General features: G+C 51.6%; 2 protein-coding genes across 7 annotated transcripts; one reads left to right on the top strand and one right to left on the bottom strand.

Moving 5' to 3' along the window:
- Positions 1-472: 472 nt before the first annotated feature.
- ARHGEF18 (Rho/Rac guanine nucleotide exchange factor 18) lies at positions 473-95,175 on the top strand (the record flags this gene model as incomplete). 5 transcript variants are annotated; one of them, XM_079917097.1, is made up of 29 exons in its annotated part: positions 473-730; positions 17,022-17,143; positions 23,369-23,634; positions 24,557-24,707; positions 25,382-25,496; positions 26,185-26,242; positions 26,571-26,615; positions 27,109-27,186; positions 28,111-28,213; positions 28,361-28,502; positions 68,789-68,927; positions 70,419-70,531; positions 70,690-70,830; positions 72,164-72,414; positions 73,160-73,285; positions 74,911-75,028; positions 75,921-76,169; positions 77,415-77,491; positions 79,002-79,180; positions 79,973-80,064; positions 87,795-87,977; positions 89,066-89,203; positions 89,611-89,735; positions 90,496-90,552; positions 90,643-90,693; positions 90,815-91,294; positions 91,681-92,014; positions 92,793-92,909; positions 92,996-95,175. In XM_079917097.1, 29 exons carry the CDS (start codon positions 673-675, stop codon positions 93,148-93,150), a joined length of 4,263 nt encoding a protein of 1,420 aa, XP_079773223.1. In that variant the 3' UTR covers positions 93,151-95,175. The 5 variants fall into 5 exon arrangements, with proteins under 5 accessions (XP_079773223.1, XP_079773221.1, XP_079773220.1 ...); XM_079917095.1 differs by lacking the exon at positions 473-730 and adding an exon at positions 6,570-6,608 and having other exon boundaries at positions 90,646-90,693; XM_079917094.1 differs by lacking the exon at positions 473-730 and adding an exon at positions 6,570-6,608.
- A 1,860-nt stretch (positions 95,176-97,035) lies between these two features.
- PEX11G (peroxisomal biogenesis factor 11 gamma) lies at positions 97,036-104,836 on the bottom strand. Of its 2 annotated transcripts, none has more exons than XM_079917232.1 (5): positions 104,767-104,836; positions 103,213-103,409; positions 100,653-100,862; positions 98,244-98,306; positions 97,036-97,627 (listed from the first exon to the last, which is right to left on the bottom strand). In XM_079917232.1, exons 1-5 carry the CDS (start codon positions 104,824-104,826, stop codon positions 97,321-97,323), a joined length of 837 nt encoding a protein of 278 aa, XP_079773358.1. In that variant the 5' UTR covers positions 104,827-104,836; the 3' UTR covers positions 97,036-97,320. The 2 variants fall into 2 exon arrangements, with proteins under 2 accessions (XP_079773358.1, XP_079773357.1); XM_079917231.1 differs by having other exon boundaries at positions 100,653-100,831; positions 103,221-103,409.
- Between the last annotated feature and the right edge of the window lie 6,857 nt (positions 104,837-111,693).

Below are 111,693 nucleotides of genomic sequence, written 5' to 3'. Positions count from 1 at the left end.
GCAAGTCTGAGCATCTCTTCGTAACCCCACACCAAACAACATCAGGTTGGCAGTTGAAATCAGCCACGATGGGAGTATTTACACCACAGGGATCTGCAAATGCTCACATCGTGGCTCTTTTTGTGTGTGTGGTCAAGAGAGGTGGTTGGTAACCCTTTACCAACACACCATGGGGACCCATGTGCCCCATGTAACCTCGTGTGTGCCCACACGCCAGTGCCTGTTCGTGGGTGTGCACGAGTGCCTGTGTCTCCGTGAATCCACGTGACTGGTGTGTCCCCATGCATCTCTGTGTGTGTACCCACGTGCTCGGGTGAGGCCCCAGCACCCCGTACCTCTTCGGCAGTTGGTTCCGCAGGAAGTTGTCTGGGTGGGGGGAGGGTTCTGAGGCTCCCCCCCCCCCCGCCCCGTCCCCTACCCCAGCTCCTCGAGACACCTGCATGCACAGGTCTGGGCGAAAGAGGAGGGCTCCTTCTTCTAAAACCAGTCCTGTGCTGTACGCAGACCCTGGCCTCAGCCCCCGGCTGCGAGTGGAGGCGTCAGCCAGCCAGGCAGGCGGCGATTGTGGAAGAGGAAGTTAGGGCAGAGTTGGGTCACCCTGTGGTTTACCCTGGGCTCTGGCCCACAGATGCTCCCCCCCAGGCTCAAAGCCCAAGCCATGGGTCCTGGAGGATGCAAGAGCTCGTAGCCAAGCTGGATACCCACAGCGGTGAGGGCAAGGCTCCATCTGGTGAGTGACCATCACTGGGGAGTGGGGGACAGGTGGACCAACGGGGACAGAGCGGCAGGGGGGTCTGCGGGGGAGGCCTGAGGGGCCGCAGACAGACCATCCAGGATTTCTGTCCACCTTCCGGTCAGCCCGCTTCCCGAGTGGGCGGGGGGAGGCTGCTTGCCCTTCTGCGAAAGTCTGTGGACGCAAGAACTTATACCTGGGGTGGGGGAGGGGTCCATGATGGGCAACAAAGCCAGACAGAAAGATGGAGCCCCTTGTAACCAAAGTCTGCACAGGGAACAGGGGACAGGGGATGAATGGTGGTGGGGGGGGGGTTGGTGGGTTAGGCTCCCCGTGGCAGAGTCGCCAGGGGCGCTTTGCTTCTTAAACGAGAGATTTGGCGCGAAGAGAGAGGTCCCAGACCTCCCTGAAACAGAATCCGAAGCGTGGCGCTGGGGAGTTTGACATTCAAAACAAATTCCCGCTTAAGACTGAGGTCTGAGAGCCAGTCCTGAGGAGAGCCTCACCCTGATCTTCCAAGGTCATCCAAGAAGGAGGACCCTCCCCCCGGGCAGCCCTCCTGGTTGGAGCCCTCCCGGTGGCCCACCGAGGGGAGTCTCACTCCCCCAGCTGCCAGGGGTGGGGCGAGGTGGAGTGGGGAAGGCTGTGGTTTCTGCAGGGCACACCCAGGCCTGCAGCTTCCTCCCTGCCCTGGGTGCCAACAAGGCCATCAGGGGGGTTTCAGGCACTCTGCGGTCAGGGAGGGTGGCCCGGGAACAGCCAGGAGAGGGTGAATTGGACTGGACGGCTGGGGCCAGGGACGATGGAGCTGGTAGGGTTAGCCTAGGGGGCACATCGGGGAAGGCCCTGAAGCCCGCACTCAGAGAGTGGACTGTCCATGGAGAATCCCACTGGCTTGGTCACCCGTGGTTCTAAGGAAAGGGTTTGACAACCAGTGACAGCCAAGGGAATGCCGTCCCTACTCCCAGCCACTTTTGAGCTCCCTGGCCACCACCGCAAGGGAGTCCCTGTGGGAAGGCTTCCCGACAGAGGCAGGCTTTTCACTGGACCTTGAAGCACCAGTGGAATGTCAACCGCAAACCCATCAGTGTATCTAGTATGGGACATTCCCCGCATGCGCCCTGGCCCCCCAGCCCCTGACACAGCACTCAATGCTGACTTAAACGGCAGAGGAACTCCATCACAAAATCGAATCTTTCTTTGCCTTTAACAGTGAATTCAAATCCTCCCTGGAGCTCCACTTTTCCCATCAGTTATAGTCTGGGGCATGTCTCTGACATGTAAGTTTCACATTCCAGGGAGGGGTGTTGGTCAGGACACCATTGTCACCACTCTGGGCTTCCGTTTGTTCCTCTGTAAAAGGGTCGTTGTAGACCTTGCATGTGAAATCACGGCACAGTGCCTGGCATGCAGTAGGTGCTCTGAAACATTGTCAGCCTCGCCTGTTCTCTCTTATTCTGTCTCTGTCCCCAAACCTGGCTTCCCTGAGCAATCCCTGCCCATGCCACAAGTGTGTAACCTCAGGAACTTTCTGTGCCATACCTAGAAAGAGGGACTAATGGTGGGTCTCAATCTCTATGAAGTATGTGGGGTAGACTTGTAAAAAACATGGCAACCACCTCCTTGGACTCTGCTTGAGGTGGGCTCTTCCTCAAGAGGGGTGGGGTTTTAGCATCCACAGAAGCATCGGAACACAGCAGTGAGGTTCATTTTAGAAGATCCCTTGGGACCACACCCCCCTGGAGAAGCAACTGGGTGGAAGGGAGACCCTCTCAGGAGATGAAGGTGGCTGGACCAGGTCAGGGCAAGAAGGATACAGAGGTAGGAGGAGGACCAGGGACAGGACTTGGGGACCATTCGGTGGCTCTAGATGGGGTTCAGGCTAAGAGGGAATCCAGGACAAGGTGCTGATTTCCACTCGAATGAGGGGATGGAGGTGATTTGAGAAGAGGCTGTGTTTAAGATGTTTGTTACTTACCCTCCTTGTGTCTCGGTTTCCTCATTTGGACAATGGGAGTGATGGAAGTGTCACTACTACCATCCCACCGTAGAGTGGCTGAGAAGACTAAACGAGCTATTGATGTAAAACTGTTGGACTGGAGCCTGGCACAACACAAGCTCTTGTTAAATGTTGGCTTGGATTGCTGTTACTTCATCCCTGGCCTTTAGACTGGCATGACCCCCACAGCTGCCCCCCTAGTTGGCACCCCCTCCCCATACCCATCCTCTTAGCCTGTCCCTACACCTGCCCACACGGACTCCAGGCCCACACGCTCTTCCAGAATCTCTCCTCTCCACATCAAGAGGTGGAATCAAGGTGGAGTCCCTTGTGCCTGGACTTGGGCAGACCTTCATGGGTCCCTCAACTAATAAAGTCTAGCAGAAGCAATGTGAGATCATAAAGGACAAGGCCACTTATACCTGGCTATCTCTCTCTCTCTCTCTCTCTCTCTCTCTCTCTCTCTCTGTCTCTCTCTCCCCCCGCTTGGGAGCCCTGAGCCTCCAAGTGAGAAATCTGGCTTCCCTGAGGATGACATGCAGAAGAGACTATGAGAAAAGACCACATAGAGACGAAAAGAGATGCCCATGGAACCCCAACTCTTTGAGTTTTCCCAACTGTGTGAACAAAGATGCCTTAGCCCCATACAAATACAAAGTTAAAGAAATAGAAAAATAAGGGGCTTCCCTGGTGGCGCAGTGGTTGGGAGTCTGCCTGCTGATGCAGGGGACACGGGTTCGTGCCCCGGTCCGGGAGGATCCCGCATGCCGCCGAGCGGCTGGGCCCGTGAGCCATGGCCGTTGAGCCTGCGCGTCCGGAGCCTGTGCTCCGCAACGGGAGAGGCCACAACAGTGAGAGGCCCGCGTACCGCAAAAAAAAAAAAAAAAAAAAAAGAAATAGAAAAATAATTTTTTTGTGATGAGAATGCTTAGGATTTACTCTCTTGACAGCTTCCATGTATAACATACAACAGTGTTCATTATATTTATCATGTTGTACGTTACATCCCTAGTAGTACTGATTTATCTTACAGCTGAAGTTTGTATCTTTTGACTGCCTTCATCCAATTGTTTAGCTCATGACTTGTTGGGTCAGCTGGGTGGTTCTTCTTGCCTCAGCCAATCTCTGCTGGGTTCATTAATGGATTCATGGGACGCTGTCCTGGAGGCTTCCCTGGAATCTGCCCTTTCTAGGGGTCAGGACACCGTTGTGTCAAGAGAGTACCCTTACCAAGGGTACCCTTACCAAGATGGCAGTCCCTATCAACAAGATGGTAAAAGACCTCACTAAAATGGCAGAGACTCTCACCAAGATGACAGATGCCCTCACCAATATGGAGGCTATCCTTGCCAAGATGGCAAACACTTCTATAAAGATAGAACACATTCTGGGACTTCCCTGGTGGTCTAGTGGTTAAGACTTCGCCTTCCGATGCAGGGTGGGTATGGGTTCTAGTCCCTGGTCAGGAGCTGAGATCCCACATACCTCGTGGCCAAAAAGCCAAAAACATAGAACAGAAGCAATATTGTAGCAAATTCAATAAAGACTTAAAAAAAAAAAATGGTCCAGGGACTTCCCTGGTGGTGCAGTGGTTAACGGTCCACCTGCCAACGCAGAGGACACGGGTTTGATCCTTGGTCCAGGAAGATCCCACATGCCGCAGAGCAGCTAAGCCCGTGCGCCACAACTACTGAAGCCCACACACCTAGAGCCCGTGCTCCTCAACAAGAGAAGCCACTGCAATAAGAAGTCCGCGCACCACAACAAAGAGTAGCCCTCGCTCGCCGCAACTAGAGAAAGCCCGCACGCAGTAACGAAGACCCAAGGCGGCCAAAAATAAATAAAATAAATTTTAAAATAATAATAATAGGGCTTCCCTGGTGGCACAGTGGTTGAGAGTCCGCCTGCCGATGCAGGGGATACGGGTTCGTGCCCCAGTCCGGGAAGATCCCACATGCTGCGGAGCGGCTGGGCCCGTGAGCCATGGCCGCTGAGCCTGTGCGTCTGGAGCCTGTGATCCGCAACAGGAGAGGCCACAACAGTGAGAGGCCCGCGTACCGCAAAAAAAAGAGAAAGAAATAATAATAATAATAAAATTTTAAAAAATTAGAAAATTGTCCACATCAAAAAGAGAATCTTTAAGAAAAAAGATGGAACACATTCCATACCCTGCACCTCCATTCAAACTCTCCACCGGCTCTTTCTACTATTACCATCCAGGACCAGAAGACCACCCTTTGGCAGGCCAAGGGGCTATTTACAACTCACAGGAACTAGCGTCAGGTTAGAGGAGGCAATCCAAGCGGTAAATGCCATCAGAGCCTCCTTCTGGCACAGACACACAATAAAATCAGAACACTTTAACCTGAGACATTCAAGGTCACTTGGCCCTCTGCCTCTAATGACTCCCACACATGCAAATCCACCCAGCCTTCCTCCCCTCCCCACAACATCACAATCAGCTCGACAGCTCAAGGTGGGAACCACGGGTTCCTAACCTAGTACTCGAGCAACACCATGGTCCACTCTGGCCCTGGTGAAATAAGAGAAATTGGGGGGTTAACCACAGTAGAAGTCACCTCCCACGTCTACTCACTACATAGTCAACCCTCCGTATCTACAGGTTCTGCACCTGTGGATTCAATTAACTGCGGATCACGTGCTGTGTTTATGATCTGCGGTTGGTTGAATCCGTAGATGCGGAGGGCCAGCGATGGGACTTGAAGATCTGAGGATTTAGGTATTCACCGCAGGTCCTGGAACCAATCCCATGCAGGTACTGAGGGATGGCTATATATCAGAACTTTCCACTAAGTGGGTACCCTTGATACTGCCCGTGGAGAGGATACCTGGAAATATCTCTTCCCCGTGATGTTTTACACCAGACCAACCCATCCCTGTGTCACATTCTGCTGTACTTTTCACTGCAGTATCTGTATCTTCTGTGGGTCTGTCGCTATTGTCGGTTTTTCTTCTGATTTTAGGTCACGAGATTCTATCTTCTGTTGTGCTTCAATCTTGATTGAATGCCTGATAATGTTTATGAAAGACTGTAGATATCATTGGCGGTTCTTCGTGGTGTTATTTCCCTCCAGAGAGGTTTTCCTCTTTGCTTCTGGAAGGTAGTGAAAGTAAAGGCAGGTGACTTTAATCAGGGATGAAGCTGACTTGAACCTGGATTTTGGTCTGGGTGAAGGTTGGTCCATTTCTGGTCTCCCCTTGCTCCTAGGGTATAGTCTTTGGTGACCCCAGCTCTCTCCTCTTTGTGAGCCCTGACTTCCAATGTCTATTTCTCCAGCCCCAGAAGATTGCCAGAAGCTACACCCAGTTTCTCAGCCCCTTTCTGGTCTGCTTCACACTTAAGAACTGCATTTATATCAACAATTCGCTTGGAAGGAAAAAAAAAAAACACCCAGCATTGCATTATGTCTACCTCACCCCTCTAGGATTCTGACATCTCAAACCTTGGCTGCCAACGCCTTCAAATTGAGGGTGTTTTTTTTTTCTTCTGCTTTTATCCAGATTTTTTAGCTGGATTTACCCTGGTGGAAAGGCAAATCTGCAGCAAGGTAGCCTGCCATCGTTAGAAACAGGTATCCCTGTTGTATTTTTAACACAAGATTTTTATCAAACCTCCATTGCTAACTGTGCTTGACTCACTGTGTTTCTCTGTTCCTGAGCTCCTCGGTCCCTGTCTTTGTTGCCATCAGTTTGATGGAGGTCCCTCCTGGCTTCTCACTGCTTTTAATTTCCCTGAAGTTCTCATATCTGCTCTCCACCCAAAGGTCTGGAAGATCCAAGAGGCATCTGTAGTCTGTCCAGGGAAAAGTATGTGGTGGGAGATGAGGAATTAAACCCTGGAGCACAGCAGAGGAGGTGAGTTTTTAAATCTCCCTGAGCTGGTATCTGGATTTCTATGTATGTATGTGGCTGTTTCTGTATAATTGTGTGTGTGTGTGTGAACATATGTCTGACTATTTGCATGTGTACGTTTGCCATTGTCTACATGCACTGGGAAGTGTATTGGATGGTGTTGGTGTATAGAGTGTGTGTTTTTATATCTTTTTGTGAGTGAAAGATCTGGAGGCCAACTACTCATAATAGGATGGTGGAAGTGATGAGAGAGGTGCAGATGGGGTCACCAAGGCCAGTGGGGAGACCATGAAGTGGCTAAGGACAGAGTCCTGGGAACACAGAGTTTAAAGGTCAGGCAGAGAAAGGAAGAGGAGCCGAGTCAGGAAGGGATACTGAGAAGGAGCAGACAGAAGAAGAAAAGGCATGAGAGGAATGGATTTCAAGAAGAAAGTGGTCATACTTGTCCAGTAAAGGGGAAACTGAAAAGTGCCCATTAGATTTAGCTCCAGAGAGAGCTAGAAGACTGGAGGGGATGGAAATAAGACTTCAGTGGGGCTTCCCTGGTGGCGCAGTGGTTGGGAGTCCGCCTACCGATGCAGGGGATACGGGTTCGTGCCCTGGTCCGGGAAGATCCCACATGCCGCGGAGCGGCTGGGCCCGTGAGCCATGGCCGCTGAGCCTGCGCGCCCGGAGCCTGTGCTCCGCAACGGGAGAGACCACAACAGTGAGAGGCCCGCGTACCGCAAAAAAAAAAAAAAAGACTTCAGTGGATGATGGAGTCGAGTAGGTATGTATAGGTAAAGACAGACTTGTGGCTAACCCTTTGAGAAGGGAGGGTGGAGGCTGAGAGGTCACTGAAGAGAGAAGGGACAGCCAGGAATTTTTCAGGCATTAGTGAAAATGCAAGTAAGGAGGCTTCCACCACCAGGCGGCAGCACTTGTACAGACAGGCGCTGGCTGGCACCCACACAGATGCACACAGAGATAAAGACACAAAAGTAGACACAAAGAAACCCAGGCAGATACAAAAACCCCCACAAATACCAGATTCAGATCTCCCCAAGTCCCAGATGAGTCATGTAGACCCAACCCCACAGATACTGATGGGCATTCAGATACACACACACACACACACACACACACACACACACACACACACACACACACGATCACAGAGATTTTTAAACTACGAGGATAATATTATTCAGCCATAAAAAAAGGAGGGGAATCTTGCCATCTGTAACAACATGGATAGACTTTGAGGGCATTATGCTAAGTGAAGTAAGTCAGACAGAGAAAGACAGATACTGTGTGATCTCATTTAGATGTGGAATCTAAAAGAAAACACCACCACCAGGGACTTCCCTGGTGGCACAGTGGTTAAGAATCCACCTGCCAATGCAGGGGACATGGGTTCGAGCCCTGATCTGGGAAGATCCCACATGCCACGGAGCAAGCAAGCCCGTGGGCCACAACTACTGAGCCTGCACTCTAGAGCCCGCGAGCCACAACTACTGAGCCCATGCGCCACAACTACTGAAGCCCACGCACCTACAGCCCATGCTCCGCAACAAGAGAAGCCACCGCAATGAGAAGCCCATGCACCACAATGAAGAGTAGCCCCCGCTCACTGCTAGAGAAAGCCCGCACACAGCAACGAAGACCCAACACAGCCAAAAATAAATAAATAAACTAATTAATTAATTAAATTAAAAAAAAACACCACCACCAAACTCATAGAAAAAGAGACCAGATTTGTGGTTATCAGAGGCAGGGGGTGGGGGTGGGGGAATTGGATAAAGAGGGTCAAAATGTATCAACTTCTAGTTATAAGATAAATAAGTCCTGGGGATGTAACGTACAGCATAGTGACTATAGTTAACGCTGCTGCAGGGTGTGTTTGAAAGTTGCTAAGACAGTAAATCCTGAGAGTTCTCCTCAGAACAACAACAAGAAAACATTATTTTCTTTTTTTTTTTTTTTTTTTGGTATCTGTATGAGATGATGGAAGTTAACTCCACTTACTGTAGTAATCATTTCACCATATATGTAAGTCAAGTCATTACGCTGTACACCTTCATCTTATACGGTGCTGTATGTCAATTACATCGCAATGAAACCGGGGAAAAAAACCCTAAAATGCTCATATACACACCCCCCCCCCATAGACAAGTTGACACTCAAGACTTGAAAACACACACTCTGTGCTAACACACAGATACACTGTCAAAAGCACAGAGACAATGAAACACACACACACACACTCAGACATTCACGCATACCCAGGTCCACCTCAGGACCCAGTCTATACTTGTTTTCTGAGGAACCCTCACTGCACCCTTCAGCTCCTCCTGGGAATGTCTTGTCCAGCCAGGGTGAAAAGCCTATAAGGCAGGGGAGGTGGGGGTTAGTACTAAGGACTTGGCCTCCTCCAAGGCTGGAGTCCCTGGGGCCCCCCCTGCCCCAGCCCCAAGCTCCCATCAGCTGATGTATCTGGCAGCCCCTGCAGACAGGCTCCGCCCCTCTTGCTGGCAGCCCCGTCCTGGCAGATATTCCCAGCCGATCGCCTTCTTCATCCTGCTGTTCACTCACATGCTCGCACACACGGCCCCCATGGCTGGCTCAGCGCTCAACCACACCTGGCCGGCCCTCTCCAAGCTCTGGCTGAAGCGGTGGGCCTTCAAGAGAGGTAAGGGGGCAGACAGTGAGCAGTGGGTACCGGCCACCCAGGCAGGGCTCCCTGGACAACCTGCCCAACCATCCCACCCCAAGCCTTTCCTCAGCCCAGGGGCACAGAGTCTGCCTGAACCAGCCCCAAATTTCATGATCTCTGGTTCCCTGGGACCCCAACAGAACATCACAGACTTGTGGGGTCCCTCTTGTCTCAGAGGAAACGTGTCCCCAGGCTCAGCCAGGATCTTGTCTTGGGAGGTAAATCTGTAGAAGGAGAATCCACCCTAGAACCGGGGTAGCCTGGTGGCTTCCTGGGCGCTCCTGACGCGAGTTGTTCCAGGATGGCTGCAGGACAGAGGTTCAGAGAGGCAGCAAAAGGAAGGAGGTTTGAGACTTCCAGAAATTCTGGTAGACACCTCCCTAGAACACACACACACACATACACACACACACACACACACACATTGGCTGGTAGCCCCCGGGTCCCAGGACTTCAGTTTACTACGTGGCAGCTGGAGAGACCCTTGTATCATATCCCCCAAGGTCTGGGTGAATTGCTTTTGCAAAAAGGCATTTCTTAAATCTCGGCAGGAGTTTAGTCCTGGAAGATAGCCAGATGGTGTCCAAGGCCATGGGGCACGGGGGATAGTGTGATAGGAGCCCCCTGTACCCCCTGCATAAGCCGGGTACTTGTTCACGAATGAGTTTCCATGCAGGAGAGCAGTCAATAAGAAGATTCATTAGCTTGTTCATTACGTACGCTCTGGTTGAGGACCTGTCGTGCGCCAGGCACTGTGCTGGAGGAGACTGGAATATCGAGAATCGAGAGTCGAGAATCGGGGGACCTGGAGGCTGGGGCTGGGGAGGGAGACGGTGGCGTGCGGACTGAGATGCAACGGAAGAGCAGTCGTAATGGTGGGAATTGCTGCCAGTTACTGAGCCCTTGTGAGGTTCAGCTCAGAACGGAGGAGTGATGATCTCAGGGTCACACGGCAAGTACATGCTGAGGGAGCCAGGATTTGAAACCAGGTGTGTCTCAAGGCTACCTCTGTGGTGTGTTCTGACCAGTGAACAAAGCTACCAGTGTGGGCAGCTGGAGGGCTTGGGGAGGGTTTTTTAATCCACCAGTGGATAGTAATGTGAGAGAATTAGGGTATCAGCCTCGGATCCCACCTGGGACCCAGATCCTTACGAAGGTCTACCCACTCTTGGCCGCCCAGCACCCCCTGTCTCCCTGCCCGGGAAGGTTGAAGCTGTGACTTATAGGCCGACAGGTTGGGGATGAGCTGTGGGAACCAGTGGGAACTCTTAAACCCTTTTATGGCTGACGCTGCAGGGGCTGCTGTGGGAAGAGGCTGCCTAGAACTTGAATACAGGCTGGGAGGTGGCTCCTTAGCGAGCAGCATGGGGGTGGGGCGCAGAGAGGGACTCCCTCACCGAGTCCTTCCATTCTCTCGCCTTTCTGTGCCCTTCGTAACCTCTGTAACTGGCTGTCTGGGCACCAGATGGGACCTCCTGGGAAAATAATGGAGTGGATTTGGAGAGGCAGACAAGACTATGGAAGGGGGGTTGGGACCTGCAGGAAGTTCCCTGGGGCAGAGCCCCACTGGCCCTTCCCCTCAGGTGCTCAATTACCCATTTCGGCCATACTTTTTCACTCATTCCCTGGCACATAATAAGTGTATATATAATGTGTGCGTTCTGTGTCTCAACTTGGTGTCCTTCTTGCCTGGCCTCTCTGCCACAATTCTGCCTCTTTCTATCTACGTTTCTCCCCTCTTCATCCCCTCAGAATACCAAGTAATGCATCACTGCCACTGGACACTGACACACCACTTATCCCAGCTATCCACCCATTCATCCGTCCCTGCATGCACACATCCATCCATCCATTCGTCCGTCTAACCATCTACTCGTCCATCCATCCAACCACCTACCCATTCATCCATCCCTGCATGCACACATCCATCCATCCATTCGTCCACCTAACCATCTACTCATCCATCCATCCAACCACCTACCCATTCATCCGTTCAACCAGACAGTCAACTATCCATCCATGCAACCACGTATCCACGCATCCATCCATCCACCCACCCATCCATCCATCTAACCACCCAACTATTCATCCATCTAAGTATCTACTCATCCATCCATCTAACCACCCATCCACCCATTTATTTAACCATCCATTCATCCAACCACCCAGCCAGACAACGTTCCCTTCAGCCAGGCAGCCAGCTAGCCAACTATCCAACCACTCGTCCATCTATTCAACAATTCATTCATTCATCCATACAACCGTCCACGCTTCCATCCAACCATATATTCACCCATCTATCTGTTCATCTGCTCACCACAGGATAGCTTTGTGGTTGTGAGCCCTTGCTCTGGAGCAAGAAATACTTGGGTTCACATCCCAACTCTGACTCTTGCCAGTCCAGTACGACCTTGGATGAGTCAGTACATCTCTCTGAGCCAGTTTCCCCTTCCATAATGTGGGGACTCAGAGGGTTGTTGTGAGGCTAGAAGAATGCAAAGAACACGACAGGCTTAGCACAAGGCAAGGCATATTGGAACTGATCCACACATGTAAGATTTTACCACTTGGGACTTGGGCGTGTAAAAGTGTGTTGGATACAGAACTTGCCTCACGATCTGGAGCGGGGGACAGCAAACCTTTTCTGTAAAAGGCCAGAGAGTAAGTGTCTTCAGATTTGCAGGTCATATGGTCTCTGATACAACTACTGAACTCCGCAGTTGTAGCATGAAAGCAGTCAGACAATACGGACACGAATGGGTGTGGCCGTGCGCTACTAAAACTTTATTTACAAAATCAGGTGTTGAGTCAGATTTGGCCTGGGAAACTCCTGGTCTAGAAGCGAACAAGTAAGCCAGTTAAAGTACAACAGGGAGTAGAAAAGGGGTGCAGACGAATCCAAAGTCCTCTGGCTAAGACGGTCTGCAGAGGATCAGAGAAAAAGTCCTCGGTTGTCAAGGCAGGAAGAGTGGAAAAGGGTGGTGGGAACGGCACAGGGGCACACAGGAGAATACTGAGTTAGGGGCTCAGGTGTGCATGGGGAGTTGAGAGGGTAGACTGAAAAGGGCTCGAATGTCATTCTAAGGGGAGTCCAGGGGTAAGGACCAGAGGAAGGGGGGTGACTCTCTGAAATGTCATGCCAAGAAGACATACCAGCTACTGCAACAGAAGAAGCCAATTGTGGTTGGCTATTGTTTGTGCAGGAAAATCCCGACAAGAGTTGTGGTTGTGTAGGAAGAGCTATAATGGAGGCTGACATTAAGATAGTAGCAGAGGCAAAAAGAAAAGAGGATGGAGTAGAGAAATGTCGGGGAGGTGAAATTGACAGGGCTTGGTGTCCTGAGGGGTAGTAAGGAGGCAAGGCTCATCTCCGGGTCTCTGGCAGGGTCACTGGGAAGACGGTGCAGTCACACTGATATGGGGACACAGAAGGAGGAAGGAAAACAAGGAGTTTGGCCTTGACAGCTTGAGATTGGAGCGCGGGTGGGAATATCGGACAGTCACCACTGGAGACAAAGGCAGAGGCCATTGGAGACAAAGTCTGGAGCTTGGAGGAGATAATCTGTCACCAGAACTAAGGCTCAGTGTGTACCTGGGGTCAGGGTTCAGCACAAGATGAGGGTTGGGGTTCAGATTGTGGCTCTAGGATGGGAACTCAGTCCATGACACCAGGATCAGGGCTCAGTCCATGACACCAGGACCAGGGCTCAGTCCATGACACCAGGATCAGGGCTCAGTCCATGACACCAGGATCAGGGCTCAGTCCATGACACTAGGATCAGGGCTCAGTCCATGACACCAGGATCAGGGCTCAGTCCATGACACCAGGATCAGGAGTCAGTCCATGATACCAGGATCAGGGCTCAACCCATGACACCAGGATCAGGAGTCAGTCCATGACACCAGGATCAGGAGTCAGTCCATGATACCAGGATCAGGGCTCAACCCATGACACCAGGATCAGGAGTCAGTACATGACATCAGGATCAGGAGTCAGTCCATGACACCAGGATCAGGGCTCAGTCCATGACACCAGGATCAGGGCTCAGTCCATGACACCAGGATCAGGGCTCAGTCCATGACACCAGGATCAGGGCTCAGTCCATGACACCAGGATCAGGGCTCAGTCCATGACACCAGGATCAGGGCTCAACCCATGACACCAGGATCAGGGCTCAGTCCATGACACCAGGATCAGGACTCAACCCATGACACCAGGATCAGGAGTCAGTCCATGACACCAGGATCAGGGCTCAGTCCATGACACCAGGATCAGGGCTCAGTCCATGACACCAGGATCAGGGCTCAGTCCATGACACCAGGATCAGGACTCAACCCATGACACCAGGATCAGGAGTCAGTCCATGACACCAGGATCAGGGCTCAACCCATGACACCCAGATCAGGAGTCAGTACACGACACCAAAGTCAGGGCTCCGTCCGTGACATCAGGTTGAGGTTCAGTCTATGACACTGGGTTAGGGGCTCAGTCTGTGACACAAAGTTTGAGGCTCAACATGTGGCACTGAGATCAGAATGGAGTCTGTCATCAGGGTCAAGCCCGGCCTGTTCCTGGGTCAGAGGCTTCCATGCAAAGAATAAACTCAGCCCTGGCCTTTCACCTTTAGCCTTTGCATCCCAGACTCTGAGGGTCACAGATGCAAGGCATAAGGTTCTGCCTGTGGCCTCTACAGGCTGCAGGAGGCCTCAGGCCTCTGTGAGGTCCCTGCCCAGGGAAGCAGACAGACCCTGCATCCTCTCCTGAGGCCCCCTGGGGCCCTGGCTGAGGGACGGGATGGCTCCTCCAGGCGGCTTCCCCTCCCCTTCCAAGCTCCCATCAGCCTCCAGGACCCAACCCCGCATCTGGCTTTTCTCGTCCTTCACAGCCCGCTTGTCGTGTCCTATATTTCCCTGAGTCATAGAAGCTGCCTCACGGGAGATGCAAGGTTGAATGAGGGCAGCGGAACAGAGGCCCTCAACCAGGTTGGGAGAGTAGCTGGGAAAGTAGTGATGGTTTCTAGAATATTCGCAGCGATGGGAATTCCCTGGCGGTTCGGTGGTTAGGACCTGGTGCTTTCACTTTCACTGCCAGGTCCGGGTTCCATCCCTGATCAGGGAACTGAGATCCCACAAGCCATGTGTCGTGCAACCACCACCACAATCCATTTTAGAACATTTCCATCACCCCCAAAAGAAATCTGTATCCTTTAGTCATAGCCCAGAGTTTCCCATTTCTCCCCAGCCTTAGACAATCACTCATCTATTTTCTGCCTCTATGGACTTACCTATTCTGAACATTTCATATAAATGGAATCACATAGCATGTGGTCTTTGGTGGCTGACTTCTGTGATGTTACATCACGTCTTTAAGGTTCATTCATGGTATAGCAGGTGTCAGAACTCCATTCCTTCTTTTTTTTTTTTTTTTTTTGCTGGGCCGTGCAGCTTGTGGGATCTTAGTTCCCCAACCAGGGATTGAACCCCAGGCCTTTGGCAGTGAAAGCGCAAGTCCTAACCACTGGACAGCCAGGGAACTCCCAGAACTCCATTCCTTATTATGACTGAATAATATTCCACCGTATGGATGGACCACATTTTGTGTATCCATTCATCTGTTTATGGACCTTTGGGTTGTTTCCACCTTTTGGTTATTGAGAATAATACTGCCATGAACTGTCATGTACAAGGTTTTTGGGTGGATCTATGTTTTCCATTCTCTTGGGTATAGACCTAGGAGTGGAATGGCTGGGTCGTATGGCAACTCTATGCTTAATTTTTTGAAGAATTGCCAAGATGTTTTCCAGACTCCTTGAGGTTTTTATGCCCATGTGATACCTTTTCATTCATCTGTTTATGAAATGTGTTTATTTCTGCCTTGGTTATTTTCTGCTGTTCTTGCTACCTTCCAAAAGCCCCAGCAATTTTGCGTTCACAATTTTGTATTCGTTTTCTTAAAGAAGGCTCCCCAAATTATACACCTGTCAGCACCCCCCAAAACTTGGGGCAGTGTTTGTATTTACACAGCTGGGAGGAGAAGGAACAGAAGTGGGTACAGACAGCTTACCCCATGTTGGGATAGAAAAGGACAGCCTCACCCCTTCCCCTCTGCCAGCTGCAATGGTCATAGGCAGAGTGGCCACAAAATAGATCACCCCACCCGTACCCTTTGGAGGGTGAAAGTGGGCTACTGTTAATCATTACTTGACTCGGTAGCATAAACCAGGACTGTCCCCAGCAAGATGAGACATGGGGTCCCCCAGCCACAGGGGACCCAAGCTAAGGCATGGATGAGGACCTAACTGCCACTGTCCAAAGGCATCGCCATCCCTCTCCCCACCCCCACCTTGGCCTTTCCTGAAACTGCTATCGCTCTTACCGCAAACGTGCTGTTCAGTCTCTCTGGGTATCACCTCCATTGGATTCCTCGCCTCCACCTTCACCCACATCCTCCAGCTTCACCTCCAGGCACTCTCCCCTCAGCTCCCTGGTTGCAGCAGGACCCAGGATGTTTTTGCAGGGGGTGTGGAGGAGCGAAGGGAGTCCAGATGCCAAGGCAATGCAGTGCAACACAATGCAGTGCACAGGAGAGAGGCACCGTAGATGCGGGGGTGGACGAAGGTTTCTGGAGCGAATAGGATGAGGTCTTTAGGCAGGCGGCCCTACAACAGGAATGGGGGGCTCTTAGGCAGTGGGTCCTGCAGCGGCAGGGACAAGGCACAGGAGGAAGATCCTGGTGGACACCAGTGGCTGGACCAAGACATTTGACCTTCTTCCTGCAGGCGGTGGGTAACCTCCGTGGGGATTCGGATACGCAGGGGTGACGCGCTCTAGCTTTAGTGTAAGGGGCAGGGGGAGAGAGTCGGGGGTGCCTGTTTCTCCCATGGCAAAAGACTCCATCCAACACCCAAGATCAAGCCAGGGCACCCTCCTGACCTGGAGGGAAGGAAGGTGACCAAGCACCCCAGCATCGGGCCCTGAAAGGTGGGCACCATCACACCCACCTTCCAGGTGAGGAAACTGAGGCGCAGAGAGGTGACTTCCCCAAAGGTGTGCAGCCATTAGGGGCAGGTCCAGGCAAGGACACAGTCTGGTTGACCCCAAACCCCTTGTTTTCTCCTCTATACCATGCCACACAGGGGTCCCTGGAACTCAAAGTACAATATAGGGACAGAGACAGCCTGAAGTTCTACCATTAGAGACCCTCTAAAGGTGGGCACTGGGTACTTGCATTTGGTCTTAGGGACCCATTCTAGCAAATGAGGGCTTCTTGCTAGAGCAGGCATGACAAATCGATTTCATGTCATGAGCTAACTCAGATCAGCTGAAGACGGCTTCCAAACATGATGCAGTGGGAAGCGTTCCGAGGGGACCATGGCTCAGGAAGAAAGAGCTCTGGGATTGAATAGAAATGTCTGTCCCAGGCTCAGCATGAGTGGTGTCGAGTGGTGTCGCGTATGTTGGCTTAAAGAGGGAATTCCCTGGCGGTCCAGTGGTTAGGACTCACTCTTTCACTGCCGAGGGCCTGGATTCGATCCCCGGTCAGGGAACTAAGAGCCCACAAGCCACAGGGTGTGGCCAAAAAAAAAAAAGATCATGGGGACCATCCTCCCCTGCCATCCCATTTTACAGATGAGAAAACTGAGGCCCAGATGCAGCACTCAGACCCTGACTCTTCAGGCCTCCCACTCAGCCGTGACACCTTGTCCCTCCTTTCCCCACAGGCTCTGAGCCCAAGCCATATGTCCAGCCCTTTGACTCTGGAGCTGCAGACTCAGCCACGAAGAGCAGCGGTGGACCCTGGAGGCCTGAGGACCCAGACTTCCCCGCCATGGAGGATGAGCAGGCATGTGTCTGACTGCTGAGACGGGCAGGAGCTGATGACGCCTGCAGCAGCAAGTACACACTTTTAGCACCTGCAGGAACACTGTGTGCATAATTTCAGGGAACTCTCCTCAAAACATGGCAGAGTAGTTCTTATCCCATTCTACAGAGGAGGAAATGAATGCTTTCTGGAACAAGAAGAGGGAGGGTGGGATGAGTAGAGGGGAGGGTTGATGGATGGATGGAAGGAAGGAAGGATTGACAAAAGAGATGGATGGATGGATGGATGAAAGAATGGAGGGAAGGGAGGGAGGGAGGAGGGAAGGGTGGCTAGATGGGTGCATGGGTGGGTAGAACAATCAATGAAAGAGGAAGAAAAAGCTCCCATGGGCACCTCTGAGCTAGAACAGCCCTGCAGAGTGGTCCTAAATCAGGCTGAGATGGCCAAGCCGTTACGTCCCCACATCAATCAGTCGTGGCCTGTGGACTGCCCAGGAAGGGATGTGACTTCCCAGAAGGAGACTGACAGCTGACAGCCATCTGCTGGCAGCCCTCCTCCAGCATCTGGGGCAGCCCATTCTCACTGAAGGGGGGGTCTGGGTGTTTTATAACACCCACCACACTAAGGAAGGAGGGTCCATTACAGTCAAACCATATGTAGGAAATTCTGTGTATCTGCCCCTATCATTTTACAGAGGAGCATACTGGGGTCCAAGCAGGAAAAGAATTGGCCTAGGTGTCAGGGAGAATTCAGGGTAAATGAAGACAAGACCAGGACTTAAGTTCAGCTCTGGACCTTCCAGGGCTCTGGACCTCTTGGAATGGGAACCCTGGGCTGCAGGCAATGGGGCAGATAGGATGGCAATGGAGGAAGCGTGTACCTGGAGAAGCAGGGAGCCCTGGGTATATACGGGGGGGCTCTACCCCACCACCACCAAATAAGCCCCACCACCCACATCCGTGTCCTTATCTAGTTGGTCACCAGAGCTGGAAGCAGCAGAAGGCAACATCCTTGCCCTTCCTTCCCCAAGCCCTGTGAACACTACATCTGTACAACCCTCAATTCTGTCCATGTCTCTCCTTCCTTCTCCACTGCCCTGGTGGAGGCCACTGTAATTGCTCACCCAGGTGATTTGCACAAGTGTCTTCGCTGCTCCGACAGCCCTGCCCCTGTCCAAGCCTATCTGGGCTCTGCATCTTGCATAATCTTTCTGAAGGCAAATCACAGCCTCCTGGCCTCCATACCACCATTGTTTGGAACTTAGAGATTAAATCCTTCCTTGGCCTACCAGGCCTGCTGATCCAACCCCATTCCCTCCCCCACACACACCCCTTCAGCCATAAGGAAATCTTGCCAGTTTGAGGGGGAAGCACCATGAGCTCCCAAGCCAGCAGGCTTCTGAACATCCTGTTCTCTTAATGCCTGGAATGCCCTCACCCAGAGCCTCTACCTAGCTAACTCCTACTCATTCCTCAGGGCTTCCCTCACTGCCACTTCCTCCAGGAAACCCTCCCTGATTTCTTCCTTCCTTCCTTTCTTTCTTCCCTTCTTCTTCCTTTCTTTCTTTCTTTCCTTCTTTCTGTCTTTTTGTTTTTAAAACATTCAGTAGGACTTTTCATTGAAAAAGATATATATACTGATAAGATGTAAATTATTTTAAAATATATGCAACTTGACCTATATAGCCAGCTCAAGAAATCATTTACATGTCACATAGACACTATTTTATGTGGTTGGAAGTAGGGTTTGGGGGTTTTATTTTGTTACGGAAACTGTCTAAAGATGGTCTAACCTGTCCTAGTTGAGTTGTCCTTCGTAGATTTCGCACACCAGTGATTACCCCGGGGTTTGTCCTTTTTAAAAAAGGAATTTTCTATATGATCTGGCTTAGACTAAATCTTATTTTTCAAACTTAAAAAAATTAAGTTTAAAATAATAATAACAAAAAAGGGATTTTCTAAGGATAACTCCAAACCAGAATTCCTGTCCCTTCAAACAGGGTCAGCTGGCTCCCCTTCAGTTCTTCTCCAGCCCATTTTCTAGAACATTCACTCATCCTTGATTATAATCGCTGGATTTAGTTGTCAGTCTACTCCAATTAGCTCCATCTGGCAGGGTCATCAATTTGCCCAGAGGAAGGGCCCTGACTCCTGAAGTATAAAAACAATAACCATGGTTGCAACAACCAATATCTACTTCCATTGATCGAGGGCTTGCAATGTGTAAGCATCATCTCATTCTACCTGCCCAGCAATCCTACAAGAAGGCAGCATCACGCCCATTTTAGAGATGAGAAGACTGAGGCCCAGAGAGGGTTAGAAACTTGCCTGAGTTCACAGTGAGCTAATAAAAGACACGCGAGGGATGCAAACCTTGACTAAGGCCTTTCTATCATTCCAGCCATCCGAAAACTGTCTGTCCCTGTCATTTATTTGCTCTTTTGTTTGAAATCAATTCCCTTTTTACACGATGAAATGGAACCAGAGAAATGATATGCTTGAAGTTGCTTTGGTGTGCTATTTTTTCTTAATATACAAGGAGATAAATAACTATTTACATTTTTAAAAAACGTGGACCCATGTACTATCTCAATCTGCACGCAGCAAGCCCTTTGGTAGAGTGGGATTCCTGGGACATCTCGTCTCTGGGTCTGCCATTGAGGGGGGACCCATCCCTCAAGGTTCCCCAGGGTTCCGGGAGCAGGAACCTGGATTTACTGTATCCTCTCTGGGGCATCAGGGCCAGCATACAAATGTTTAGGGAGATGCCTGGGAAGGTCCTCAGTGGGCCGGCTCCCATTTCTGACCCAGGAAATGTTGGAAGAAAGATACAAGTTCCCCAGCAAAGGACAAAGCCCCCTCCCTCCCCCCTCCATCTCTGTACCTGCCACAGCTGCCCACCATCCCCTTCTACCCAAAGCTCTGGCGGGGTTCCCACTTCTGCCTCCTGTGAGGGAGGCCAGATAGGAGAGGGAGTGGGGAGGGCCCGGCCCAGGCCAAGAGGCTGTCCTGATGTATTTATATTTATAGGAGGATGAAAACCAGAGAGGCAAGGAAACTTTTGGGGCCGTGGCAGAGGAGACAGGAGTTGGCAGAGGTTACCAAGGCACCAGGGATGGGACTGGAGTGATCTCGGGAAGGCTGCCGCTGAAGTCATAGGAGAACCAGGGGAACCTGGACCAGCCAGGGCCAGAGGTGTGGGTTTTTTGGACAGAGACTGAAGAAGAGGGACCCTGGTATATGAAAGATACAGGGAGGAAGCAGCAGGCAGAGAAGAAGCAGCCAGGGAGGTTGGGGGGAGAAAGATCAGTGGGTGCAGGTACTTCCCCGGCAGTCCAGTAGTTAAGACTCTGCACTTCCATTGCAGGGAACATGGGTTCGATCCCTGGTCGGGGAACTAAGATCCCACATGCCACGCAGTGCAGCCCCCCCCATGGCCGGGGTTCAAAAAGCCAATCAGAGAATTGCCGTACGATCCAGCAACCCCACTTCTGCAGATCTACCCAAAAGAGGTGAAAGCAGGGACTCAGACAGACATTGTACATCCCATATTCATAGCAGCATAATCTACAAGAACCAAAAGGTGGAAGCAACCCAAATGTCCATCAAAGACTGAATGGAGAAACAAAATGTAGTTTTGTTTATATCCATACAATATGGTCCATCCATACAATGGAACGTTAGCCTTTAAAAGGAAGGAAATTCTGACCCATGCTAAAATATGGACGAACTTGAAAACATTATGCTAAGTGAAATAAACTAGACACAAGAGGACAAAGATTGTATGATTCCACTTATACGAAGTCCCTAGAATAGGTAAATTCAATAAGACACAGTAGAGTCGAGGTGACCAGGGGCTCAAGGAGGTGAGAATGGGGAGTTACTGTTTAATGGGTACAAACCTTCTCTGGAGGAAGATGAAAAAAGTTCTGGAGATGGACAGTGGTGACGACTGCACAATAGTTTAAATGTACTTAATGCCACTCAGTTGTATACTCAAAAATGCTTAAAATGGTGAATTCTATGTTATGTATACTTTACTACGATTTTAAAAAAGAAGGAAGGTGTCAAAACTGTAGACAGCTCCAAGTGGGGGAGGTGAGAGAAGAAGCCAGACCCTGCATAGCTCTTCCACCCTCATTCCACGGCAGGTGTGGACACTGCCACCTGCGTCCTGCCAGCCAAGATCTGCAGCCGACCAAGAGCGTGGCTCTTGGCTGGCAGGTGTTTTCCACTTTCAATTGGCTGCTTCTCTGAAAATTCCCCACACCAAGTGTTAACAGGGACCTTCCTGTTACCCCTCCCCTAGTAAAGACTGGTCCAGGGATAAATAGGGTTGCAATATTGAACAGATAAAATTAAAGGATGCGCAGTTAGACTTGAATATTGTCATGTTTGGAATCTACTTACACTAGAAAAAAATTCGTTGTTTATATAAATTGGAAGTTCACTGGGCGTCCTGCATTTTATCTGGCAGTCCTATCCTGGGGCCTCTTATAGAGCTCATGAAGGGGGCCAGGTCTGCTCAGTGGGCCCTTCAGGCCACCAATTGGGACAGTCCATCAAGGGCTGCCTGAGCTCACATAGATGTCTGGGGTCACATCTGAGGGCTGGTTTTGCATGGAGCACTTGTAGAGGACTTCCCACCTACCCACAAAACCCTGTCTGAGGACAGTGCTAACAAAGGCCTGGAAAAGGACAGTCCCTGTCCTGCAGATCCTGACAGCCCAAAGGAGGGACACCTTATTTAGACTGGAGGAGTCAGGAAGGCAGCCTGGAGGGCATGCCCAAGTTGGGTTTTGACGGGTGAATAGGAGTTCACCAGGCTGCCTCTTGGTGGCTTGGGAGAAGATGTTCTCCAAGGAAAGGAAAAAAGCAGGTGCTCTGGGGGGGACATAAATGACAAATAGAATGACTGGGAGGGAGAGAGAGGAAAAAGAAATAGAAGAGTAACAAGGGTAAGAAAGAGGATAGAGCTTTGGATCCAGACAGATCTGAGTTTGGGTCTGGCTCTGCGGTTTACTGACTGTGTGGCCCAGGACTGTGTGGTCCTTTCTCCTCCCTGAGCCTGTCTCCTGATCTGGAAAGTGGGACAACAGCGCCCCCTGGTGGAGCTTCTGTGGGATTAGGGTTAACACCCGTGTAGTTCTGGGTGCAGATTGGTTGCTGCTTTGGTGGATGTGGCAATCATCGTCCACCCCTGTGTATCTTCCGTGTCCAACAGCGCCTGGCACATCGATGCCTCATGGGTGGGTTGCGACGTGAGGGTGCAGACGGGCCAGAAGCTGGAGGCAGCCTACCCTGGAGCCCTTTGCACTGTGCTCACGAGCTCAGGCTTCTGCTGTCCGGGAGCGGAAGTTATTGCAGGGGATTTAGGAGCGCAGAGGTTCCAGGCTACCCTCTGGTAGGACGGAGCAGGGCCGGAAATAGGGGGAGGCAAGCGAGGTGCGGGGTCCGAAACTGTCATGTCTTAACATTTTGATAATTTGCTCATCACGGAACTCTTTGCACTGTATTGAGTTCTTTTTTTTAATATTATATTAAAGTATGATTTTCTTTATTCTTGAGTTTTGGGGCACCCCCTACAATTTTGTGTCCGAGACGAGTGCCTCACTTGCCTCACCCCGGGCCTGGGAGGGAGACTTAGGGTACAGGAGACCCATGAGTACACACCCTAAGCAGCCCCGGGAAAAGACTAGGAGCCCCTTGGGACTTCCCTGGTAGTTCAGTGGTTAAGACTCCGCGCTTCCACTGCAGGGGGTGCGGGTCCGATCCCGGGTGGGGGAATGAAGATAGCGCATGCCACGCAGTGCGGCCAAAAACAAAAAAGACTACGAGCCCTGACACTGCCTGAAATTCCACCAGTAGCAGTGGCACCAAGGATAATTTACCTCCGTGCAGCGCTTCTGCAAATTGCGTTCACAGGCATGATCTTGCGTGAGGTTTAAAACAAGCTGGGTGAGCCGACAGGACAGAGGTTATTTTGTCTGTTTCATAAAACCATCAGACAGAAATTCAGTAAGGGAGGTGGAATCAGGTCTGCCAGCCCAGATTTCTGGCCCCTTTTGGGGGCATAAAGCCTTGAAGGCCTGGGTTAGACATTACACTGAGGGGACCACCCCCATTCTACCCCACCTGCCACTAGATGGGCGCTGAACCCAGGTTGGACGGGAGGGGGGTGGGCAGGGTCTGCGAGTTGGGGGCCTCTGCTGCCCTCGGTCAATGCCTTTTCCCCATCCGTCTCCAGGAGGATGGAATTCCAGGGCTGCTCGGCAATGGCGAGAGCTCGGAGGACTTCAGCCTGGACTTGGGGGACCTTCAGGGCAGTGAGTATATCCAGGACCTGGGCCTTGAGGTCCCTTCACAAAGCCAGCCTAGTGGGGCCAGGGGCAGTGGGCCCCCTAGCGAAGAAGCCAGAGAAGACTCGCCCTTCTCCAGCCTGGCAGGGTCCCAGGGCCTGCCTCGAAGACGCAGCTGGGAGAGGTCGCGGAGCTGCTCTGAAACCTGGCAGAGGTCAGTCCTGCCCCACCCCCCCCCAACGCCTTCCGGGACACACCCCCAGGGCGGCCAGGCTACGCTGCCCCCCTGCCTCTCAGTCATCTAGCTCAAGGGCCACCAGAGGTGTCTGCACTGTCAGAAGGCAGCCCCAAAGGCCCTCTCCGGAGATGCAGGCCTGCACACAGAGCTCACGTGGGCACATGAATCCGTGTGCATGGGTAAGCGCGCACACGCTGAAGGAGCGTGCACCAGCCCAGACTGGAACTGTGTGAACCCGGCCGGCAGGCTCACACCTAGATGTGCACACCCGCCCGTGCACCCTGGGCGTACATGCCCACGCTCAACACGCAGGCGTGCATCCTCTCCCTGCTCAAACCCGGGGACGCATAAACATGTCACTTGCACATGCGTGCACAAAGCCACAGATGCACTTGTGATCAAAACACAGATGCGTGCTCAGTGCCACCTACAAACCACAGTGGCAGCCCCAAACAGTAGAGAGGGGTGCTGTAGCTGCGCCCTCCACCCCTCACGGGTCCCCCAGATAGAAATCCAGTCTGTGTAAAAAAAAAACAGCGGGAGGGAGGACTTCCCTGGTGGTCCAGTGGTTAAGACTCCGAGCTTCCAATCCAGGGGCATGGTTTTGATCCCTGGTCGGGGAACTATGTGAATACCACATGCCGCTGGGCCAAAAAAAGGTAAAAAAATCCAAAACACAAAAAACAGTGGGCCCGCGATGCAAATGGAAATTCAGCATCAAATCCCCCAGCCAGACTCCCCACCCGCCTCTCTGGTACTGGGAGAGCTGGACCCCTCTCTGTGCCCTGTCCCCCCGGAGGGCTACCCACGGGTTCCCTCCAGGCCCCCATGCTTCACATGCTGGAGCTGGGGCAGCAACCAGGTGGAAGAGACCCGACTCCCTCCCTTCCTCCACCAGGCTCAGCCTCGAAGCCTCAGCTGCAAATGAGGGGTCCTGTCTCCCTCGGACACTGGCCAGCCTTGCTCTGAACTTGCCAGGAGAGGGCCTGCAGGCCTGGACCAAAGGGTGTCTGTCTGGGGGCGGAACCCCCCCAGAGGCACCAAACAAGGTGGGTGCAACCTGCAGCCACCCCGGACGATACCACACCTGTGGGCCCAGGCGCTGTCTCTGCAGGTTCCAAGGAGTGCCTTGCCCATGGCTGGGGGGACTGCTTTATCATGGCAGGTGTAGCCCGTGACTGGGGAGTCGCTGGGTCCCGAGATCGCAGCCCAGACCTGAAGATCCTTTTCTGGGCTGGGATCCTTGGCCCTAAGTTCACCCCTGGGCTGGGGAGCAGAGGCATGTCTCCGCATCTTTGCAGCTGGAAGGAGGTGCTGCCTGTGACTGGACTTTGGAAGTAGGGAGGGCTCGTCTGAGGTCTGGGATTTTAGCCCAAAACTGGGAAATGCATGCTCGGAGCTGTTGCCTCTGCCTGGGGCATCTTTGCCCATGACCGTGACCTGGGGGGAAATGACTGGCCACGGCTGGAATTTGTGGCTCAGAATTCCAGAGCTGCAGCCCACAGCTGGGGTGGGGAGCTGGTGGTCCTTAGCAGGGCTGCAGCCCATGGCTGGGGAGGGTACGGCTCCAGCCCTCAGCTGCTATGGAGTCCCAACGCTGTGCTCATACCCCATGGCTGGGGGCAGCCCCTGTCTGCAGCTGAAGGCTGAGGACCCTCGACCCGGCGAGCCTGCCTGCAGCCTGGGCTGTCTCCAGGCTTAGCGAGATGCTTATTCCCTGCAGGAATGTGACAGCCCCGAAAAAAGAGTGAGGTCACGGTCGGTTCCCGTGTCCTTCGATGAGATCAGCTCCCTGGAAATCTTTCCGGATTTGGAAGTACCCACTCCAGCGGTTCAAGGTAGCCGAGGCTGGGGCTTTCCTTCATTCAAACCAAGTGGAGTAGGGGGTTTCTGCTGGAGGGTCCCCTGGATGGGGCTGGTGGAGGGGGCTTAGGGCCCCCTGGACAGGAACTGGGCAGAATGTTGAGGGGGTGGGGGGGATTCCTGCATCATATGCCCTTTCCCCACCCCTACCCCCCCGCCCCCCCCCCCCACCCCGGGATCCTCCAGCCAAGGTGGACACAACACTGCAATGACCCGCAGGGCTCACTCTTCTCCCTCTGACTCTGTCTCCTTCTTTATCTCCTTCTTTGTCTCTGAATCTCTATCTGAAGAGCTTGTGTCCCTCTGGTGTCAGACAGACCTACAGGCCAAACCGGAATCTACCACTTTCTAACAAGTCTCTAAGCCTCCTTAACCTTCTCACGGAGAAGGGGACAATTACTGTATCTCCTTAGGGTCGCTTGGAGGGTTCACTGACCGCATATGTGTAAAGCGTTTAGCCAGTCGTAAGCACTCATGACACGCCGGGGACACTTCCATCCCTGGCTCTCTGCCCTCTTTTCACCTCTCCTCCCTGAGAGTGGCAAGCCACATCTGGACAGCCTCCATTTCTGCAGGGGTGGGTTCAGGGGGCACCATGCCGGGCTGGTCCTGCCCCAGGGCCCCCTTCACGCCTGTGCCTCTTGGGGTGGGGGCTGATTCCAGGCCTGGATCCACCGGTGCTGGAGTGCATGGAAAAGGACCACGTGGAGCCAGATCACGTGTGAGTGTCCACCCCTGGGTCAGGGAGGGACCCCCTGGACAGCCAAGGAGTCAAGGCTTGGGGAGGAGGGAGGCAGGCTGTAGCATCACTGTCTGTACGTGACCAGCCACTGTCCCCCTATAATAATCTCGATCTTCTCTACCACACCATCCTTCTCCCCGGAGAGGGACCCAGACCCCTCAGAAAGGTTCTCAACAGCATGGGGGGGGCTGGGGACCCAGTTTAGCTGCTGCATCAGGACCCGGGACCGGGTCGGGCAATCACAGCTCGCCTTGGGGAATGTCTGTCATGTGGGGCAGCTGTGGGCTGTTTTTATCTGCCATTGCAGGCTAATTGTCCAGCAGGTGCTTCAAGAACTCCGACAGTACCATGGGTAAGTGGAAAGGGGGCTAGGTGTGAGGAAACGGGTATGTGAGGACAGATGCGGAGGACAGGTGTAGGGGGACAGGTATAGGAGTGAACAGGCATGGTGTGAAGACAAGGAGAAATGGGAGGAACACGGTGACAGGAGAGGTGGGAGGACGCCCAGGTGTGGGAAAGGGCAGGATGCAGAAGCGAGCCGCCACCTGTCCATGCACTTCCTTTGTCCAAATGGGAAAAGGTACCTCTTTCCCAAAATACTGCCATCTGTTAGAAAAACGTCCTGACATGCAGATTTTGTTTGACCAAGACCTGTTATCACCCTCTGCTGGAAAACCCATCGCAATGACCATGTAAACAAGCCCACATGTGGAGGGATGGTGGGACCTCAGACATGGCACGGGGGGGCACACCTATCCACAGGAGCCCAGAGGGAGAGGGGCACGAGAGGGGGCATCTGCGGGAGGAAGGAAGGGCTGTTGTGTCTGTCCCCTCTGATCCTGCAGGGCCCGGGAGAGGGCTCGCTTGTCCATCAGCTCCGGAGGAGCCCACTCAAACCTCACCTGGTTTGAGTTCCTGTCCGAGTGAGTACGCAGAGCTGATGGCGGGCTGCCACTGGATTCCCACAAGAGGTTACTGTGGGCCCTGAGCTGGGGGCCCCGTCCTCTCACTGGAACCGTCAGGGCAATCAATGGTAGGGGTGGTAGGGGGGCTCCTCATATGCCCTGGGAGGGCAGAGGAGGGCTTCTTGGAGGAGGTGACAGCTTGAGCTGGATTCCGATGGAACAGTAGGAGTTCACCCATACGAAGAAATGAGGATGGGGAAAAGAAATCGGTGCCTTCCTCAGGAACGGTGTCGGGGTGGGGCTGGGAGGAGGGGAGGGAGGGGGGAGTCAGCAGAGGCCAGAACACACCTGGGAAACACAGGAGCACAGCTCTGTGGTGAGCAATGATGGTGAGCACTGAGGGGTACAGACTGGAGGTACGGACTCTCCCTCCAGGGACTAGATTCTGCGGGGGCTGGGTTTCTTTGTCAATGACTTAATACATATTTATTAAATGAGGGTGTGCCAGCCATCCAGGAGAGGCACGATCTGGGGCTGGAGCATTGGATGGGAAGAGGGAAGCCGGGTTTGACAGATATCCCACAGGAAGAATGGGCAGGATTTTAGGCTGATGGAGATAGGAAGGGGGCATGAATCAGAGGGAGGAGACTGCGATGGACAGGGCCCATCAAGGGACCTCAAGTTGGAGACCACGTCACCTTCCCCTCTGCAAACCTGGTCCCCAAGGTTCCTGAAATTTGCAAACCTCTGTAAATGTTTGTTCAGTGAATGAGTGAGTGAGAGAAGGAGGGAGAGAGTTAGGGACCACAGCAGGGGTGAAACAGGATGAAGGGGCCTCAGGGAGACAGATTCCGGGTGGATCCCAGAAGCGACCTGCAGGACTGGCTCAGAAGGGCCTTCTGGGTCTGCTGCGCTCTCCTCACTAAATTTTCTGCCCCTCAGGAGCGAGGACAGAGCGGGGAAGATGGAGAGAAGTGACAGGAGTGCCAGGGTGAAGCGCAGACTGAGTTCCCTCCGATGTCGAGTCACCAGGCAGAAGGAGAAGGTCGGGGGGCCGTGCCGGGGGTGGGGGTTGGGGGAATCCCCCTCTGCCTTCTGCTGCTTGTCAGGGTGCCCCTGGCTCCAGATCTCTATGCTTCGAGGCGAGACTGGATGCACAGGGCATTCTAAGGCCCACCTCTGTCCCCAACAGGGGAAGAGCCCAGTGCTTCTGAAAGACAAAGGACAGGATGCTCGAGAGCGGAAAGAATGTGTCAATGGGCACCAGCTGGCTCAAGGAACCTTCTCTGGCCACTCCAGCTGCCCGCTGTGTGGCAAACCTTTTCTGAACTCTGGTAAGTCTGCTGGCCCAGCCCATCCCCCTGGATGGCAGCCACTTCCTCTCCTTCACTTCCCCTAAATCATTCTCATGGTATCCTTCTCTCTTTGCATCCTCGTCCTATTTCACCCTTTCTAAGCTCGGACCAACCCTGGCTTCCTGGATGTTCACCAGGAATCCATCCCTAAGAGCAGGGACCATTTGGTTAGCCTGGGCGCCCCCCTCCCCACCGCCGCCAAATTCCCTTTGAGTCTCAGCTTTCGTCGTTGCAAAAATCCTTTGGCAAAATCCAGACTCGGGCAGTATATTAGTTAGCTAGGGCTGCGTAACAAAGTAACACCATCTGGTTGGCTTAAACCACAGAAATGCATTGTCTCACAGTTCTGAAGAAGTTCGACATCAAGGTGTCAGCAGGGCCAGGCTTCCTCTGAAGGTGCTAGGGAAGGGTCCACCCCAGGTGTCTCTCCTGGCTTCTGGGATTCTGGTGGCTTGTGCCAGCAGAACTATAATCTTCACACGGCATTGTCCCTGTATGCCTGTCTACGTCTGAAATTCTCCCTTTCCTAAGGACGTCAGTCACATTGTATTAGGGGCTGACCCTGCCGTAGTATGATCTCATTGAACTAAATAAAATGGCAATGACCCTATTTCCAAATAAGACCACCTTCTGATGTACTGAGGGGGGTTAGGACTATAACGTATGAATTGGGGTCGGTGGGAGGAGGCACGATCAGCCCGTAACAGGCAATTTCCTGCCTCCCGGGGCTGTCTGGGGGGTGATGGTGTCTGCTCAGGAAAAAGTACTGGGTTCCAGAGGCCTTGGAGGGAGATGACGCTGGCCTTTTCTGAGATTTAGCGTATCACCTTTTTGAAAACAAATCGGGCTTTGTAAGGGAGAGAGAAGAGGCACCGGCAACTGCTTGTTAGTTGCAAATTCAGGCTGGTGCAGGGTTCCTCAGCCTTGGCCCAATTGCTATTGGAGGCCTAGTAATTCTTTGCTGGGGGAAGGGGGAGCTATTTTGTGCATTGGAGGACGTTGACCGGCATCCCTGGTCTCCACCTACTAGATACTTATTACCCCCCCATCCCATGAGTCATGACAACCAAAAATGTCTCTAGATGTGGCCAAGTGTCCCCTGGGGGCTAGGATTGTCCCCAGTGAGAATCACTGCAGAGGGCCGTAGAGAACTGGCCCCAGGATGGGCTGTGCCGTGAGAGCTGTCCCTCCACCTGCAGGGCAGCTGCCTCCCTGTGACCTGAGCCACAGGTTTTGCATTTCCTCCTTGCCCGGCCCCACACATGGGCATCTTCCTTCTTCCTGATTCCTCCCTCTTTCCGGAGCACTGTTTTTGCTGGTGGTGGGACTGTTGCCTGCTCTTCTCAGGGGTGTCCCCGTCGGAGCTTTCTCTGCATTGGAAGATTTCCAACCCGCTTCCTGACACATGGCCTCAGTTTTCAGCTGAGGCCACCTGGGCTTTGCCAAGTCTTCAGCATCTTAAAGTCCTTTTAAGCAGCAGGTGACTTCCTGTTTCTGTTGACTTCCTAATCTCTTCTTCTGGGGGTCAGGGGTGAGGTCTGCTGGATACAGGGACTTCCCTGGAGGGCCAGGATCAAGCCCCCACGGAGCTGTATCTGAGGCATCAAATTCAAGGGGCAAGTGGGAGGTTGGCAGGAGGAAGAATGAGGTCAAAGATCCGGGACTGGGCCATGGACAGTACAGAAATGCATCCACGCTATAATGGCAGGGTTGAGTATTTTGCAGCATGTTCTCAAAGCTGAAAATATTTACCTTACGGTTCTTTATAGCCAAAGTTTGCCGATCCCCGAGCTAGCTTTCCCAGCAGCAAGGAAGACCCAGGGAAGTGACTTACAGTAGCCAACAGATCAATGAACCCCTTACACATCTGACCTTGAAGATGAGGGTTCCAACAGGGACTCATTTCCTGAAGGTCACTTTACAATCACAGAAGACTTTGTACAAATAGAGAGTAACATTACTATGCTGAGCAGATACAATATCCCAAACACCAAGTCCTTTAAACAGATTTCCTCATTAATCTTCACAACTCTGTAAGATAGGCACTAGTATTCCCCCTTTCTACAGATGAGGAATCTGAGGCCCAGAGGAGTTAAGTTCTTGCCAAAGGTCACACAGCAGGGTCTGAACTCAGAGCCTGAGCCCCTGATCACCAATCCACTGCCACGTGACGCCATTTAATATTTTTTAAACTTTTTTTTTGATGTGGACCGTTTTTAAAGTTTTTATTGAATTTGTTACAATGTTGCTTCTGTTTTATGTTTTGGTTTTTTGGCCGCGAGGCATGTGGGATCTTAGCTCCCCGACCAGGGATCAACCCCGCACCCCCTGCAATGGAAGAGGAAGTCTTAACCACTGGAGCGCCAGAGAAGTCCCTATTTTTTGTTTAATAAAATTAATTTTTAATTCTTTTAGTTGTACCAAAGGCAAAATTTTATAGTTTAAAGGAAAATTAAATTACAGATACATGAAAACCAAAAGTTTAATATACCAAAGACACTCTGTTGTTTGACGCACTTAATGTCAATATTTGGGGCAATTTTTAAGGTTTTCCCACCAAAAAACGGCATTAATAATAGCTCTGTACAATAATATTTAGAGTAATAGGAAGATGAAAACACTTTCATACCATATTTTTGCCAGCTGTTCTAAAGACAGCAAACACGTGCTCAGTTGGTTTTCCTTCGCTTTGAAATAAGCTACCGGTAATTCTAAACCAGGCAAAAATGTATTGTTGCTGGATGGAATACAAGCGGTCATCCTTGCAAAAATGTTTTGCAATGAGTCCTTGGCTTCTATGAAAGCCCTAAAATAGTAAACGAGAGACTAGAGTTTATTTTCAGATTCTGTGACTGGCTTCCAATAATCTTTTATCAGTAGACTTACAGGCAAAATACCAGGTACAAAGGATCAGATTCCATTCTTTGGTATAAGCATGAAACTGTTGTGGATTGCTGTCCGTGGCTAGCATAAAGCAACGAATTACCACGCGTAGAATGCAATGCAAGGCAGGCAGGAGGGATAACTTAAATGTTTTGTTACTTCAAAAAGACCAGACCTGGGACTTGTACGTGGAATCTTTTGCTGCATTTTGGCATTATATCCTAACTTAGGATATACAACTATCTATCTGAGGACTCCCCTAACCCTCCAGTGGGCGGCAGATCCCTTTTCTCCCCGAAACTTTTCATTTTATTTTTTTAACTTTTTTTATTTTTCTTAATTTTTTTTTTTTTTTGGCTGCGCTGGGTGTTCATTTGCTGCACGCGGGGTTTCTCTAGTTGCAGTGAGCAGGGTCTACTCTTCGTTGCGGAGCGCAGGCTTCATTGCGGTGGCTTCTTTTGTTGCGGAGCATGGGCTCTAGAGCACGTGGGCTTCTGTAGTTGTGGCTCGTGGGCTCTAGAGCGCAGGCTCAGTAGTTGTGGTGCTCGGGCTTAGTTGCTCTGCGGCATGTGGGATCTTCCCGGACCACGGCTCGAACCCGTGTCCCCAGCATTGGCAGGCGGATTCTTAACCACTGCGCCACCAGGGAAGTACTTTCATTTTAGATTTACAGAAAAGTGCAGAGAGAGCCCCCTTACGTGGTTCACCTGGCTTCCCCTCCTGTTAATATCTTACATGACCACAATATGTTTGTCACAATTTAGGAACCAACATTGGTACAGTACTATTAACCAAACTCCAGACTTAATTCAGATTTCACCAGTTTGGGTTTTTTTTTTTTTTCCATTAGTGTTCTCCTTCTGTTTCAGGATCCAATTCAGATACTACATCATCTTCAATCACCCTGTCTTCCCAGTCTCTCTGGTCTTTGAGGGGTTTTCTCCCTCTCTTCTTATTGTTCATGACCTTGACGGTCTTGAGAAATGTTACCCAGGTGTCTTGTACAATGTCCTTTCATCTGGGTTTGTCTGATGTTTTCTTATAATTAGAAAGGCGTTATGGATTTGGGGAACCTTCCTGGCTGATCAGATCGGGGGGACGTGCTATTGACATGACATCTGTGGAGATGTTCACCTTGAACACCTGGTTAAGGTAACATCTGCCGGGTTACTATTTTTCCCGATTCCCTACTCTCTTCTTTGGAAGTGAGTCCCTCAATCCAGCCTACTCTCAGGATGGCCGGAGTCAAGTTCCACCTCCTGGAAACATCATTTGACTTTCGGGACAACCCTTTGAGGTCAGGGAAGATTGGAGCTCGTGTCACAGAAATGATGTGGCTAGCACTCAGCGTGGCCCCTGGTACTTACAGGCAATGGTAGCACCTACTGACATCATCATTATTTCTTGTTGTTGAGGAGGCAAAGCTAGCATCTAAATCACAGACCCTAACCCTGGGCTCTGACCACAGCCCCACACCTGTCTAAGGAAGCATGTGAGGCCAGAAAGGCTGTGTCTCGCTCCCAGCAGGCGGAGAGCAGGCACTGCCCAGGTATAATTCGTCACAAGCCTACCTCCCATCGCAGGTATTCAAAGCCAGATGTTACTGACTTAAGGAAACAGCCTCACAGTAAGTTCAACAGAACAGTGAATGAGTCACGCTCCAGGTAATTATGGAAGGTGCGTCTCCAGGGTAAAGCTGAGATGCTTTCCTAGAGACCAACCCCGCTGATGGAACACAATTCCAGACAGTTCTGTTCCTGGCCTTGACCTCTGAGGTCCCTCCGTGGTCTGACCCCGCCTACCCCTCCACCCTTCTCTCCCACTACTCAGCCACCGGGATTGCCCGCCACCGCCGCCCTGAAGTCTTGTGGCTGCCTGTGCCCATCACCTGCACCTTGCTCACTCAGCACTGTTCCTGGAACTCCCTCTGCCACTTAACTCTTACTCACTCTCTAAAACAAAGCGAAGGGCCACCTCCCCAGGAAGCTGGCATTAGGTGACTGTAGGTTCTGAGCGTCTCTGAGGCCAATTGCTGTCAGCCAAGGGCCATTTTGTCCCCCTAAAGAACATTTGGCAATATCTGGAGACATTTTTGGCTGTCAGGATTAGCAGTGCTATTTGCATCTAATGGGAAGAGACCAGGGTTGCTCAATACCCTCTGATGCACAGAAGCCCCTGACGACAGAGAATTATCCAGCCCCCATTGTCATTAGTACCAAGACTGGGAAATGCAGCTATAGACATATAGCTCCTTAGCTCTTAGCAGAGTCCCTGGCCCATGATAAGGACTCAAAAAAATGCAGAAAATGGTTGGATGGATAAAAGGAAGACAAGAGACACCTCTCCTTCCTGACAGGCCCCTTGGAAAGGTTTTAGGGGAGAACTTTGTCAACCTGAAGATTTCTATAACCCAGGGGGCTATAGAAATAAGGCTCATGCCATTCTTCCTGCTTAGAATCGTCAATGGCTCCCCATTGCCTTTGGGATAAAGTCCAAAAGTCATAGCAATTCAGAGAGTGAACATTTACAGATCCATCGAGATCTCGAAATACCTGTGTCTGGGCTTCTGACCTCAGTTGGGGTGGGGTATCTGATGGCCTCAACTGGGGTGGGGTTCTTGCACTTCTGGGCTCCCCAACTCCCTGGATATGCTCCCTCTCTTGATCATGAAGCCTAAACTTAAAGTGAAGGCGGGTCACTTGGGAACTTTGCCACCCAGTTTCTGAACTGAGAGCTCTCAACCACAGATTGTGTGTGTTTTGAGATGAGTTTGGTTTGACCTGGTTGAACAACTTGGGCCTTAGGTGAAAGGTGCTTGGCTTCTCTCCTGGTTCCTGCCCACCCCCTCCACTTATGGGGGACCTGGGTTAGACAAGAAGCCTCAGGACCCGGATGGCTGATGGCACCTGAGGGGTGCTGACACTTGGAGAGACATCTGGCGTGGCTACAGGTGTCTAAAAACATCTGTGTGGGGGTGTCTGGCATGTGTTTCAGACTCTGAACACCTGTTTGGGGGTATCTGATAGCATCTGTGTTGGAGGGTGTCTGAAAGTGTCCATGTGCGGTATGTTTCTGGGTGTTTCTGGGTGTCTGAAAGCCTGTTTGGGGGTGTCTGATGGCTCCTGGATGAAGGTGTCCGGTACTTTTGAGATATTTGGCGTGTTTTTCAGATTTTGAATAGTTTGGGGGCATTTAACAGACCTACGTGGGTGTCTGACCTATTTGAGGGTGCCTGAAAGCGAGTATCTGATGGCATCTGCCTGGGTGTCTGGTATGTGTTTGGGGTATCTGGTGGTACCTATACTGGGGTGTCTGGGACCACTTGAGAGATATATGACTCATTTTTCCAAGATCTGTAATCTTCATTTCCTGTAATCTATGCTGCCACGTCTTCACAGGAGACAGCCCTGTTCTCTCCATTTCTCGTACTCTCCCCTCTCAAACTTCTCGTCCCCGGACTCATCCCCCTTAGATGTCCCCAAGCTTCCACTGTACCCCAACTCCCGCATCCAGACACCCCCAACTCCCCAAGCCGCCCCCCCCCCAGTACCGCTATCTTCTCCCAGGAAACCCGTCCCGGTTCCGCTAATCACCCAGGCCCCCGTTGACCCCACAAAACGCCCCTCAACCCCGCTGATCTCTCCTTAAGATCCCCTCTAAGCGCCCCCCAGTCCCACAGATACCCCAGCGCCCCACTGACCCCCTCCCCAAAAAAGCCCCCCACCCCGCAGATTTCCCCTCAGGATCGCCCGTAGCCCCCTTGCTCCACTAACCCGCCCTTCAAGGATCACTCTCACCCTCCTCGCAAATACTCTTCAGTCCCCTCGCCCCGCGTAAACCCGAGCGAACGACTCCTGCCTGAGGCCCCAGGTACAGCTTCAACCCAAGTCCTTAGTTACCCGGACCCACCGATCCTCGCGGCCACGCCCCCTTCCGGGCCCACACCCTCTAGTCCGCCCTCCGGGGCGGAGAAGCGCGTGCGCACCTCGCCCGCGCGGCTTCCCGCTTCCGGCTCCGGGCTGAGGGCGGCAGTGGATCCCGGGAGGCCGGGCGGCAGAGGCGGCCGGGACACTAACGAAGCTGCGGGCGGCGAGTGACCAGCGGGGGACCGAGGTGAGGCCGGCGGGGCGGGGCTGAGGAGAATGGGGTTCGGGCCCCGAGGAGGCGCCGTCGGGGCCCGGGGGCGGCGTCGGGCGCTGGACCCCCGGGGCTGCCTGGGCTTCGGGCCCGGCCCCCATGGGCTCGTCCAAACTGGCGGGCGGGTCCTGAAGTGCAGGCTGCCTCTTTCGTGCATGTGGGCTGTGTTTGGCGAATGCAGAGTGCAGACGATGCCCGCCGGTTCTGTCCGAGCCCCAGCGCTTGGGCGGTGCAACCTCCGTGGTTCAGCCGGGAAAGGACACGGGTTCTAGGTTCTGGAGCTCCCCGGGGCAGGACCTGGGATGTGGCGATAACCATAAAAATACCCAGCACCGGGGGGACTTGAAGCCTCCGAGCAGCACTTATTCCGCGGAGCAGACGTCCTCCTGACAATTGATCGTTGGGGTAACAAAAACATACGAAGTGTGTGTGCTTTGGGTCTTTCTTAGTTCTCTCTCCAGTTTCTCTCTTGTGGGAGAATTTAGATGGTGCGGTGCAGGAATGAGAGGCCGTTGGTCCTTGCACGGTTTGTTGTAGCTGTCCTCTTGTCTTTTCTACCTGGCGCTCTGTTGAGATCGAAGCGGTAGAAGAGATGGCTGGCCCAAGGGGTCAAAAGTGTTCGCGAAGTTTTACCACAGAAGCGAAGAACACAGCTTTTCCCCCTTTTGCCTCCGTTCGGGGAGAGTGGAACTCCAGCCAGGAGCGAGGAAGGGCGGGTCCCTTCTTGTTGACCAGAGAGAGTTCAGGACAGGTGAACAGCCCTATGGCCAAGGGCGATCTGGGGATGATTTTGCAGGTATCCGGGTGAATGAGTAATTCTGGAGCTGTACGGAGAAGTGTCCAGAGCCCAGGCTTGAGTGTCAAATCAGATCTGGGTTCTGGTGCCAGTTTCCACCACTAAGTCTCAGTCTCCCCACCTTTAAACCGGGAATAAGGATTGGTTGGGGATTTGATGGGGTCATATGTGTAAGGTGCATGGCACAGCGCCTAGCATATGGTGAATGCTCAATAAATGTTATATACTCCGTGCATATGGTATGCCCCCAGGCCTGTATTTTAATTTTAATTTTTTTTTGAAGTACAGTTGATTTACAAAGTTGTGTTAGTTTCAGGTGTACAGCAGAGTGACTCAGTTATGTATATTCTTTTTCAGATTCTTTTCCATTATAGGTTATTACAAGATATTGAGTATAGTTCCCTGTGCTATACAGTAAGTCCTTGTTGTTTACCTGCTTCATATATAAACAGGTAAACAACAGGTGTGTATATGTTAATCCCAAATTCCTGGTTTATCCCCCACCCCCGCCATCCCCTTTGGTAACCATAAGTTTGTTTCCTATGTCTGTGAGTCTACTTCTGCCTCCTAGATAAGTTCATTTGTATCATTTTTTTTAGATTCCACATATAAATGATATGCGATATTTGTCTTTTTTTTAATGTTTATTTTATTTATTATTTATTTTTGGCTGTGTTGGGTCTTCGTTGCTGCGCACGGGCTTTCTCTAGTTGCGGCGAGCGGGCGCTACTCGTCATTGCAGTGCACGGGCTTCATTGTGGTGGCTTCTCTTGTTGCAGAGCATGGACTCTAGGCGCACGGGCTCAATAGTTGTGGCGCACGGGCTCAGTAGTTGTGGCACACGGGCTCAGTTGCTCAGCGGCATGTGGGATCTTCCCGGACCAGGGTTCGAACCCGTGTCCCCTGCGTTGGCAGGCGGATTCTTAACCACTGTGCCACCAGGGAAGCCCTGTCTTTCTCTTTCTGACTTACTTCACTTAAATATGATATTCTCTAGGTCCATCCCTGTTGCTGCAAATGGCATTATTTCTTCCTTCCTTCCTTCCTTCCTTCCATCCCAGGCCTGTATTTTTAAGTTGACATTCCAAGTAATAAAGAGTCTGGAAAGTTTGAGCATCTCGGTTGTTTGGACTGGGTCAGAGTTTTATGCTTTATCAGTAGCTTGCTAGCTCTATGGCTCAAGCCCTTTTGAGTGGGAAAGAAAAAAAAAAAACGTTGCTCTAAATCCAGTAAGAGCATACAGCCGGCGGGCATACTAAATTTAATTCTTGTAAATTTAACTTGTTTGGGGTTTGTATCGCTTATGTCCCTTTTCAATGGCATACCTGAGAGAAAGGAGAAAGGGATTCTTTGGTTCCTTTCTTTCTCTTTTTTCCTTCAGTCGACTTGAGAATGCCCCCACGCTGAAAGTTGTGGTGGCACGTACGTTGTTCCTGGCAGAAACTGTGGTATAATTTTCATTCTTGTCACACAGTAACGATTACAGCTGGCTGCAGGGCCCGTTGCCCATGTCACCAGCGCCCGGGACTAGGGCTGTAGTCACCAGCTGTGCCTCCCTGGGTGTTTACCTTCCACGTGTTTAGCATATTTCTGATCCTTGTGTCAAGGTCTCCTTCATTTTTCTTCACTCATCCTGGGTCCTGTTTCCATTTCCTCAAATTCCATCGATGAGTTTTTAAACACTTTCATCTAAACATTTTCATCGGGACTCTCTTAAATCATTTTAAGCCCAGAGGTCTTTGTTACGTCCAGCCCAATCACTGTTTCTTTGTTAGTTAAACTTTACTTTTCCCCTGAAAGTGGCGAAGAGCCGCTCTGTTTTGAAAACCCTCTCTCCAGGTGCAAAACAATTCCAGTCACAGTTCTGGAGCAGCCCGGTAGGAATTTTTTTGGAGGAGGAATGTGGCTGACGGGGGAGGGGCAGAGTGATTAAAATAATGTCCTTGTGGAAGTCTCAGGGAAAGGACCCCTGCAGCTATGCTCATTTTTTGTGTGGTTAAAATTGCCTTGGGTGTAAACTAAATTCTACTGGCGTTTCTCTGCTTTTGTTCTTAGGTAGATTCATAGTTTCCACCGAGATTAAAGTAGTGTTTGGTTACGTTCAAAGTAGCAAATACACAGCCGACTTGCCACCGTGTCTTGAAAAAATAATGTTCTAAAGGTTTAATTTAGAGTATTTACGGTTAACGCATTGTGGGTGGTTACATTTTATTTTATTTTGTTTTCATTTTTTTTTAATGGCTGCGTTTGTTGTTGCACGGGAGCTTTCTCTAGTTGCAGCAAGCAGGGGCTACTCATTGCGATGGCTTCTCGTGTTACGGATCACGGGCTCTAGGTGCACCGGCTTCAGTAGTTGAAGCATGCAGACTCAGTAGTTGCGCTGCATGGGCTCAGTAGTTGTGGCGCATGGGCTCAGTAGTTGTGGCGCACGGGCCTAGTTGCTTCGCGGCATGTGAGATTTTCCCAGAGCAGGGATCAAACCCGTGTCCCCTGCATTGGCAGGCGGATTCTTAACCACTGTGCCACCAGGGAAACCCTTGACCTGTTTTAGACTTCAGACCTCCAGAACCAAAAGAGAATAGATTTCTGTTGTTCTCAGCCAGCGTTTGTGGTAGTTTGTTACAGAAGCAATAGGAAAATCGTGCACCTGGTTTTCCTTCTCATTTGACTTGGGAGCCTCCTATGCACACCCCTGCGCCATCTCATTTCCCTTTCCGTCTGTCCTTCTACCACGGAAGCTTCTAACATTCCAGGCTTTTTAACATTCCCCAGCAAGCCGCTGTCACCCCACCTTCGCTGACCTGCCCTGCAGCCCCTTCTCTGCACACATAGCCGTGAGCACCGTGAACACAGAGGTGGCAGCAGGGAGCTCAGATCTGCTTCGGTGATATTGGAGGTGCAACTAAAACTCTCTAATCCTCAGTTTCCTGTCTATCAAATTAGAAACATAATACCACTCCTTATTTCCTAGGGTTGTCATTGCGTGTGGAGTGCTTCTGCAGTGTTTGCGTGTGTTCGTTCATTCCTTTATTAATTCATTCAGCAGATTATTACCTGGCACCCTCTGTGAACCAGGTCCTAGGGTTACAACAGCAAACACAACTTTGCTTTTTTTTTTTTTAAATAACTTCTTTCATAACAAATATATATCTACATATATATACATATATATATATATATATATAGTATTTTTCTTCAACGAAGTACAACCACAGTGGTCTCCTCCAGAAATCCGAGGCCCAATTATAAGTCACACCTGGTAAATCAGTGCTTCTAAATTTGTCACCAGGTTCCCCCTGCACCCCCTCCCCGCTTATGATCAGGAAGCTAAAACCTTCCTTGTGGTGTTTCTCCCTCTTCTAGAATATTCCCAGAGCTCTGATCAAAGGGGAAGGCCCCCAGCTTCCCCACCTGCTGGGGAGAGCTCTGCCATCCGCAGGGTCAGCCATTCTGCTGCTGCTGTTTTTAATTGGGATATTATAATTCATATACCATAGCATTCACCCTTTTAAAGTGTATGAGTCAGTGGTTTTTAATATAGTCACAGAGTTGTGCAACCATCACCACTAATTCCAGAACATTCTCATCACTGGAAAAGGAAATCTCCTACTCATTAGCAGTCACCCCCCATTTCCCTGTCCCCAGGCACAAATCTGTTTCCTGTCTCTATGGATTTTGCCTGGACAACTGATCTCTAGTCAGTAAGCAGAGGGAATTCTCTGGTGGTCCAGTGGTTAAGACTCCGCGCTTCCACTGCAGGGGCGCGGGTTCCATCCCTGGTCGGGGAACTAAGATCCCACATGCCGCAAGGCAAGGCCAAAAGATAAACAAACAAACAAACGAAAAGCAGAAACGGAGTTAAGGTGAAATCTGAAGGCCTTCTAGATGGTAAAACTAAACACTGTCCCCGGAGATTTTTAAAAACTGGGGTTGCTTTCCGTTGGTCTGGAAGTTTCGCCTTGTAGATGGGCGTGGATAGGGGGGCTTCTGGGACACTGTGTGTTTGGTTTTGACCACGATCATAATGAAAACTACCATTTTACACAGTGATGCCATAAGCATGCGCACACGTGCACACACACACACACACACACACACACACCCCCATGGGATCCAAAGTTTTACTCTGGTAGTTTCTATTCTATTTTATTATAAGCTGTCTTCCCAACTCATGAATGGGCCTGGTCCTCAACTGGTCCTCAATGTCAGAATGCCACCCCGGGGTCCCAGTGCACCAGACGGTAAAAAAATGTTTAGAAAAGGATGAAGCACTTGGTGACACAATAACTCTGACTTTTGAGGAACTGTATTAGTTTCCTAGGGTTACTGTAACAAATGACTACAAAATGGGTGGTTTAAAATGACAGAAATATATTCTTTCGTGGTTCTGAAGGCCAGAAGTCTGAAATCAAGGTGTGTGCAGGGCCATTCTTCTTCAGAAGGCTTTAGGGAAGGATCCTTTCTTTTGATGGACTCTTTCAGCTTCTAGAGGTGGCCAGAGGTGATCTTTGGCTTTGGCCAGCTTTTTTTTTTTTTTTAATTGAAATATAGTTGATTTACAATGTTGTATTAATTTCTACTGTACAGGAAAGTGATTCAGTTATACATATATATACATTCTTTTTCATATTCTTTTCCATATGGTTTATCACAGGATATTGGATATAGTTCCCTGTGCTATACAGTAGGACCTTGTTGTTTATCCATCCTTCTGCCTCCATCTTTTTTTAAAAAATAAATTTATTTTATTTATTTTTATTTTTGGCTGTGTTGGGTCTTCATTGCTGCGTGTGATTTTTCTCTAGTTGCGGTGAGCAGGGGCTACTTTTCGTTGCAGCGCTTTGAAATTGCGGTGGCTTCTCTTTTTTTTTTTTTTTTTTTTTTTGAGGTACGCGGGCCTCTCACTGTTGTGGCCTCTCCCATTGTGGAGCACAGGCTCCAGACGCGCAGCCTCAGCAGCCATGGCGCGCAGGCTCAGCGGCCATGGCTCACAGGCCTAGCTGCTCCGCAGCATGTGGGATCTTCCTGGACCGGGGCACGAACCCGTGTCCCCTGCATTGGCAGGCGGACTCTCAACCACTGCGCCACCAGGGAAGCCCCACGGTAGCTTCTCTTGTTGCAGAGCACAGGCTCTAGGCACATGGGCTCAGTAGTTGTGAAACGCAGGCTCAGTAGTTGTGACTCGTAGGCTCAGTAGTTGTGACTCGCAGGCTCAGTAGTTGTGGCGCCCGGGCTTATTTGCTCCGCAGCATATGGAATCTTCCCGGACCAGGGCTCGAACCCGTGTCCCCTGCATTGGCAGGCAGATTCTTAACCACTGCGCCACCAGAGAAGCCCCTGCCTCCATCTTCACATGGCCTTCTCCTCTCTGTGTGTCTGTCTGTCTCTGTATCGGTGTGTCTCTCTGCGTCCAAATCTCCCTCTTCTTTCCCTTATAAAGACACCGTCCTTTGGATCTAGGAGGGCCCACCCTAAATCCAGGATGATCTCATCTTGAGATCCTTGACTTGATTACATCTGCAAAGACCCCGTTTCCAAATAAGGCCACATTCTGAGGTTCCGGGTGGACATGAATCTGGGGGGGACCCTATTCCACGCCCCTCAGGAACTTTCTATTTCCAGTGACGTGTAAATGAGAACAAGTTTACAGGGGTTATTAGTACTTCATTCTTACACTCTTTAGAACACATTGTAATTTTCAGGTATTTTAAAGCTAAGTGTTGAACTTCGGCTCACTCTCAGGAACCCAGTAAGTAAGAAGAGGAAAGAGGAGATCTTCAGGAAAACTAGTTCCTTGTTGGCAGCTTCTAAATCCGAATCTGCTGTGAATATAATTTGCTACAAAGTATAAAGAGGTGCCTGATATGTTACAGTGGGTCAAAATGTTTGGCTAGTTGCCTGTACTCTGAATAACTCCTCCTTCTCCGTGCGTTCAAATACCACCCTCATCAAATACACAACTCTTGTACCTTAGAGAGGGAGAAGAATGTTCCGTCTGCCTAGCCCTGCACCTAGCTTACATAAGTACATGAAAGTGTTCTCTTCCTGACCTTGAGACATGAGATATATTCAAATATATTTGAGCTCACACCGTGGCAGCACTAAAAGGAATACTAATGAAGGTTTTGCAAGGTTCTGGAATTTTCCTAATATAGGAGCTGGTTAGAGCTGGCATTCTTAGGACGGTGAGGATCTTGAGATGGTCAGAAACCCACCTCGTACCTGTTTGCTGCCAGCATGGGCTATTTCAGGGCTCTGGAATTCAGTAATGACTCCACACAGTTAAGCCACTTTGCTGCTTCCCTTATTCCATTCCCTTGTGTGTGTCGGGGATTAAAAATGGGAGCTTCCCATGCCCCGTGAGCCCTGCTGGGTGCATCTTGATTGTTGGGAATAGGCCCTTGTTTCCAAAACAAACCAACTAGATACAGTAGACCAGGGCTCAGCAGACTTTTTCTGTAAAGAGCCCGATAGTATATACTATAGTCTGCAGGTCACACAGCCTCGGTCACAGCTACCCAACTTGCTAAGGCAGCCCCAGACTACGTGGAAATAAGTGGGCATGGCTGGGAGTCAGTAAAACTTTATTTACAAAAACAGGTGGCTGGCCCGCAGGCCAGAGTCTGCCACCCACTACAGTAGACTCATGACTTTTCCTGTTCTCTTTCTAGGCCTGTGACTCTGATCTTGTAAATTTGGCGAGGGACACAGGTGCAGGGGGGACAGGAGTTCCTCGCAGGTGTGAGTTTACACTGAGAACTCCCCATGGAGGGTCTCGCTAAGCCTCACCTCCCCCTCAGACCATTTTGGTTGTCCTGTGACAGAAATGCAGCGCCCTTGAATAATTTCCCAGGCCATTGCAAGCAAACAGGTTTTGTTTTTTTTTTTCCTGGCATTGTAGGTGCAAGTTTTTCTTTCCTCCCTTCCGCCTTTAACAGAATGCTTTTTATCTGCTGAAAGAGAAACCCACTGGCCTCTGTCAAGTGTTTGATTTCCTCTGCCCTCCTTCCAGCCACCTCTGCTAACATTTGCTCTGTGTTTCCTGCATTGAAGGTTTTGAAAATAGTAATAATATATAATAAGGCCAGTTGGGGTTTTCTGGAAGATTTCAGATGTGTAGTAGCTACACCTGAATTAATCTTTTCAAAATCATCTGTTTTCATTGACAAGTTTTTCAGTCATGTCATTTTGATTTCTGGACAGTCAGCTGAATTAACATAATTGTTTAAAACACGCCAGTGATGAAAAGCCGGCTGCCCTTCTTGGCGGGGCCTGAGGGGGTGGAATGGTTTTGCTGGGCCCAGTACAAGCATCTGGCCTCGTACTCAGAGGGACGAGAAATACTTACCCACGAGGCATATGCTCCCTGTGGATGAGACTGAAGGTGCCTCCTTCCTGACACCAGAAAGTAGTGTGAAATGGAGCAAAGGGGAGTGGATAAGCTCTGGGACAAGCCTGGACAGCGCAGGGGTGTCTTCCTCATGTTCTTTCCCAGCTGTGTTCTTACCAAAGTGTCAAGGTCATACCTCTGTCCTCCCGACCAGATTTGCCCTTTTCTACCTCATGTTGGAAGGCCATTTCCGTTGGTGGTCCATGTCATCCTTTAGGTGTGATTCTTACTAGTTTACTCTTTTTTTTTTAATCACTATAGAATTTCTTTTTAATTGAAGTATAGTTAATTTACAATATTGTGTTAGCTCCAGGTGTACAGCAAAGTGATTCAGAAATATATGTGTGTGTGTGTGTGTGTGTGTGTGTGTGTGTGTGTGTGTATCTCACATCTTCTTTATCCATTCATCTGTTGATGGGCACTTGGGTTGCCATGTCCTGGCTATTGTAAATAGTGCTGCTGTGAACATTGGGGTGCATGCGTCTTTTTGAATTAGACTTTTCTCTGGATATATGCCCAGGAGTGGGATTGCTGGATCATATGGTAACTACTAGTTTACTCTTGGTAAAAAGTTCCAGGGACACCCCCGCCTCCCCGCTTCCCGCCATGCAGTGGTTAAACTTGTTCATCAGAATGCCTCACAACACTAAACGGAGCGATTTTTTCCGCTTATTTCCATGAACCATCCTTGCCAAATGCTAAGGGAGCTCTGAGGAGTGAGCACCACAGGGTGCCTTCCAGGCCACTTACAGAACACTATGGGGGTCCCTGGGTGTCGGAACCAGTTCCTCGACGGAAGCTCTCAGGGTCCCAACCATCACGCAGGATAGCTGTCGGTAGAGAAGGAGGAATGAAGCTCTTAAGTGCTGTTTGAGTGTCTCCTGCAGCTCTAGTTTTGCTTTTTTTTTTTTAAGGAAACATTTTAACCATTTTTAAGTATAGATTCACATTGCTGTACACCCATCCCCTCCACCCATCTCCTGGACTTTCTCATCTTCCCAAATTCTGTCCCCATTAAACACTGACTCCCCAGGCCCCTGTCCCCCACCATTCTACTTTCTGCCTCTAAGAATTTGACTACCCTGAGTCCCTCGTATACATAAAATCATGCAGTATTTGTCCTTTTGTGACCGGCTTATTTCACGGAGCATGATGTCCTCACCTAGGTGTAGCAGGTGTGAGCATTTCCTTCCTTTTTAAGGCTGGATAACATTACATTTTACGGATATATCACATTTTGTTTATCCATTCATCTGTCAACGGACACTTGGGTTGCTTCCACCTTTTGAGTATTGTGAATCATGCTGCTATGAACATGGGTATGCAAGTATCTATTTGAGTCCCTGCTTTCAGTTCTTTCGGGTCCATACCCAGAAGTGGAATTGTTGGATCATATGGTAATTCTATGTTTGACTTTTCTGAGGAACTGCCACACTTTTCCATGGCAGCTGCACCATCTTGCATTCCCACCGGCAACACATGAGGATTCTAGTTCCTCTACATCCTCACCAACCCTTGTTATTTTCCATTGTACCATCCTAGTGGGTGTGAAGTGGCATCTCATTGTGGTTTTGATTTGCATTTTCCGAGCAGTAAGGATGTTGAGCATCTTTGCACGTGCTTATTGGCCATGTCTGTATCTCCTTTAGAGAAATGTCTATTCACGCCCATTTTTGAATCAGATTGTTTGTTTTTTAATCGTTAGGTGGTGGTAAGACTTCTCTACACTCATTGCATCTGACACCAGAGGGTTGTAAGAACTTAAAAGCAAGTCTTAGATACCCATGACCTCTGACATCTCCAGGCATTCCACCAGAAGACTGGTGTCTGGTAAGCATGGTCCCAGGCCTGGGAAGGAAGCAGAAGAATTGGCCCAGGGCAGTCGCCCAACTAGAGACCAGCCAATCCGCTGTCATCCCCCTGTCCCCCAGAAGAGTAGGTTATCAGAGCTGAAGTCATGAGCCTGAAAGCCAGCATGAATCATTAGGAAGAAATGGTGTCACATCAGCCTCATTTCCTCTTCTGGCAGGTGACCGTCTAGTCAGTAGACCAGGAAAACGGGGTGGAATGTGGGGAGATGGGAAGCGTCAGATCGGGTCCTGGACATCATTCTTGGGGGCAGAAGTGAGAAGCACACAGAGATGTTAAGATAATTCTGAGCTCATCACCATTTAGCCAGGCTTATAACTAGTTGGATGAAAGTTCCCAAACGGCGTTAATTAGTGAGTTAATTAGAGGGAGATGGCCCCCCGGGTTCCATCCTCTGCTCTGTCCACCAGCCATTTACCATGTAATTTTTTTTTTTTAATTTATTTTGGCTGTGTCTGGTCTTCGTTGCAGCATGCGGGCTTTTAGTTCCCTGACCAGGGATCGACCCCACGTCCCCTGCATTGGAAGGCAGATTCTTTACCACTGGACCACCAGGGAAGTCCTTACCATGTCATTTAGAAAAGCAAAGATGTGGAAAGTTTGCTTATCAAAGCTGGAGGGGTGGCCTCCATCTCTGTGTCATAGAATCGGGGCCCCCAAATCTCAGCGACTGAAATAGTTAGCTGAAGCCAGCAAGGTGGGCTTCGGGGCAAGGAATGTTTCGATTCCCATGCCTGGATCTAACTCTGCATTTCCTGGCCTGGACGCCATGGACATTGGGGGCCAGCTGATTCTCCGTGGTTGGGATGCTGAACAGCATCCTTGGTGGTGACCCACTTGATGTCAGGAGCACCCCCCATAACCCCTGGTAGTAATGATCAAAAATGTGTCCAGATGCTGCTAAATGTCTCCCAGGGATCTGAATCAACCACTGGTCTCAGTAAGCAACTGTGGAAATATAGGATGGGAAAGGAGGAATGACAGCCTGTGAGAAAACAACCTAGAGATTTCGGTTGATAATAATAATAATAGTTTGAACCAGTGGTTCTGAGATGAACTGCTCCTCACCCCCCTTTCCTGTTCCGGTACTACTTGCAACAAAGCAGGGCCCCTCAGGCCTGTAATTTCCGTGTCTTGTCCCGTTCAGTCTCCAGGCAGCTCTGCAAAGCAGTCTCCCTAGCCCTGGAATCTCGTAAACTCCTTGGCTTCGGGTACCGTCCTCTGCCCAAATCTCCATCCCTCTTCTAGACCTGTCTCCTGAGCGCCCCACACCTGTGTCTAGCTGCCACCTGCCATCACCCCGAGTCCTCCCAAGCAGCTGGGGTCAAACCCGCCACTGCTCCCCCCCACCCCGGCCCTAAGTCTGCCCTGCCTGTCCCCCACCCCCAGGTCAGTGGTCCTGGCACCCTCCACCCTCGGCCCCTTCCAGTCTGCTGCCCGCTTGCATCCGCTACTTCCAGAGGCAAATCTGAACTAATAACCTCATGCATAAACCTTTCTGTAGCTTCAGTTTCAAGGATAAAGTATAACCCCCAGGGGCCCCCTAAGGCCCACCACAGAACCGTTGCGCACAAGGCATCCCCTCCCCGACTGCCCCTCCACCCCACTTTGTTTCTCCTCGTTTCTCCTCTTCTAAACCACAGACCAGGCATCTCCCTTACTTGCCTGCCTCTCTCTCTCCTTCCCTCGAACAAATATTTATTGGGCATCCACCCTGCACCAGGCCCTGTGCCTATCACCGACAACAGAGAGATCCCCAGCTGCGTGGAGTTTCCTAAGTAAAACATGAGAATGCAGCACCCTCCTCGTTATTTGTGGATTCTGTATTCACGCACTCGCCTACTGGCTAAAGTTTCTCTGTAATCCCCCCACGTCAGTGCTCACAGAGCTTCCTCCGCCATTCAGCAGCGCTCCGGGCTGAGGTTGAACTGCACACTCGGCCTTCCCGCCTTCCCCTTCCCGCCTTCTGCCGTCTCAGCTTGTTCTGTAAACAAGCATCCTTTTTGTGGTGTATTTAGTGCCACATTTTCTGCATTCTTGTGCTCTCTGTTGGCAATTGCGCTGTTTTGAAAATGGCCCCCAAGCCTAGGGCTGAAGCGCTGTCTAGTGTCCTAAGCCCAGGGAGGCCGCTAGGCTCCCTCTTGGGGAAAACACGTGTGTTCCACGAGCTCTGTGAGTTACAGAGCTGTTGGCCACGAGTTCAGTGTTAATGAGTCAGAGATATATATTCAGTAAGTCGCCTTTCAACAGAAACACACATCACACGAGGTTCTGTATTAATGGCTTGATGAAAATATGACCAGAGGCTCTTGGAATCTAACCCCAGATTTGCCCTAGAAGCAACGGCTCGGTAACCACTAACTCAGTGTTCGCAACAACTTTATAGACGTAACCAGTGCACGAGTGGGTGCAGAAACCTCCCAGATTGGGCCTCCTTGACCTTCCCCTTCACTTCTGCCCTGCAGGTATGTCTTCTCTCCAACCACGTTTGTCCCCTGCACCCCAGGGGCAACTGCAGCCTGGGATCCCCAGCCACTGTACAGGGAACTCCTCATCCCCAGCCTGTCTCGGGAGCACACCCTTGCCCTGAATTGGAGGCCCTGCCATGCCTGCTGCAGGACAGGCATCTGTCTCCGAGTCTTACTCTCCCGACCCTTGCTCCTCCAAGCCCCTTTTCACTCAGGACTCCTCATTTCAAGGAGCCACCCCAGCTTTTCCCCATGCTCTGGACCAGCCAGCTGGGGTGTACAGGTGTGGGACATGAATGAGTCACACGGGGGATCTGGGGCAGAGCCTGCCCTGGTGGTCCTTACCTTGTCAGTACGGGTTTTCTGAACTCCACACGCTGCACGCTAGGTGGCTGCCCACGGGAGGACCGAGCCCAGCCCAAGGCCTCACCTCCAGCCTGTGAGCACTCAGAAATGATCAACTCATCACAGAAGGCCAGCATTTATTTCTAAAAGCCATATGCCTTCAGTAGTTAGCTTAAAGTGGATAAATGTACTTTTATTTGCCTGTCTTTTGGTGTAGATCCAACAGCCTTTCCAGCGATGGAAATTTGTCATGTTTCTTGAAACCAGACCTATGGTAGAGACTCTGCTCTCTAATTTCCATTTAATCAGAAATTTAAAGAAACCTCCGGCCATCCAACTGCTGAATCCTTTGAAATAATTTTAGATTTACGAAGGGTTAAAAAAAAAAGATCATGCAGGTATTCCCTGGCAGTCCAGTGGTTGGGACTTGATGCTTTCACTACTGGGACCCAGGTTCGATCCCTGGTCAGGGAACTAGGATCCTGTAAGCCACGTGGCACAGCCGAAAAGAAAAAAAGATGGTGCAGAGAGTTCCCATATACCCTGCACCCAGCTTCCTAGCGTTAACTTTTTTTGTTTTAATTATAAATGTCATATGACCATTGCAGAAAATTTGGAAAATAGAAAAATGGGGGAAAACACCCAAAATCCCTTGCAGCTACAGTTAATTTTCATTTTGTTGTATCACCTCCCAGGATTTTCTTTCTTTACCCCTGTTTTCCTGCAGGGTTGTCCTTGTCGGTACAATCATTTGAAAAAACAGTTTGGTGATGCGTATCTAAAATCATAAAGCATTTCTAACCTTTGCCTCCGCAATTCTGTCCCTTTGAGACGTGTGTGTGTGTGTGTGTGTGTGTGTGTGTGTGTGTGTGTGTGTGTGTGATTGGAATGCATACATCTGACAACAGGGAAATGATTAAAGCAATACTTAAAAAGACCATAGCAGCATGCAAAACGTGGAACGTTGGTATATTCACCGTGATGACAGCTGTCATCGTATACACCCAGGCAAATAAAGATCGGGGCACAGTGACATTTGTAAATGATGGCAAGAATATTGGCCAATTTTCCTTTTCTTTTAATTTTTCCTTTAAAAAATTTTTTAAGTTCACTCCTGTACTAATAATTGAGGGATCAAATTCAGGTAACAGTGACATAGGTGACATTTTTTCATGAGCCCTTACCAGTGTTTCATAAGGGCCGTTTCTTATCAGCCAGGAATCTTTGCAGGTGAAGAGTTTGTACCACATTTGTTCTTCAGGACCATAACATGCAGCTGGCTGGATTTATGCCCAAGAATGTTCCGCTTTTTTTTTTTTTTTTGCCCCTCAGATGACTCACCACTAGCAGTTTGCCTCAGTTAGTTCTTACCTTTATTAAAGAAGAATAATTTAAAAAAACACCATCTTGGCATTAGATATTAATCAGAAATGTGCCTTATTTATCGATGGACTAATTAAGCCAGTGCCCACCCGCCCCCCCCCCCCCCCCCCCGCAAAAAAAACCTTTGAGGTTAAGGTTTATTAAGAACGCTCGCTAAGGGCTTCCCTGGTGGCGCAGTGGTTGGGAGTCCGCCTGCCAGTGTGGGGGACATGGGTTCGAGCCCTGGTCCGGGAAGATCCCACATGCCACGGAGCAACTGAGCCCGTGCGCCACTACTGAGCCTGCGCTCTACAGCCCTCAGGCCATAGCTACTGAGGCCCGTGCGGCTGGAGCCCAAGCTCTGCAGCGGGAGAGGCCACCGCAGTGAGAGGCCCAGGCACTGCGGTGAGGAGTGGCCCCTGCTCACCGCAGCTAGAGAAAGCCGCACGCAGCAGCGAAGACCCAATGCAGCCAAAAATAAATAATAAATAAATAAATAAATGTATTTTTAAAACAAGAACACTCGCTAAGAATTCACTCCTAGGCAGTACACCAGCTACTTAATTGACATCTAGTGATTTGGGCACTAAAATCTAGCTCTCTGCCTGACTGTCCCATGCCAACCTCATTTTTTCCCTTATGCAGAATCAGAGTAATATTTTTCTACACATCTTGTCACCGAAATTATGCTAGACTGCTTGAGGTATCATGGGGACGGATTGGCCCATTTCTGCCGGGATAAAGGTCTCACATGAATAGTTCCAGTTAGCGTATATTTTGTGTCGCGAAGTGTCCCTGACTCTTAGATGGCCCGGAAGAAAAAGCAGCTTCGAACTGTTTTCATGGAGGGGTGTGGTTTCTCCCCACGCATCTGAGTTTTTCCTTAGTGAGCCGTCAGAACTGTTTAATCAGAGGTCACCTCGCAGTGTGGAAAGGTTCGGAAGAGCCTTCTGCGTCTCTCAGGATTCTGGGGCTGGAGGAGCCCAAGGGAGACCGGGTGCTGATCTGGGCGGTTAGAGATGAGACCACTCACGGCCCCGCCCTCATCTTTCCCCTGACAAGCTAGAGGCCACCTGGCCCATCACCCCGCTTCCAGTCGGGTAGTGGGGTTCCGTCTGGCCTGCTTGCAGACACAGAACTTTAAAACCTGCCAGGAGGGAATTCCCTGGCGGTCCAGTGGTTAGGACTCTGAGCTTTCACTGCCGAAGGCCCGGGGTCGATCCCTGGTCGGGGAACTAAGATCCCACAAGCCACACAGTGTGGCCTAAATAAATAAATAGATAAAAATAAAAATAAATAAACTCTGCTAGGAAAGCCCACCCTCTGGGGCCAAGGGCAGTTGTGTCTGCCCAGTTCCCAAGGGTGGGAGTGTCTCTGGGCACCGTGCAGAGGAGGAGAGCTGTCCTCATGAAGTCAGCCAGGGTAGCAAGAGGGCCACGGAGACCCCAGGAGAAGAGTGGGCTTGGGCAGGGGGAGGTCAACTTTCAGGGCACACAGGACGGGACAGGTCCTGTTGGGGTGATGCTGGCTCAGTAAACGACAGGTCTGGGGGTGAGAAAGTGCACCTGGGGTGGGGGGCACGGTGGGCAGGGAGTTCATCAAGAGAGGAGCCGTGAGGGTTGGCAGACCCTCATTTCGTTCCCCCACCTTCCAGCAGAGCCCAGTCTGTTTCGTGGAGATTTTTTTGTTTCTTAAGTGGAAAGGTGACAAGTTGTCTTTAAAGTGAAATAGCCAAGGACGGGCTCGCACCCGACCCCTGCAGGCCTCACCCTTGGGTGTCTGCCCTTGACCTTCCTGGCAGGGACCAGGTCTTCCTGTGTACCTGTGCCATGTGCACAGAGATGGCCGGTGATGTCACTCAGAGATGAGTGACACCCGACCCTCACCCTGACGAGGTCAAGGTTTGATGGGGCCTGAGGCAATGAGATGAAAGCAGTGTGTGTAGGGGGGTGGGGGGCAGGTAACGGAAGCGCACTGGAAGGCCTAGACCACGGGGGTGGGGAGCAGGGCAGGGCAACCCAGAGGGACTCTGACCTGGCCCCAAAGCTGGCCGAGCAAAGGGGCACCTGGGCCAGGGCCTCCAGGGCTCCCCAGTGCTGCATGACAGCACAGTTGGGGTACAGGGTGCAATTGGTGGCAAGAGGTGAGGCCTGGGAGGGCCCTGAACCCTGGAGAGTCCGGCACAAGCAGGCCAGGGAGTTAGGACTTTATACCAAAGCCATGGGGACGCTGATCAGGTGTGTGGGAAGCTGCACAGGCAGCAGGTGGGGAGGGACCGGGGTGGCAAGTCTGGATGGGCAGCCAGCCAAGGAGGTCACAGCCTTGGCTCAACGGCCAGGACTTGTCCCGCTGGCACAGAGGGAGGGCCCTGCACAGAGGGGAGGAGGCTCCCAGAGAGCACGGGGGAGGAGCCCCGGGGACAATGCAGGGAGAGAATGAGTGTGGGCGGAGGGGAAGCCACCTCTCCTGGGAAGTGTGTCAAGTCCAAGTTCCCTGGTGGGGGGAGGCCATGTGCTCCCAGCTCACCACAGTGCTCAGCAGAGCTCTTTTTTTTTTTTTTTAATTATTTTTTGGAGTATAGTTGATTTACAACATTGTGTTAGTTTCTGCTCTACAGCAAAGTGAATCAGTTATACATATACCTATATCCACTCTTTTTTAGATTGTTTTCCCACATGGGTCATTACAGAGTACTGAGTAGAGTTCCCTGTGCTAGTTATCTATTTTATATATAGTAGTGTGTCTATGTCAATCCCAATCTCCCAATTTATCCCTTCCCCCTGCCGCCAGAAGAGCTCTTTTGAGTGGATCTAAAGTATCTGAGAATCCAGACCCTCGACCCTGCTTGCAGAGTGCGACCCACTAAGCTCCCCAGCAGCTGGGGATAGAGTGGTCGACCAGACAGTGGCCTGCTGTCAGGAAGCTTCCAGACAGTCTGTGCTATGCTGGGGGAAGATGGACTGTGGAAACGAGGGGTGGGGGACCCAGCTGCTAAGAATTTATCCCAGGAGAGTATCCATTGCTGATGAAGTATGTCACGCAGATGTCCATCACAGTTTAATTTACAACCACGGGAAACATTGGAAATACCCCAAGAACATGACATTAGAGGAATGGTCGTGTTTAATAAGTGATTTTACAGCCATTGCAAAAGGTTTCCTTAAGAAAGCTGTTGTAAAAGCTTTACACAATATATTTGACAGGCGGGCAGAATGTTTATGACACATCTTAAGCAGAAAGGCAGGATGTAAAATTAAGTTTGGGCAGGAGCTCACCCATGTATTAGGTCAAACCGTGGGAAATGGTCATTTTTGTAGGTCAGAAATGGTTGATGGTTGGCGACCGTGTGACCTCACTGAAATGAACGGAAATAAGAATGGAAAGGAATGTGCTAAAACAGGAGCAGTGGTTCTGTCTGGTTTGTGAAATCCCAGGCGGTTGCTATTTAATTATTATGGGAAACTAGGATTCCCTCGTCTGCGTTAACGTCACCTGTTACATAGGGGACCCCCCCAGGAGAGCCCACTTCCACGCCCGCCCATGAGCCAGCCCTTCACGGGGACCACCATCCTGGACTTCCTTTCCTCCAAGCATCACCCCCATCCTTCGGCCCCTTCCTCCCAAGTCACGGCTGGGACCCCTGGGTAGTTCTACAAACTCTCCAGGGCATACCCCGCTCAGCCCGAGTTGGCCCTCGTGGGGGCCTCAGTCTGCCTACATCCGACCCTCCGTGGTACTTATTAGAACACAGCTTTCCAGGTGCCGCTTCCAGCCAATGAACTCACTGAACTTGGCCCAGGCCCTAGATAAACTCCAGGGCAGGCTTGGCCGGCCAGCAGTTTGGCCCTCCTAGCTCTGGTTATCGCACTGATACTGCTGTGACCTAAGATGGCCCAGCCCTGTGTGCAGCACACTGTTGGTTTATTGAGCCTGCCTTCAGGCACCAAAAACCCCTTTGGTTTTCTCACCTGTGCTGCTGCTACAGGTGGGAACCTCCCATGCCCCCATCTTGGCTGAATCTCTTGATATTTCCTCCATAGTAGCCTATCAAGATGGTTTTGTGTTTGGGAACTCCCTGGCGGTCCAGTGGTCAGGACTCAGCACTTCCACCGCAGGGGGCCCAGGTTCCATCAGCGGTCGGGGATCCCGCATGCCACGTGGGGCGGCCCCCCCCCAAAAAAAAGCTTTGTGTTAATTCATCTCTCTGTCTTTATTTCCAAACAAAATCTGGGGCAGCTTCTCTGCTCCATGTCATCTGTGAATTTGATAAGCAAGCCTCCTATGGTCTCATCTCAGGCAAGACCAAGGACAGAGCCCTTTGGCATTCCACTAGAGACCCTCTTTCTACGTAACAAGCTTGAGTGTGGATGCCCAGTAAATTTTAAAGTCGCGCAACCTGCACTCATCAGTTCTTAATACCCCCTGGAATTTACAAGGATGTCATGAGGGATTCAGCCAGCACCTAGCTGATACCCCAGGGGCCCGTATCCACTCCGTCTCCCCACTGTGCACAGAGCCACGAGGATTAGCGACCCATTTGCCGTAGTGGCTATAAACACCTTCACTCTGTCTACTCTCCTGTAGGGCTGCAAAGCACACCTCTCAGAGTTTAGTCTTGATTTGTTCCAGGAAACGGGAAACCCAGGATTCACGGCCTATTTCCCATCCCCACAGCCCATGAGCCATTTTTTGCCAGAGATTAACATCGAGTTTGTACGATTAACTTCCTTCCTCTTTTCCAATCAGGATCGCTTTGCCCTTCTGTTGTTTTCTGTCACTCTGCGCTCCCCGGCTCCCCAAAGGCACTCCACACAGGCTCAGCCAACTGTCTCCGTGACGCAAACGTTGTCCGATCTGGCGACTTTAGTTGGCGCCATCTGTGTCCCTGGACAGCCGTGTGCCAGGTACTGAGGAGTTGAGGTCAGCTACATGTCCCTCGTCCCGCACTGAGCTTCGACGCCATCCTCAGCGTGCTTTCTCTGATCCTTCTTGGTCCAAGTGCCATCTCACCAGCAGAGGAGACAGAAGGAAACCACGGTTAAGCAGTCTCGTTTTAGGGAGTTCCCTGGTGGCCTAGTGGCTAGGATCGCAGGCTTTCACTGCTGTGGCCCGGGTTCAATCCCTGAACTGAGATCCCACAAGCCACGCGGTGTGGCCCCAAAAAATGGGGGGGAGGGGGGAGTCATTTGTGTCATATTTTAGATTCCACATGTAAGTGATATCACATGGTGTTTGTCTTTCTCTGTCTGACTTACTTCGCTTAGTATGATAATCTCTAGGTCCATCCATGTTGCTGCAAATGGCATTATTTCATTATTTTTAAATGACTGAGAAATAGTCCACTGTATATGTATACCACATCTTCTTTATCCATTCATCTGTCGATGGACATTTAGGTTGTTTCCATGTCTTGGCTATTGTGAATAGTGCTGCTGTCAACCTAGGGGCGCATGTATATTTTCAAAACATAGTTTTGTCTGTGTATATGCCCAGGACTGTAACTGTTGGATCACATGACAACTCTGTTTTTAGTTTTTTGAGGAACCTCCACACTGTTTTCCATAGTGGCTGCACCAATTTACATTCCCACCAACAGTGTAAGAAGGTTCCCTTTTCTGTACACCCTCTCCAGCATTTATTATTTGTAGGCTTTTTAATGATGGCCATTCTGACCTGTGTGAGGTGGTACCCCATTGTAGTTTTGATTTGCATTTCGCTAATAATGAGCAACGTTGAGCATCTTTCCATGTGCCTGTTGACCATCTGTATGTCTTTGGAGAAATGTTTATTTTGGTCTTCTGCCCATTTTTTGATTGGGGTTTTTGGGGGTTTTTGTTATTGAATTGTGTGAGCTGTTTGTATATTTTGGAAATTAAGCCCTTATCAGTCACATCATTTGCAAATATTTTCTCGCACTTCGTAGGCTGTCTTTTCGTTTTCTTTATGGTTTCCTTTGCTGTGCAAAAGCTTTATCATCTTAACCATCGTAAGTGCACAGCCCGGTGGCATTAAGCACATTCACATTGTTGTGCAAGCATCCCCACCATCATCTCCAGAACTTTCTCACCTTCCCAAACGGAAACTCTGTCCCCATGAAACACTGACTCCTCATACCCCACCCTCAGCCCCTGACACTCACCATCTACTTCCTGTCTCTGTGGATGTGACTCATTTAGGGACCTTACATGAGTGGAATCACACAGTATTTGTGCTTTTGTGTCTGACTTACTTCACTGAGGATAATGTCCTCAAGGTTCATCCATGTTGTAGCAGGTGTCAGAATCTCCTTCCTTTTTAGGGCTGAATAATATTCCAGTGTTACGAAAGGACCACATTTTGTTTATCCATTCATCCATTGAAGGACACTTGGGTTGCTTCCACCTCAGCATTATTGTGAATAATGCTGCTGTGAACATGGGTGTCCCTAAATATTTTCGATTATTTGTCACTTCCCTCCCTCTGTCCCAAGAGGGGCCTGGCCCATTCCTGCCCTTTTGAAACATAACTCGGAGCACCCGCACACACATACCTTTTCAAATGTTATTCTTTTGTTTTTAACAAGGCTCAGTTCCTCCCGAACTTAACTTTTTTTTAAAAAAAGGAAACTTTCATTTGAGAATAGTTTTCAGTTTATGAAAAACTTGCAAAGAGAGTACGGAGTTTCCTTATACCCCCACCCCCGCCACGTAGTTTCCCCTGATGTTCACATTACTGTTGACTAAACTCTGTACTTTATTCAGGTTTCACCAGGTTTTCTGTGCCAAGGTCCAGCCCAGGAGCCCACATTGCGCTTAGCGGATTTCACTTTTGAGCTACTTCCCTGATGTTGTCATCCTTTGCAGTTAAGCATCGTCCAATTCTAATAACCAGCCTTTGAAAATCTGAACTTGGTGGTCTTCCATGGCAGCCCCTCATCCTCCTCCTTCAGATCCTGCCCGCTTTCCTTACTCCTCATGATTCTTCATCAAATCATGTTCCAAATTTTTTATTTTATTGAAGTGTAGTTGATTACAACGTTGTGTTAATTTTTGCTGTACAGCAAAGTGACTCAGTTATATATATATATATATGTATATATATATATGTGTGTGTATATATATATATATATATATATATATATTCTTTTTTTTTTTTTTTTTTGCGGTACGCAGGCCTCTCACTGTTGTGGCCTCTCCCATTGCGGAGCACAGGCTCCAGACGCGCAGGCTCAGCGGCCATGGCTCACGGGCCCAGCCGCTCCGCAGCATGTGGGATCTTCCCGGACCGGGGCACAAACCCGTGTCCCCTGCATCAGCAGGCGGACTCTCAACCACTGCGCCACCAGGGAAACCCTTCTTTTTATATTCTTTTCCATTATGGTTTATTAGGGTATTGAATATAGTTCCCTGTGCTGCACAGTAGGACCTTGTTGTTTATCCATCCTGTATATACTAGTTTGCATCTGCTAATCCCAAACTCCCAATCCATCCCTCCCCCACCCCCACCCCCCAGTCTGTTCTCTATGTCTGTGAGTCTGTTTTTGTTTCGTAGATATGTTCATTTGTGTCGTATTTTAGATTCCACCTGTAAGTGATATCATATGGTATTTGTCTTTCTCTGTCTGACTTACTTCGCTTAGTATGATAATCTCTAGGTCCATCCATGTTGCTGCAAATGGCATTATGTCATTCTTTTTTTATGGCTGAGTAATATTCTATTGTGTATATGTACCACATCTTCTTTATCCATTCCTCTGTCAATGGACATACTGGTTGCTTCCATGTCTTGGCTATTGTGAACAGTGCTGCTACGAACATTGGGGTGCATGTATCTTTTTGAATTATAGTTTTGTCTGGGTTCATTTTCCAAATTTTTAAGACCCCCCCTTCCCCCTTTAATCTCAGATATCAGGTCTTTGAAATAAACCCCTCTTTTCTTCTTCTTCTCAAAAGTAAACTCTTAACACAAAACCAAACAAAGGAGGAATTATCTATAATCACAATAGGCAGGCATCTACTCATTATAAAACAGTACTGCATTTTGGTACCAACATATTCATTGATGTCATTGGAGAAAAGGAAAATGCCATTCAGCTGATGAACCTCCAGGTTATCTGCCAACCAACCCATTTCAGAGAGAGGAAGCTCCTTGGCCATTCATTTTTGTTATTGTTTGTTTCTGTTTTAATTTTAAGGTACATATGCTTCCTAAGTTGCAGGCCCCGTTCAGTAACGTAACATTCACAAATGTCAGGTGTACCCAGCGAAATGTCATTTCAGACCTGAGCTTTCCAAAAATCTTTTACTCAGATTAATTTTCAGCAAGATACACACGCATAAAAGATCACGCAGTTCCCTTTTCTCTAGACACAGGCAGACAGTGAGTTGGGCACAGTTTCTTAGCTAAGCAGACAAGGTACAGTTGCACCCCCCCCCATATCCACAGGTTCCACATCCTTGATTCAGCCAACCAAGGATCAGAAATACTCCAGAAACTTCCAGAAAGCAAAACTTGAATTTGCTGCGCTCACAGCCAACTATTTACCTAGCATTTACATTGTATTAGGTGTGATAAGTAACCTTGAGATGATTTAAAGTATACCTGAGGGTGTGCATAGGCTCTATGCAGATTCAGCTGACCCCTGAACAGTGCGGGGGTGGGGAGGGGGTAGGGGCGCTGACCCTCTGTGCAGTCGAAAATCTGAGTATAACTTTATAGTTGGCCCTTTATATCTGTGGCTCCACATCCTCAGATTCAGCCAACCACGGATTGTGTAGAACTATAGCGCATATTTAGTGGGGGAAAAAATCCGCTATAAGTGGCCCTGCACAGTTCAAACCCGTGTTGTTCAAGGGTCAGCTGTATTGATACTTTGCCATTTCATGTGAGGGACTTGAGCATCCTGGGATTTGGGGTTTTGGCATCCTTAGAGGCCCTGGAACCAATCCCCTCCGGATACCGAGGGCTGACTGTATTTAGCATTCATGCTAACAACAAAGTAAATTTTTCTTTTTTTTTAAATTTTTTTTTTTTTAAATTTATTTTTGGCTGCGTTGGGTCTTCGTTGCTGCATGCGGGCTTTCTCTAGTTGCGGCGAGCAGGGGCTACTCTTCGTTGCAGGGCACAGGCTTCTCATTATGGTGGCTTCTCGTTGCGGTGCACAGGCTCTAGGTGTGCGGACTTCAGTAGTTGTGGCACGTGGGCGCAATAGTTGTGGCTCGCGGGCTCAGTAGTTGTGGCTCGCGGGCTCTAGAGCACAGGCTCAGTAGTTATGGTGCACGGGCTTAGTTGCTGCACGGCATGTGGGAACTTCCCAGACCAGGACTTGAATCCATGTCCCCTGCATTGGCAGGCAGATTCTTAACCACTGCGCCACCAGGGAAGTCCCCAAAGTGAATTTTTTCTATGCCTTGCGGTGATGTTGGGGATTTACTCAATAAGGGCAGATTCTCCCATGAGGTCAGGGACAGGCAGGGATGGCTGGCCTAGGGCCATCTGGCAGCTCTCTCAGCCAGGTATAATTTCTTACCATCCACACCTTTGTGCATTTCTCTTTTACGTGGTGGCCCCCGGCAGAGGCTTCTGCATGAAGTCCCCAGGTTTCCAGCCAGGACAAAGTCTTGCGTTTGGCCACTCTTAGTGGAGCAGCCCCACATCCTGTTGGGTGGCTCTTTTTTTGGCCATACTGCAAAGCTTGTGGGATCTTAGTTCCCCAACCAGGCATCAAACCCATGCCCCCTGCGGTGGAAGCACTGAGTCCTCACCGCTGGATCACCAGGGAAGTCCCTCTCATTACTTTTTATACTCTCACAGTCTCTTCTCCCAAATTATGGTGACTCGCCATGAGGTCCTCGGGCATGTCTCGTTTTCATTGTAACCCTCTCTGAATGTCTCCAAGCCTGCTTTCTTATAAAGCACTATTCCCAGACCCTCCTCCTTGACCATCAGAACTGCTCTCTGAGGTCTCAGTTGAGTGTCCATCACCTTCTGCAGGAATTCTTCTTAAGAGGCTGTGCCCTTTGGCCTTCCCTCTAAGAGATGAAGGGAGGGAAGAAAGAGGAAGTCTGCTTGTTCTTTCTGCTGAGGTGTCCAGTGAGTGATAAGAGAAGCTCTGGAATTAAATGAGTTCGCAGGAAACACGGCTTTATTCACTGTGTTCTGGTCTGAATTGTGTTCCCCCAAATTCCCATGTTGCATCCCTAACCCCCCAGTGTGATGGTAATAGGAGATGGGGCCTTTGCAAGGTGATTGGAGTAGATGAGGTCATGAGGGTGGGACCCCCATGATGGGATTAGTGCCCTTATAAGAAAAAACCCTAGATAGCTTGTTCACACTCTCTCTATCATGTAAGGACCCAGCAAGAAGGTGGCCATCTGAAGCCAGGGAGCAAGCCCTCAGCAAAGGCCGAATCTACTGGCACCTTAGTCTTGGACTTCCCAGCCTCCAGGACTGTAAGACATAAATTTCTATTGTTTAAGCCACCCAATCTGTTATTTTATTATGGCAGCCGGAGCTGTTTACGACTTTGGGCATGAGTGTTCTTTCTTTTTTTTTGTTGGTGGTGATGCTTTTGTTTGTTTCACACTTTTTCTTTTGAAATCATTACAAATTCACAGGAAATTGCAAAGGTGGTACAGAGAGGTCACGTGTACCCCTCATGCAGTTTCCCCCACTGGTCACTTCTTTGTAACTACAATATAATAGGATGTCAAAACGAGGAAATTGTCATCTGGACAATATGTGAGTCTGGTCCAATGCCATTTTATTACATGTGTAGATTCCCACAGCCGCCACTTCCCTCAAGATCCAGGACTGTTCCGTCACCACAGATTGCCCTTGAACTTCTGCATTATATTCTCACCCACTCTTCATGCGCCCGCCTCCCCCTCCACTGATAACTCCAGCAACCACAAATCTTTTCTCTATCTCTATAATTTTGTCATTTCAAGAATGCTACATAGGGAATTCCCTGGTGGTCCAGTGGTTAGGACTCCGCACTTCCCTTGCTGGGGGCCTGGATTTGATCCCTGGTCTGGGAACTAAGATCCCGCAAGCCACTCGGTGCAGCCAAAAAAAAAAAAAGAATGTTACATAAATGGAATCATATGGTGACCTTTTGAGATTGTCTTTTATCTCAGTATAACGCCCATGAGATCTACCCAGGTTGCTGTGTGTTATCAACAGTTCCTTTTCCTTGCCAAGGAGTATTCCGTGGCATGGGTGGACCGCAGTTTGTCTGACCATTTACTCAGTGAAGGACATCTGTGTTGTTTCCTGTTTTGGCCTCAAAGCAGCTGCGAACAGTCATGTAAAGGTTTTTGTCTGGACCTGAGTTTTGCATTTCTCTGAGATAAATACACAAGAATGCAGTTGTTTAGTTTTCTTTACAAACCACCCAACTGTTTTCCAGAGCGGCTGCACCCTTTTACATTCCCACCAGCAATGTATGAGTGATCCAGTTTCTCCACATCCTCACCAGCATTTAGCATCATCACCGTTTTTTATTTTAGCCATTCTGGTAGTGACGGCTCACGGTGGTTTTGCATTTCTCTGATGGCTAAATGATGTTGAACATCATTTCACATGCTTTTTTACCGTATGTATATCTTATTCGGTGAAATGTAGTCTTCATCTCTTATGCTCATTTTCTGAATGGGTTATTTGTATTTTTACTGTTGGATTTTGAGAGCACGTCATACATTCTAAATGCTAGTCTCTCGTCAGATAGGCAGTTTGCAAAATATTTCCTCCCACTCTGTAGCCTATCTTTTCATCCTTTTAACAGATCTTCCACAAGCAAATGTTTTTCATTATGACGAAGTCAATTTAAAGATATATTTTTCTTTTGTGGATCAGGCTTCTGGTGTCATAGCAAAGAACTCTTTCACCCATCCAAGCCCCAGTTCCTGAAGATTTTCTCCTATGTTAGCTCTGAAAAGTCTTATAGTTCTACATTTTCTGTTTAAATCTGTGGTCCATTTTGAATTCTTGTTTGTGAAAAGCATGAAGTTTAGGTTGAGGTTCATTTTTATGCCCACGGACATGGCCATTAGTTCTTTCTGCGTTAACTTCCGGAATTATCCATAGAATAATACGAACTATTTTGTAGAATAGTGATTTGCAAGCATATCGCTTGATGGTATAACCCACATGTCCTGCATGATATTTACGCCAAAAATATATATTTGCTACCATATTATCCTTTTGCTATACATGAGGGATTTTTCAACACAGATCTCTAGATCACTCATTATTAAACATTAATTCTCAACGTATAAATCTTCATTCCAGAAGCAATTAACTGTGGGTGGTAGCAGTACAGGTTATTTCTACTTTTATACTGTTTTGTGATTTTTAAGTCTTCTGCACCCACAGTCAGGAAGATCCCACAATTCTTTTTTAAGTGGTGTTTGCTGGGTTTGACGTAATTTGGGAGTGGGTGGGGGGCTTGTGTATTTTTTTTAATTTCAGGTTCACGAAGAGTATTCTTTCTGGCTCACACTTCTAAGCCCCAATATGCCTTTTTTTTTTTCTTTTTTTCTTTTTTTTTTTTCTCTCTCTTTGTCCTCTGAGGCATGGGGTTAAGGTTTGGGGTTTGGGGGTTTTTTTTTCCCCCTCCTGTATTTTTCTTTTTTTTCTTTTTTATGCTGTCTTGCTTTTGTAACATCCAACTGAAGCAGGGCAGAGAAATCAATGAGTTGTCTTGGCATTGATTTAGTCTATTCCCAGGTGGCTGCCAAGCTGGGAACTGTGAACTGAAAACTTCATTTGGTATCAGATTTTCTTAATTGTCTCTCGAACACTCGCCCGCAGCCCGTGCTTGCTAGAACTCTCCAGAGACAGGTGGCACTCGCAGCCTGAGAGAAAAGTCTTCGAAGACACAAAGAATGGGGGCAGGGAGGGGGGCCTAGGACCTCACCAAATATGAGAAAAGGGGCAGCTGTTTCGAAGCCAAGCCTTTGAAACTGCCGGGCGGCTGGTGGTTTTTTCGTTTGTTTTTTTGTTTTTAATATTTATTTATTTACTTGTTTATTCTGGCTGCTCCGGGTCTTAGTTGCGGCATGCGGACTTCTTAGTTGTGGCATGCGGGATCTTTAGTTGCGGCACGCAGGATCTAGTTCCCCAACCAGGGATAGAACCCAGGCTGCCTGCATTGGGAGCACTGGACCGCCAGGGAAGTCCCCTGCGTGGCCTTTTGCAGAAAACCGCAGGGACCTCTGTGCCCAGGCCCAGCTGCCCCCCAAAGATGTTTCCAGTTACTTTCCCATCGAGCAGCAGGAGGAATCTGCCATTTAGAATATAGAATTCTTTTTTTTAAAATTGAAGTACAGTTGATTGACAGTGTTGTGTTAGTCTCAGGTGTACAGCAAAGTGACTCAGTTATACGTATATATAGCTATATGTTCTTTTTCAGATTTTTTTTCCATTACTGGTTATTATAAGATATTGAGTATAGTTCCCTGTGCTATACAGTAGGTCCTTGTTGGTTAGAATATAAAATTCTTGCTTGGAAGTTGGTGTTTCTAGAAGCCAGTATGCTTCTAGATTATAAAGGACAGTTTAAGCCCAATTAAGATGGTCACTTGATACGTCATAATGAGTTTCCTTGAAAAATGACTTTCAACAGGTTCTTAACTATCAAGTCTTGTTCATGGACTTCCCTCGTGGGTCCTTACGTTCCCCCAAGGGCTGATGGGGTTGTGCTTGTGTATCAGAGGATTTATAGACTGCAGGTCACTCGGGAGCCTAAGTACGCTAGAAATTAGCCCCTATTAACCTGAACTTTGTGGCGTGGGGTCTGTTGTCCAAGTAAAATCCCAAAGTGGGATCATCGTAGCTGTCACACCAGCTTAGTCATCTGATTTGCTCACAGAGACCACTCTTCAAGAAACCGAGGCAAAACAGGTTTAAAAAAAAAAAATTCATGAGAACATGCTGCTGTCTGTTTGTGGCTGAGAACGGGTGTGTTTTTTCCTCTGGGCCAAGAACTTTTTCCATTTTCACCGTTCACTTCTCATTGTCATTCCTGGCTCTCCTCTGGGTCCCCTCTGTGGTGGACCGGTTGCCGCAGCGGGCCAGGAGCATGCCGATCGATGGTACCTCTCAGCGGTGGGCAGGCGGTGCTAATTAAGCTCTGAATCGGGTTCGATGGCTGTGCACACAGCACAGCCCAGATCCCAGCGACCCACCACCCACTGTCTGCCCCACCATGGCTGTCTGGTTTAGGAAAACACGAGGGCAGGATAAATACAGATTCCTGTCTGTCTCAGAGCCAGGGGCAGCATGACTAAGTCATACTGGGTGTGAAACCTACAAATCACTGGGCTTGTTCTCCTGCAGAAAGGTAGCCCTTCTTCACAGGAGTTTATCCGCTGAACAGCTTTCACTGAGATGTAATTCACATATCATACAGTGCACCCATTTCAGTGTCCAGTGCAGTGGCTTTTAGTGTATTCAGAGTCACTGCAATCAATTTATTTTATTTTGTTTTATTTTATTTTATTTATTTTTGGCCATGCTGCACAGCTTGGGGGATCTTAGTTCCCCAACCAGGAGTCGCACCCAGGCCCTCAGCAGTGAGAGCACCGAATTCTAACCACTGGACTGCCAGGGAATTCCCCCTTTTTTTTTTTCTGCAATCAATCTTAGAATCCCCAAGAGACGCCCCATACCCATTAGCTGTCACCCTCCAATGTCCCCAAGTCCTAGGCACCTACCTATTGATCTACTTTCCGTCATTGTGGATTTCCCTATTCTGCATGTTTCCTATAGATGGACTCCTACACTGCATGGGCTTGTGTGCCTGACCACTTTCACTCAGCAGGCTATTTCCCGGGTCCATCCACGTGGGAGCATGTTTCAGCATCTCATTTCTTCTTTAGATGAGCACTATTCCATTGTATGGATGCAGGATTCTGTCTCTGCAAATTCACCTACTGGCTAAAATGTATTTGTAACCCTCCAATCAGTACTTGTGGGGTGTTTTCACAGTCACGTGCAGACACTTGCGGTGAAAAATGTGAATCACTAAGGCGCACGTTCCCAGCTGAGGTTGAACAGGCCGTGCCCAGCATTCTTGCTTCAGTTCATACTGCAAACACGTGTCCTTTTTGCAGTGTATTTGGTGCCACATGTTTTGCCCTTTTTTTTGGTGGGGGGGGAGCTTTTTGTTGGTGATTTGGCAAAGGGGCCCCCAAGCATAGCGCTGAAGTGCTGTCTAGTGGTCTTAAGCACAAGAAGGCTACAGTGGGCCTTACAGAGAAAATCTGTGTTAGACCAGCTTCGTTCAGACACACGTTCAATGTCAATGAATCAACAGTGTATGTTAAGTAACGCGCTTTTCAATAGAAACACACATAAAACAAGGTTACAGGATGAATGGTTGGCAAAAGTGCAGCCAGAAGCTCCCATAGGAGCCGTGGTTCCGTATTAGCTAATTCAGTCTCTACCACGAATAACAAGAATTGACTGTAACTTTTTATTCCGGAGTAGTTCAAGACTTACAAGAAGTTGTAAAAATAGACTTCCTGTGTACCCTCCACCAGGCATCCCCCACTCCTGACATCTCACGTAACCATAGTCCAGTGGCAAAACCAAGACCTTGATACAATGTTATCAGCTCAGGGACAGACCCTATTCGGGTTTTGCTCGTTGTTACCTGCACTCTTGTGAGGGAAAGGGGAGTGTATATATCTATGAAATGTTTTCCAGGTGTACGTGTGAGGAACCAGTACCACAGTCAAGAGGCAGGACTATTCCATCACCCTAAATAAACAATGATTTCTTTTTTAAAAAACGGTGGTAGGGCTTCCCTGGTGGTGCAGTGGTTGAGAATCTGCCTGCTAATGCAGGGGACACGGGTTCGAGCCCTGGTCTGGGAAGATCCCACATGCCGCGGAGCAACTAGGCCCATGAGCCACAACTACTGAGCCTGCGCGTCTGGAGCCTGTGCTCCGCAACAAGAGAGGCCGTGATAGTGAGAGGCCCGCGCACCACAATGAAGAGCGGCCCCCGCTTGCCACAACTAGAGAAAGCCCTCGCACAGAAACGAAGACCCAACACAGCCAAAAATAAATAACTAAACAAATGTGGGGTTTTGATTCAGAAAAAAAAAAAAAAGGGTAAAATATACATAAACATAAAACTGACCAGTTTAACCAGAGTACAATCCAGTGGCATTAAGTACATTCACAGTGTTGGGCAACCACTACCGTCATCCAGCTTCAAAACTCTTCATTTTCCCCAATTGATACTCTGTCCATGTTAAGCAAAACTCCCCATTCCCCTTCCTCAGCCCCTGGGAACCCCCCATTCTAATTTTTCTCTCTATGAACCTGACTCCTTTTGGGACCTCCTAGAAGTGGAATCCGAGGGTATTTGTCGTTTCTGTGTCTGACTTATTTCACTGAGCACCATGTCCTCACGTTTCGTCCATGTTGTAGCAAGTGTCAGAATTTCGTTCCTTTTTATGGCTAAATAAAATCCCGTGAAACAGTGATTTGTTGGCACCTGTTTCGTGGGAGGCACTGTCCTCCATTCCACTGGGGAGGCAGACAGTGATCAGAATAAGTAAATTATATCATACGTTTAGTTCATCATTCTTTTAGCTGGAATTCTACCCCTTGTACCCTTTTGAGTCCAGTTGTACCTGGGGCCCCTAATCATGGCCCCCAAGACATGAAAACCTCAAAGTGTCTTAATCATCCAAGGAAGATCTAATTCCATTTATCGTAGATTCAGCATTACCGATCATTTTCTAAAAAGTCTCTGGAACCAGTGGTTCTGAGAGGGTGTTTAGGGTGACTTTTCCTCCCGTGGGCTGTTGGATTAAAGCAGAATCCATCCGACTTCAGGCAGGACCTCGGATCACAGGAACAATCTCTCAGCCGCACCAGGATGCCGGGCAAAGTCTTCATTTTAGCATTTGTCCCATATTTGTACATCCAGATCATAATTGCCTGGGTGGAGTCCACTGGGCGTAGAAATGCCAGGAAGTGCCTGCCCTGGACCGTGGAGGCCTCGATTTATGATTTTCACCATTGCAAACACGTGTTGGTATGTGAACGAACAGCCTCGTCACCTTTGTCTACTATGATAATAGCCGTTGTTAGCTGTTTATGATCATGACGTCAGGATGTTTGAGGTCACTGACCAAATGGCATCACGTAGTCTCCGTGCTGCTCAGAACCAGAGTCCCAACTACTTTCCTTGTGTGACATAGAGAAACTGGTGGGTGGGTGCATTGGGGACCCAGGAGCCGGGTCAGGAAGGCCACTGGACAGATTCTTCTTTTTTTTTTTTTTTGGCCATGCTGCTCAGCATGCGGGATCTTAGTTCCCTGACCAGGGATGGAACCCATGTCCTCTACATTGGGAGCGCGGACCACCAGGGAAGTCCCCAGATTTCTTTTCAAGGCTGCTGTTTGTCTTAGAGCAAAGCTTTCAAATGTGGCTTTCACCCTGAGAATAAATAGATTAGCCAAGCGGCCCGTCACAACTAGGCTTGACTTAAATGGTCGACTTGTCAAATAGGAGGAGGAAAAAAAAAAACAGCTTCATTAATGACAGCCTGGCTTTCAAAGAGCTGCATCTTTCCATCGATGGGGAAGGATCAGTGGGTACAATACATCTGAACATTCCAACTCTTTTTTTTTCTTTTCAATACATATTTTTTAATTAAAAAAGGTAAAAATTACATTCACATTCTTTAAACACTTATTCTAATATCACACTATTTTTTAAAATAATTTGACTCTTTGTCTCTTACTTGTGTTCAACATCCTTTCTATTCAATATCCAGTCTGATGCTAGATTTCTGTTTTTGTTGTTGTTTGTTTTTGTTTTTGTTATGTGTGTGTCTGTATGTGTTTGGTTGTATGTATCCAAAATCCAGTACAGTCATGTACTTCAGGTATAATTGTAATAGATCGATACTTGTCTGTAGATTATGACCTTAACAGAACGTACGAATTCTTGCTAGTACCGAGTATGAAAAAAATTGCAGATTTGAATCAGGTAGTCCTGTGAGTGATGTCATGGGCTTTCATTTATCAAATATAAGTGGCACTGGACATTGTACATATCTTCTTAATTCTCACTGTCCTTATTCATCAAGGTGAAGATAAGATTGCATACCTTGATATTTATTGAGAGGATCGAATGAATTAACATATAACATATGGGAAGAACATATTCAAGTATATGATCTACTGGAGGTAGTTGGCATCAACAGTAATATCCCAACTCTTAACTAGCAGATGAGGGCAGACAACCCTTCGGGGCTCCTGTCGCGTGTTAGGTTGGTTTACGATCACCTTATAATATAGGATCAGGGCCTCTCATCAACCTTGGGAGTCAAATTCTATCAGAGCAATTAGGAACAGTGGCGCGTGCGGCCGAACACCAGCGACCCCATGGTCTCTGCATCTCAGCATCATCCTGACAGCCGGTCTCAGATTAATTACAATCTGAGATCTGTGTGATGTCGGCACCAGCTCCCAATCCGTGATCTTAAGACTCTTGGCGGTGGATGTAAACCGCCCTTTGCTTTTTACCCCCTACCAAGACGGAGGGGTACGGGGTGGAGGAGTTGTCGTGTTGTTCCTTTTTTACCTGAGGAGAAAATACTGTGCGATTTCCACACTAAACGGTCACAGCGGGGACCAACTTCCTGCCGTCCATACCCGAGGCTTCAGCCAATACAATACGAGAAGCAGCTTTCCATTTCTAGAAGGATCACCCCCGGGGCTATAAAAACGGCAAAGCCCGGCCAGGTCTCGGCGCCCCCAGCGTGACCATGGGGAACGCACACTCCAAGAGCAGCGACGGGGCCAGCTCGCTCCACAGCCGCCCCGAGCTCTCGTTCTACAGCTCTTTTCCCAGGAAATGGAGCGAGAACGTCTTTCTGGATAACGAGCTGCTGACCTCCAAGATTCTGTCCGTGCTGCGGCCCCAGTCAGAGAGGGGCCTCCGGACGGGCCACCTCCGCTACCCTGCCCACTTCCTCAGCACCAACTCTGTCTTTGCCTCCGTCGCAGCATCCCTGAAGGAGCACCCGAGGGCCACCCTCCTGTCCGATGGCAGCCCGGGCCTGGCCAGGAATGTCGGCATGACGGTCTCGCAGAAGGGGGGTCCACAGCCAGCACCCAGCCCGGCGGGAACGGGGACGAGACTTGGGTGAGTCGGGTAGCCCCTCTGCCAGGGGCTGGCGAAGGGAGGGAGCAGGGGTGGCGTTCCTCAGGGACCCCAAGGGTAGCCTCTCCGGAAGGAGACCCTGGGGGGGCGGTTAGGGAGAGCCCCACCAAGCGGTGAGATTGCTGTTAACACCTGCTTTGGAGAGTCACTCCTTTTCCTTTATCAAAAATGATGTGTTCTGGGGGTCCTCGGCCATTTGGAGCCAGTTTGCTTCCTGCTCTTGAAGGACCCTTGGACAGGGCTCCTCTGTGTCCTCCAGACGAGGCTGGAAGTCCACTGAGGTTGCCGCAAAGTCTGTGTCCTGTTATTCATGCTTTAATCTGGTTTTCCTAGGACTTTGAGGTGGTTCTTGTAATATTGCATTCAGCAGCGTTCAGGTAGAAAACCTCATGTAAAAAAGGAAAAAAAATGTCACTGCAGTGATCCTTGGATGAGTCGGTGGGGAGAGGAGCTGATTTTCTTTTTCCTCTAGAAAGGATTCTCCCTCCAATCTCAAGTGGGAATGAGGCTGTGTCCACCCTACTCTGGCCAGAAAGAATTCCAGGGGTTCCTGAGGGCTCCGGTGGCCAGGAAAGGAAGCATATAATGAATGCGCCCTTAGAATGTACTTGAACATTAGATTAAAGTTAGTTTTGATGGCAGACATAGGGAACAAACTAGTGGTTGCCAGTGGGGAGAGGGAAGGGGAGAGGGACAAGATAGCGGCAGGGGATTAAGAGGCACAAACTACTATGTATAAAATAGATAGGGATTCCCTGGTGGCACAGTGGTTAAGAATTTGCCTGCCAGTGCAGGGGACATGGGTTCGAGCCCTGGTCCGGGAAGATCCCTCATGCTGTGGAGCAGCTGAGCCCATGCGCCACAACTACTGAGCCTGCGCTCTAGAGCCCATGAGCCACAACTGCTGAGCCCGCGTGCCACAACTACTGAAGCCCTCATGTCTAGAGCCCATGCTTCGCAACAGAGAAGCCACCACAATGAGAAGCCCAAGCACTGCAACGAAGAGTAGCCCCTGCTCGCCGCAACTAGTGAAAGCCCACGCGCAGCAACAGACTCAACGCAGCCAAAAATAAATAAATTAAATAAATAAATTTATTTTAAAAAATAAAATAGATAAACTGCACGGGTGTATTATACAACACAGGGAATATCGCCACTGTTTTTTAATAAGTGTAAATGGAGTATAACCTTTAAAAATTGTGAATCACTATGTTATACACCTGTAACTAATATAATATTGTACATCAACTGTACTCCCCCCAAAAAACAGGCAGTTTTGATGGAAGACCTGATGTCACATTGACAGATAGTCTCCTAATTTTCAAAATGATCTGTGAGTTAAGGCTTACGTTGATAGCCAGAAAGTTCTTAAATAGTATCTAATCAGATTGAGTAATAACGTGAGTTGCCTTTGTAGAATGTGTGTGTGTGATGCAATTTTTTTAAATGACTGGTTTTATGATTTCCATTTAGACCAGTCACAGGAGAGATGGATGAAACCGACACAGTGTCTCTGAAGTTCAAGCAGGCAGCCGATGACTCTCTTTCACTTACGTCTTTGAACGCTGACTCCATCTTTATAGAAGGTACCGTCACCTCGATTCTTTCTCGAGTGTCAGGTGGTCTCCATTCACTGGGAGGCGCCGAGACCCACATCCGGGCGTCCAGGCGGCACGGGCAGGGGCAGCCCCAAGCCTGCCAAGGCCCCGGGCCCCTGAGCAGCGGCCTCCTATCCTTCCCTCAGACCCCTACACTGCCTCGCTGAGGCGTGAGATCGAAGCAGATGCCCACGAGTTCGAGGCTGAGTCCTGGAGCCTCTCCGTGGACCCCGCATATGTGAAGAAACAGAAGAGGGAGGTGGTGAAAAGGCAGGATGTGCTCTATGGTAAGGAGGCCTGCCACGCCAGCCCTTCACTTCCTACCCCTCCTCCCTCTTCTTCTTCTTGATTTTTTTTTTTTAATTTATTAATTCCATCTGGGAGCCAGGGCTCCACCGCTGACCCTCCCTGAGACTGTGTGGCCCACTCCACCTACTGCCCCAGGGTAGCCCTGCCTTCCGGGCCGGGAAGGAGGTGGCCGGACGGGGCTTTGTGAGAACCAGTCCCCGAGGACAGGAATGGCCGAATGCCCAGTCCTGACTCGTCCTTACCTTGCTGGTGACCCCAGGAGAGAAGACCTCCTGGGCCCGTCCCAGCCATCGCTGGTGACCACAGACAGGCCCGGGCGTGGTGGAGGTTTTGGAGGCAGGTCCCTCTCTGCATGTGACTGTAGCGCTGCTCCGGGGTGGGCGCCCCTTCCCACCGGCTGTTGGAAAACCTGGCCACGGGCAGCCGCTGTCCTTAGATGGGATGTTGCAGTCACCGTGGAAACCACATCTCCCAGGCACCACCCATCCCTGGGCTGGGTGCCCCGCTTCGGTCCCTCCAGGCCCCCAGCACTGCTCAGTGGTGTCCACTCACCAGTGGACACTCAACTGCCTTCCACGTTTTGCACACTGAGCTCCCTGCCAGGGCCAGAGCAGGTTGGGGTGTGGGTGGAGAGGAGAGCCTGAGCCCGGCCAGGAGTCCTGCCTAGAGGGTGGGGGGGGGCAGTGCAGTCCGTCGCTTCCCTCTGGGCAGCCCTGTGTCACACTGTCTCCACTGCTGGGCAAGTGCAGAGTCCTTGCAGCCCTGTGGCTGGCGACCCTGGCCCCGGCCGGCGCCACTGACTTCTGTTTCATCTCTAACAACTTCAAGGCCTTGACTTAAACGGCAGAGGAGCTCCATCACAAAATAGAATCTTTTTTTGCCTTTAACAGTGAATTAAAATCCTCCCTGGAGCTCCACTTTTCCCATCAGTTATAGTCTGGGGCAGGTCTCTGACATGCAAGTTTCACATCCCAGGGAGGGGTGTTGGTCAGAACAGTCTTCTTGTTTCAAACAGCCTGGAAACGTCTTCGGTTAATATTAGGCAGGAACCCCTCCTGTGCATTTGAGGTCCCAGCGCACATCCGGGTCCTCTCTTTCCTGATATCCTTCCACCCCTCGCTGTCCCCTTAAGCTGGGCCCCCAGCACTGCTGGGCCGGGGAGGACAGGAAGCCTGGCCCCTGGGCTGTGAGACCACCAGGGCGAGGGCTTCGCGGAAGCCTGAGAAGCGGCCTGGCCCATCGCGGGACAAGGGAGAGGCGAGCCGGGGCGTTGGCCCCGCACCACTAAGTTCCGTGTCCCTGTCCCTGCAGAGCTGATGCAGACGGAGGCCCACCACGTGCGGACGCTCAAGATCATGCTGAAGGTCTACTCCAGGGCCCTGCGGGAGGAGCTGCAGTTCAGCCCCAAGACCGTCAGCCTCCTCTTCCCGGGCGCAGACGACCTGCTGGAGGTGCACGGCCACTTCCTGTCTCGGCTGAAGGAGCGCCGTCAGGAGTCCCTGGAGGAGGGCAGTGACCGCAACTACATCGTCCAGAAGATCGGGGACCTCCTGGTACAGCAGGTGGGCGCGACCAGGGCGGTTCAGGGCCTGGACCAGCCCCTGCCCCGTCTCTTTCCTTCCAATGCAGAAAGAACATGCCCCCCACTTACTGGGAGCCCCAGCCCCCGAGGACTTCAGTCCCGGCCCCTTAACAGCCGCGCATCCCGCCACCAGCCCAGAAACACAGAGACCTAAACGGCGAACGCACTCGTCTAGACGCTACCCAGTGGGTGTTCTGGGCTTTTGTTTGGTTGGTTGGCTGGCTTTCATTTTTTTTGGTCTTGACGGCTGTTTGGTTTTTGGACCAGAGCCATCCATGGTAGGGCCGTTGACCCTGAACTGACTTCTGAGTGGACTTCTGGGCCGAGACCGAGATTGACAGAGGGGACGCAGGACCCCTCGTCTGCCCTCGGAGTGCCCAGAGCATCCCAAGTCAGCTAACTAGGATTCACGAGAAGAAGACGCCGTTCGCTTTTGAATTTTTCTAACATTGTTCCACTTAAATTTCTTTTTCCTTCTCGGATTTCGGGATGTTTCACAAGCACCTGTGACGTGTAGACGTTTTCTCCTTTTCCCCCTCGGTACCTTGTGCCGAGACAGCACGTACTGAAGCATTTCTCTGTTTGGGTGCCAGCGAGCCAGACAAGAAAGTGAAATCCCAAGTCAAGTCAATCTGCGTTTCAGCAGAGTCAGGCGAATGAGGTGAAAACATTCCCTGGCAGTTTCTGTGTTTCCTTCTGGTAACGCCTCCACGGCCTCTCTTCAGTTTTCAGGTGAAAACGGGGAGAGAATGAAAGAAAAATACGGCGTCTTCTGTAGCGGCCACAACGAGGCCGTCAGTCACTACAAGTTGCTGCTGCAGCAAAACAAGAAATTTCAAAACTTGATCAAGGTAAAAAAAAAAAGGGTATTTATTTTTAATTAAAAACATATCCTCAGGACTTCCCCGGCAGTCCAGTGGTTAAGAATCCACGCTTCCAATGCAGGGGGCGCGGATTTGATCCCTGCTCAGGGAACTGAGATCCCACGTGCTGCACGGTACGGGCAAAAAATTTTTAAATTTAAAAAAAAAAGAAGTATCCTCTTTGCCATAGGTTGTTCCCCTCCCCCTCCCCCTCCCCCCGAACTGTAGGCTTTGGGAGAGGTTGGGATTATAAACAACTTGTTATAAGGCAGTGAATTTTCAAGGTTCTGTCTCATTGTTAACCACAAACTCATTCAGAACACAGTGGTGAAAGCTCTGGAGAGTCCCCAGGTGTAAAGCAAAGCAAGCCTAGGGTTTTGTTCCTGCCGCAGCAGTGTGGCCCCTGAGATGCTCCTCAACGGATGACCATGGGTCCTCAGACCGTTGAGCGGACATGAGTGTCCTCGCAAGGGGCCGCCCTGCCCCGGGAACCGGCCCTCCAGAGCCACCCGCTCTGCCTCGGATTCTCCAGCAGATGCAGGGCCTGCCTTCCTCTAAGCCTGTGTCCTTTCATCACCTCCTCCCCTGTCTGGTCCCCATGCATCCCTCGCAGCCCATGGAATGACCCACACCTGTCTTCTTTCTGCCCGACAGTGTGCAAGTGCTCAGGGCCCAGGAGCTGAGTCAGTAGTCGGGCAAGACCCCGTCCCCCCGCATCCTGGGAGGCACTCCTGGGTCAAGGCTGCCGGGCGCCTGCACCCCACAACAGCTCCACACCTGCAGCCTGTACCCCAAGGACTCTAACCTCAAGTGATATCCAGCAACTAAAGGTCTAGAGTTAAGGATGCAGGGTTGTTAAATTTCACCCCAGGGGACTTCCCCGGCGGTCCAGTGGTTAAGACCCCGTGCTTCCACTGCAGGGGGCACGGGTTCGATCCCTGGTCGGGGAACTAAGATCTTGCACGCCACGAGGTGTGGCCAAAAAAAAAAATTTTTTTTTAAACTTTCACTGCATTATCCTGGCAGTGGATAGATGTGAAAAGGAGAGGCTCGTTTGGGGGCCTGAGTCCAGCGGTTAGGACTTGGCACTTTCACTGCCACGGGCCCAGGTTCAATCCCTGGTCAGGGAACTAAGATCCCACAAGCCACATGACGTGGCTGGGGAAAAAAAGTGACTTCAGGTGACCACTTCTTAGGCTCTTAGCCAGAAGCGTGCACCAGCAACCGCCAGGGAGCCAGTTCAGAGAGCACCGGCCCAGCCGCGTCTGGAGGGTCCCGACGGCCGTCAGCGCATGTGCATGTGCACGTGGACAGCTCTCCAGGAGATTCCCACAACCACCCCCCACTCACTCCCCCGCCCCCCGGCTGGTTTCTTCCTAATGGGTTCTGTGGGGGCCCACATGTTATAGCAGGTGAGGCTGCCTCTGCCTTTGTGGCCTTTCTGTATACAGCAGGCAGTCCCTGCTTTCAAGTACCTGCAAAGCGGCAAGGAAAAGGTCCCCGTAAGCCAAAAAGTGACCGTGAACTGGATGTCGCTCGATGTCCGACCGTGAACTGATGTGGCGGGAGATTAGACACCCACGCAGCATGCCTTTGTTTTCTCCGTTTCATAGAGAATCGGCAACTTCTCCATCGTGAGGCGGCTCGGCGTGCAGGAATGTATCCTTCTGGTCACCCAGCGCATAACCAAGTACCCCGTGCTGGTGGAGCGAATTATTCAGAACACGGAAGGTACGGTAGCTCTCCTGTCTTGCCCTTAGGCGCTTGGTGGGGAGGAGGGTCTCTGTCTCCCCACCCCCTATTCTAATAGTGGGTTAGATAATCCGCTCTGCGATCTGTCCCTGGTTCTCCGGATTCAGCTGGGCTCAGCAGTCACTCACTGAGCTGCCACCTTGCAGAATCCACTGTGCTGGGTGCTAGGGTTTCCAACCAGGGTGCCTGGTCTCGCCTGCCGTTACCCCCCCAGTCCCCGCACAGTCTGGGCTGGAGCAGCCCTCAGTCAGTATTGGAGAGTGGATGAAAAGACACAGGCAGTGCCCTTGCTAAGGTCACCCCTGGGTGACCCACACAGGCCCAGAGGTGACCTCCGTGTCACGTGCCTGGTGCCATGGAGGGCAGAGAGAAAGGGCATGTAGCCCAGCCGGGGGTTCCCGGAGGCCAGGGCAGTGCTGACCGCACCTCCCTTATCTCCAGGGGATTTGGGTGGTGGGAGAATGCACAAAGTTCCCCTGCCGTGAAAGCAGAGCCCCTGGAGTGGGAGGAGCCAGCCCTCGGTAATGGCCGGAGGTGGAGGGAGTCTTTTATGGAGAGCTGGAGGGCACGGGGGAGTCTGTTTACCGAGGAATGGCCGGCGGAGTTATGCAGGGGCTGTTCTTGCCACTTGATTGGCACCTCAGCTTCTGCATTCGACAGAAGCTCTGTCTTGGTGAAAACCAAACGCTGGGCTGTCACGTTTACTTTGGAGAAGCGTTTACATCTCAGGAAATTCGAGTTGGAAGGTGATTCTCGAGGGTCCGCTGAGCAGTGGCCTCGGGACACACCTCCTCGACCCCATAGCCTGTCCGCCTCCATCGTGTTCGTGGACGCAGACCCAGGAAAGCGCTAACTCTGCTGTGTGTGGCAGCTGACTCCGAGGACCACAAAGACCTGACCCAGGCCCTGAACCTCATCAAAGGCATCATCTCGCAAGTGGACGCCAGGGTCAGCGAGTGTGAGAAAGGCCAGCGCCTCAGGGAGATCGCGGGGAAGATGGACCTCAAGTCCTCCAGCAAGCTCAAGAACGGGCTGACCTTCCGCAAGGAGGACATGCTGCAGCGGCAGCTCCACCTGGAGGGCACGCTGTGCTGGAAGACCACGTCCGGGCGCCTAAAAGGTAAAGTCCCGCTCCAGTCACCTCTGCTGGATGCCATCCTGGGTTGGTGGATGCCATCTTGGATCAGTGGCACCTCCTTGGATGAGTGAGCACCATTTTGGATTGATGGGCACCAGCTGGCACAGAGCCACTGCAGCCTGGCTGCTTCGCGGCTGAAGGGAGGTTACCTGCTGAGTCAGGTCGAGCACGGAAGTAGAGCAGGAACGAGGGGAAGGTGGTCCTGCCAGCACGCTCTGTGTCCGGTGGTTGAGATGGTGTGGTGCACACAGGGAAGGCCACCGGGTGAAGAGGGCACACTGAGTCCTTGCCTCCTGAACAGAAAGCCGGGGTATCAGGACACCCCAGATTTAGCAGAGGCCCCAGGGTTCTAAACAACAGTCACAGGCCCCAGTCGGGGTAGAGGATGCCACCTGGGCCACGGACCTCTGTGGCCCCCAGCGTCCCACCCGCTGTTCGGGGTGAGCTCCACGCCCTACTTGCAAGATCCGTGGTGTGGTTCCAGACCAGAGAGCGCCCGGGGCTCATCCCTGAGCTTCCTGTCCGTTTCACGAGCCTCTAGAAACATCCTAGCCTGTCCACTGGCATCAGCCTCTTTAAAGATCTCTGGGGGGTGTCGCAGTAGCCACCCGACAGGATGTGCTTGTTCGTAATTTGAGCAGGCGAGCAGCCAAAAGGTACAGTCCGCGGCTGAGCGCCCCTGCGCGCCAGGCACGAGGCGGGCGGCAGAGGCCCCGCCCACGCGGGGCTCCAGTCGGTGGGCGGAAGGAGAGAGGCAGACACAAAAACCCCGGAAGCACAGTAAGTGCTTTAGAGGAACCCAGCGGGCTGCAGCGAGAGAGAGCCCCACGAGGAGAGGGTGTCTCATGGGAATGGGGTGTCTGAACAAGCTCCCCGAGGAGGAGGTATTTTCGTTTGCCGCAGCGCGAGCGCTCCTGTTGGAAACACAGCTCGGGATTTGCACCCACGTGCACCAGCTCTGCCGGGCGGGTCACCGCACCATGTCCCTACAGGGACAAGACTCCGAGCCTGCCACCACCAGGAAGCTCGGGCATGCGGGCACGAGAGTTTTGCTACGGCAGGAAGCAGGACGCGAGCGTCCAGGGGCTCGGCGTTAAAAGCTGAAACCAGGAGGGTGATGGGGTGGGGTCAGGTTGAAGGGCGCCCGCGGGCTGTGGCGCCGGCCTGGGATTCCACGTCTGCCCGGCGGGACCCTGTAAGATGTGTCCTTCTGCGTTCTCCCCTTAGATGTCCTTGCTGTCCTGTTGACGGACGTGCTTCTCCTGCTACAAGAAAAGGATCAAAAATACGTCTTTGCTTCCGTGGTACGTGTCCCGTCCCTTCGCAGAAAGGGCTGCTCGAAAGCTGTCTGCACGGGCCAGGGATGGGGGGACTGAATGGGCTCCTGTCCAGTGGCCTGAGGCGGCTTCAGGGTCATGCCAACATCTTGCCCAGTTCCGCCCGGGCTCTGTGCTTCCGTGGCCCTTCCCCTCACAGGCGCCCGGGCTCTCACAGGCCCGGGCAACCTCGCCGGGAGAGCCTGTCCCTCCTTCCCGGGGAGCTAGCGCATCGCTGAGGATGCGCACTCAGGCAGCCACTGCCCTGGGAGCTATGACCACGTCGGCCCCACGGCATGCTGGTCCCAGCACAGCCGCGTCACGGGAGCCAAGCTGGCCGGGAGCTCCGTGCGGACGGAGGGCTCGGAGTCAGGCTGGGATCCCACCCATCCCACCCGGCCCACGTCCACTGGGGACACCGCCTCCGCCTCTGCTCGCCTGGGTGACCTGTGGGTGCCTGCCGCGGGGGTGCTCAGCGAACCCATTAGCCTCTGGGTTCACCTGGAGAGGAAGGTGGCCTCTGTCACTCAACTCCAGAGTCCCACCCCTTTCCCAGGGACTTAAACTAGCTTCTCAAGAAGTTTCCAGAAATAGGTCACGCTGTCTTGCCAAACGGTGGTCTTGCCCTGACGCCAGCCCACCTCGTGTGCTGTGTGTTCACTCACGAGGGTGATGCGACATCTGTGATCTGCTGTGCCGCCTGCTACCCATGGCCTCCCCGCTCGCCCTGTGTGTGTGTGTGTGTGTGTGTGTGTGTGTGCGTGTGTGTGTGTGTGTGTGTCTGTGTGTGTGTGCGTGTGTGTGTGTGTGTGTCTGTGTGTGTGTGTGTGCGTGTGTGTGTGTGTGTGTCTGTGTGTGTGTGTGTGTGTCTGTGTGTGTGTGTGTGTGTCTGTGTCCTGATTGCCTCTCCTCAGAAAGACACCAGTCCTGTTGGGTCAGGGCCCACCCTCATGACCTCGCTTTAACTTAACCACCTCTTTAAAGACCCTGTCTCCAAATACCGTCACATTCTGAGGTTAGGACCTCGGCATCTGGATTTAGTGGGGAATGGGGGGAAATGCAGTATAGCCCATAACAACCAGTTAAAATTGCGCGTTTTACCGGTCGGTCAGAGCATTATCTCTTGTCGGACACACCACAGATTGGGAATACTGGCTGGCTCTGGGTGTTTGGGGCACACGGTTGGGAGGAGGATTTATTTGTCATCCCAGACTGCCTGCTCTTGTATCTTCTGAGTTTTATACAGTGTACGTGCGTTAGCAATTATAAAACATTTTTTAAGCACGTTGAACAAGCACATGAAAAGGATGTGAGGATATCATCGCGATAGTGTCCGTTTCCCCCAGGTGGCAAAATCTTTCTGCTTTGAATTGTTGGAGGATAAGCAGGGTGCACGCCTCCCCCGTTCCCCCCCAAGTCCCCTTCCCCGCCGGCTCGTGGCTCCACGGCTGTAGGCCAGGTACAAAGTGACCCTCCCCGCCCCGTCCCACCTGTGCAGGACTCCAAGCGCCCCATCATCTCGCTGCAAAAGCTCATCGTGAGGGAGGTGGCCAACGAGGAGAAAGCCATGTTTCTGATCAGCGCCTCCCTGCACGGGCCCGAGATGTACGAGATCTACACCAGCTCCAAGGAGGACAGGAACACCTGGATGGCTCACATCCGAAGGGCCGTGGAGAGGTGAGAGGGACCCGGGTGGGCCTTCCCTCCACTGACGGCTGTGCCCCTGGCTTTGGTGGCTGGCTAGTCAGCAGAGACCTTGGAGCACCTGCGAGGGTGCCGGGGGTCGCAGGCGGAAGACCCCTTCGCTTTTCCCCTCCCTGTCATTCCACCTCGGTGCTCTGTCCATCCCCTCATCTAAGGGCAGACAGAAGACGCCATTCAGCCCCTTCTGACAACAGCTAAAAAGGCCCAGATGTCTGTGGCTGGAGGATGCGGGGCCCGCAGCTCTGTATTGGTGGACTGTCCACCTGACACGGGGGGCTGTCCTTCCTCCTCGGGCCAGGGGACCCCTCAGGACCCCAACCCTGTGGCTTTGAGTGATGCCTGGCTCCTGCCACCGACAGACGGTGGTCCGGCCCCCACCCCAAGCCTGCTGCTCCCTCCCTTTATGCCCAGAAGCTTCTCAAAGCTTTAGTCTTCTTCGAGCCCCCTCAGTCCTCAACTTGGACTCTGCTGGCCTTGCAGCGTCCCGTAGCTGGGAGGTCCCCAGGGAAGGAACTGCTCTGTCTCCTCCACCCCCCACACCCTGCAAGACATTTGAAACCTGTGGCCGGTTACGTCCTGACACTTTGAGACTGGATGCTTGCCGACGGCTGTGTTTCTGTCCTGCACGGTTGACCATTAACAAACTAAATCTCTCAGCACATCAGAGATGCTCTTTGCAGCCGGGCCTGCAGGCAGACCTCAGTGCTGTTTCAGAGGCAGCCAGTCCACGGAGCGTGCTCGCCCATCTGTCCCCTCTCCCTGCAGCTGCCCGGACGAGGAGGAGGGCCCCTACAGCGAGGCCGAGGAGGAGAGGAAGATGGTCGAGGCCCGCGCCGTGAGGCTGAGGGACTTCCAAGGTAAGGGCGGGGTGGGGGGATGGGGTCAGTGTAACCTCGTCGGGTGACTTGGCCCCGAGAGCCCTCCTGGGCCCGGCAGTGGCCTTTCTGTTCTATCCCATCAGAACTGGCCACGGAGCGAACCGCCGCCCAAGTGACCAGGAGTTTGGCTGTGGGCTATCCCATGTCCTGCGGTTCTCTGGGCCGTTTGCCCTGGGGTAACGCTCTTCCAGAGGGCGTGTGGGAAAGGGGAGTGGGGCGCTAGGGTTGCTCCCTTGGTCCTCGCTCAAGAAGGGCTCAATAATTCACATACATTACCAGTCACCCATTTAAAGTATGCCATGCAGTGGATTTTAGTGGATACCAAAAGGATGTGCAACCATCACAGTCAATTTTAGGCTGTTTCCATCACCCCAGAAAGAAACGCCATCCCCATTAGCAGTCACTCCCGTTCTTTCCCCATCTCCAGCAGCTGGGAACTTCTGTCCTACTGTCTATCTGTCTATGAACTTACTTACTCCAGACACCTCGTATAAATGGGGATAGTTGTCGCTTTGTGACTGGCTTAGTTTACCAAGCGTGATGTTTTCAAGGTTCATCCCTGTGGCAGAATCGCTTTCCTTTTTAAGGCTGAATAATATTCCATTGTATGGATGGACCACATCGTGCTTATTCTGCTCCCCGGTTTTTAACAGAGTCCTGTGAGATTTCAGCAAGGTCATTGCCAAGAATCCATCTCAGTACTTTGTGGTCTCAGTCAACTCCCCTCCTCTCTCTCACTCACTGTGATATTTATGTTTAACATAGGTAACATTTGAGCAGTAAGCGCATAAAATTAGGCAGTATGTATTTTATTTCTTTTTGTGGGGAGAGGTGCAAGTTTGAAGGTATTAAGGAATAAAAATGTCCAAAAGAAATCAGAGAAATCCCACTGACCCCTGAAAGTATAATGTTAACATAGTATTCATTTCATCCTGTTCTAAATTTGTTTTTTAACATCTTCATTGGAGTATAATTGCTTTACAATGTTGTGTTAGTTTCTGCTGTACAACAAAGTGAATCAGCTCTATGTATACATATATCCCCATATCCCCTCCCTCTTGCATCTCCCTCCCACCCTCCCTATCCCACCCCTCTAGGTGGTCACAAAGCACGAGCTAATCTCCCTGTGCTATGCACCTGCTTCCCACTAGCTGTCCATTTTACATTTGGTAGTTTTATATATGTCAATGCCACTCTCTGACTTCATCCCAGCTTACCCTTCCCCCTCCCCATGTCCTCAAGTCTATTCTGTGCATCTGCGTCTTTATTCCTGTCCTGCCCCTAGGTTCTTCATGACCTTTTTTTTGTTTTCTTAAATTCCATATATATGTGTTAGCATAGAGTATTTGTTTTTCTCTTTCTGACTTACTTCACTCTGTACGACAGACTCTAGGTCCATCCACCTCACTACAGATAACTCAATTTCGTTTCTTTTTATGGCTGAGTAATATTCCATTGTATATATGTGCCAATCTTCTTTATCCATTCATCTGTCAATGGACACTTAGGTTGCTTCCATGTCCTGGCTATTGTAAATAGAGCTGCAATGAACATTGTGGTACATGACTCTTTGAATTATGGTTTTCTCAGGGTGTATGCCCAGTAGTGGGATTGCAGGGTCATATGGTAGTTCTATTTTTAGCTTTTTAAGGAACCTCCATACTGTTCTCCATAGTGACTCTATCAATTTACATTCCCATCAACAGTGCAAGAGGGTTCCCTTTTCTCCACACCCTCTCCAGCATTTATTGTTTGTAGATTTTTTGATGATGGCCATTCTGACAGGTGTGAGATGATACCTCATTGTAGTTTAGATTTGCGTTTCTTTAATGATTAGTGATGTTGAGCATCCTTTCATGTGTTCATTGGCAATCTGTATATCTTCTTTGGAGAAATGTCTATTTAGGTCTTCTGCCCATTTTTGGATTGGGTTGTTTGGTTTTTTTTGATATTGAGCTGCACAACCTGCTTGTATATTTTGGAGATTAATTCTTTGTCATTTGCTTCATTTGCAAATATTTTTTCCCATTCTGAGGGTTGTCTTTTCATCTTGTTTATGGTATCCTTTGCTGTGCAAAAGCTTTGAAGTTTCATTAGGTCCCATTTGTTTATTTTTGTTTTTGTTTCCATTACTCTAGGAGGTGGGTCAAAAAGGATCTTGCTGTGATTTATGTCATAGAGTGTTCTGCTTATGCTTTCCTCTAAGAGTTTTATAGTGTCTGGCCTTACATTTAGGTCTGTAATCCATTTTGTGTTTATTTTTGTGTATGGTGTTAGGAGGTGTTCTAATTTCATTCTTTTACATGTAGCTGTCCAGTTTTCCCAGCACCACTTATTGAAGAGGCTGTCTTTTCTCCACTGTATATTCTTGCCTCCTTTATCAAAGATAAGGTGACCATTTGTGTGTGCGTTTATCTCTGGGCTTTCTATCCTGTTCCATTGATCTATAGTTCTGTTTTTGTGCCAGTACCATACTGTCTTGATTACTGTAGCTTTGTAGTATAGTCTGAAGTCAGGGAGCCTGATTCCTCTAGCTCCATTTTTCTTTCTCAAGATTACTTTGGCTATTCGGGGTCTTTTGTGTTTCCATACAAATTGTGAAATTTTTTGTTCTAGTTCTGTGAAAAATGCCATTGGTAGTTTGATAGGGATTGCATTGAATCTGTAGATTGCTTTGGGTAATACAGTCATTTTCACAATGTTGATTCTTCCAGTCCAAGAATATGGTGTGTCTCTCCATCTGTTTGTATCATCTTTAATTTCTTTCATCAGTATCATATAGTTTACTGCATACAGGCCTTTTGTCTCCTTAGGTAGGTTTATTCCTAGGTATTTTATTCTGTTTGCTGCAATGGTAAATGGGAGTGTTTCCTTAATTTCTCTTTCGGATTTTTCATCATTAGTGTATAGGAATGCAAGAGATTTCTGTGCATTAATTTTGTATCCTGCTACTTTACCAAATTCATTGATTAGCTCTAGTAGTTTTCTAGTAGCATCTTTAGGACTCTCTATGTATAGTATCATGTCAGCGGCAAACAGTGACAGTTTTACTTCTTCTTTTCGATTTGGATTCTTTTTATTTCTTTTTCTTTGATTGTTGTGGCTAAAACTTCCAAAACTACATTGAATAATCATCATGAAAGTGGGCAACCTTGTCTTGTTCCTGATCTTAGAGGAAATGGTTTCAGTTTTTCACCATTGAGAACGATGCTGGCTGTTGGTTTGTCATATATGGCCTTTATTATGTTGAGGTAGGTTCCCTCTGTGCCTACTGTATGGAGAGTTTTTATCATAAATGGGTACTGAATTTTGTCGAAAGCTTTTTCTGCATCCATGGAGATGATCATATGATTTTTATCCTTCAGTTTGTTAATATGGTGTATCACAATGATTGTTTTGCATATATTGAAGAATCCTTGCATTCCTGGGATAAATCCCACTTGATCATGATTTAATGTGCTGTTGGATTCTGTTTGCTAGTATTTTGTTGAGGATTTTTGCATCTATATTCATCAGTGATATTGGCCTGTAGTTTTCTTTTTTTGTGACATCTTTGTCTGGTTTTGGTATCAGGGTGATGGTGGCCTCATAGAATGAGATTGGGAGTGTTCCTCCCTCTGCTATATTTTGGAAGAGTTTGAGAAGGACAGGCGTTAGCTCTTCTCTATATGTTTGATAGAATCTGCCTGTGAAGCCATCTGGTCCTGGGCTTTTGTTTGTTGGAAGATTTTTAATCACAGTTTCAATTTCAGTGCTTGTGATTAGTCTGTTTATATTTTCTGTTTCTTCCTGGTTCGGTCTGGAAGGTTGTGCTTTTCTAAGAATTTGTCCATTTCTTCCAGGTTGTGCATTTTATTTGCATATAGTTGCTTGTAGTAGTAATCTCTCATGATCCTTTGTATTTCTGCAATGTCAGTTGTTACATGTCCTTTTTCATTTCTAATTCTATTGATTTGAGTCTTCTCTTTTTTCTTGATGAATCTGGCTAATGGTTTGTCAATTTTGTTTATCTTCTCAATGAACCAGGTTTTAGTTTTATTGATCTTTGCTATTGTTTCCTTAATTTCTTTTTCATTTATTTCCTATCTGATCTTTATGATTTCTTTCCTTCTGCTAACTTTGGGGATTTTTTGTTCTTCTTTGTCTAATTGCTTTAGGTGTAAGGTTAGGTTGTTTATTTGAGATTTTTCTTGTTTCTCGACGTAGGATTGTATTGCTATAAACTTCCCTCTTAGAACTGCTTTTGCTGTGTCCCATAGGTTTTGGGTCGTCATGTTTTCATTGTCATTTGTTTCTAGGTATTTTTTGATTTCCTCTTTGATTTCTTCAGTGATCTCTTGGTTATTATTTTTTTTTCCTTGGTTATTTAGTAGTGTATTGTTTAGCCTCCATGTGTTTGTATTTTTTTAGAGTTTTTTTCCTGTAATTGATATCTAGTCTCATAGCATTGTGGTTGGAAAAGATACCTAATAAAATTTCAATTTTCTTAAATTTACCAAGGCTTGTTTTGTGACCCAAGATATGATCTATCCTGGAGAATGTTCCATGAGCACTTGAGAAGAAAGTGTATTCTGTTGTTTTTGGATGGAATGCCCTATAAATATCAATTAAGTCCATCTTGTCTAATGTTTCATTATTAAAACATCTTGTGTTTCCTTATTTATTTTCATTTTGGATGATCTGTCCATTGGTGAAAGGGGGGTGCTAAAGTCCTCTACTATGATTGTGTTACTGTCAGTTTCCCTTTTTATGGCTGTTAGCATTGTCCTTATGTATTGACGTGCTCCTATGTTGGGTACCTAAATATTTATAATTGTTATATCTTCTTCTTGGATTGATCCCTTGATCATTATGTAGTGTCCTTCTTTGTCTCTTGTAATAGTCCTTATTTTAAAGTCTATTTTGTCTGACATGAGAATTGCTACTCCAGCTTTCTTTTGGTTTCCATTTGCGTGGAATATCTTTTTCCATCCCCTCACTTTCAGTCTGTATGTGTCCCTAGGTCTGAAGTGGGTCACTTCTGGACAGCATATATACAGGTCTTGTTTTTGTATCCATTCAGCCAGTCTGTGTCTTTTGGTTGGCACATTTAATCCATTTACATTTAAGGTGATTATCGATATGTATGTTCCTATTACCATTTTCTTAATTGTTTTGGGTTTGTTTTTGTAGGTCTTTTCCTTCTCTTATGTTTCCTGCCTAGAGAAGTTCCTTTAGCATTTGTTGTAAAGCTGGTTTGGTGGTGCTGAATTCTCTTAACTTTTGCTTGTCTGTAAAGGTTTTAATTTCTCCGTCGAACCTGAATGAGATCCTTGTTGGGTAGAGTAATCTTGGTTGCAGATTTTTCCCTTTCATCACTTTAAATATGTCCTGCCGCTCCCTTCTGGCTTGCAGAGTTTCTGCTGAAAGATCAGCTGTTAACCTTATGGGGATTCCCTTGTATGTTGTTGCTTTTCCCTTGCTGCTTTTAATATTTTTTCTTTGTATTTAATTTTTGATAGTTTGATTAATATGTGTCTTGGCATGTTTCTCCTTGGATTTATCCTGTATGGGACTCTCTGTGCTTCCTGGACTTGATTGACTATTTCCTTTCCCATGTTAGGGAAGTTTTCAACTATAATCTCTTCAAATATTTTCTCAGTCCCTTTTTTTTCTCTTCTTCTTCTGGGACCCCTATAATTCGAATGTTGTTGGGTTTAATGTTGTCCCAGAGGTCTCTGAGACTGTCCTCAATTCTTTTCATTCTTTTTTGTTTATTCTGCTGTGTGGTAGTTATTTCCACTATTTTATCTTCCAGGTCACTTATCTGTTCTTCTGCCTCAGTTATTCTGCTATTGAACCCTTCTACAGTATTTTTAATTTCATTTATTGTGTTGTTCATCATTGTTTGTTTGCTCTTTGGTTCTTCTAGGTTCTTGTTAAATGTTTCTTGTATTTTTTCCATTCTATTTCCAAGATTTTGGATCATCTTTACTATCATTACTCTGAATTGTTTTTCAAGTAGACTGCCTATTTCCTCTTCATTTGTTTGGTCTGGTGCGTTTTTACCTTGCTCCTTCATCTGCTGTGTGTTTCTCTGTCTTCTCATTTTGTTTAACTTACTGTGTTTGGGGTCTCCTTTTCAGAGGCTGCAGGTTCGTAATTCCTGTTGTTTTTGGTGTCTGCCCCCAGTGGGTGAGGTTGGTTCAGTGGCTTGTGTAGGCTTCCTGGTGGAGGGGACTGGTGCCTACCTGTGTTCTGGTGGGTAGGCCTGGATCTTGTGTTTCTGGTGGGCAGGGCCGCATCTGGTGGTGTGTGTTGGGGTGTCTGTGAACTTAGTATGATTTTAGGCAGCCTCTCTGCTAATGGGTGGGGTTGTGTTCCTGTCTTGCTAGTTGTTTGGCACGGAGCACCCAGCGCTAGAGCTTGCTGGCCATCGGGTGGAGCTGGGTCTTAGCGTTGAGACGGAAATCTCTGGGAGAGCTCTTGCCAATTGATATTACGTGGAGCCGGGAGGTCTCTGGTGGTCCAATGTCCTGAACTCGGCTCTCCCACCTCGGAGGCTCAGGCCTGACACCAGGCTGGAGCACCAAGACCCTGTCAGCCACACGGCAAATAGTGGTAGAAGACCAACATCTAGAAAGTAGGGGCCCATCCACTCAGCCTCAGGGCTGTTCCAATGTTGTCAGGGCTCCGCCGGTCCCTCGGCGCTGGTTCACCCCCTCCCCAGTGTGTCCCGTTCTAACTCTTAGTTCTGTCAGAGGGTAATAAAATACATGCCCTGCACAGATGCATCTCCACGGATACCACAGAATCATACCGGAACGTCTCCTCATCACCCACTCCCGACAAGAGTCTTAGTGAATTAGAAATAGATGTTTCCTTCACCAAGATCTCCTTTATTATCTTGGACCAAAAGCCAATCTCATCCTTTACACTGGACCATCAGGGACACTCCCATCGAAGTCAGGAGCGAGGCAGGGCCCCCCACCCCCCCACTCTCACCATTAGTATCTTCCTCCTGGACGTTCCAGCCAGGGTAGTAAGGGAAGAAGCAGAAGTAAGAGATCACGAGTGGTAGGGAGGTGGCAGAATTATTTTTTGCAGGTGACATGATTATCTGCCTAGGAAATCCTGTAGAATCAACTGGAAAGCTATTTGAAATGTAAGAGAGCTCAATAATTTAGCTGAACGGGATGTGTATATTTATACTAGCAATCACCAGTGAGAAAGTCTAGTAAAATAAGTCGTAGTCATGGCAGCAAAAAAGAGGTATAGGGACTTCCCTGGTGGTCCAGTGGTTAAGACTGCATGCTTCCATTGCAGGGGGCCCGGGTTCAACCCCTGGTCAGGGAACTAAGATCCCGCATGCCTCGTGGTGCGGCCAAAAAAAAAAGTATAAAACCCACAGACTTGTAAGAAGATTAGAAAACTAAGTCTCATAAGGCTCTCAGTTTGTCCCAAACTAATAAAAATCAGCCCGTTATGGTCCTCCCCCATCCCCCCACCGTGTCTGATTTTTATAATTGAGGGAAATAAGCTGGAGACAGGGCCACACCCTTGCCTGCTGGTCGGGAATGTTGGACGAAGGGAGAGGTCCAGCTCCGGACAGGGTGTGGGTCAGCAGGGTTCCCAGAGGCCCGCCTGGCCCTGTGAGGCATCCTTATACCAGCTCCTGGGGGAAACTACCCCAGAGGAGGCCGAACCCCACACCCATTGCCACTTTGCAGAGCGACTTAACATGAAAGACCAGCAGATCGCCCAGAGCCTCAGCGAGAAGCAGCACATCTACCTGGAGATGGCTGAGATGAGCGGCCTCGAGGACCTCGCCCCGGCTCGGCTCCTCTTCCGGGGAGGGGACCCCCCCGAGAACCTGCAGGGGGAGCTGATTCTCAAGTCGGCCATGAGTGAGAGTAAGTAGCCACCAGCCCTCGCTGAGCGCCGGCCCGCCCTCCCTGTGCTGCCTGGTGGGCTCCTGGGAGACCCCAGGCTGGGCACACAGCCCCGTGGGGCCCACAGGCCACCCTATCCGGGCACGATTCTGCCTGCCTCTATTCTGCTTAGAGCTGGAAGGTCCTTGGACCCAGTCGGGTGCAGACCCCCCTCTGCAGATTTACAGTACCATCTCCTATTCACTCAACAAACACTCCCGGTGCTGGACCCGGGGGTCTCAAATTGACTGAGACGGTTCCTTTTTCCTGATGAGTGGGTCACTGATGCTGTCCCCAGAAAAATACACACATACACATTTGGTGGGTTGTTTCAGGGGCTCCTGGCCGCACAGCCACGGGAGGGCACTGGCCGGTAAGCAGCCTGCTTCCAGGAGCTGACAGGGTCCTTGCGGAGCTCCTAGAAACTTCCACGCAGCTGCTGAGCCCCATGCTAGGCCAGGGCATGTGCTCCTGCTGGGCAGTCAGGCAGGAGGGCCAGCACTGTTCTTTCAACGTCAGGCGAGACAGACACAGCCCTGCCCTCCAGAATTTTCCATCGGAGTGAAAAGGCCAGAGGGGTCCCGCTTGGACGGTGCCCCTGCTCAGCCTTGCTCCCTCCGGCCATGCCTCCCATGTCTCCAGTCACCACTGTTCTTGGGCTCCCGAGACCCTCTCATGTCCTGTGCCTCGGCCTAGAATAGTCTCCCCACCTCCTCACCTGGCCAAAGCCCGTCTGTCCTCGAGCACCTTATGTGACCAGCCCTGCTCCCCCAAGGCCACCTCCCATGGCCCCTGACCTTCTGTATGGCTGTCAGCACACAGGCAGTGGCCACACCGAGTTCCCTCCTAGGCCCAGCGCAGCCCCAGGCTCAGGGCCCGGAGCGCCCCAAGGTCCGGCCTCGTGTAGATACAGATTGGCACATCCTGGGTGCAGTACCTGTGTAGGGGGTGCACAGAGTCAGAGGGGGTGACCGACACCCTGCGAGGCCGTGGCCCGGGTCTCTGCACCCTGCTCTGATGCCCACGGCAGGGCCGCGGGTGACTTGGTTCCCCTCCATCTCCTTCCACAGTCGAGGACATCCAGAGCCTGATCTGCAGGCGGCTGGGCAGCACCAACGGCCAGGTGGATGACGGGGGTGGCTCCTTGTCCCCAGCTCGGAGGGTGGAGGCCTCCGGGGGCTACGACAGCGCCGGCAGCCCCGGCAAGAGTGAGTGGCGCCGCCTCCTCTCGGGGCTGGGGCTTCTCGGGACCCCAGGAGGTCGGCGGGTGCGGGAGGATGTGCAGTTTCTTAAAACGTTCCCTTCACAAAGCATTCTTGGCAAAGCCCAGGCGTTTGCTGTTCAGCATCTCTGCTGCTGATTCCCCTCAACCTTCTGTAAACTCTCCGGGGTCAGGGTTCTGGAACTTTCCAGGGGTGGTGAGTCACATTCTGACAGCAGCACCCAGGCCAGTTCCTGCTGCTGGTCTCTGAGCCCCAGATGCCGCCCTTTCTGCCCAGGTCGGAAGGCAGCAGCCCGGCCACGATTCCTACCCAGGCTGGGGGCGGGGTGGGGAACAGGGCATGCAGACCCCTCGGGACCCGCGGCATCTCATGCGCCTGGCTTGGCGTTTCAGATGGCAGTTTTCAGAAGAACGTCTGCAGCAGCAACCCCAGCCTCCGAGACTGGCAGGGCGCCGCGGGCAGCCCGGACTCGAGGCCCGGCGACACCCCGGGGGCCTCCGAGGAAGCACCGCAGGCGGTACGCTGCCTCCTTGGGATGTTCCCGAGCTCCATACAGAGTCGGCCCCAGTGCTTTTAATTATCGTCAGTGAGGGGGAACAGCCTGTGCTTGGCTTGTCTGGTTTTTCCGTCTCAGGGCAAATAGTGAGCAGCGTCGTCCCGGTTGACGGTGACTAATAGTTAATGTGCAGATTGACATGTGGCCAGGTGACCCTCTTGGTTCCTCCTGCAGGCCCCGGCAAGGGCGGGGTGGGAGGCAGGGGAGGGGCGGGCTCAGGGCGGCGGCCTCAGCAACAGGTGAGAGCCACCGTGCGGGGACCACGAGCTTTCAGTCTGCACAGGTGTCCTGCCCCGCCCCCCCCGACCCCCCCCCCCCCCGGCCGGGTGCCGAGGTCACTGGCTGTTCCGTCCTTTGACTCAGAAGGCCCACCCTTGCCAAGCGCTGGGGTCAGAGTTGGAGGCTGGCTGCCTCTGGCCACCTCTGAGGTCTGAGGCCTGGGCTCTTCTGACAACCACCCCCTGCCAGCCCACCCCCCGCGGCCAGGCTAAGAGGCTCCCACACGGCGGGCCCACCCCACCCGCCGCCCTCGCACCTCCCGGAGGCCACCCTGCGCCCACCCTGCGCCCTCAGTTTCCAGACACCAAGGCTGGCACACGTCAGACGAGCAGGCGGGGGCCTGTCCCATGCTAAGGGGATGCCTTAGCTATAATACGCGTGTCCCGCTCGAGTTGGATTGGCCCTTAGAAGCTCTCTGAGCTGTGATGCCGTGTTTCCACAGGCGGAGGCACCAGGTGCTGAGCCCAGCCCCCGGCTGCCCGCCCTCCTGGAGTCGGAGGTAAGCGCGGGCTTGTGCGTCCCCCCAGGGCCGGCACGCACGCCCGGCGGGGCTTCCTGCAGAGCGCCAACGTCCCTCTCCTTTTCTCAGCAGCTCGTCCGGCGGATCCAGACACTGTCCCAGCTGCTCCTCAGCCTCCAGGTACGTGGCTTTTGGGGAGCGTGCCAGGCTGCACGTGCCCTTCTTCGGGTTGAGGCTGTGGTCTGGGGGAAGGCCGGGCTCTTCCTGAAGCCGGCCGCTCACCGGCCCTCCCCTCCCCCAGGCGGTCATCGCCCAGCAGGACAGCTACGTGGAGACGCAGAGGGCGGCCCTCCAGGAGCGGGAGAAGCAGTTCCGGCTGCAGTCGACGCGCGGGAACCTGCTGCTGGAGCAGGAGCGGCAGCGCAACTTCGAGAAGCAGCGGGAGGAGCTGGCGGGCGTGCAGAAGCTGCAGGGCCAGCTGCGGCTGGAGCAGCAGCGCTGGGAGCGCGAGCGGGAGCGCGAGCGCCAGGAGCTGGGCCTGGCCTCGGCGCGGCTGCAGCAGCGCGAGACCGAGGCGCTGCGGCTGCAGGAGCAGCTGAGCCAGGAGCGCGAAGAGCTGGAGCGCCAGCGCCAGGCCTACCAGCACGACCTGGAGCGGCTGCGCGAAGCCCAGCGCGCCGTGGAGCGGGAGCGCGAGCGGCTGGAACTGCTGCGCAGAGTGAAGAAGCAGAACATGGTGCCCGGGGCGGCCGGGGCGCTGCCGCCCGAGGTGCTTGCGGAGGTGAGCGCCGGGGGTGCGCCCTGGGCCCGCGCGGGCGCGGGCGTGTCTGTGAGTTGTGAGTGCATGAGCACATGCGTGGGTGTGTATGTATTTTGGGGGCAGGCGGTAAATGGCAGCTCCGTCGGACCAGCGTCAGTCTCTACCCAGATCTGACCCTCCCAGCTAAGAAGCTTCCGTTAAGCCACCCCTCACCCGGGAGTTGGGCGGGCAGGCAGGCCAGGTCCAACCATCTCCAAAAACCCCGCCCCGCCCCACCCGGGAGCCGGCAGAGTGCGGGACGAGGCTGGCCCGCAGCGCCATGCAAATCTGCGGGGCGTGGCTCCTTGTCGGGACACGGAAGGGCTGCCCGAAGGAACCAGCATTGGTGTCTTCTGGCGCTCTTTCAGGCCCAGCCCCCCAGCCACACTCCCAGCTTCAACGGGGAAGGGCTGGAAGGGTCCGCGGCCCTGACTAAAGCGCCACGGCCGCGGGTGAGCTCGCTGCTGTCTGGTGCCGGGCCTGAGTACGCAGAGCGCCCCGAGGTGAGCCGAAGGGACAGCACCCCGGCTGAGGGTCGGCCAGCCAAGAGCGACGTGCCCATCCAGCTGCTCAGCGCCACTAACCAGATCCAGAGGCAGGCGGCCGTGCAGCAGCAGATCCCCACCAAGCTGGCCGCCTCCACCAAGGGCGGCAAGGACAAGGGCGGCAAGAGCCGGGGCTCCCACCGTTCGGAGAGCTCAGGTGAGTCGGGGCCTCCTGGCAGCCCCCTCCCTACCTTGCCCAGGGCCTGCCTGGCCCCTCGCCTTCGGAGGGGGCATCGGGAGGAAACCCCAAGGCACAACTGGTGAGGCAGCTGAGGCTGCTCCCTCCCCCCCAACACGTGGAGGTCTTTCATCTCAAAGAGCAAAAAAATGGAAACATCAAACCTCAGCTCTGTTCCCGCCTTGGCCCTCAAACTGGGATCAGGGACAAGGGACCGCGCTGGTGATTCAGAAACGAGCCTTGGAAACCTTTGCGCAGTTAGTCACCCCGGGCGGGAAGTCGGGCAGGAAGTTGCACAGTGATCAGTGCTACGGCTGCCCCACCGAGCCCCGCCCTGCGCTGGTCCAGGTGCTGCCAGCTCTGCTGGTGTCCTTGCTCCACCGATGGCGTGCTCAGCCCTTGCACCAGAGCACCCTGCAGGCAGCTGGCCCTGGTAGGGAAGGCCCAGGGGGAGAGTCCCTGGGACATTCCTGGGGAGCAGGTCCTGTGTCCCAGGACCACTGGGCAGCAGGGTCACAGGGCCTCTCGTCCAAAGGTTGAATGACTCCAGGGCCTTCTGTGGTTGGGCAGGGGTGTCTGCCCTGGATTTTGTCACTGAATTTGGGGCCTAACGTCTGAGTGGGGTCTATTCCTGGGAACGGGCGCTGGGGAAAGTGTGGGCGAGAAGTGGGATGAGGCCCTGGCCCAGGTCCGCAGAGCGCTCCTGTGCCTGGAGCGAGGCCGAGCACCCCAGCTGGCACCTTCCTCCCGCTTCCAGCCTCATTTGACCTGAAGCAGCCACTGCTTCTCAACAAGTTCATGGGCAAAGAGGAGAACGCCTCTCGAGGCCGCCGCTCGCAGAGTCCCGTCCTGCGCAGCTCCACACCGCCCCCAGGTGAGCCGGCCTGCACCCCACCCCCACCCCCTGGCACCCTCAGTGCCTGGCAGCTCCTGACACCCACAGCCCCCTCTCTCTTCCAGACTCCTGCCTCCCAGCCCCATGCCCGGTCCCGGCTGATGTCCCCAACGAGTACTTCACCCTCAAGGCCTGGGGGGCATCCTTCCCACCCGTGGTCCTGTTCTCCACACCACTCGACAAGGAAGAAGCCAGCAAGGAAGATGTCATCTTCTTCTAGGGGGCGTGGCTCAGGGTGCAGACCCCTTCCTGTGCTCTCTGGGGACGCGCCCACGGCCCTCTCCCCTTCCCAAGTAGGCCTCTGCCAACCACCACCAGGCCGGGGCAGCGTTGGCCTGCCATCTTGAGGCTCTGTAGGATTAGCAGTGGTGCCTGGGCAACTTTGTAAACTTATTTTTTCTAATACAAAAAGGAGAGTTTTTAACGGAAGGTTGAACCAAAGCTAACCCATGGAGCTGTCATCGTAGCGCCCCAGTTGGGTAGAGGAGAGACCAACTCCAGGCTGTGTTTGCAAGGTAGTGACCAACTGTGGTGGTTCCACCTAGAGCATGACAACAGGCCAGACCCTGGCCTGAGGAGATGCCGGCCCAGGCTGGGCTCCATGGCCACCGGGAGACCCTGGAACGAGTCATTATGGCACCAGAAGGGGCCCAGTGGTGTTGGCTCTGTCCACAGAATCAGGCAGAATTGACTTCCAGGAGTGGGTTCATGGTGAACCTCCAGGCCAAGACACGAGCCCAGCCAGGGGTGGCACACAGCTCTCCCGGGACAGGACCACAGGGCTGGGCAGCCAGAGAGGTTGGCTGATGGCTTGCCTGGCGGGTCCTACAGGTGCAGAAACTCGTCCTGAAAGGGGCTGACCTGGAAGGGACTGACCGTAGCTCACTTTAATGTGGTGGAGGTTTTTAAAACCTGCTCTTGTCAAACTCGGTGCTTTCCCAAGGCGCCTCACCAAGGCAGCGTGGTTCTGTGGGCCTCTCGAACACCAGGCGCCCAGGAAGCCAAGTCCAGAGCTTCAGCCAGGGCCGGCACGCACCTGAGGGTCCCAGCCCCGGGTGGAGGGTCCTCCATCCCCTTGAGATGGGCCAGTTGTTCCAGGGCTGCCGGGGGGTAGCCCCTAGGGCTGGTGTCCCGAGCCAATGGGCAGAGGCTGGGACAAAGGGCAGTGGGGTGGAACGCTGGGGGGACCCATGTGGCCTGGGTGGTGACTGTTGCCAGCAAGTGCACAGACGGCCGCCTCGCGGGCACCTCAAGTCCAGTGAGCTGTCGCAGCTTATTGTCAGCAAACACCCAGGAGGAGGGAGAAGGCCGCCGGTCCAGCCTCGAGGCGAGGCTGTAGGTGTCGGGGATGGCATCGCATGTCCATGAACGGTCCCAGGGTGGTACCTGGGTCAGACCCACATTCCAGCTCTGGCCAAGTGCAGGCTTGGGTGCCAGGCGGGAGGGCGGGGCATTCCAGCCTTTTCCTGCACCCCAGGCTCCCCAGTGGATCCCACAGCCCGAAGCATTGGTGGGAAGACTGAGTCCTGGCGGAACAGGAGCCCGGGCACCCGGGGCGAGGTGACACAGCCAGCAGTGACAAGGAGCTGACAGTGGTTCCGGACCTCTCCAGAGCTGTTCCCTGCCCCTCTGGGGACCTCCCCCACCTCGCCCTTGCCCGAGGGCCTGCGGCACCAGCTAGCAGCAAGGAGCAGCAGCCTCCCCGCCCCAGGACACGTGCCACGTCTGTAATCAGTGTTTGTGTTTTGTACTGAGACGCATCAGAGCACTTTAGAAAAGTTGACTTTTAAGTTCCTGTCCTGTTGTGAAGAGGACCGCTGTGACGCTGTGACCCTCCCAGAGGATTCCTCGGGCGATCAGCAGCTCGAGCCCGCGTGGATCTCAGCAGAGGAGATTTCCGGGTGGTACCAGCAGCTGGGCAGCACCGTGGGCACATCTCACCAGGACCCCGAGGTCACTCCCCGGTAGGGTCCAGTCTTATTTGTAAAGTTAGGGGTCGAGCAGATGTTCCTATTTCTGTGGGATCTGTGCACGTTAATCGTGACCATGACCTTAGTTCACCCGACAATTATTTTTACAATGATGGCAGCATTTCCTCACTGTGATATATGTCGGAACCGCCCTAGAACTTAAGACCTGATTCTAGCAATAAACGTGTCTGAGATGAGCTGACCGGGTGGCGGTTCTTCAGAGCTTTGTTTTAGGATCACCGGCCCAAAGGCTGGTGCTGCAGTGTGCTTTCGGGGCGGGGGGGCGGGGAGGAGAGGAGCCTCGGACCCTCTGCTGCACTAGGAGGCCTGAACACCAGGCCCAGGGCCTGCCTGTGATGCCCTGTGCCTCCCATGTGGGCCCAGGACACCACAGCAGTGCTCTCTGCCGCTGTCACCTCTCCTGCCGGGTGCACTGCTCCCCCTGCCCCGAGGCTGGGGTGGGGAATGTAGGGAGGTGGAGACACCTCCCAGGCAAGTGACAGCACGTTCCCCCCCGCCGGGCACCAGCTCAGACCAGTGGTTGGATGGACTGCACAGAGAGAGCCCAGGCCAGGTAGCCTGCTCTGTTCCCGGTGAGGAAGCCCCAGACAGACAGTGATTCCATCTGGACAAAGTTGGAGGCAGTGCCAGTGCCAAGGTGGCTACAGTGGTCCCCAGGGGGAGCGCTGATGAAGCCAGGGTGCGGAGAATGCCGCCAGGTCCTCCGGCCCTGGCCGGTCCCCTCCCACTTAGGCCGCCCCTGTGGTCCTGGGGCGTCAGCCTCCTCGACAAGGCGGGGCCCCTCAGCCTCCCTGCTCCCTGACAGAGCACGCGCTCCCCGAGTCCCGCGCCGGGACCGGTCCCCTGGAATTGTCTTGCTTCACCCCAACCTGCAGCTGAGCTGCCAGCCCAGGGAAGGGCACGGGGCAGGGTGTGGCCACACGACAGTTGGAGCCGGCTCCTGGTCACCAGCCCACCCAGCTGTGCCTGAGGCCGTCAGCTGCGTCCCCGCCCCGCTGCCCAGGCTGCCCAGGCCCGAGGGGGATGCCAGCCTCCTGGGGCACCTGTGACCTGTCGTGTTACACGTCCAGGTGTTCACGTGGTCCCCTGACAAACACGCTGCCTTCCAGGTGTTAACTCACCGAGTCTCCCAACAGGTAGGCAGGTGCCGCTCTGACCCCCGCCCTAATGTCGCTGGTGCCTCTGGGTGCTGGGAAGGCAGAGTGTGCCCCCCCTTTACCAGAGGGAAGAGGGACCCCCTCCCTCCTCCTCCTCCCTCCCCTAGCCCAGAGGGAGCCCCCCCGTTGGATGGGGCCAGGTGGGGTCCCTGCAGCCACCCCAGCTCTTCCTGGCCACGTACCTTCTTTGTAAAAGAACAAAATGTGGTTGAAAGCACGTGAGGCTTTAGGGACTGTAAACGCCGCCGGTGCGTTGGGTCTCCCCGGTGCTTCTGAGTTGTGAGGGAGAGCGCCATTCCCTCCGCTTTCCCGCCAGGACTCAGATGTGGAGGGTCACAGGCAAGAGCCAGGGGCAGATGTGGGCCACCCACCACCCGCCGAGGCCACCCGAGGCCACATGTGTGTGGCCTCTCAAACGTCAGACTGGAAAACAAGCTCGTCCAGTCCTGCCTGCCGTGCTCTCCACGAGCTGGGAGACAGGAGCCTCGGGCGTCTCCAGAGATGCTCGGAGCCCACGAAATGCTCAGACCAGCCCTGAACAGACAACGGCAGCTCTGGGTCCAAGCGGTGGCTGTGAGATGCTTCGGCCATGACAGGCACCCCGTGATGCCCAGGAGCACGAGGCCCGGGCACAGCCTGGTGGAGGCGGCATCCACGGCCGGGGTGCCCGAGCCCGCGAGGAGGGAGAACCGCCCGCGGGGAGGGAGAACCGCCCTCCATGGCTGAGGGCCGCTCAGGGTCGGCGGGCCACGCTTGGCAGCGTCGGAGGGGACCACCGGCCAAGGATGCTCCAAAGGCGGGCGGGGAAGTGTGGTTTCCCACTGCGGCTCCAGCCTGCAGGAGGCTGAACCCAGGCCCACAGGGGCACCTGCACACCCTCCCTAAAATAAGGCCCAGGGGCACCCCCGCCCGCCCGGGAGAGAGGGCGTGTGAGTGAGCGGACAGGAGGGACCGGGGCGTTAGGAATAAGCTCTCACATCTGGCCTCGCAGCAGCACCACCGCCTTTAATTGATTCTCATTTCACTTTCTTCAGGCCCACCTGGCGCTCGCCATCCCAACCCGGCTCCCCCGCTCGCCTTTTGGGTACAGGACTCCGGCCTGCGGGTGCCTGTTCCACTACACCGAGTCTCGGAGTCTACCCGCTCCGCGCACACACACCCGCCCCTCTGGGGGCTCGTGCCCCAGGCTGCTCTGCGCATCCTCTGGCCGTGCCTCCCCACACCTGGCCTTGATCTGCTCAATTAAAGACCTGGCCCCTCCGGGGCGATCGCTGCTCCGTGGGAAGGGCCGCCGTCAGGGTTCCGGCTCCCCGGTCCGTCAGGGGCGGCGTAGGCCTGGCCGCCGGCCCCGACTGCCTGGTACATGCTGAGGAGCGAGGAGATGGTGCCCAGGAGGCCCACCAGCCACGGGGGGAAGCGGCCGGCCCACAGGATGCCCGGGGGCAGCCAGTGCACCGCGTTGGCCAGGTCAGCCAGGTTGCTCAGGAGGGTCAGCACCTCCGACCGGATCTGGGCCTCCATGTCCCTCCGCTTGCCCTGGGGCAGCCGGCTGTGGGAGCAGAGTTGGGGGGTGCTCAGGGAAGGCCCGGGCGCCCCCCGCCCACCCACAAGGGCAGGGCAAGGAGTGCTGGGGAGGGAGGAGGACTGGCAGGGCTGCGTCCAGGTCACACTCGCCAGAGGTTGCCCACGGCGGGAGCGAGAGTCTCAGGTCCACACCTCCGTCCTCCTGAGCCCATGGAGCTGGGCAGGGGTGTGGGCAGCTTCTGGGCTTATGCTGGGAGTGGCCCTACCCCGTGTTCTCTCCCAGGATGAGATAGTGACTGACCTTGGTCCTCAGCAAACGGACTCCATCTCCCATCATCCTCCCTGATGGGGGCACGGCCGTGAAGGCTCAGCCCTGGAGTCCTGGCTCTGCCACTTCCTGCCTAGGGGGCCTGCAGCTAGCCTCAGTTTCCCCATCTGTAAAAGTGCTACATCCACCCGGAGGCAGCAGCGAGGCCCCTCGATGTGGCACACATCATGCCCCCCCAACAACGGGGCCTGCACAGGGCGGGACTGATCGCTGGTGACTCTGAGCACCTCCCTGGCTTGGGGAGACCCTCTGGGGTACCCAGCCTGCAGGAAGAAGTCGGCCTGTCTCCTGGGCAAAACCCTGGACGTCGTACCTGGTGAGGGCTGCCAGGGGGCTCCTCAGCCTCTGTCTCAGCTTCAGGACCATCCACAGGGACCTGCAACACCACAGAGGACAGGGTTGGAGAAGCCGGGTAGGGTGTGCAGGGGCCTGAGGGGAGGCCCCGCCTGCCACTGTGGCCACAGGTTCCCTGTAAAGTTTGCCAGCCTCGCCAGTGGATGGCTCCATCTGTCCTGCGCCTTTCTGGAGCGCCAGAGCAGCCGTGCCTCGGAAGCTCCTGGGGACTCATCCCTAAGGCAGGCCCCCCACCTATTGGGCTGCAGGCTTGGGAGTGCCCAGTGCTTCTGACCTGGCCAGTCAGGCTCCAGCCCGGCCTCTGTGAAGCATTGGCCCCAGGACCGCAGCTCAAAAGTACATTGTGCCACGTGCAGGGTTGATGGCCCAGCTGGGAAGCCACCCCACTGTGGATGAGGACACCGAGGCTGGCCCAGAGCCGGCCTGGGGAAGCTGTCTCCCTCCCTGCGCCTCGGCTGGCTCACCAGGGAAATGGGGTCCAGATGGGCGCCAGGCCTGCCCCCTCCCCCCCACACACACACACCCTGGACAGTGGCCAGACCTGTCTGAGGTGAAACTAGATGACCTTTTGGGCCCCGAGGGCTGGTGTCTGCAGACTGAGGAAGCGGCCATCAGTTGGGCATCCTCTAGAGCTCCCTGGGGACTCTGGGGCCCTGGTGATGTCCAATCAGGCTGCTCTGCACAGCCCTTGCACCCTGCAGCCTGGGCTGTGGGGCGTGCAGGGACGTGAATGTGCCGAGTCCCACCAGTTGGAAGGCTGACCTCAGCCAGGCTTCCTGACTCAGAGGTCCGTCCAGGGCCTGATCACATCTTCCCAGCCACTGTGTGCCCATCCAGTTGACATGTTCCCTGAGGGGATGGGACAGAGGGCAGCACCTTCAGTGAGGTCAGTGGCTCTGCATCAGAGCCACCAGGGGGACTCAGGCAAAATGATGCTTCCTGCGCCCCCAGACCTGAAGAATCAGAACCTCTGGGAGCCTGGGCCAGGCACCTACATTTCAACAACCTCCCACATGACTCTCCGGCACCCTGGGGTCTTAGGAACCCCCGGTCATCATGAGCACCCACGAAAGGCTTCCCAAGCCCCACACCCTTGCTCACATCGCATACAGAGAAATGAGGGGAAAACCAGAAGCTCTAAAAATAAATGGACTAACAGGCAGAGCATATTCATCCTAAAAATGGGACGTTTAGGGCAGTGAAAATATTCTGTATGATACGTCACTGGTGGATATAACTCACAGAACGGGCAACACAGGGCGTGAACCCTGATGTAAACCATGGACGTGGGGTGATTACGCTGTGCCAGCGTCGGTTCATCGATTGTAACAAACGCCGTGCTCTGGTGCCGTGTGGATGGTAGGGGAGGCTGTGTGTGTGTAGGGGGAACGTACATGGGAACTCTCTACTTCTGGCTCCGTTCTGCTGTGAACCTAAAACTGCCCCCAAGAAAAAGTCTATTTAAAAAAATTAAGGGAACCAAGGCTGCCCCTTCAGTCTCTTGGGGCCGGAGGTCACAAGGCAGCCTGAGGAGACGCTGCAGCCTCAGAGCAGCCATAGCCCAGCCCAGGCTGCCCAATCACGCGAGGAAGGCCAATGCCCAGAGAGATGGGCCAGCTCCACGACAGCCACTGTGGCTGCGAGGGGAGCTTACATCAAAAAGCTTCCCTGGTGGCGCAGTGGTTAAGAATCCACCTGCCAATGCAGGGGGCACGGGTTCGAGCCCTGGTCTGGGAAGATCCCACAGACCCCGAGGCAACAAAGCCCATGCGCCACAACTGCTGAGCCTGCGCTCTAGAGCCCGCGAGCCACAACTACTAAGCCCACACGCCTAGAGCCCGAGCTCCGCAACAAGAGAAGCCACCACAATGAGAAGCCCGTGCACCGCAACGAAGAGTAGCCCCCGCTCGCCACAACTAGAGAAAGCCCGTGCACAACAACAAAGACCCAACGCAGCCAAATAAATAAATAAAATTTTAAAAAATCAAAAAACAAAATACAGATGGAGGACGGGGCCACAAGCGGAGCAATGCAGGCAGCCTCTAGAAGCTGGAAAAGGCCAGGAAACAGGCTCCCCGCTGGAGCCTCCAGAAAGGAACTCAGCCCTGCCCACACCTTGATTTTAGCCCAGTGAGACCCATTTTGGACTTCCGACCTCCAGAACTGTTAAGATGATCAATTTGTGTTGCTTGAAGCCGCCGAGTTTGTGGAAATCTGTTTCAGCGGCAATAGGGGACGGATACAGTGAGGTGGTGAGGAGGAAAAGCAGAGGAGGCAAAGACCCCCGCGCCTCCAGCCTGTCTTTCCGTCAGCCTGGGGATCTCGGGTGTTCCCTTCCAGCCCCCTGGCGGGCGGCCCCGCTGCTTACCTAGCAATCCCCAGGAGCAGGGAGAGGCCCCAGAGGGCTGTGCTCAGTGTTAACCATGGCGCAGACTCCACGTGGAGGATTTTGGCGTCGGCAGCCCAGGCGATGTGCTCACAGGGGTAGTAGAGCTGGTCAGCCAGGTTGCCCAGGACAGACACGCAGCGGACAAAGATGGCCTCCTCCTGCAGGACCGGGAGAGATGGGGGGATGGACCTGGGATCAGACCTACCCACTGCCCATGTTAGGCGCCCAGGCCATGCCAGGTGGCAGTCACAGGGCAATGTCCAGGCCTGGCAGGCTGGCCTGTAGCTGGCACTGCAGGAGAACAAAGGCCTGATTTCTCAGCAGTGTGGTCAACATTGCCCAGCGGAGTGGCGGGTCTGAACTCAGCCACTCAGTGGAATCCCCCAAGGAGTTTCAAAAACGCCACACCCAGCCCCCAGCCCCAGGGATTCTGCCTCACCAAGGCTGGGGTGGGCCCCAGCACCAGGAAAGTTTTTTAAGTCCCCGGGTGATTCCCGTGTAGGACAACTTGGGACACCCTGCATCAGAGCCTTCCTAGCTCCTGTGCGTGGGTGTCTGGTACAGGACCCTGCGAGGGGAGCAGGGGAGGCAGCCCCACAGGGAGCCCTGAGCAGGCAGATCAGGGTGGCTGGGTGGGCTGCCACACACCCGGTGCCAACTTCCAGCAGGCACTACACTGCAAGGCTTGGGTCAGCTCCCCCAAAGCAGAAAGGGGTCACCACCCCTGCAAACAGGCAAACTGAGGCTCTTAGAGGAAGCTGCCAGCTGCCCCGTCTCATACAGGGGTGGGCCTCAGGCTGTTGAGTTGCAAATCCCATGGCCTCCAACCCTGAGTCCTGAACCCCTGCTGGCCCAGCGAGGCAGGGCCAGCTGAGGCTGCCGGAGCCCCTACCCTGGGCTCCGCCCCTCAGGGTCCGGCCCCCTCAAGGCCTCCAAGCTGGCCGGGTCGCCAGCCAAGTCCTTCACTTCTCTACCTTTAACCTCGTCATCCTCACTGCCTGCCATACCCTCTGCCTCTTCTCTGTCGTCCCAGGAACCCCGCCCTCCCAGCCAAGGCCCCACCAATGCTCGCTGCCCGCCTCCTTCCTACTGGCCAGCTGTGATCCTGCCTCCCTCTGGGTTCTGAATCCCACTCCAGCTCCGCCATCCTGTCTGGGGCCTTCTGGGGTGTTCTGGCACACTTCACCCCTCCGTGAGGACGGGGCCTCCCACCCCGACCCCAACATGCTCATTCCGCTGGTGTTTCCTGAGAAGCAGCAAGGTCCGGGCCCTACGCTGGGGAGGAGATTCTCACTGGGGCGGGAGGTGGGAGCAGGGGTGGGGACCAACAAAAGAGGTTCTTGTTCTGGCCAAGGGACCTAGGAGATGCAGGGAGCCCCCCACCCCTTGCCTGGGGACTCGGGGGAGTCCTCACAGAGGAGATGGGGGGATGCACAGGAAGCTGAAGAGATGGGTGTCAAAGCAGGAGGAAAGTCCAGGGAAACACTTGAGATTGGGGATGATCAGGCCACGGGCACTGGGGCAGAATGGGGGAGCATCTGAGTAAGTGAGTCGGAGAGGAGACCCTTGGAGGGCAGTGAGGAGGGGCAGGGCAGCCCAGGAAGGGGGCATGACTCAGCCAGGCTGGCCCAGGGCAGCTTCTCAGCCCATCCCCTGGGGGGCACAAGATCGTACCACCACCCAGATGAGGAACACTGCTCTAGATCCACTGGTGAAATGATGCGGTCCTGTTGTAGTAACGGCAAGATGTAACTAATCTGCGTGTCCAACAGGGGATCAGTTCAGTAAATCACCATCTGGCTATACATGCGTACTACGTGGCCATAACGAAGGAAGAAGCTTCTTTTGTTTTTTGTTTTTTGTGTTTTTAGCTGCACCATGTGGCTTGCTAGGATCTCAGTTCCCCGACCAGGGATGGAACCTGGGCCCTCGGCAGTGAAAGCATGGAGTCCTAACCTCTGGACTGCCAGGGAATTCCTGGAAGGAGCTTCTTTTGGATTGATATGGAATGACCTCCAAGTTGTACTGTTACGTGAAAAAAGCAAGTGGCAGAAGAGTGTAAATGGCATGCAACTATTTATGTAAGCAATGTGTATTTGCCTGTGCAGGTGCAGGAGACCTCATAAAGGAAACACAAGAAGCTGACAACAGTGGCTGCCTCTGAGGAGGAAAATTGGCGGCCAGAGGGTCAGGAAGGAGAGAGACTTTTTAATTACGTAGTCTTTAGGGATGTGCAAACGTATGAGCTAATTTTTTTAATTAAAATTGAAATGAGAACATCTGATTGTCTCCAAAAGTAGTAAAATTGGGGACTTCCCTGGTGGTCCAGTAGTCAAGACTCCACACTTCCAATGCAGGGGGCGCAGGTTCCATCCCTGGTCAGGGAGCTAAGATCCCACATGCTGTGCAGCGTGGCCAAAAAAAAAAAAAGTAAAATTGAAAAAAGTAGTAAACTGCCCACATGATTGCCTTTATAGAGACCAGTCCATAAGATGCTGACTTCCCGGGGTCCACACCCCCTCCCTTCAGCCCAATGCGCCCTGTTACCTCTGCCCCCAGGCCGTACTGCTTGGTGTAGACGAACATGGCCACGTCATCAAAGAGTCGCAGGACGGTCCTGCAGTGGCTGAGTTGGGAGGACAGTGCCAGCAGGCGTGTCCCCACTTCTGACCTGGCAGGACATTGTTCCACCAGGACCCCGCCCACCAGCTGGCAGCAGTACCCCAGCGTTCGCATCTGTGGGAAACCAGAAGCAGTCAGCATGGCCCTGGGGCAGGACTGAGCTGGATCACCCCTGACCTGGCCGTGGACCCCATAAGATCAAGTGGGAGGACGAGTCTCCATCAACAAACTTCCAGTAAAAGCCAAAAGTTGAAAAGGATACTTGTAGGTGGGATAAATGGAGACCCATGACATCATTGTCCAAAAGGCACTGGGAAACTAACAGAGTACTGGCTCATGTCACTGAATGGCACAGTCTTTGGAGACATATGTGATGGGGACAAGAAAAAGAAACCCCCATTTCCCATCTCCTGGATCCTCCTTTTCCCAGCATGTAGGAGGGCTAGGTGGAAATGTATTGAATACATTTGCATCTACCTGGCTGCACGAAATTCTGTGGCTGGGCTGTGGATTGGGAAGGTGACCAGGCCTCAACCCAGTGGACAAAAGGATCATTTGTTTTTATGACTTTAGTGAGAAGGAACCCAGTGGTGATTTGGGAATCAGTGGGTGATTTGGGGCATGGTGAACTGGGTCTGCATCACCACCCTTATATCTTTATATCATCTGCTTTTCAGAAGATACTTTTTCCTGTTGTTTTATACATTATTTTTACTTGTCATTCCTTTTCAGCACCTTTGTAATGGCAAAAACGCTGCAATTTAAATGTCCAGCTTGGGGGCGTTTGTTAGAACCCGAACACCCGATCATACGGGATTTGGTTGGAACCTGAATGCCCAGCTACTGGTACCTTCCCTAGTACAACCTGAATGCCTACCTGGAAGAGACTGATTGGGACAAGCTCAGAGTCTGACCTCAGGGGCCTGGAAGGAACAATCTACCCAACCAGAGGGGATGTGGTGAGATCCTACACATCCAGCCATAGGGAAAGCCCTGCAAAATCTTAAATCCCTGTGTGAGATTGTTTGGGACAACTCAGGGACCAACTACAGTGGCCTAGTCCGATCCTACATGTCCAGACATGGATTTGTTTGGCATGGAAATGTCCAGCCAGGTTGAACTGGCCAGAACAACCTAGGTGCCCGACTATACGGGATTCATCAGGATCCAAATGTCCAGCCAGAGGGGACCCTGCAACATCCTAAATCCTCATACGATATTGTTTGGGACCCAACGACCAGCTACAGTGATCCGGCCGGATCCCAATGCGCAGACGTGAGGATTTAGTTGGTACCGTAAATGTCCAGTCACGATGGGGTGGCCGGAACAACCTACATGTCCACTACTCGGGGACAGGACCTCTGCCCTGGGGGATCGTGAGTGACCCCGCTCCCTCTCTGGCCTCAGTGTCCGGGTCTCGGGGCTTTGGCCCGACTCCGAGACCTCTGGCCGCGCTCCACCCCAGCCTCACCAGGCGGTCGCGGCCCCTATAGGACTCCAGCGCCGACGCCAGACCGCTCAGGGCCACCATGGCGATCCGCCGTGACGTCACCTCGACGTCAGCGCGCCGCGCCAGGGGGCGGGCCCGGCACCAGGCTGCGCGCTCCCGGGGACGTTCTGCGCAGGCGCGGCTGCGACTGTTTGTGGGGCACTTGACCGTTTGTCTGCTGCTGGGAGGGACAGAGCTTGCAGCCTTGGGGCCGCCACGTGTGCGCTCCCCAGGGCCTGTGCACCCAGGTGGATCCTCGGAGTTAGCTACCCGTGTTTTCAAAGGTAACCAACTGCCCACACACACAGAAATATTCCAAGCAAAACACCAACCTGTTTGCCGTGGTCCAAGAAGGGAGTTCTCTAATTTTCCTGCGTCACCCTTTCTGTATTGTCTTCTTGTCTGTAGGGAGCATGGATGGCTGTTGTCATATCATGTAAGGCGTTTTTAGAAAGTCAAGGAAACTTGGGGGAATTCCCTGGCGGTCCAGTGGTTAGGACGCTGTGCTTCCACTGCAGAGGGCGCAGGTTCAGTCCCTGGGACTAAGATCATGCATGCATGAATGCATAAATAAATAAACTCTTCCCCTTTAAAAAAAAAAAGTCAAGGAAACGCATAGAACCGTTCTAGAAGAATAGACGAGAATCTGATAACTGGAATTGCACCAGAGAGGATAACTGGGTGGCTGGTATTGACAAATAAAAACGCACACCGTGAGAGCTGTGAGTTTCGGGGGGTTTTTGTTTGGTTTTTGTTATTTATTTATTTATTTATTTTTGGCTGTGTTGTGTCTTCGTTTCTGCGCGAGGGCTTTCTCTAGTCGCGGCGAGTGGGGGCCACTCTTCATCGCGGTGCGCAGGCCTCTCATTCTCGCGGCCTCTCTTGTTGGGGAGCACAGGCTCCAGACGCGCAGGCTCAGTAGTTGTGGCTCACGGGCCTAGTTGCTCCGCGGCATGTGGGATCTTCCCAGACCAGGGCTTCAACCCGTGTCCCCTGCACTGGCAGGCAGATTCTCAACCACTGCACCACCAGGGAAGCCCGAGTTTCCGTTCTATTGAGGGATTTACTGAGGACTGTAGCCCTAGACACAGCCTCAGACAGCTCTGAGGAAAAGGTGGGGGGAAGGTCAGTATATGTGTGATTTTGGAGAAGGGTATGTGTAATCACACATCTCAGGAGAAGGTAGCTTCTGGTCACAAGGAACAAATACTGCAGTTAATGATTTTAGTGCTTTTCTTAGTTTGGAAAGATGCAAGAATCCAGGCTCATAAAAAATTTGTCCTGAAAATATCTATCTGAAGTCCTGCCAGTTTTTCCCCGAGCAGAAAGAGCCTCATTCCTGATCTTCGGCCCTGAACTCCTGTCAGGGTTTGATGAAGGTCAGTGACTGCAGTTGCCAATGACTCAGTCCTTGTAGAGCCAGACAGTGAGCAACATTCTTTGGTTGTCACTGGGAAGAGATTAAAATGTTCACCTTTGCACTGTTTTGTAGCTTTTGAATTTTGTGCAGTCTCTGTGGACTAGCCGGTCAAAAAAATCAAAGACATTTTCTCAAAAAGTTAGCATAGCCTGTTTCCTTTTTTTTTTTTTTTTTGTTAAATTGAGGTGAAATTCACATAACAAAAAGTTCACCATTTTAAGATATACAATTCAGTGACTTCCCTGGTGGCATTGTGGTTAAGACTCTGCACTCCCGGGCCTTCCCTGGTGGTGCAGTGGTTAAGAATCCGCCTGCCAATGCAGGGGACACGGGTTCGATCCCTGGTCCGGGAAGATCCCACATGCTGCAGAGCAACTAAACCCGTGCGCCACAACTACTGAGCCTGCGCTTTAGAGCCCACAAGCCGCAACTACTGAAGCCCGCTCGCCTAGAGCCCGCGCTCCGCAACAAGAGAAGCCACCACAATGAGAAGCCTGCGCACCACAACAAAGAGCAGCCCCGGCTCTCAGCAACTAGAGAAAACCCGCGTGCAGCAGCAAAGACCCAATGCAGCCAAAAATTAAATAAATGAATACATAAATTTATTAAAAATTTTTAAAAAAAGACTCCGCACTCCCAATGCAGGTGGTCCAGTTTCAATCCCTGGTCAGGGAACTAAATCCCACATGTGTGCTGCAACTAAGAGTTCACATGCCACAACTAAGGAGCCTGCAAGCCGCAACTAAGGAGCCCGCCTGCTGCAACTAAGACCCGAAGCCACCAAATAAAAATAAATAAATAAATATTTTTTAAAAAGATGTACAATTCAGTGGCATTTAGTACACTCACGTGTTGTACAGACATCCCTCCTTTAGAGTTTTAAAATGTTTTCATCACCCTCAAAGGAAACTCTGTCACTCTTTCGAGCAGTCACTCTATTCTTCCTCTCCCTAACCCCTAGCAACCACCATCTGCTTTCTGTGTCTATGGACTTACCTGTTCTGGATATTTCATATAAATAGAATCATACCATATGTGAACATTTGTGTCTGGCTTCTTTCACTGACCCTGTTTTCGAGGTTCATCCACGTTGTGCATGTCTCAGTACTTCATTCCTTTTGTAGCTGAATAATATTCCATGCTCTGGCTCCGTCACATTTTGTTTATCTGCTCATCGGTTGATGGACACTTGGGTTGTCTCTACCTTTTGACTCTTGTGAATAGTGCTGCTATGAACGTGGTGTACGTGTACTCGTTCTAGTCCCTGCTTTCAATTCCTTTGGGCATATACCTAGGAGCAGAATTGCTGGATTATACGGTAACAATGTTTGACTTTTTGAGAAGCCACCAGACTGTTTTCCACAGTGGCTGCACCATTTTACATTCCCACCAGCGATGCAGAAGGGTTCCAGTTTCTCCACATTCATGCCAACACTTGGACTATTAATTTTAATAATACATTTTAACCCAGCATATCCAAAAATATTGCCATGCCAGCACGGGCTCAGTCCGGACTAACGTACGTACGATATACCACCTACTCCCCCCACCTCCATCCTCTTCTCATAGTACATCAGCTTTCTTCTTCCTCTTCTCAGTCAGCTGAGGAAACCCCTCTACATACTTTCCTCCTTTGAAAGATTGCGTCTGCTCTCCTATTTTTCCTGAGCCTCAAATAATCAATAGAGGTCAGGGAAAGATAAGCTGGCTTACCAGTAAGAAGACACACATGGCACGTCTCCTACTAGCTGGGAAGTGGTATCTCACCGTGGTTTTGTTTTGCATGTCCCTAATCACTAACGATGTTGACTGATCTCCTTTAAAAAAACAAAAATTTCCTCTTGATTTCGACTCCTATCACTCTCCCAGCCTCATTCACTCCTATCCAGCCACATTGCCCTCCTCCTGTTCCTTGAAGTTGCAGCCCACACCTGACTCAGGACCTCTGCATGGGCTGTTCGCTCTGCCTGGAAGGCTCTCCCTCCAGATACCCACATGGCTCCTTCCCTCACCTCCTCCTCATGTTTATTCAAATGCCATCCTCTCACGGGACCTCCCCTGCACACCCTCCTGGGCACTTCCTGCCCACATTTCTTGCTGCCTTATTTTTCTTCTTAGTTGGTAACACTACCTAACATAACTGTCTATGTTGCTGCTTAACCTAGTCATCTAGTTATTTGTCTGGTTGTCTAGTTATTTGTCTCTCCTCAACAGAATGTGAACTCCACCAGGGCAGGGCTTTGGATCTGTCTTGGTCACAGCTAGATCCCCACAGCGTGGCACAAAAATAGCTTCTCAATAAGCGGTGTTGCCTGTGGGGCTCAGCGCCCTGTCAAAAGCTCACTATTTCTGCTCCATCCGCACTGTCCTGGGAGATCCTATCCACTCCCACGATTTCCCTAGCCACCTCTTTGCTGGTCTCTCCCCCCATCTCCCTCCAATCCTGCCCTGTCTACTGCTCCCACCTGCCCCCTGGACAGTTCCCCTGCAAATCCTACAAGCCCCCTCACACTCAGCTACTCCCAGACTGACATCAGACTGACAGCAGCGGCGTCTTGCTCTTCTGTACTCCCATCTCGAGGCTCCCCTGCCCATCACCCAGGCACAGCCCTGGATATCACTCTCACCTCTTTACCTCAGTGTGCCCCTCCCATGTCCCAACAGCCACCAAAATATCCCTGGAATCCATCTACTTTTTCCCAGCCCACATCCTCCTCCATAGGCAGCCCCCATTCTCTCTTACCTGACCCCAAGCCCCAGCCTCCTTCCGAGGGCCTGACTTCCCCAAGACATCCAAGAGACTCTTTAAGCCTCACATTCGAGCACAGTCCTCCTTGCTTAAGACTTGGGTGCAGGGGTCTGTGTGCTCCCCAACCCCCTAACTGGGGACACTGCTCCATCAGCAGAAAAAATCCAGGGACTTCCCTGGCGGTCCAGTGGTTAGGACTCCACGCTTCCACTGCAGGGGGCCCGGGTTCAATCCCTGGTCGAGGAACTAAGATCCCGCAAGTTGCATGGTACAACCAAAAAAAATTAAAACAAAAACTATATACACACACATACAAAAAGCAGAAAACGTCCAAGCCAAGCCCAAGGCCCCACAGAGAGCCTTGGGCTGTGGAGCGGCTCCATGAGTGACTGGATCCCTTCTCTTGAGCCTGTACTGTCCCCATGGACCTTGTAAAAACACAAGGCATTTCTCTGATGCCTGCTGTGCACCAGGCTCCGTTCTAGGCACCAAGGAGACAGCGGTGAGTCTTGTGGGCAGGGCCCCGCCCTCCCAGTGTCTGCCACCATTGGGTTAGGGCTGAGCTTGACCTTTGGAAAAGAGACAGGAACCGGCCTGGCATTCACAGCTGGCCTTGTGGTTGCTAGGGCCTGGCCTGGCGATCACAGCATTTCACAGAACGCCCACATTGGACAAGGCCACTCTGTGACCGTGGTTGAACAAGACAAAACAAGCCCACTCCATCATGGTGTCTGAACACAGACAAAACATGAACATTGTCCAACTCACAACAGCAACCAGACATTTCCTGGCTAATCTAAATGACTTCTGTGTCTTTGCCAATCGCTGCTTTAATCTTACTTCATTCCTTAGACTTTGTGATCCAAATTATTGTTTCTCTGTAAGGGTGTTACCTCTCCCCCTTGCTTCCTGACAGCATCCAGGATCTACAAACTCCTGGGTCCTCCTTTTCCCAGCAGGCAGAGAAAATGTATATTTGCATCAACCTGGCTGGGCCAAAGCCCTCAGCAGAGCCCTGGGCTAGGGAGCAGGTAATGGGACCTCGACCCAGTGGACAAAACAACACTTTGCTTGAATTTAGTGAAAAGGAACCCACTGAGTACATAAGTCCTGGAGCTCAAATTCAAAGTACAGGGACGACAGACCAGAGGACTGTATTATAAACATTAAACCCGCCGAGAGACCAGATGTTAATTGTTGCAGACACTAGAAAGAAGTGATAGTTATGTGACACCATAGACATGTTGGCTAAGGCTACAGTAGCAACCATGTTGCAATAGAAATGTATCAAAAATCGGTATGTTGTATACCTTAAACTCACACAGTGTTATGTCAACTATATGGAAAGGAAAGAAGAAAGAAAGAGAGAGGGAGAGAGGAAGGAAGGAAAGGAGGGAGGGAGGAAGGAAGGGAGGGAGGGAGGAAAGAAGGGAGAGGAGAGGGAGGGTGGGAGGGAGGGAGGGAGGGAGGGAGGAAGGGAAGATCCCATTCGGTAGGTGATTTAGGGCACCATGAACTGGGACAGGTTCACCAGCCTTACATTTTTATTTCATCTGTTTGTTAGTTGTTTTTTTTTTTTAAGAAATTGCTTTCTCCTTTAAAAAATTTTTTTGTATTGTGGTACAATATACATAAAACGGACCATTTTAAACATCTTTAATTGCTCAGTGGCACTGATTACATTCACACTGTCGTGCAGCCGTCCCCACCATCCATCTCCAGAACGCTCTCATCGTCCCAAACTGAAACTCTGTCCCCATTAAGTATCAACTTCCCATCTCCCCGCCCCCCTTCCCTGTCCTGATGTTTTTATATATTATTTTTATTTGTCGGAACATCTCAAAACAAGGAAGTCAAATTTCCAACCGGTAAAAGAATCCAACACAGAGCAAAGCCCCGCTTAACCGAAACCTCCCAGGAAGCACCTAAGACGAGCCCAAGTCTGATAGGTCCATAGAGTACGCCCTCCCCGCTGCAACAGGTAACAAGCCCTATGTGTTCAAATACCTGTGTGTTCCTGGTGGTCTTGGGGCTGGAGGTGGAGAGCACAGATGTCTCTAAGGCTACATTGCAGGTATATGAGCCCTGGAGTGGCATTAAGCGGTACAGTGACTCAGACGGTTCGGCCTATCCTGTGCAGAAGAGTGTTAGAGGAAAACCTGGGGAAATGGGGATAATGGACATCAGCGGCCTCTGACATCAAATCCTCCACGCTGAAGTGGTTGCCACGTTAAAACCTTTGATATGTGTTTTCTAAAGAGACTGACATGAGCAAATAGCTGTGGGCTGAAGTGATCCAGGAGGGCCTCCCACACGAGAAGAGGCTAAGCCAGGGGTGCCGGTGGCATCCAAGGGTCTGGTCTCTAAGGTGCAGAGAGGAGAGTGAGGGAAACACCTCAGCTCTGAGCAAAGACCAGAAAGTCGCAGTCGGCTAAGTGGGGTGCTGGGAGCCTGGAGCTAAAAGCCCAGAGAAATGAGTAGAAGGTGTGTAAACCTCAAACAGCTTGAGGACAGAAAGAATAGTCAGGACCTGGGACAACTGCAGAGGGCAGGAAAACCAGTGAGGGGGTGTGTGGCAGAGATGGGACAGTAGCCAGGGTTGGGCAGAGAGACGGAAGTGGGTTCCCAGACATGAAGGAGCAGAGAGCCATGGCCTCGACAACTGACTGAGAGTGAGGAGAGTGGGTTCTGGCAGCAAACTGTCAAATGCAGTGGTTAATTCTACAGCTCTTCCTGTTTC

Source organism: Stenella coeruleoalba, assembly GCF_951394435.1.
Source record: "Stenella coeruleoalba genome assembly, chromosome: 3".
Classification (NCBI taxonomy): Eukaryota; Metazoa; Chordata; class Mammalia; order Artiodactyla; family Delphinidae; genus Stenella; species Stenella coeruleoalba.
This window is presented reverse-complemented; position numbering and strand designations above follow the sequence as displayed.

What these genes read in the sequence shown, in the direction of transcription:
- PEX11G (XM_079917232.1), bottom strand. Translation starts at nt 104,826, where the DNA reads ATGGTGGCCCTGAGCGGTCTGGCGTCGGCGCTGGAGTCCTATAGGGGC. An exon ending in CTGGGGGCAGAGGTAACAGG is followed by an intron (nt 100,863 to 103,212) that starts GCGCATTGGGCT and finishes GTCTGATCCCAG; the next exon opens with GTCCATCCCCCCATCTCTCC. An exon ending in CTGCTCCTGGGGATTGCTAG is followed by an intron (nt 98,307 to 100,652) that starts GTAAGCAGCGGG and finishes GTGGTGTTGCAG; the next exon opens with GTCCCTGTGGATGGTCCTGA.